This window comes from Oryctolagus cuniculus, chromosome 9 (genome assembly GCF_051225735.1).
Source record: "Oryctolagus cuniculus isolate XC-2025 breed Fujian yellow rabbit chromosome 9, ASM5122573v1, whole genome shotgun sequence".
NCBI lineage: Eukaryota > Metazoa > Chordata > Mammalia > Lagomorpha > Leporidae > Oryctolagus > Oryctolagus cuniculus.
Window position 1 is genome coordinate 59,969,780 of NC_142875.1, and position 144,179 is coordinate 60,113,958.

General features: G+C 45.0%; 1 protein-coding gene and 2 non-coding genes across 11 annotated transcripts; 2 read left to right on the forward strand and 1 right to left on the reverse strand.

The window, feature by feature from the left end:
* Window positions 1-22,704: 22,704 nt before the first annotated feature.
* LOC100354781 (uncharacterized) lies at window positions 22,705-83,446 on the reverse strand. 8 transcript variants are annotated; one of them, XR_016212884.1, is made up of 5 exons: window positions 75,695-75,834; window positions 75,394-75,556; window positions 74,182-74,314; window positions 62,609-62,724; window positions 22,705-23,010 (listed from the first exon to the last, which is right to left on the reverse strand). It is a non-coding gene; the product is annotated as an uncharacterized LOC100354781 (transcript). The 8 variants fall into 8 exon arrangements; XR_016212883.1 differs by having other exon boundaries at window positions 22,705-23,007; window positions 75,695-75,833; XR_016212885.1 differs by lacking the exon at window positions 22,705-23,010 and adding an exon at window positions 60,625-61,300.
* Window positions 83,447-95,962: 12,516 nt separating this feature from the next.
* Window positions 95,963-100,848, forward strand: PCDH8 (protocadherin 8). Of its 2 annotated transcripts, none has more exons than XM_002712975.6 (3): window positions 95,963-98,810; window positions 99,258-99,465; window positions 99,893-100,848. In XM_002712975.6, exons 1-3 carry the CDS (start codon window positions 96,474-96,476, stop codon window positions 100,264-100,266), a joined length of 2,919 nt encoding a protein of 972 aa, XP_002713021.1. In that variant the 5' UTR covers window positions 95,963-96,473; the 3' UTR covers window positions 100,267-100,848. The 2 variants fall into 2 exon arrangements, with proteins under 2 accessions (XP_002713021.1, XP_002713020.1); XM_002712974.6 differs by having other exon boundaries at window positions 95,967-99,101.
* A 17,937-nt stretch (window positions 100,849-118,785) lies between these two features.
* LOC127492202 (U6 spliceosomal RNA) lies at window positions 118,786-118,887 on the forward strand. Its single transcript, XR_007921362.3, has one exon. It is a non-coding gene; the product is annotated as a U6 spliceosomal RNA (small nuclear RNA).
* The last annotated feature ends 25,292 nt before the right edge of the window (window positions 118,888-144,179 follow it).

Below are 144,179 nucleotides of genomic sequence, written 5' to 3' on the forward strand. Positions count from 1 at the left end.
TTTATAGGAATGTTGAATTTTTCAACAGCTAGGGAGGACTGGCACGAGAAGGAAGGAAGGAATAGGAAATGACTCGGGGCCATTGAAACCTCCAAGGGGGAAAATGAACTCGGCTTCGACTTTGACTTTAATTATGGCCATTGCCCTCAGAGGCGCATAAGAAAGACAATGGGCTGATATCATAAATAATGGCCCTCCAGCCCTCACCGGCGATAAATAACTGGTGGAGAAGGTTGTAAGAATATTTAGATTCTTCCTCCACCCTCCTCCAGCACTGACTTCCTTTTTCTTTGGCAGATGGTTGGAAATCCTGGGACCCCTCGTGCCTTGACCTCCTGCAGATGTTGGGCTCAGGATGAAGCCTGACTGAGTACTGCTGGGAAGAGAACAGAAAGAGCCTTAATGTGCCGTGTCAGGGCGAGCCAGGGGGTGGCCCCTAACTGCTTTTTTATGATTGTCACTTACTGGCTCTGATTTAGCTGCACCTCTAGAGTGGTGTCAGTGACTGTAGCTGGCCTCAAAGAGAGACGGATGCAAGTGAGGGTGAAGTATTATTGGGAACCAGGTCAAATGGGTGATGAATGGACGATTAGGAGGCAGGGCAAACGGCCACCATGAGGGCTGCTGTGACAAACGAGACGTTGATATATTGTTCTCTCTGAGATCCTCCGACAGCCCATTGTGGCTCCCCTAATGAGATTGTCATGCATTTCTCCTTATGTAGCTATTAAAATCTTGTCTACATCTGCTGAAGTTTTCCTGGGTAGGGGTGTGCGGGAGCAGCCATGGGGAAGACACTCGCGGGCTTCTTTTTATTTTTTATTTTTTTTCTCTTCTGCAACCTCCCATGGCCTGGCAGAAAGGGCTCGAGTTTGACACGGCAACACTGGACAGACTTTCCAAGGGAGCAAAGGGTGGGAAGTGGCCTTGGTTAGGAGGAACGTGGGAGAGGAGATGTCCACAGAAGCCTTCACAAAGGAGTTCCCTGATCAAAGGACTCGCTTGGGATGGCCAACAAAGTGTCGCTTGTGCCATCATTCCTTTCTCACCCCAGATGGCGAAATAACATGCTCTGTGCTTCCCATTCACTCAAAATCCCTGGACGTCAATGGGTGGGTGGTGACCCGCCAATTCCATTGAATGCTGCTCCACTCAGCACAAATACTTCATTTTTTCCCCTGAAAGATTGGAAGGGAAAGCACCTGGCACCTCTATGATTCGCTGCCATTCAGGCTACAGGTTTAGGACCATTTGAGGCCACGAGCCTGCCGAGGGGAGTGGGGGCCCTCCACCCAGACCCTGCTTGAGCTGCCACTCAAGGACTGTAAGGAAAGCCTTTGCTCCCAGCCTAGAGCAAACGAGCAAGTGCGTTCCGTGAGACGCCATCCCCAAAGTTCCCGCCTAGGACTCTCGCCGTGACCGAGCCATTTGTGCTCCCTAGTTCAGCTCTGAGAGGTGCGACAGTGATGCCGACTCCTCAGGAGCAGATCTCGACATGTACAATCGGCTCAGTTTGGAATAAAAAGAACTTGTTTTGATGATTTTCACAGAAAGAACCACCACCCAAAAATGCATTTAAATCGAAGTAGAATGACTCAGAATTGGGATAAAATGTCTCCAAAGGAGGGTTTGCAATGAATACATGATACATTCGGAAATAGCTCCACAGAGGTATGCGAAGAAAACCCCCTCTGCTCTAATGAGACAATCGACAATGGGCAAATACATTTCGATACACAATGCTCCAGTGTCTGGTTTGTTTTAGAGAAACAGGAGCCCCTTTCCCCTTTTCCAGGCCAAATGCAACACAATAGGGCAAAGCCACATGAATCTATTATGTCTTATAGGGCTTTTAGCAGGAGTATGACTGTTTAACCAGGCAGTGACACGAGAAGAATTACTATTAGACACTCCAGCTGAAAGTAGAGATTTTATTGATTCCCCACACTGGCCTGCCTTTTTATCTTTGATTGAGTGGCTTTCATGAATCCAAAAAGGTAACACTCTTGCATTGAAAGCAGCAGCAGGCAGTCCAACCAGACTGAAGCCATCTGTCAGTCTAAAAGAAAGATGAAGGTACTTCCCCAAGTACCATCCATCCAGGCCCCTCTGCCCCAGGACCATCCATTGCCCACCCCAAGTATGGGACCCTGCCCCTCCATTGTACGGCTCCTCAAGACAGAGAAATCTTGACAAAGGGTTTACTGAAGAGATAAGCAAAATACACCTTCGTGTAATTAGGACACTAATTGCACCCTGAGACAGAGTAATTATGTCCCCCTTTTGAGAAAAGCAGTTAGCTCTGCACATTCCTACTCTCCAGGTTTTTGAGATCGTTATTTTTTATTGTTTCCAAGGTCTCATTTGGAAAACGATCGGATTTGTCTCTCTGTTTACTAAATATCAAACATGATGTACAAACATCTTTCAATTAGGTGTTCTGCGAGGAGCCCGCTCTCCCCCTCTCTATTTTAAACAGGGCTCATTTGCATTCATGGGCAAATTAGAATGCAGAAAAGCGTATGAGCAATGTGCAGGTTTACACTTCAGTGAATATTCATAAAGTACCGATTCTCCTTGCAACCATTTCGCTGCAAATGGCCCTCCCACTATGTGCACTGTGTTTGTCATTCAGGGGCCTTTGCATTTGTTTTAAAGTGCCAGGTTTGGAGACAACATAAATGTATTCAGGCAGGCTCTGTGAAAGCCAGAGCTGCAAGGAAATGGTATTTGTGTTTTGCTCCACAACAGAGCACACTGGGAATCCTCGCAACTGGCGACGCTGCCTTGCGGTGCCAGGTATAAGGGAAATAATACAAAGTGACAAATGGATAGGGCTGAGACTGAAGCAAAGACAAGCTCTTGTTCTGCAATCCAAGCTCTATTCTCCCAGCTTCTGTCAGGGCAGGGTCCTCAGTATACAGTGTCCTAGGGCAGGGGGTCTCCTTGCACATCTCCTCAGAGCCTGTCTTCTCTAAGGCTAGGTCTACACGGGTGGCATCACCCGGATAACTCACACTTTATAAATAATACCCACTCTTGCCTATACTGTGTTGCTCAGATAAAATGCTAAGTAATTGCATAATCCACCTCCAAATCAGATAAGCCCCCTTTGTGAAATAGAAGGAATCAATAGTGAAGAAGAGAACAGGCAAACTTAAAGGTAGAAGCTTTGTCTGAATCGTCCATACTCTGGGAACAAAGTACTTTTTAAAGCTAAAGCTATGTTTCCAATCTCAGAGTTCATATTTGAGGTATGGAATCAGTGAAGGGGACAGTAGGCCGGGGACAGGGCCAGACCATGGGAAGAGAGAAAATAGGGTTCTATAAAAAGAGTAGGGTCCTCAGTCCAAGGAGCAAAGACACTCCCCATGGAGGAGACCCTCATCCTCCCCTTACCTCCCAGAAGGACCTACTAAGCAAAAGCTTCCACAAACGTAACCCTGGCTTTGATGCTTGTCACCTAGCCCCTGCCCAGGGGAACTAAACAACATGAAGGGGAAAGACAGATAAACAAAAACGAGAGTGGGAAGGACCTGCGGGCCCCGAGAGCACTGGGGTAGGGACAACACCATGGAGCTTCTGCCCGACTGCCTCTGGCGCTCATGGGTGTTTGCTGTTCCAGATGATATAACCACGGACAGCATTCATGACCTGAGTCAATGGCCCAGCTTCCTGTGAGAGGGAAACATACGTTTCCATGTTTTGGCTGGCCCACGCGGGTCGATCAACCAGATTTGCGTCTTGGAGGCAGATATTTGTCAGTTCTTCAAAAACCTCCAAATACTGCACCACCAAATCCCAAAGAGGAGAAAATTTCCCACAGTGGCTATTAACAATGGACAAAGTCAGTTTCTTTCTTGCTTGCTTGCTTGCTTTCTTTCTTTCTTTCTCTTTCTTCCTTCCTTCCTTTCTTTCTTTCAAGATTTATTCATTTACTTGAAAGGCAGACTTATACAGAGACAGAGTGAGAGACAGAGAGAGAAAAAGATATCTTCTATTGACTGGTTCACTTCCCAAATGGCTGCATCAGCAGGGCTGGGCCAAGCTGAAGCCAGGAACCTGGAACTCCCATGTGGGTGGCAGGGGCCCAAGCACTCTGGCCACCTTTGGCTGCTTTCCCAAGTGTGTCAGCAGGAGATGGACCAGAAGTGGAGCAGCTGGGACAGGAACCAATGCTCATGTGGGGTGCCAGCATTGCAGGCGGCAGCTTAGCCTGCTGCACCGCGTCACTGGCCTCCAGAGTCAATTTCTGCTGCTCCGACAATAATGCTGTACCCTGTATGCCACTCAAACCCCCGCGATGGGCAGGACAGCTTTCCAAGGTCCCCCACACCATGCTTAGAGTCGCTTTGCTGGCAAAAGGTAAGGGAGAGAGAAACAGCAGAAAGGAGCCTTGGACACTGAAGCATAGGCCACAGAGATACCCACAGGCTCAGAATCCTCCAGATTTCAGCTCAGGTGAGGGCACGCAGATGTGGAGGCTGCAATCTGCCCCTGCAGAGCTTTAGATACCATCAGGGAGGAGGCTGGTGAGCTCTTTTGAAAAACAGGGGCTCACCAACACTTCCTGTCCAGCATTCCTTTCCCTTCCAAACCAGTCAAGAGGTATGAGACAGCCCTGGCAGAACAGGATGTTGCTCTATAAAACTGGGGTGGACAGTGGAAAGAACAGGTCTTCAAAGAAGGAGGTACCTTTCTCTGAAGGGAGGAGGGAACTTCCACTTTGACTATGACCTTGTCTAAATAAGATAAGAGTCGGAGAACTCAAAAGGCTTCCATAGTCTTGGAAACTCATGACTGGAGCATAGGGAGATTACTGATGCCATAAACAGGAGTGTCAATTTGTAAAGTCAACAACAGGAGTCACTGTGCACTTACTCCTCATGTAGGATCTCTGTCCTTAATGTGCTGTACATTGTGATTTAATGCTATAATGAGTACTCAAACAGTATTTTTCACTTTGTGTTTCTATGTGGGTGTAAACTGTTGAAATCTTTACTTAATGTATACTAAACTAATCTTCTGTATATATAGAAAATTGAAAATGAATCTTGATATGAATGGAAGGGGAGAGAGAGCAGGAAAGGGGAGGGTTGCGGGTGGGAGGGAAGTCATGGCGGGGCGGGGGGGGGAGCCAATGTAATCCATAAGCTGTACTTTGGAAATCTATATTCATTAAATAAAAGTTAAAAAAAAAAAAAACTGGGGTGGAGGCGCTGAGCGAGATGTTCCCACGCCATAGAGACCTGCTCCAACATCCCTTGTGGATCTCGGTATCAACCCCTCTGCTTCTCTCACCTTACCCTCATTCTGTCCTCACTCCAACCCGGAATCCACGCTCACTGCCTCCCTTGCCCCAGCCTTGTCGTGGCACACTTTTGTCTTGGCCAAGCTGGGTGCTAGGCTCTTTCCCCGCTCCTGCTCCCGGCTGCTGAGCACGACTGGAAAAGCAAGTTCCTCCCAGCGCCCATCACAATTCCAGAGGGGACACCTGTGTCTGCTGCGCCTTCTTAAACTCGCCAGGTTGGCTGATCCATCTCTCCTGCTCCCAAACCTACTCCCAGCACCCCTTCTCCCTGAGCATGGCCTCGTTTCTTACCTCACCAGCAGAATGCTGATCCTTTCTCATGGATACCTCTGTCTCTCTCTTCCAGGAGAGGAAGTACCTTTCTTGCAAAGGCTGACCCCCTTCTCCCCACCATGAGCTCCACTCCCTCACTTGCTCACATTGCAACTCTCCAGTTTCTGCCAGCCCTTCCCACTCAGCCCCCAATCAGGTCACACTACCCTGCTACTTGGTCAGGTCCTATTTTCACAGACCCCAACCAAGCATGCTAAAAGAGGCACCGAAGCTTCCACTGCCCCACCACTCAGTCCTCTTCGCCTCACAAGGTTCAAACAACCCCCCCAGACACCACGGGAAAGGCCTTTCCTCTCTCCTCCTCCCCGTGACTTCCAAGCAGCGTTTGATCCTCATGGCCACCTCCCCCTCTTCAGCCTTTCCTGATTGTCCTGCTACTTCAGCAGCCCAGGTATGCCATCACACTTGGACTACTCGTTCACGGTCCCTCTCACTGGTGTCTGTTGCTCACTCCCTAAATCAGAGAGTTCCCCGACGTCCTGTCCTTAATCTTCTCTAACCAGGCTCATTGCTCTATCTCTTTGCAATAGATTCCCAATGCGTCCTAGAACCTTGGAGTTCAGTCCAGAGTCCAGGGCCCCCATTTCTAGCTGCCTCATGGGTATCCCCCACTAGCTGTTCCAGCCAAACACACTTAAAACACCTTCATGCCTTCTTTCTACATGACTCCATGCGGCTCAAATACCAGACAGTGGACTATGCACGGACAATACAAAGATTAATGAGATTCTGCCTTCTCCCGCAAGGCCCTCATACTTTAGAGGAAGAGACGGAGATATAATCAGATAAGTGTAAAACAATGTGAAAACACAGAGATGCAGACACAAGAAATGAATGTACTGACTAAGAAGTTCTTAAGAGAGAAACCCAAACAGCCAGGGAAGGAGGGAGTCTGGAAACCTCTGGAAGATAGGATGCTTAAATTGAATCCTGAAGAATAAGAGTCATGGGATGGCTATGAGAAATTCTGAGAGTATACATTAGCAGGGCCTATGGATAGTACTTTTTTAAAAATGTATTTAATTATTTACTTGAAAGGCAGAACAACCAAGAGAAAAGGAAGGAGAGAGAGAGAGAGATAGATTTTCTATCCATGGGTTCACCCCCAAATGGTCACAACACCCAAGCATGCATGGGTCAGGCTGAAGCCAAGAGATGGGAACTCCATCCTGGTCTCCCACATGGGTGGCAGGAGCCCATGGCAATCATCTACTCTCGATGCCTTCTCAGATGCATCAGGAAGAACCTGGATAAGAAGTAGAGCAGCAGAGACTCAAACACTTCAAAATAGGATGCCAGGGTCACAAGCCACAACTTAACCTGCTGTGTTGCAACACCTGCCCTGTAGATAGTGTTAACTGACTGATTGTATGTTGGCCATAACAAAAAGAAATCAAGCAAGACACTTACTATTGTCCCAGGTACACAGCATTCAAAATCTCAAAGATATATTGATTTTTTCTCCCCCACCACCCTTTCTAGTTAATATTTCAAGAAATCACAGCCTCGTGATGCCTCTGCAGCCATCCATCCTTTCCTTTCCCACTGATACGTGCTCAGCTCAAGCTGCCATTGTGTTCTTGTCCATCTTTCACTCTGCATCATCCCAACCCCACTCTGTTGTCTCAGTAGTCTAAGCAGCCTCCCTAAAGAGCAATGCTCACTCTTTGTAACCCTTTAATCCTTGATCAGAAACCTTTAGCGTACCCCTTTCCACTCCTTGTCAGTGGAGGCCCTGCTCAATTTCGCTCTCTCTCATCAAGCTGCTCTGTTTACTCTCTCCTGAGCACTCTCCCATCTGCTGACACACCATTAAGCCTTGATCTCCTACACCTGTAACCCTTCCTAAAATAATTCTGTCCAACTTGCAGAATAATATGTAAGCTATTAGGTCATCTTAGCAAAAGCAAGTCAGTCTGTATTGCTTATATAAATAAATCTATATGGGTTCATGGAGAATAGAACAAGATGTAGAAAGACAGTAAGAGTTGACACAGTGAGTGCTTACTACCAAGAACACTTCTGAGCACCAAGGAATTGAAAACCCAATGAGGCAGGTAATCTTTTCCCCATTCTGAATATGAGGAAAGCAAGGCATAGACAAGTTAAGAACTATTCTAACATCACACAGTAAGTGAGAGCCAGGATGTGAACCCACACAGTTAATTCTAAACCACACTGCCTCTCACCAAGAAGATGGGATGGCAGGGTTGCAGGGGTGGGGGAGACAGAACCATGAGAAAGATCTTTTCTGATTTGATGCACTTATGCATTGTTTGAAATTCACAAAATGTGTATGTATTATTTTTTAATTGGAGGAAAGAAAAGAGGAAGATGGAGAGGAGAGAAAAAGAAGGGAGGGGAGACAAGAAGAGCTACAAGGAGAGAAGGAAAGAGGAATAAAGGAGAGAGGAAGGGAGATGGAGATGGAAGGAGGGAGGCAGGAAGGGAAGGAGAAGTAGTATATTTTCCTCCCTTGCTGCTATAATGGCTTGGACAAGACAAAGATATTACCTTATAGTTCTGGAGGTCAGATGTCCAAAGTGGCTCTGCCTCCTTCTGGAGGTTCTATGGGGAGAACATTCCCTGGCCTTTTCCATCTTCTAAAGGCTGCCGGGAATCCCTGGCTCATGGTCCCTCTTCCATCTTCAAAACCAACAGGGGAAACTCTTTGAATCTCTCTCTCTCTCTCTCTCTCTCTCTCTCTCTCTCTTTCTCTCTCTCTCTCTGATATCCAGGCTCCCTCTTATAAGGACTTCTGGGATTACTTTAGGGTCCACCCAAATGACTCAAGGTCATCTCCCTATCTCAAGATTCTTAATAACATCTGCAAGCTCCCTTTGCCACCTGAAGTAATCCATGTCCAGGTTCTGGGATTAGAATGTGGACATCTCTGGGGGAGAACGGGAGGGATTATTCTACCACAGGGAAGGCTGGAAGCAAGGAGAGGGAGAAGGAAGAGGACATTCCTCTGAGGTTTCAAGACTCCTCCTCCATGATGTCTGCTCTGGCTTGCCAGTTGGATAGCACCCTGTGCAACTCTGAACCCCAGCTGTCCTTTGTGTGCTCTCCATGGCTCTCAGAGGAACAAGAAGGTGCGCTCAGAGGTAGTCCATTTCTCATCTTTGCTTCCCCAGAAGCCACTCAAAGCGCCTCATGCACAGCACAAGCTCTATAACATTTGTGAAACTGGATTGAATTGTTGAAAGCCCAACTTCCCTGCCTGGGCCTGCCCTTGTGGCCTGGGCTGACAGGCTCGAGATTAACTGCCTAATGAATAAAGTTGCTGAGCCTGGCCCAGCTGTGCCTCTCGGAGTGTGTTTGGGTTCGCTTTGCCAAGTGCACATTATTGCCCCTGTCACCCGCTTTTCAAGAACTTGAGCTGCCAAGCCGAGGCAGGCAGGGCCACCTGACCGGAGCTGCAGCTGCAGAGGCAGCCAGCGAGACATGGCTTGGGCTCACCTGCTTGAGTGGCGTGAAACGTAATGCTGGCTCCAAAGCTGCCCACTGCAGGACTGCAAAGGCCTGAGGCAGGGCTGTCACCATTCACCTGAATGGTTCCAGATGGCCTCTCCCTCCATTCCGTTTCCACCTCCATGTACCTGGTGAGAGTGACATTTTAATAAAGACGTGGCTCTATGTGTTCAGAGGCTGTCTGAGGTCTTTTTAAAGATGAGTCGAGAATAAACACAATTTCAGAAATATCAGATCGCATGTGCCTGTGAAGAAAAGAAAAAAGAAGCTTCACACATGCACCGGGGCCAGAGATGTCTGGTGTGATGATCCCTGGCATTCAGCTCCTAATGAGTCCAAAAGAAGAGCCTTGCACTGAAGCACTTGGCCAAGGGGGCTGCCACCTTTGGATGGAAATGCCAGGAAAACCTCATAATCTCCAGGAGGACATCAAGGAGGCCCCAGTGCAGACCCTGTGACCCTGGGCACAGCTCCTAGGGCACAGCAATGATGGCACTGGGGAATGAGGGTACAAGCCTGCAAGTTTCTACCCAACCTGCCTCTCTCTGTCACCCACAGAGATTGGAGTATCTTGTTCCTCTCTCTCTCTCTCTCTCTCACACACACAATCCTTCTTCCTATGGGACTGAAATAGATCTCCTGGGAGTGACAGGTGTGGTGAGGCTCTTCCAGCAGCAAAATTCAGTTGTGTATTTGTGAACTACCCATTCATTCATTCAGCAAATCAGGTCAAGCGTGTTCTGGGTGCTGGGGAAGAGCATTATACAGAAGAGACACAAATTGTTGTCCTCGTGGAGGGGGAGACAGAAATAAGCAAGATGAATAGTAACATAGATGTATACAAGACAGTCATGAGTGCTGAAAAAAAATTTCACAGAAAGGTGGGTAGGAAGTATGGAGAGCTGCAATGTTATCAAGGTACAGCCAGGTACAGGCAAGGCCACCCTGATTAACCAGAGATAATGCTTCTAGAATCCATGTGAATTCATTTCATGCTTCTCAAATCTCTGAGTCCTGCTTCTCCCAAGATTCTGCCTCCTAGCTTTTGCCTTTCCTCCCGGCTCCAAGCCTGCTCTACTGACTTCCTGCTGCATGAGAGTTTTCTCATCCAGATTTCAATGAACAATCTGTGCTACAAACAATCTGTGAAGTTTGCAAGAAAACCATAGCAGCTGGTCTGAGGATAATTCCCACCCTCAAACAAGAAAACTCCCACTTGGAATAACACACTGCAAGCCCAGAGCAAGAGCATGTTTGGTGCACAAAGACGCTCATCACAACACTGAAAACCTAGGAGACAGCACATGTCCAACAAGTGGAGTGGGGATGCTTAAGTAAAATAGACATCAGATTGTAGAACTACAAAGTCACCATTTTACTTTGTAACTGGGTTTCTCAACCTCAACACTATTGACATCTGGGGCTGGATAATTTTTTGTGATAGGCACTGTCCTTTGCATTATAGGTCATTTCGCAACATCCTTGAACTCTGATGCCAGGGGCACCATTCTGGGTCGTAGCAACGTCTCTAGACACAGCCAAATGTATCCTACAGGACAAAGTCCTCCCCCAACCCCCACCAGTGATGAATCACTGCATTATAAATATTAAGGCTATGTAGAAATATGGAAAAAATGAATTAAGAACTGGAACAATGTGACAATTTCTTCCTAATGCATGAATCTATTTTTATCATCTTACAAAGGTATGTAATTAAATCACATTTTATCACATATCTAATTGATCTGGAGATGACAAATAAATAAAGACAGGATTGTTCCAGAAAATCTGGAACACATTAGAGAAAAAAAAGATACTTCCATCGGAGAAAATAAAACAAATATGAAAAAAGTCATAGTAGATTTTTAGAAAACACACAACATACACACCAACAAGAAAATTCTAAGAGAGGGAATCCTCCCAGACTCCTTCTATAAGGCCAGAATCACCTTACTTCCAAAATCAGAAAAAGGTGCAACAAAGAAAGAGAACTATAGACCAATACCACTGATGAACATGGACACAATCCTCAACAAAATACTACCTAATCAAATCCAACCACACATCCACAAAGATAATTCACCCAGATCAAGTGGAATTTATCCCTGGTATGCAGGAATAGTTCAAAATTTGCAAATCAATAAATGTGATAATAAATTATCAAAAAATAATAATCATATTAACAAACTGAATAAAAACCATATGATTACCTCAAAATACACAAAGAAAACCCCACAGCCAGCATCATATTGAATGGGGGAAAGCTACAAGCATTTGCACTAAGATCTGGAACCAGATAAGGATGTCTACTCTCATCATTAATATTCAACATAGTTCTGAAAGTTTCAGTCACAGTCATTAGACAAGCAAAAGAAATAAAAAGGATACAAATAGCAAAAGAGGAAGTCAAATTATCCCTGTTTGCAAATGATATGACCTTACACACAGGGGAACTGAAAGACTCCACTAGAGATTATTGGAACCCATAAGAGAGTTTAGCCAAGTTGCAGCTATAAAATCAAAAATCAAGAGCCTTATATACACAAGCAATGCCATGGCTGAGAAAGAACTTGTAAGATCAGTTCCTTTCACAATAGCTACAAAAAAGTTTAAATACCTTAGGATAAACTTTAATAAGGGATGTGAAATATCTCTACAATGAAAATTACAAAACATTATGGAAAGAAATAGAAGACACCAAAAAATGAACAAATCTTCCATGTTCTTGGATTGGAAGAATTAATATAATCAAATTGTCCATACTATCCAAAGTAATTTACAGATTCAAATCAATCCCAATCAAAGTACCAAAGACCTTCTTCTCAGATATGGAAAAACTGACCCTAAAATTCATATAGAATCACAAGAGACCCCAAATAGCTGAAGCAATCCTAAACAATAAAAATAAAGCTGGAAGCGTCACAATACCTGATTTCAAGACATATTACAAAGCAGTCAAAATCAAAACAGCTTAGTTCTGGCAAAAATAGGCACAACAACCAAAAGAACAGAATAGAGACCCCAGAAATCAATCCATACGTCTACAACCAATTGACCTTTGACAAATGAGCTAAAATCACCCCCAGGGAGAAAGGACAGTCTCTTCCCAAATAGTCTTGGGAAAATTGGATCTCTGCATGCAGAAGTATGAAATAAGACCTCTACCGTATACCTTACACAAAAATCAACTCACAATGGATCAAGAATCTAAATCTAAGACCTGAAACCATCAAATTACTAGAGGAAAACATAGGGGAAACATGGAAAGACACTGGCATGTGCAAAGACTTCTTGGATAAGGTTCAAGTAGCATAGGCAATAAAGGCAAAAATAGACAAATGTGACTACATTAAGCTAAGAAGATTCTGCACAGCAAAGGAAACACTCAACAAAGAGGCAACTGATAGACTGGGATATATTTGCAAATTATACATCTGATAAATGATTAATGCCCAAAATACATAAGGAATTTAAGAAAACAACAACAAAAACAAGCAATCCAGTGAAGAAATGGGCTAAGGATATGAACAGGCATTTTTCAAAGGAAAAAACAAATGGCCAACATACACATAAAAAGATGCTCAGGATCACTAACCATCAGGGAAATGCAAATAAAAACCACAATAAGGTTTCACCTCACCCCGGCTAGAATGACTCTCATCCAAAAATCAAAAAATAGCAAATGCTGGTGAGAATATGGGGGAAGAGGTACCCTAATATACTGTTGGTAGGAATGTAAACTAGTATAACATTATGGAAGATGGTATGGAGATTCCTCAGAAATATAAAAATAGATCTACCATATGACCCAGCCATTCTACTCCTGGGAATTTACCCAAAGGAAATGAAATCAGCATATGAAAGAGTTATCTATATCCCCTCCCCCCCTTTTATAGCACCTCAATTCACAATAGCTAAGATATGGAATTAACCTAGATGCCCATCAACTGATGACTGAATAAAGAAACTCTGGTGTATATATACACAATGGAATACTGCTCATCCATAAAAACAGTGAAATCCTGTATTTTGCAACAAAATAGATGCAATTGGAAACCATTATGCTTAGTGAAATAAGCCAGTCCCAAAAAGACAAATATCATATGATGTCCCTGACTTGTGGTAACTAATATACAGAATATAAAAATAGTAATGTATATAAGCAAAATTGACATTTTGAGATGTATTATTTATATTCCTTGCCTATACTCTTAAGGAACAGTCATTTGTCTACTTACTACTAGTTGAATTCTTTATTTAGTGGAGGATTAAGCTTCTGATTATAAAGGAAATTGAAAATATGTCATTGTAAAATTTAAAAGAAAAATAAGAAAAAAGGAAGGAGGATGGGAAGTATCATTATGTTCTTAAAACTGTACATATGAAATACATAAAATTTGTTCCATTTTTATAAATAAAAAATTTTTAAATAAAAGATCAAACCATATCATCTTCATGAGTATAATGACATGAAAACATTTAAAAATTAACAGTTTGATTTGCTGGTGTGGCAGGATTATGGGTAATATATTTCTTTTAGCGTTAGTATGAAGTTATATAGGAAAGTAATTACATTTGTAGATCTCTCTCTGCCATCAGTCTCTCTCACGGCATCAGTGAAGGACAGCCCTGTGTTTGGTGGGCTTCTGGGGTAGAAGTCTGTGCTTGCAGCTCCAGGGCAGCTCACTCTTCCAGAAGAGCAACTTGCCAGACAGCCGGAGCTACAGGGTTTACCAACACAGTGACAGGAATGCCACCACCACCAGGAAGACCGAATTCCAAGCCTCCAGACCTCACCCTCCCGGTGACTTTTTGGGAAAGAGCTTATTAGGACCTTGGGATTCTATGTAGGAAACTACACCTCCCTGCTGGACTTTCTGGCCAAATTCCATGTTTGTTTCAAGGGGTACTGCAGCTCCCGCCTTAGAGCTGAACCAAGTGTTTACGAGTTACTTTTTCTGTCCTACATGGCAACACAGCTGGCTCTAAGCTCAAATAATCAAAAAGTCTTTGCTAATGACTGAGGGTCACACAATGGAAAAGCACAAAGCATATGGAAAATCTAGGTCATCCTTCTTACAAACTGCTGCTTGCTCCTCTTCAACTAACAGAGCAACATAGTACTCGCCTCCTTCCGGTTTTCCCCTCGCCTTAGCCTGACAGTTACCCCACTCAACAGCCCAGTGAAGGGACATCATCCCAGAGTCATCATTCATCAGAGTCTAGTGAGGGCAGACAGAGATGGATGAATTCTCTCCATCCTTCTGGTTTGATTCCTGTCTGAGAATCTCTCTCTCTCTCTCGCTCGCTCGCTAAAGTGAGAGGCACCACTTTACCCTACAGATAAGACCATACCTACCTACCCAGGCTCCAACAAGGTATAGACCTCTTCTGATTCCACATATCACAAATTCAGCATTCCTGTAAAACATGCCCTGATGCAGTAACAGGGCATGGCTGCTCTGCCACAATCTTCAAGGCAAACCTCACATCAGTCCTGTATTCATGGTCCATCAGTTTCTATCACCTTCTCTAATACTTCACAAGTCTTCACAACCCTCAACCCAACACAGCACCTGCTGGAGGGGAAATATGATGAACTGACAGTGAATCAGGACAAGGAGGCAGTACAAAGCAGAGCAGTACAGGACAGGAATTCAGCGTGCCTGTCAGGGAGCCAGACACTTGGGTTCAAATCCCACCATCTGCCAATTATCTAACCTGAAAAAAAAATCACTTAACCTTCCCATCATTTCTTGTCATATAATATGCAGATTGGAACAGTACTACTGCTAATAGTATAGTTGCAAGGAATAGGTAAAATAAGCCATGTGAAGCCCCTAGTTTAGTGTAAACACTCAAATCACATTAGGCAACTGCATCTTTGGGCTCAGTCACTGTCAGTGACTTATGTGATCTCATTTTAGCCAGTTGCTTTCTCGCACCTACCTCTTGAGCTGGGAGTAAAGTGGTTATCATTAATGCTTTAAAGTTTAAAAAAGAAAAAAATAAAACTTCAGGTGCCGATACTGTGGCGCAGTAGGTTAAAGCCCCAGCCTGCAGTGCCAGCATCCCATGTGGATGGGCACTAGTTTAAGTTCAGCTACTCCACTTCCAATCCAGCTCCCTGCTAAAGCACCTGGGAAAGCAGCAGAGGATGGCCCAAGTCCTTGGGCCCCTGCTCCCACATGGAAGACCTGGAAGGAGCTCCTGGCTCCTGGCTCCTGGCTCTGAACAGCTCAGCTCTGGCTGTTGCTGTCATTTGGGGAGTGAACTGGAAGACCTCTCTCTGTCTCTCTCTCTCTCTGTAACTTTGATTTCAAATAAATAAAATAAATCTTAAAAAAATCACCTTTATTCTAATTATGTTAGATTCTCTATGATGAGCTCATAAAGTACATAACCTACTTGTCACTCAGAACAGTCCTGGAAGAGGTCAGCAGTCTCAGTCAGCAACAGAGTTCTTGTTAGTATACAAAGCTCCATGTAAGAGCCATCAGAGCTTAGCCAGAGAAGAAATGCAGACAGGGCACACAGAATATGTTGGTACATCTTCCAAGTCAAAGGATCCTTCTATTATAACAGTCTCCTTCTCCAAAGCACCTCAGTATATTTTACATGCTAGAATTGTGGTTAGCAGTTGATCATGGCCATTCCTACCCATCGTGTCTCCATAACTTTACACAGCACCTATCATCCTGTGACTGATAGACCTCCAGCCCTCCTTATTTCAGAGACAAGTTCAAAAATGCACTAAACCAATGTAGTTGCAAAGCCAGAAATTATAGCTACATCACTCTAGTTATGAGCCCTGAGCATTTCTGCCTCAGATTCCTCTCTTGCTTTGGCTTGCTACAGAAGTGCTGAGTAGTTTCAGTCTAAGCTTATCCAGGGATACACACAAAAACCTATCATTGGGCACTTCTATTCTTTGATTCTCAGTTCTCTTGATTGTTTGGATACAAGGAATCCTCCCTGTATCATATCACTTGAGCCTATGAATGATGGCCATGTCCTTCTTGCTCTCTGGGGTGCCAAGAGAGGAGCCAGAGAAAAGGGGGAGGCCACACCCCAGAAGTATACTCCCCACCACTGATAATGAGAGGAGGAGAATCCCTAGAAGCCCTGGATAACCATGCAGTATAAAGAGACAGATCCCCCTGCCAGAGGCTCCATAATCACAGTAAATCCACTGGGAGTTCACAGAGAATTTCTCAACCCATCATTACGTTTACTCCTCACTTCTCTTCTGCTCTATCAGAACATCTGTGTTTTGGGGTGGATGCCTGGCCTAGCAGATAAGATGTTGGTTGGAACACTCGCATCCCGTACCAAAGCGCTTAGGTTCAAATGCTAACACCATTCTCAATTCTACCTTCCAGGTAATGCGCACCCTGGGATGCAGCAGTAATGGCTCAAGTAATAGGGTCTCTACTACCCATGTGGAAAACCTGGATTGAGTTCTCAGGTCTCTTCTCTCTCTGACTGCAGCCTAGTGTAGCCTCTGTTCCAGCGTAAGCATTTGGGGGGGTGAACAAGCAGATGGAATAGCTTGCTCTCTCTTTCAAATAAATAATTTTTTAAAGATCTGTGTGAATCCCCATCTGCCACATTCCTGCTCTAAATCCCTGTGGCTTCTTATATGCACATCTGTCACACACCTCCAGGGTCACACATGGACTTTGTCATCAATGAAAACTGCTTCACCTTAAAAGTCACTCATTCCAGGATCCTACTCCAAGAGAACAATGCCCCCTCCATTCAACTCACTTATTCATGGATTCCCATAATCATTTTTCACCCGCACTGGGTCCTCCAGTTTATTCACATCCCAGGAGTTCCTTCCTTTCTTCACTGTTCTCCTTACTCACCCTAAGTCTTTGTCCTTTCATGTCAGCAACCCTCTGCCAGAATCCTTAACTTCCTTGCCATTCTCTTTTAATCATTCCTGTTTTTCAAAAGTCCTCATGTTTCCAAATGAAATCTTATGGGCATTTCAGGTAAGGCAGTTCTTCATTATGTAGGACTGCTGTACACAGTGTTCAGTACTAGGTCTCAATATTATATTATTCTCAATCACCACAACAACAAAACCACACACACACAACTTCCCAATACCCCCTGACTCCATTCTAGAACACCGGAAAATGCAATCATACCTCAACCCAGTTCCCTGGGCAACTATGGCACAGGTAGGGGTTGCTCTCTGGGTAGGAAGATGTATCAGTGATGGTTCCACCAGAGAAATAGAACCAGAAGGTTTATATTAAAATATGGATTGCAAGGAATTGAGTTGTACTACTGTAGAGACTGGGTAAGCAGGTCCAAAATCCAAAGGACAGACCATTGAGAAGGGCAGGCTGGACTGTTGGGCAGGAATGAGGCTGCTGTCCTCAGGGAAATTTCTTCTTCTTCAGGGAAACCTGACTTCTATTCTTGAAGTCTTTTGACTGCACATCCTATTATCTAGGATACTCTTCTTCACTAAAAGTGAACTTATGCTAGACTTTAATGTATAACACACCTTCACATCACCTAGGTTAGGGTTTGCTTGAATAACTGGACTCTAGCCAAGTTGACACATAGAACTGACCATCATAAGAAGCCATATCATTTACCACCCAAAAGGAAAGCTCTTTAGAGTGAAAAGGAGAGCTATTTTAAATTAGGCCAGGACTCATAGAAACTCAGATAGTAACAGGCAAATTAAGATTTAGGGTCTAGGCTGGCACCGCGGCTCACTAGGCTAATCCTCCGCCTTGCGGCGCCGGCACACCAGGTTCTAGTCCCGGTCGGGGCGCAGGATTCTGTCCCGGTTGCCCCTCTTCCAGGCCAGCCCTCTGCTGTGGCCAGGGAGTGCAGTGGAGGATGGCCCAAGTACTTGGGCCCTGCACCCCATGGGAGACCAGGAGAAGTACCTGGCTCCTGCCATCAGATCAGTGCGGTGTGCCGGCCGCAGCACGCCGGCCGCGGCGGCCATTGGAGGGTGAACCAATGGCAAAGGAAGACCTTTCTCTCTGTCTCTCTCTCTCACTGTCCACTCTGCCTGTCAAAAAAAAAAATTTAATTAATTAATTAAATAAAAAACGATTTAGGGTCTAGACATCTATGGGATGCCTAAATCCATCTTGTCAAATCCCCTGTGACTTAACAGGGCTAAGGGAGCAACCAAATACTTTCCTACATGGCAGAAAGTGTCAAAGCCATTATACATTATACAGACCTGGAAGAGCTCAAGCTTATGACAAGGGAGGCTTCAGCAGAACTTAGATGATCAAAGGCCGAGGAGGATTATGGATCTTCCCAGGAGGATTTAGTTTCTTCCCAATTCATGCAACCTAAATTACTCTCAACAAAGTTAGCAAGGACCTCTACATAACTAAGAGGGTGAAGCTTACAGTAGTAATTGGGAATGTGGGATCTGAAGCCATATTCTCTCAGTTCAAATTACCTACTGTGTGTCTTTGGGCAGTTTACACAAAAGCTATCTATGCCTCAATCTGCTTATCTGGAAAATTATGATAATGAGTTACATATACATAAATGTTTTAGAGTAAATCCCAGTAATATTAATTATCACTATCATTACTTACAGATATATCCTATGTCACCTGTTGTGGCATTTGACCATGTTAACCACACCATCCTTTTCCAAACACTCTCACTCCCCGACTTCCAAGAAATAATACTGTACTTTCTTCCTCTCTAATCATTTATCAATCCACACTTTCTCTGGGGCTGGCACTGTGGCATAGCAGGTAAAGCTGATGCCTGTAGTGTCAGCATCCCATATGGACACCGGTTCAAGTCACAACTGCTTCAGTTCCAATCCAGCTCTCTGCTATGGCCTGGGAAAGCAGTAAAAGACGGCCCAAGTCCTTGGGCCCCTGTACCCTCATGGCTTCAGATCGGCACAGCTCCAGCTGTTGTGGACATCTGAGGAATGAACCAGAGGATGTAAGACACCTCTCTCCCTCACTCTGCCTCTCTGTAACCCTGCCCTTCAAATAAATAAATAAACCTTTTTTAAAAAATCCACACTTTCTTCCCAAGTACACCATCTACACACATGAGTTCAATAGCCATCACCAACTCAAATTCATAACTCCAAGTCAGACCTCACTTCTAAGCTTCAGACCCACATTTCTTTTTTAAAAAGATGCACCTCCCGACAGTATACCTGGGAAAGCCATAGAAGATGACCCAAGTGCTTGGGCCACAGCCACCCACATGGAAGACTTGGATGGAGAACCAGGCTCCTGACTTCAGCCTGGCCCAGAACTGGCTATCGTGACCATTTGGGTAGTGAACCAGCAGATAGATGGTTCTTTCTTTCTCTCTGTTTCCCCTTCCCTGTCTTTTACTCTGCCTTTCAAATAAACAAATCAAAAGAGAGAGAAAGAGAGAGAGAGAGAGAGAGAGAGAGCAAGCCTGAGCTTATGATCTTCTGTTCACAAAACTAGATTCTCCTTCATGGTTCTCCATCTCAGAAAACAGCACCATCATACATACTATGTCATTAACCAGAAACCAAGAAAGCAATTCCTCCATCACCTGCTCCACCAAATTGACCTGCCAGTTAACTTCATCTCCTAAACAGAAATCTAAGAGACTTCAAATGCACCCTCTCCACTGCCAACAGCCTAACACATTACCTCTTGCTTTGCCTATTGCAATGACCTCTGGTCTCTCAACATCCACTCTGACTCCTCTCCAATCCCTCTTCATTTGTAGGCATCACCCACACATACCAAAGTTTAAGTCTTTTATTCCCTCCATTAGTACGGCCAGCAAATCTCTGCCTGGACTGAATATTGCCTGCTTTTCCAGACTCTCCTCATCCCACTCTCCCAATTCTAGTCACGCCAGCCGTTTTTGTCAGTCCTTTGAAATGCACGGCTCGCCCTTCCAACCCCTTTGCACATGCTGTTTCCTCTATTGGGAACATACTAATTCCACTCTTAACTGTGTTATCTTTGTCATCCAACCTCAGATTTCTTTTCCTCAAGGAATCCCTCCCTAAACTGTTTTCCCATTCCCTCTCTTGTCACCATTTCACCTATGTCTGACTCCCTTGTTATACAGTAGTCACCCCCTTCCCATGGCTTCACTTTCTATTAAATGGAAAATTCCAGAAATAAACAACTCATATGTTTTAAATTGTGTACTGTCCTAAGTTGTAGAATGAAATCCCTCATCATCTTGCTGTGTCTCATCCAGGGTTTGAATCATCCTTTTACCCAAAGTACCCAAAATGCATTTGTAGTCTACCCTTGTAGCCATTTCAGTTATCAAACCTACTGTGGCAGTGTCCCAGTACTTTTGTTACAGTAACATTTATTTTACTTAATAATAGTTCCAAAGAACATGAGGCTGGCAATTTGGACACACCAAAGAGAAGCTGTGAACTACTTCCTTTATGTGAAATGTGAAAGTTCTCCACCTGACAAGGAAAGAAATAAAATTACATGCTGAAGTTGCTAAGATCTACAGTAAGAACAAATTTGGGGCAGACACTTGGCCTGGTTGTTAGGACACCCATGCCTCACATAAGAATACGTGGGTGTGATTTCTGACTCCAGTTTCGTGACAATGCAGACCCCCAGAGACCATGTGATAGCTCACATCATTGGGTCTCTGCCTCTCACGTGGGAGACCTGGATTGAATTGCCAGCTGCCAGCTCTAGCCCAGACCAAGCCTGGCCACTGTGGGTATTTGAAGTGTGAACTAGTGGGGGGAGGGGAAGCGCTCTCTCTCTCTCTCTCTCTCTCTCTCTCTCTCTCTCTCCTGTCTCTGTCTAGCTATTATTAGGTCCCAAATAAATAATTCTTAGGTTAAAAATAAAAGAACAAAAAAGAAATGTATGCTGGTTTTGCTACCACACCTCAAACTGCTGTAATTATGACCACAGTACAGGACAAATGCCTAGTTAAGCTGTAAAAGGCATTAGATTTATATCTGCATGTATAGAAAAAAGCATAGGATCCTGGAGGATTTGGATTTGGTACTATCTGGGTTTCATGACTGTGGTATGAAAAGTACCCCCCTGAGGATAAAGGGAGAAAACTATACTCTCTCACAGAACTGTGCTCTTGGCCCTTGGGCATTGATTCAGTTGGAACTGCATACGCACATATGTGATTACTTGGTTACCTCCCTCCCTACACAAGAGCCCCATGAGAGCAGGCACCATGCCTCACTTTGCATTACTAGCCTTTAGCACAGTGCCTGCCACATAGCAGGTGGTAAAAGTGGAGAGATGGAAGAACCCTGAGAAATGGGTGCCCAACGTTACCATTTCAGACTTAGGAGACCCTAAGTTTAAACCCAATGACCCCACAGCTAATAAGTAACAGGAGCAAGACTCAAACTCGGTTCTTCAGATGCCAAATCAAATAAATTACCATCATCACTACATGGAATATTACTTTTTCTGAGAGGCTGGGTATTTGGCTAATAGCGGAGGCATAAAGATAGTGAAAGGGTTTTTGTTCTCTGGAAACAGAAGTTCTAGACTTAAGCACTGAATTGTATCAAAACACTCAGCATAAAAGAATCTCCTCCTAAGAGGCCATAATAAAGGCTCAAAAAGATTCTTTCACTCAACAGCACCGCTTCCTTTCCTGCTTTAAAAACAGTGGTCCCCGACCTCACTTCCCTCAAAATTTTTTTTTCCCCCTCAAAGCTTTTCTGAGTAGAGCTCCTCCATCTACTTCAAAAAGAATGTTGGGCTTTCCTCCATTAATCACAGGGGCAAGAATATGGTGAGAAATCTGTGCTTGGGCTTTGGACAATCAGAAGCTACAAAGAGAGCTGTGTGCATGAAACAGGCATGGAGCTGCCTCGGGAGGTTTGGTCAGTACTGCTGAGCCCTTTCTGAGTAGGGAGTGGAATCAGAGTTATTGTGGGTCCACCCAGGAGGCATTGAGTGATTCCCTGGGGACTATCACCCAGATGTGGGAAGGGATGTCAAAGCAGCAGATCATCCAGTGGCCTACGAGGGGGATACAGATAGAAGCAACAATGGCTCACAAGTTAGGGGACCGTTTGTCCAGTCCTGACACCACCAACAACTCTCTGAGTGGGCTTGGACAGAACTTTTGGTCCTTGGTTAGTTTTGGTCCTTGGTTGGTTTTCTCTATAGTAAAATGAGGAAGCTGGACAAGACAACCTCTCAGACTCCTCTGAAATTAAAATACCTAATATCTGCCCCCATATAATGGATTAGAAATATCCTTTCTCTGAGCTCCAGAGGAAAAAATTGTTGATCCCAAATGATTTTTAATAGCTGAGAATTGAATTATTTCTATCAGTTTGAGTGAATTGGAAACTTTCTAAAATTATCAATCTTGACTTTTTTTTACATCCACAGGAAATATGAAATATATACATATACATATATATATATTTCAAACCCAGTTATATAACACTTCTAATTGTCTTTCTATTGTGGTCAAATTTAGGGGTATCTGCTTGGTATATACATGTTTCTCTGGTAACTTCTCATCTACAGCCTCTGGAAAAGAGGTACGTATTAGTTTCTTTTTTTTTTTTTTTTAATTTATTTTGATTTATTTGAAAGGCAGAGTTAGAGAGAGGAAGAGACAGAGAGAAAGAGATCTTCCATCCTCTGGTTCACTCCCCAAATAGCCAGGATGGTCAGGGCTGGGTCAGGCCAAAGCCAGGAGACAGGAAACTCCAGTCAGGTCTCCCATGTGGGTGGCAGGGACCCAAGCGCATGTGGGCCATCTTCTGCTGCTTTCCCAGGCCATTAGCAGGGAGCTGGGTCAGAAGTGGAGCATCCAAGATTCGAACCAGTGACCATATAGGATGTTGATGCTGCAGGCCAGGGTGCCACAACAGTAACCCCTCCAGCCAATCTTGTTTCCTGCTAACACAAAACAGTAGCTGATTATTTCATTAACTTGAAAGGGTGACCTCAGATTCCAGCCGTGACAGCAAGTATTACTCTCCATTAACAGAGGAGGAGATTAAGGTTCAGTGATATCAAACAACTCTCCCAGGACCACATATCTGGTGGTTTTGGGCACCAGGATTCCGAGCTAGTCTGACTCCAAAGCCAGCTGCTACGCAATGTACTATTCCACTAAAACTGTACCAAGGAGGGCCAAAGAGTGCCAGAAAAGCGCCAGATGTTGGATAAAAACACCAGAGGCTCTTCACAGCCTCAGAAGGAATCAACTCTGCTGACCCTTTGAACCCAGATGTGCAGCCTCCAGAAGCTGGTACTTCATGACAGCAGCCCTGAGAAGCTAACACAACATCTTCAGCTTGCCCACATCTGCAAAGACCCTTTGCCATGTAAAGCAAGACACAGAATAATGTGTTATGTGCTGTAACACTCATGCGTGTAAAATGTGCTTTAAATGATTTGAAAGGATAACCACCCAATGAGTAATAACTGTCTCAGGAAGAGATGTAAAGAAAGAAATTAGATTTGTGGTTAAGGGGGCTTTAAACACACACACACACACACGCAGTTGAAAGGCAGAGTGACAGAGAGAGAGAGACAGCCTTCCATCCGCTGGTTCACTCCTGAAGCTAGGACCCTGGAACTCCATCCAGGTCTCCCACAAGGGTGGCAGGGGCCCATGTACTTGGGCTACCATCTGCAGGGCCACTCACTTGAGTTACCATTCACTGCCTCCCAGAATGTATTAGCAGGAAGCCAGAACAGGAGCAGCCAAAACTCGAAACAGCATTCCAATATAGAATGTTGGTGTCACAAGCAGGATCTTAACCCACCATTCCACAACAGTGGCCCCTAAGGGAGCTTAGGTGTTTGAACTATTTATATTCTTTATATGATTCTGGAGATTCTGGAAATTAAGACTTGGACATCTTCAAAGGAGACCAGTATTCTATCTACAGCAGTAAGAACATCCTGTACTGGTTCGGGCTGCTAATCAAATGACAAGGGCCTCGTAATGGATAAAGAAGAAAGACTCAAGAGAAGAAGCAGAGGTAGAGGCATGCGTCCCAAGCCGAGACACATGTAGGGCCACAAAAAAATGGAACAAGCAAGAAAGGGTTCATGTCTGTAGTCTTAAAATAATAATACTAATCCGCCAGCCCTGGAGCTCAGACTCTGGACTTCTGGCGCTACAAGTTTAAGTTTGTTATTTGAAGCCACCAGGTTTGAGGTAATTTGTTATTGAAGACCAAGGAAAACAATACAGTAGATAGAGCGGGTTTCAAACACACCAGAAAAGAAACTTAGGGGAAGAATTAAGGTAGAGAAAACAAACAATCAGCTTCCAGGTGGGCAGACAGTCACACGGATAATGACACTGACTGGCCAGGCCCCACTGTCCCCAGGGACCTGGGCCAAGAAACAATTCACCGGTGGATATTAAACCTCCAGGTTTTAGATTCCATCTGTCCATATTTCTATAAAATTCTCTGGTAGACTGCAAGCTGCTTGCCTTGAGAGACTGTGTCTGATTCTACTTTATATTCTTAAAAGAAGAGTGCCTTCCAAAAAGTGAAGTTGGGGCTCAGTATATTGTTCATGCCATCATCCAAGTGATGTCTCTGAGCACAAATCTGATCGTGGCACCTCTCAACATAAATCTTACAGTGGCCTCACACCTTTCTCAGGAGAGAGGAAGTACAAGGGTATATGTACTCCATATCGAATTCACAACATCTCTAACAAAAAGACACATGGAGAGAACTTGTTACCCTGCAAAATGGCCAGACCTTCTGAATGAGACGCCCCAGAGGTGAGGCCTGGGGATCTGTTTAGCTTGTCTCATTGTTTTCTTGATAAATCCCCCATTCTCCAACATAACACCTCCATCATGAAGGACAGCGTGAACACCACTGCCCTGGGGAAGCCAGCAGAAGCACAGTGACGGCAACATCATTTCCAATACCATAAAACTGGAAATACCCCACATCCCCATCAAAAGGGAAGCAGAGAGATAAAATGTGGTATTCATAAAACAGGATTTTGTACAGGAATTAAAACAAGTGAGCTTGATGTATGAGCTTTGTCAGTGTGGATGGAGTTCAAAAAGGAAGTTGAAATGGTGGGGGAAGCAAAACACAGAATAATGCGTTATTTAGTACATCACTTCTGTGTGTAAAATGTGCTTGAAATCGTCTGAAAGGATAAATACCAAGTGAGTGATAATTGCTTTGGGGAAGGGGTGTAAAGAAAGAAATTAGACCAGATGTATTGATTAAAGGCACTTCAAACATAGACATTCGCATTGTTTCTTAAAAGGCTAGAAAGAAATATGTTAGCAGTCTTCAATTCTAGGCAGCAGGAGTAGAGATATGGGTGTTTATTAAATTACTCTATACATTCTACCGCATTTTTCAGTTCTCATAATTAAAACCAAAGTAGTATGAACTCCTAGAAATGACCTACAAACTCTGTTACCTGATGCTTGCCCTGAACCCGCTCTTGTCCCTCTGCTGTATACCCTGGATACCCCAGTCTCTCCAAAACTCTTCCCAACAGTGGTGTGACCTGCTTCTACCACTGCACATGGGCATCTTTTGCCTGTTGCGCCTCCCAGGAACCACCCCATCTGCTGCAGGCACCCTCACATCCTTCAACACCCAATTCCACAGCCACCTTCCCTGTGAAGTGCTTTCTGTCCCGCTCAGGCACAGGCTACAGCTCCCTCTTTCATTCTAGCACAATCTTATTCTTTGGATGTCTAGCATCCAGCCTAGTGCCTGGCACTCAATCTGCACTCCATTAAATCCTTGGATGAATGAAGGAATGAAACAGAGCACACAGCTGGTTTCCCATAAGCAAGACTTGTAGATACATTTGAAAGGCCAATTAAGTAAAACAAAGCTATTTCAGGGATACGAACATCACTCTCCCTTAGCTCTTGTGTAGCAGATAAGAAAAAGGAGAGAGAAGGCTGAGGTAGCCTTCTTCAAACATCCAAAGGGCTTTGAATTGGAGAATTGAGGATAACTGCTCCATTTCCACCAAGCACTGGGATAATGAGCTTAGATTATAGCTGGAAAAGACACTGATTAGATATTGAAAAGAACTTAATAAAGCAACATACAGTAGTGGGAAACAGCATGGTTTTGGAGTCAGATAGACCTGGCTGAAACTCCCAACACCCCCTCCTCAGTGGCTCTTTACCTTGGGGCACATTATTTAATCTCAATGTCTTCATACCCAGAATGGACAAACAATACCTACCATATGTGTTGATATGAGAATAAGAAGGTAGAACGTGGAAAACCCTCGGCACATAGCAGCTGCTTCCCCTCAACCACCACAGAACTAAAATAGGAATTTAAAAAATAGGGGAAGCTGAGTGTGGCCCACAAATTTTGGACAAAGATATTAATATGAGATGTTAATATGGGAAATGTGGTGAGGAGTATATGAAAACTCTTTGTATTACTCCTCACAATCTTTTTTGTAAATTTAAAACTATTATGAAGCAAAATGTTAAAAAAAATTTTAATGAAATGGGACATCTGTCTTCAGTTTCTGAAGTTAGATCATGCAGTAGTTTCTTGGTAGAAACGCTAGCTGAAAGCAGGAGGATGGGTTCCAGGACTTTGATCCTTCTTGTTTATTGTATTTGTGTAATAGAGCCCCAAGGGCTACTAGGAACCAAGGTTCTTAAAAGGCTAACCTCCCTTTTGGGAGTTAGCCTGTCCAGAATAACAAGGTCATTTGAACTACATGATGTGTGTGTGTGTGTGTGTGTCTGTGTGTGTGTGTGTGTGTGTGGCTAGATATTCCACAACAGTGTTTTTCTTTTGTCTTTTTAAAAAGAGATGTCACTTGTGGTCCTGATAATAGCCTAGGCTAAACTGTTTAGCATTTTCCTTTGAAAAGGTGATATTTAAATTGTCTTTTTAAACTTTCATTGCAAAAGGTGATAGTTAACTTGTCGTCCTTCAGCCCTAACATCAACATTTTCCCTGCTCCGGTGCTGATAATAGACTCTGGGCTTCTGCTTGAACTGCATTTTCTATTCTCCTCTTCTCCCAGTGAGGGACAGAGATGAGGACTTGTCCAAACTCTGAGATTCTCTGCTGGTCCAATCTATATGTGCTCATCCCTAGAAGAAATGATACCCGATCATGACCCCTTTTTGATTATTCTGGGGATCCTGAACTAGGAAATGAATTTGTGCTGTGATTCTAGCAGCCTCTATCTTGAGATCTGTCTGTAGCCTACCCTACATGGAGAGTATCTTTCTTGGACAACGATATTAGAATTCACTGCTAATTTGAAAAACAAATGATCTGGGATCAAAAGGTCCAGGAAGACTAAACCCAAAGCCTAGATTGGGAATCTAAATGACATCGAGATCTAAATCCTCAAGTGCTACCCACTCCACCCTACCCTATCTTTTCCTGCCCTCTGCTCTCCCCCCTGCTCTCTCCCATCTCCCCAACCTGTCCCCAGTGGAATGACAAAAAGGTATTTTTTCCAGAACTCTCAACATTATGTTCCATGATTAATACAGCTCTTCCCCCCTGGGATCACAGCACTATTTACACTTGGCTTCCCAAGGAGGGCCAGAGAAGGCAGTTATTTCCTTCATAGGATGTGACAGGGTTCAATACATAATGAACAAAATGTCATAATAGCTCGATAAAGGCACTTTGTAAAACACATGGAACAAGTAATTAAAGAAAAAACTCTAAATGAAGATTCAATTCCAAAGGGAAGAATGCCTTTGGGTTTTTTTGACAAAGCAAAATATTCCAAAATTCAATTGTTTAATAGGGTTTTCCCCGGTAGCACTGGCACATATTAATTCTCATTTCAAGGCAGCATGTTTATTTTAGTTCCAACCTACTTTCAGTGATAGGTAATTAGAGAAACTAAAAGTGCATATCTTATTGCTTAATTTAGAGTCTACCACTGTGTTTCTAGGCCTTTCTCGGGGTGTGTTTTAATGATACAGAACGATGAAAGATTTTTATTCAACTTTAACTGCTTGAGAAAGGCAGTGAATAAAAGTCAGGTTATATATTCTGATTTTTAAAAGAAACCTCATCCTATTATTTTAAATACCAGCTTTTGCACATGTAAGCTAACCTCTTATGTAATAAATTTCATCAGAAATTCCAGAACTCCAGACAGAATTGCTCCAGTCATTTCTCTGATGTCTGGGCACTTATCTTGATTCCCAACATTGCCACCCATAAAAATCATCTTGGATAGCCATTAGGGAAGCCACATAGGTTTATGTGAGGCAAGAATCCATATCAGTTACAAGGACAATTAGATAGAATCACAAGCTCCCAACACTGGCAAAGACTCAGAGGAGAATCACCCAACAGAACCATGACAGATGCCACATTTGAGAATGTTGCTTCCCATTTTCCAGCAGCCTCTCCTTATAAAACATGCAATGGGGCCAGCGCCGCGGCTCACTAGGCTAATCCTCCACCTTGCGGCGCTGGCACACCAGGTTCTAGTCCCGGTCGGGGCGCCGGATTCTGTCCCGGTTGCCCCTCTTCCAGGCCAGCCCTCTGCTGTGGCCAGGGAGTGCAGTGGAGGATGGCCCAAGTACTTGGGCCCTGCACCCTATGGGAGACCAGGATAAGTACCTGGCTCCTGCCATCGGATCAGCGCGGTGCACTGGCCGCAGCGCGCTGGCTGCTGTGGCCACTGGAGGGTGAACCAACGGCAAAGGAAGACCTTTTTTTCTGTCTCTCTCTCTCATGGTCCACTCTGCCTGTCAAAAAAAAAAAAAAACACCATGCAATGGATCATAATCACATATGTTAACCCAATATTTGCAAGATACTATTTCAATATGTACTTCATATAAAAATTAGTAATGAAATATTTTATGTTGTTTTTCCATGCTAAGTCTTCAAAATCTGGTATTTTCCATACTTCAAGTCAACCATTAAAATTTCAAAAGCTAAAGTTAAATGAGGGACCAGCACTGTGGCACAGTAAGTTAATCCTCAGCCCATGTTGCCGACATCCCATGAGGGCACTGGTTCTAGTCCCAGCTGCTCCACTTCTGATCCAGCTCTCTAATGTGGCCTGAGAAAGCAGTAGAAGATGGCTCAAGCACTTGGGCCCCTGCACCCATGTGGGAGACCCAGAAGAAGCTTCTGGCTCCTGGCTTTGGATCAGGCCAGCTCCAGCCATTGTGGCCATTTGGGGAGTGAATCAGTAGATGAAAGACCTTTCTCTCTGTCTCCCTCTCCCTGTCTGTAACTCTACCTCTCAAATAAAAAAAAAATAATAAAAAATAAAGTGAAACGAAGTTCTATCAAAACAGTTATGTGTGCTTAACAGAAAAAGTATTTTTACGTTGCCTCAGCTTTTACATTTAAAATTAAAAAACTTATTCCCCTGACTCCACAGCCACATTTCAAGTACACAGCAGTCACCTGTGACTAGGTAACCAGTGGAACAGCAAAGAGATCTGGAACTGAAGCCACCACCAGGCTCTGAGCCCATCAGTGATGAGAACCCCTCTCTCCTACTGAGAGGTGACTCAGCCAGTTGTCAGCGTCAGTCGCTAGAAAGTGCTTCTTTATCTGCACTCCCATGCTTACTGCAGCCCTGTTCACAATAGCCAAGACGCAGAATTAACTGAAGTATTGATTGGCAGATGACTAGATAAAGAAAATGGATACATATATGCAAAGGACTATTATTCAAGCATGAAAAAATGAAATTCTGTCATTTGTAACAACATGGCTGGAATTGGAAGTTAGTCTATTAAGTGAAATAAGCCTGGCACAAGAAAGACGTATAATCCATGTTCTCCCTCATTTGGAAGCTTAAAAAATATTGATCTAATAGAAGAAAAGAGTAGAATAGGAGTTCCAGAAGCCGGGAAGGGGGTGGGGAGTGTGGTTTGCTGCTGGGAAGCTGGGAAGGGAGGGGGGAGGTTGGTGCTAAACTACAAAAGTGGAAAAAGAGGAATACATTCTGTTGTTCTGTACAGCACAGAATGGCTATAGTCAACAATAATTTATTGCATATTTCAAAACAGCTAGAAGGAAGAACTTTGAAAGTTCCCAAGACCAAAAAATGATAAATGTTTGAGGTGACAGATATGCTAATTGCCCAGACTTGATCATTTCACATTGCATACATGCATCAAAACACGTATGGTTTCCCCCAAAAATGTGTAAGTGTGTGTCAGTTTAAGAATAACTTTTAAAAAATTATTCCTCATGTTGAGCCAAAAACCACTGCCCTGTGATTGCCATCCTCAAAGCCAAGAGCTTTCCACAACATCTGTCCCTCCCTGTGAGGGAAGAGACAGCCTCGCACCACCCAGGTGGCCCCAGGGCTCCGGCAGCCCAGACATCTCCCGCTCACTCGGGTCCTCCCAAGGTCTCCTGCCTACAAATCTGTCTGCCCAAAGGGCACCACGTCCATTTAAGAGGAGTCAGGCTTTTTGAGAAAATTCACTTTCCCACTGCTGTCCCCTTGATCAGGACAGAGGGGAGGGAGGACAAGAGAGCAGTTAATAACAGCTTCTCCCTGAGGCAAAGTGGCTCTGCTCTTTCTTGGCTCATGTCATAAAAGAAGCTGCAGAGCGGTGACCCTAAATACCGCAGGAAAAGAGCCCACATAGACTGAGCACTTGGCATCTGGCACCGGAAGACTTTTTCAAAGGAGGCACTTTGGGAGGAAAGATGAGTCCAGTAAACTTGAATGCACACAGAAACATTCGTTTTGCATGAAAGAGGCCACATGTTAAGTGCCGTTAGCATGAACATCTTGCCCCATATCAGCAACCTCAGACCATTCTGTGTCCTAGATTTCCTTCAGTCTTAGACCATGTAGTCCAGCCCTACACACACACACACACACACACACACACAGTCTGAGCACTTGTCATGGCTTGTTTTACAAAACGGAGATCGACTTACACCTTTCTGCACCTTGTTTTTCTCACTTAACTCTCTTTAAGCCGGATGGGAAAGCAAAGTCTTCTGTATTTCCCAGGAATCCTGCTCTGCTCCTCCCCACCCTGCTAACTGGTGGGCTGGCAGCCAACAAAGGGCGAGATTGCTGGGGCAGGGTGCACCCTGCCATGGGCAACACGTGCTCTGGGGCCCTGCTCAGTCCTAGGCACCAAAGCAAGACTGGCACCCCTGGAAGAGCAGCAGGGAGACCATTCCCAGGACTGCCCAGGCCTCAAGGTGACTCACAGTGTGTCTCTTCACATGCCACCCTGGCTGCCTTCAGGAACTGGGAAGAGAGGAAGGGTCCTCTTGTCCTGTGGCCCATGCAGCCCAGGGTGCTTCTGTCCCCCCACCTTCCATGACCCGTGTTGCCACCCCACACGATGGCTGCCTATTCCCCAGACTGGGGAAGGGGAGGGCATCCAGGAAACTGAAACTCAAGGCAGTAATTGGGGAGCTGATGGGTTTGCAGATATGAATGGCATTCTCTGTACCAGGTGCACCAAGGTGACAGAAACAATGACGCCATGGTCGCAGAGGAGCGCTCCTTTATCTTGGAAATCGCTCAGTGGCTGCTGATTAACTTTGCTCACCTCCCTTCTCCGATTTCTGCCCTGGACCCCAGAGCCAGGCAGCAGTGGTGCCCCCAGCTCCATCCTTCAGCACCACTCACCCTCAGGCAGAGAGTTGGAACCACGGTCCCCAAAGTGTTTCATGCGCTGGTGCCGGAGGTGCCACCAGAAATCATGGCGCGCCATTCCCCTCGTCCATTTTTAATTGCTGCAGATTATAATGACATTCTCTGGAAAATAAATACTTAACCACCTTCCCTCGGATTTTTCAGGCCCGAGGAGGACGGTGATGTAAAGCTTTCAGTTAATGGCTTAGTTTATTCTGGTGTCATTTCTTTTATTCCCTTTCGGCTTATTATTTATAGTTCAAATTTTTTGCACCCTGGTGCTGGGGCTGCTTTCCTCGGGAGGATAATTAAGAAAAAGAATTCAGATGTTTAGGCATTTTTTACCTTTGGGCTGCAGGCAGTAGGAGTGTTGAAGGGGAGAGAGGGAAACAAGAGAGAGAGGAGCAAACACCACCATAATCACCACCAAAACCCAAAAATAAAATCTATTATTTCCCTACCGTGCGCTAAGGTATTGTTCTTGTCATGCGGAATGGTATAACCTATTACTCTCGCACTCGCTGGATTCTGTTAGGCAAACAGCTCACTGACAGGACTCCTGTGTGTGGACAAATGGCCACAGAACTCCTCTGTGGCCACACGGTCCTGTAACTGCCATGGGAGCCAGATTCTCTAAAACCTGCCTGCCCCACAGCTGGCCAGATCCTCTTACACGTCGGTGGGCCTGGAAGACAAATGGGCTCAGACTGGAAGCCAAAATAAAAATGAGAGATCACCGCTCCTGTTACTCACACACAGAGACAGAGGGCTTAATTGTGGGGGGTCACGAACCGCAGCTTTCAAAATAAAAACCGAGGCGGGGGGGAATAAAACTTTCTCCGTGAGTGACTCTTCCTACCCTTGAAGACGATGATAATGAAACTGACAAATATACCTTGGAGGCCAGCTTCAAGAATCAAATCGATTTATTTAATAATTTAGGAATCACTTCCAGGCATCTCTCCCATTAAAATCAGAGGGGCCATTGTATTCTCCACTTCCTCGGTTCCTTTCCTTTCTCTTAGTTACGCCTCACTGGCTCTAATAAATAAGTAATAGCGAGGGGAGGAACACTTATCTGGAGTCCCCCGCCTTTGCCTTCACCCTGCAGGAATCTCCGATTCTCTTCTACCTGAAACAAATGGAGTCTGGAGTGATCTTTTCCGCCGTAAAGGCTGGGGCAGCAGGGTTAGACCCCTACGCGTGGCTGCGGCAGCCCAGCAGCCCCAAGCACAGCTCCAGCCTGCAGAAGCACTGCAGAATAAATAACACGCTCAGACAAGCTCGGGGAGGCGAGCGCTGGTTCCGAAAGCAGAGCCGGTGTGCACAGGCGACTCTCCAGCTAGCAAGTGGCAAGAACCCACAGTGACTCGTCGGGGAATTCCAAAGGCATCAAAGTAAACTGTGATCATTTGTAGTTTATGGCTCAAAAGCGAGGGCTGCTGAACCCAGCCGCAGTTATATTTCCTCGTGATGCTTTGAAGAAAATGGGAAAGCGATTGCTATTATACAGGAGGTCTCAGAGAAGAAACCTGCTGATGGAGCGGGATTATAGCTGGCTTAACCACAGCTCTTCCTGCCCCCCCTTCGGGCAATGTGTGCATCCCCCTCTCCCTGAGCCCTGTGGATCTGGAAGCTCCCCTCCCCCAACCAGGCCACTGTGTACCTATAGAGCCATCCTAAAGACAGAACAGGAGCCATACTGGCTCTTGGCAGCTCTGACCCCATCCACCACCTCGGCCTCCAGGACAAAGTCCAGGCCCTTGGGCATGACCCACATCCATTTCCAGCCTCTGTCTAAGCAGTTCAAGGGCACATAGTGCATCCCCTTCCCTACACCCATGTCTACTATGGTCCTTCCTCCCACAGGCCTTTGCAGGGTTACTCCCAACAGGAATGCTCATCCTTCTACACTTCTCCTATTCCCGTCTCTAGCTATACTACTTCCCTTCTGCCTCCTAGGACTTTGTTTAGGTGTTAAACCTCTGCCCAGGAACGTCACCACACTGCTGTCCCACAGCACTGCATGACATGCACTTCCGGCCACTGATACCTGATCAAGTAACAGTCTGTATCCCTGCCTGTCTCCCCTGGCCAGAATGAAAACTCCTTACGGGCAGAAAACATGCCTTCTTTGCTTTGAACCCCCGTACCTAGCACAATGCCTGGTATACAGTGTTAACAGGTATGTGTTAACAGACATGTTAAATCAATATTGAAGGAAGCTGAGCTGGCTTACTGCCAAAAGATATGGACCAGGATGAGTGTTGTGACACAGCAGATACAGCACATCTAATATCAGAGTGCCAGCTGGAATCCTAGCTGCTCTGCTTCCAATCCAGCTTCCTGTTAATGCACCTGGAAACCAGCAGATGGCAGCTTGAGTACCTTAATCCATGCCACCCACATGGGAGACCTGGACGGAGTGCCTGGCTCCTGATTTAAGCCTGCCTCAGCCCCAGCTGATGTGGCCATTTGGAGCATGAACCACAGATGGAAAACCAATCAACCAATCTCTATCTCTCTCCCACTCTCTCCCTTTCTGTCTCCCCCATCTCTCTTCATCCTTCTGCCTTTCAAATAAATACATAAATCTTTTTCAAAAAGATATAGGGCATTTGTGGCTGGCCTGTGGCAGAACTTGTACTTCGTGGTCTTTTCAAGTTGGAGGAAAGAGAAGCAAGAGGGATGTCCCAAGGGCGAGTCTCCCCTGGAAACCAACATCCAAGTCTTCACCCTGCAGCCGATGGGAAGGTAATTTATCCCTGCCAGGAAAACACAGGCACAGAGCCATGGAGCAACGTCTCTCGCTCCACAAATTAATCATGATTCCGGTGCTAATTCCATAAATAATTCATGAAGTCAAATATAAGGTATTGCAATGCTCCCACCAGCCATACTTTGCAGCTTCATTCACAGGAGAAATTTAAACATAAAGTCTGGAAGCTTCTATAGTCTGCAGGAAGTCTGGATACAACTAAACACATTAAATTTAGCCAAATGCCCTTATTAAGTAAATATCCATTGAGGGCCCCATCTGTGCTAGGCATGGTGCTGAGTAAAACCGAACAAAGGGAACAGTCAGGGAGGAAAAACAGGGAACCATCTCAGAGAGCACAGCACAGAGCAGACCACACCGGGAGGCTCGAAAGAACCGTAACGAAGCCTCTCTGTTCCGTGCAAAGAGATGAGGGTTCTAACCCCAACTCCTAGCTGAGTAACCTCAAGCCGGTTAATTGCCCTAAGCCTCAGTCTCCTCATCTGTGCAGTGGGAGCGATGACAATAACTGTAACTACTTTACAGGGCTGGCCTGCAGAAAGAGAGAAATGATTGTTAGGATTAGCACGATTGGTATTGTGAGAGTAATGTGGCAATCTGAAGTATACTCCGTGGAGAGTCAGCTGAGTTCCAAAGGATATGGGAAAGAGAATATGAGAGATGCAGAAAAAAAAAAGCTATCTGATTTGAGGGACCCAGCGCAAAATGAAAATGCAGGTTCTCCCTTTTCAAAAATGACTCAGACTTTCAAGGGGGTGACAGTGGAGCATTAAAGCGAGTTCAGTGTCCTTCCAAGAGAGGGCACTGGGCAACTCACAGGTCAGCACCCACAACTCCAAACACATGAATGATACAGGGACCCCAGGAGTGATGGCTTTGACTTCCTAGAGACCAAATTCTAAGCCTCAGACATCTTCCAAATGGAAGACGCTTCTGACCAAACAACAGCCTCCTAGTTAGCCTCAAATTCAAGGTTACTAAATTCAAGGCTATGTGTAGACACGTAAATGATGGGCATGTGTCACCTTCTCCCCCCATTCCTCCAGTGCTGTCTGAAACACTCAAGAGGAGGCATGGGTCCATGTTCCCAAGTCCCTCACCCTTAAGGATCCTAAAATGGAAATCAGGAGCAAATACAGGATCTGAGAATCAGTGGTCCTGGTCCTGACCCCAAGCCCTCTGCCAAGGAAGGGCAAGCCACCTTGTGTCTACAAACACCAGTGTCCTCACTGGTAAACCATACACTGATCTCTAGGTCCCTTCTGGATAGAATATTCTGCGTTTCTGTGGAGCAGCAGCAGGAGAAAGAAAATAAAATCTGCAAAGCCAGAATAAAGTAATAATAATTTTAAAACAAGTCCTATGCCTGCTGACTTTTTAATATACCATTTCTGGTCTAGAAAAAAAAAAGCTATAATATGCAAAATAAAATGCTGCTGAGAAATTCCCATAACGTCCCCGTGTGTGTTTCATTTAGCAGGTGTGGTGTATTTCATGCCGTTAAGACTTTGTATAATAGGGGCTTGGATGCTCAATCACTAATAACGCTCTATTTAGACCACTCAGCATGGGGAACATATATTTCCTGTATATCACTGGCTGGTTTTACTGCTTAAAACATTTGCATAAAACCAAACAATTATCCCCAGGGGGTGGATCATTTGCTCCTGCTTCTCCTTACCTGACATTGCCATCCTTCAAACTCCCTTCTTGGCATCATCTCCCTGGATCCTAATTGTGAAATCATCCACCATGTGACAAGTTCCAAGAATCTGAACAGACCCCCAAACTCTTCCAGGTCCTGCAGCTTTCTTCTCTGGAAACTCACCTAAGCAATTTGCCAGCTTAGAACTGCGGTTCTCAAACTGCAGTGTGCAGAGGACCTGGAGGGCTTGCTAAGCACCGTTCTGGGCTCCACTCCAGAGTTCCTGACTCAGCATGTCTAGAGGTATGGGGGATGCAAGCATTTGGGATTTTAACAAACTCCCAGCGATGTAGCTGGTCGCTGGTCGCAGAGTCGCACTTTAGAAGCTTTGTGTTTCAAAGCACAAGGCAGCCCCGTCCTGGATGTCTGAAGTACAATCAGGTGAAACTTACCTGGACACAATGAATGGAAACCAGGATACCAAGAAATTCTCTGCAGGTGAGCCTGCCCTAAAGGAGAACCAGTATCTCCCATGTAGTTTTCAACCTCTGCAGAGAGAGATGGATGTTTTCCTGGCGGTCATTCATTCATTCACTTCTGGAAATGGTGGAGGCCGGAGGAGGGGGCAGTGATGGCACACTCAGAGGGGAGAACCAATCACTCAGTGCTCACACAAAGTCTTCAATCTGCTCTGGGAGGAGGCCTCACTCTCAGCATCCAAAGCTCCACTGTTCCCTAAATACTTGTGAGCATCCCTGGGAGTTGTTAGAAGTGCAGTCTTAGGCCTCATCCCAGATCTGCTGAAGCAGAATGAATGCTTTATTTAAAGAAGAAAAAAAAAAAGATTTAATTTATTTGAAAGGCACAGTGAGAGGGAGGAAGGAAGAGACAGAGAAAGAGATCTCCCATCTACTGGTCCAGTTCCCAAGTGATTTGCAACATCTAGGGCTGGGTCAGGCCACAGTCAGGAGCCTGGAACTCTATCTGGGTCCCCTACATGGGTGACAGGGGCCCAAACACTTGGGCCATTTTCTGCTGCCTTCCTAGGCACATTAGCAGGGAGCTGAGCTTCCTAGGCACATTAGCAGAGTAGCCAGGACTCGAACCAGCACTCACATGGGATGCTGGCATTGTAGGTAGCAGCTTAATCCACTGTGCCACAAAGCTGGTCCCAGAATTAGAGCTTTAATGATGTTCCTAGCAACTTGTATGTACATTAAGGTTTGAGAAATTTCTCTGTGTAACCAAGAGGTGTGAGAAACACCTCTGGCATCCAGAAAACAAATTTTCCAAGAGAAGTCTCCTTCTAGAGTAGATTTGAGCCTGGCTGAAGTGAAACTGGGAGAGAAAGGGGATATTAACATACATTAACATCTTCTGTATCTCCTGGTTCAGGCCACAGCCTACAGCCTGGTATGTTTGTCAGCTCCAGACTGGAAGAGGGATTGCAAACTCAGATAGCTGTAGCTCCAAGCAAGCAGCAGGTATCCAATGCATGAATTGGGCCTGGTATAAGATAACAGCAGATATCTTTGACCAATAGGACTATGCATACCTTCCCAAAGGCTTTTGACTTCCAAACACTGGGCTAACCAAGTGGAAGTGTTAGTAGGCTGGGCTCAAGCTGCAAGGTAGGTACTTTGCAATCCCTGCCATAAAGTAATAATAGCATCAGATAGGAGCTGGCATTGTGGTGCAGCAGGTTAAGCTGCCTATGATACTGGTACTCCATATAGGCGATGGATTGAGTCCTAACTGCTCCACTTCTGATCCAGCTTCCTGCTAATGCACGTGGGAAAGCAGCAGAAGATGGCCCACGCGCTAGGGCTCCTGTACCCACAAGGGAGACCTGGATGAAGTTCCAAGCTCCTGGCTTTGACCTGACCCAGCCCCAGCCATTGCAGCCATTTGGGGAGTGAACCAGTGGATGGAAGATCCCTATCTCTTCCTCTCTAACTCTGCCTCTCAAATAAATTAATAAAATATTTTTTAAAAAAGGTATCAGCTTAAACTTATTGGTCCCTTCCTATAAGCCATACACTATTGCCATTATCCCCATTTTAAATTTGCAAAAACTGAGGCACAGGCAAACCAAGTGACTTGCCCACCAAATATGCAATGGAAGAGGAGAGCTGGTGTTTGAAGCTAGGCAGAGCAGCCAGAGCTATGGTCAGGTTCACTCCTTTAGGAAGGAGAGGCATCTTTCTGCAAGGCAGGCAGAAGCAGGTTTTCCTAGAAGAAGCCAGAAAGTGCCTGCTGGTCTTTGATAGGACAAATATAAAAGTTATCATCCAAACTGGAATGAGTTTGATACTAAAAAGTGACACTGTGGGGTCAGCATTGTAGTACAGCAGGTAAAGCCTGCAATGCTGGCATCCCATATGGACACCAGTTCATGTCCCAGATGTTCCACTTACAATCCAGCTCCCTGCTAGTGGCCTGGGAAAAGCAGCAAAGGATGGACAAGTATTTGGTCCCTTGCCACCCAAGATGGGAACCCAGAAGAGGCTCCTAACTTCAGCCTGGCCCAGACCCAGCTGTATCAGTCATCTGGGAAGTGAATCAGTGGATAGAAGATCTCTTTCTCTCTCTCTCTTTCTCTCTCTCTCACTAGCTCTTTCAAATAAATAAATATTTTTTTAAAAAGTATTACCATTAAGAACATTCTAGGTCAACAGGTAAAACCAGGATGGTCCCTGGCACACTGGGCATGGTAGGCAGCTCGTTGGAGGCCTCTCTGATGGGACCAAGGATTAAAACAGGCCGGCGCCGCAGCTCAATAGGCTAATCCTCCGCCTGCGTCACCGGCACACCGGGTTCTAGTCCCAGTCAGGGCACGGGATTCTGTCCCGGTTGCTCCTCTTCCAGTCCAGCTCTTTGCTGTGGCCTGGGAAGGCTGTGGAAAATGGCCCAAGTCCTTGGGCCCTGCACCCGCATGGGAGACCAGGAGGAAGCACCTGGCTCCTGGCTTCAGATCAGCGCAGCGCGCCAGCCACAGCGCACCAGCCATAGCGGCCAATGAGGGGTGAACCAACAGAAAAGGAAGGCCTTTCTCTCTGTCTCTCTCTCTCCCACTGTCCACTCTGCCTGTCAAAAAAAAAAAAAAATGGTATCTGCCCCTCTGAGGTTTCAAAAAAAAGGCATGACTCAGAACCAGATCATCAAGTTGCTGTTGTTGGGAGCTTTTCCCCCTCCATTTCTATCTGTTTTTCTTTAGCTATTTCCAAGCTCTAGCAAATTGTTAAAATACCATTCACTGCCGGCGCCACGGCTCAATAGGCTAATCCTCTGCCTTGCAGCACCGGCACACTGGGTTCTAGTCCCAGTCGGGGCGCCGGATTCTGTCCCGGTTGCCCCTCTTCCAGGCCAGCTCTCTGCTGTGGCCAGGGAGTGCAGTGGAGGATGGCCCAGGTGCTTGGGCCCTGCACCCCATGGGAGACCAGGAAAAGCACCTGGCTCCTGCCATCAGATCAGCATGGTGCGCCGGCCATGGTGGCCATTGGAGGGTGAACCATCGGCAAAGGAAGACCTTTCTCTCTGTCTCTCTCTCTCACTGTCCACTCTGCCTGTCAAAAAAAAAAAAAAAATACCATTCGCTTACCCCAACCTCTGCCTAAGTACTTAGAGAGAAGCTTCCAGCAGGGACAGGGCAAGAAGCAGGTCTAATCCACTCTGCCTCCTACGTGGAGACTCTTCCCCCTGTTCCCCTCCTTGGAGGGGTCTCAGGTAGAGGAAAGCTGACCTGGAATTATAATTCCACCTGTTAAAAAATAATAATTCTACCTATAGACTCCATACCACCCTGGAATCTATGACTCTAGACTTGGACAAGCAGCTCCTTGATCATTTTCAAAGCGCTTTCATAAACCTTACCCATTTTGCCCTCACAGTAGGGGACACTGTCCCCATTACACACATAAGGCTCAGACCAGAGCTGTGAAATCAACCAGTTCTGAAATGGAGGTGATCAAAGCTGACAAAAATCAGGATGGATTGGGCTGAGTCCATTAATTGGGCATAATTGCCACATCTTTCCTCAAGGAAGCCCCACAGCAACTACCCTTGAGTAGACAACATGAGTGAGGCAACACATTTGTGTGTGCGGGACCAGGCTCAGGCAATAGACCACACATGGAAGCAAGACCTGGCTTGTGCCCAGTCCTGGCGCACCCTCCACCAGTCACAGCTGCCAGCAGCTGTCCAGATGGCAGAGTCTAATTGCCAGTGTTAGCACTGGTGGTGCAGTCCAGAGGAGAGAGGAATGGGTAGGGGAGAGCACCTCTCTTCTCTCTGAGGCGCCATCTTCCACCTGTGTTTAGTGCAGATGGGCAACCAAGTCTGCAGTTCCTGTTGTCCCAGTACAACAGAACCTCTTGAAGCCCCTTCTCGCTACAGGAGCCACATGGAAGCCATTAGAAAGGTGCCCTCACCACTAGGTCCAGCACTGGTAAAAAGACATTGGCCTTAAAACTGGCCAAGTCTGACAAGACCACATACTGACAAATACATGCTGTATCCAAATCTCCTATGCTCTGCTGAGGAGTCTGTAAATTAGAATGACTATTTTGGAAAACTGTACAACATGACTAAGTAAGTGGAAGGTAAAAATTCTACTCTGAGGTATAGAAATGTCTAGGGCAGGTGTTTTTGGTACAAAGGTACCTCATTACTTAGAGTATCTGGGTCCAAGTTCTAGTTCTCCTTCTAATTCCAGCTTCCTGCTAATGTGCACCCTGGCAGGCAGCAGTGATGATTCACGTAGCTGGGTCCCTGCCACTCATGTGGAAGACCTAGACTGAATTTCCAGCTCCCAGCTTCGGCCTGGCCCAGGTCTAGCTGTTGCAAGCATTTGGGAAGTGAACCAGCAGATGGAAGTGCTCGCTTATCCACTAACTCACTCACTCACTCTCTCTCTCTCTCATTAAAAAAAATAATAAGATGTATATCTACCTGTGCCAGGATACACAAATTAGAATGTTCACAGTGGTGTCATTCACATTTACCACAAACTTAAAATAACCCAAATGCCCATCAACAGTAGAAATGATAAATAAATAAATTTGTGGTAAAGGAAATCAATATTATTACCACTGTTATTACACAGAAGTGACAATAGATAAACATGATCTTGAGCAAAATGAGACAAAGGAATAAACACTGTAGAAGTCCATTTATATAATGTTCAAAATCATCAAAATGTCAAAATCATCCAACAAGACACCATATTGTATTGGGATACATTTGAGTGTGGTAAACACTAAAGTAAAGCAGGAAATTATTACCGAAGGCGAGTTTAGTCTGAATAATTCTGGGGAAAGGTAAGAATTGTAAGGGAAGGGGGTAAGGGTCGTATGCAAAGTTGTGTAAGGCACAGGCAGGATTCTGATTCTTGACCTACATGGGAGTTTGCTTCTGTACATTGCATGCTTTTGTGCATTTTTCTGCTGATGCCTTCTATTTCACACACAGATAATAATGAAAGCATAAAAAAGAAAAAAGGCATCTCCCGAGGCCTGATGACAGCTGCCCCCTACTGGAACCCAAGGAAAGTGCAAGCTCAGAGGAGGTATGTGGTAGAGGAGGGGGGAAAGTTTGAAAGTAACCCAAGACAGCCTCAGAAAAGTTGTCCCCAAAGCCCTTTGGAATTTTTCTTAAAGTTTTATTCATGAGTTGTTAACCACTTTGTTTAGCAAATAGGTTTATCCCAGTGACCTCTGCAGAGGTAGCAGATGGCACTAAGGAAATCTTCCTAAAAGCAGCCCAGTCTGTTTGCTCCCCCTCCACCCAGGCCTGGCCACTGTTACCAGGGCTCAAATGGGCGTGAGGAGGGAAGGGCAGGAGAGAAAGTCTGTGTGGGCAGCAGGTGAGCTGTGTGTGGAGTGGATGGGTCTTTCCAGAAAACAGCAGCCCCAGAACCCCACCTTCTCCTTTGCTGTGCTGGGGGGAGGGGGCGAAGAGCCCTGCAAATGCATGTAAAAAAAAAAAAGCTGAAGCCTGGGCCACCTGAGCTGCTAAAAATAATTGCTGGGGCAAGAGCTGGGGTATGCAGAAAAGAAAAGCACTTGGGGAGCATTCATTTGTATGAAAATCCAGCGAAGAATTGTGTCAGAGTGAGGGTAGGAGCCAAGGGGATAGAACTCTTAACTCCCCGCAGTCAATAGTCCCATCTGGTCCTCCTGACCGTGGATGAGAGCACTGGCCAAGTGGGGCCTTTTGCAGGCCCTGACTACCCGTCTGAAAAGGAAAAGCCAGAGCAGACGTTTTCCAGGGCTTAAGTCCTGAGGAGGGGCAGGAGGGAAGTGAGGAGTGACAATGAGACCGAGTTCCATTCTTTAATATTTTGTAAAATAGCATAATGGGACTACCCATTAATCAGGTTAAAATATGATTTTCCTCTGCGTCTCATGCTAGTTGACAACCTCATTTAATAAAAGAGAAAGAGCTTGGGAGAGTGGTTGAGTGTGTGCTTTTAACTGACATTCTGCATTTCTTCCCTTTGTAAATTCAAAGATGCTTAGATTGTCATTATCTAACAAAGGGCTCTCCCGCAGTCCCTGAAAGACTGTACCAAGGCCTTCCTCTGTAGTTTTTCATTTGTTGAGAGAACTGTCCCTAAATATAATAATGTTCCCAAGCCCAAGGTCTCAAGAAGCTGCTCTATTTCAAAACTGGTTACAAGTCGGGCAGACATTTGGCACCGCAGTTAAAACCCATATCACAGTGACAAGGTTCCAGTCCCAGCTTCACTCCACAGTCCAGCGTCCTGCTCATGCACACCCAGGAAGGCAGCAGATAATAACTCAAGTACTTGAGGCCCTGCCAACCACATGGGACATCTGGGTTGAGTTCCAGGCGCTTGGCTTCAATCTGGTCCAGCCCCAGCTGTTGTGGGCATTTGAGGAGCAAAACAATGGATGGAAGATCCCTGTCTGTCTGTCAACCTGTCTGTCCCTGTCTCTCTGCCTTTCAAATAAATATAAATACATACATACATAATTTTAAATGGCTATAAAGACAGTTTACCTATAACTCTCCACTTATGTAACAAATATTTACAGTTGGTTTCCATATCCCAGGATTCTGCATCCATAGATTCAAGCAATACCAAATAGAAAACATTCAGAAAAAAAAAATGTATCTGAAGACACACAGACTTTTTTCTTCATCATTATTCCCCAAACAATATAGTACAACAATGATTTATACTGTGTTAGATATTGTAAGTAATCACAACATGAACTAAAGTATATAGCAGGGGCCAGCGCTATGGTGTGGTGTATGGTGTGGTGTATGGTGTGGTGGGCTAAGCCTCCACCTGCGGCGCCGGCATCCCATATGGGTGCCAGTTTGTATCCCAGCTGCTCCTCTTCTGATCTAGCTCTCTGCTATGACCTGGGAAAGCAGCAGAAGTTGGCCCTACTCCTTGGGCCCCTGCACCTGTGTGGGAGACCTAGAAGAAGCTCCTGGCTCCTGGCTTCAGATTGGCCCAGCTCTGGCCGTTGCAGCCATTTGAGGAGTGAACCAGCAGATGGAAGACCCTTCTCCCTGTCTCTATCTCTCCATCTGTCTATCTGTAACTCTACCTCTTAGATAAATAAATAAATATTTTTTTTAAAAAAGCATATGAGACGATGTGTGTAAGTTTCATGTGAATATCATACCCTTTTATACAAGGGACTTGGGCCCTCAGGATTTCAATGTCTGTGGCAGAGGCTGGAAGCAACCCCCTGCAAATACTGGAAGATGAATATACCCAGTGCTGCCTGGATGCCAGCCCCGAGCAGGACATGGGCTCAGGATGGAGTTTACCTCTATGGGGAAGGAGGGGGATACAAAGGCAGGATGGGCGTGATGCCACAGGGCAGGACACAGTGGAGCACATGAAAGAGACTCCTCACCAGGCTTCGGAAGTCAGGAAAGGTTGCCCGGGGCACCGACACAGACATGGAGATGTGGGGGAGAAACTGAAGCCAGAAAGCCAGGTAGAGAGCACAGAAGAGCAGTGTTCTCCACAGAGGGAACAGCACGTGCAAAGGCCTGGAAGAAGGAGAAGGATGGTGGACCCAAGGCTCAGACCCAGGAGCCGAGGGGTGGTGAGAAACGAGGCCCGGAAATAGGAAGCAGAGACCACATGGGGCCTCCAAGGCCATCTGAAGGAGTCAGACTTTGTGCTGAGCTCATGAGGAATCTCTGAATGGCTGTGAGCAGATTCCAAGACTAGAAGGATTCTGAGAGCTCGTGTGGAGGATGACAAGCTGGGCAGCAGGAAGGCCAGCTGGGATGCTGCCTCGCTCTCTTCGTGTAAGATGATGGCGAACTGCATCAGGAAGAAAACGGAACACAGGAGACGAAGGACCTCTACCCGTGTGTCACATTGCTTCCCTTCCCTGATGACAGGAAACACTCCAGAACACAAAGAACTGACTTCTCATATAAGCGAGAGTCACTTTCTTCTCAGTGTGATCGTGCCTCAACTAGTCACCACGTGTGGACAGGTGTTAGGGATTCAGCAAAGCCGACAGAATGCTCATCAATCATGACAACAAGGTGACGTTGCAGCCCCGTGAGCAATGGTCTGAGGTCAGAAACAACCTGAGCTTAAACTCTGCTGCAGTGTCCTCACCAGGTCAGAAAAGAAAAGCTATTTAATCTCTGCAAACTCCTTTTCCTACTTCCAAAATGGAAGACATGTACCTTTTAGGTAATGCCAGGAAAATTCAATGGACTAACACATAAAGAATAGCAAAGTATCAGTCACAAAACAGTCATTCAGTAGCAACTAATATTACTGCTGCTGGTGGTGGTGATGGTGGGAATGGTGGTGAACTTTTAGGTGTTCCTTTCATAGTTCGATTCTGCAAATCCTGTTCTAGCATACCTGGTGAATCCTGGGCAGACACACAAACATTGTTCTCTGCATTTTTTTCCTGTAGTTGTCTTGCAGGTAAGAGTCAATGCTGTGGTCCCCAGTGTCCAGCTGACAACATAGCACGGTTCAAAAGAACATTGATCAGACACTTACACAAGAGAGGAGGCAGTGAGATGCCACGAGCATCAATATGGTCACTTGAGCATGATTCTGACAATGACATCTCTGAAATATAGATAACTGTTTCCTCTCAGCTCCCATGCCCAAGAATATACAAAAATGGACCCCAACAGCTTCACTGAGTCAGCACGAGACTGTACACTGACAACACGGAGCTGGAGAACACACCCCCAATTGCAAGAAATGCTACAAGCGTGGAACTCGTGACACCCTCCAGTAACACATTGCTGAAAGCTGCCCAAATGCTGTTGCCTAGGCAGCAGAGCATCCAATGATGGACTGTGGAACAAGGAAATAGAAAAACAGATCAAGAAAAATGGCACGACCTTTGGGAGACTGAAAAGCAGAATGAGGCCAGAGCTGCATTTAGTGCCACACTAAACCAGCGCTTCATATACCAGGAGTTTCTGCCTTTCCCCTTCACTTCACTATTTGCCTCTTCAATTTTTTTTTCCTTGCCAATAACAGGTCAGAACAGAATCATCCTCAAATGCTCCAACATTGAAGCAAATCAATCTGCAGCTCAGCCCCATGGGGCTGCAGCCATATGGAGGTTGGATATAATAATAACAATGTAGTAGGAAAATATTTTGAGAGTTTAAGCAATGTGCTCGTGCCCTGGTTCTCTACCCACCCCTTTCTCCCAGGCAGATACTTCGGCATCTAGTACTGCCAGCCTCAGGACAGAGGTGGCACAGCAGAAATGCTGCAAGAAAGAAAGCCAAGTCTCGATTTAGGCATTTCAGACTTGAAACTCACAACTGAGTTTAAGGCAAAGACTTCTGCACTCCAGAAGCTGAGCAGAAAGTTACTGTTACAGTTCCAAGAGACTTGGGACAGAAAATGTGTGTAAGTCAAAAGGGAAGTGAAAGTAGTGAGGCACCGGTGTGGATCCCCACACACCCCCAGCCAAGTGCCAGTGGAAAGGGCAAAATAATGATTCCACTGGGATTCTAGGGGATTTAAGAGCTTCTAGAGAAATCCAGCATGGGGTAATGCAGTGGCCTAGGATAGCTGTGTATGGATTGTAGGCATCTGGACCTGAGAGAGAGGCTCACACAGCTGCCCTGCTCTCAGTGTGATGCGGGAAGCAACCAGATCCTCCACGTGCCCGAGAAAAGAGCAGAAATAATCAACATAATGAAAGATCAGGAGAGGCCTTGCAGGTGGGAGGAGAAGACACAGCTGCCAGCTGTGTGGACAGCAGCTGAGGGCCGATGGCAGTCGGAAGGGAGGAAGAACAAGAGGTCACTGCTTGCAGGAACCAGACTTCCTCCCCATGGTTGCAAGTAGGCCAAGACTCTGAATTTACTGAAATTAAATTTCTGCTACTCAGAGAAATGAAGACTTAAAAAACAAAAAAGGAGACATTAAGTTCAGATACACACAGGAAAAAAAAATCACATTTCATGTTTTTGCACACCTGTGTGGCATGACATAACATTACCATTATCACTATCATCAGTGACTGTTACAGCTAGTCTTTGTAAATCAGCTACTATGTGCCAGCCATTGAGGGCAGCACATTGCACCAAATACAACTTTATAAAACTTGCCCTACTTATCCCTCCCAGTAACACATTGAGTGGGCAGATTTTTCTCTCACTTTTACAAATAAGAAAAGTGAAACCAAGACTTGAGTACCTTGCCTTCACAGCTATTAAGAGGAAAATCCAGGATCTTACTCAGGTCTTTTCATTGGGGCATGGCCAAGTGGCTTTTGCTTGAATAATGGATCTGGGACAACTATTAGCAGCAGGAGAGGGAGAAGGAGGTGGAAAATTCGTATCACACAGTGAAGCACACCAGCAAGGCCTGCATTTCCACTCTTCATCTACAGACATGGGCCAACTTCTCAGTAACTCAACATCAGCAAAACATGTGCTCTTGCCAGGGTCAGTGATAGGTTCTCCACAACTCCTTCCACCCAGCTGCACATCCACACTGCACACACAGCAAGCAGGGAATGGAGGCATTAGACCTGCCAGCCTCCAGATGCCATGCCCCAACAAGCCCTGCTGGTCCAGGATTGGCTAGGCATCAGAAGAACAGACCCTGGGCCAGCACTGTGCCATAGCAGGTAAGGCCACCGCCTGAAGCGCCAGCATCCCATACAGGCACTGGGTTGAGTCCCAGCTGCTTCACTTCCGATTCAGCTCTCTGCTATGGCCTGGGAAAGCAGTGGAAGATGACACAAGTGTTTGGGACCCTGCACCTGCATGGGAGACCCAGAAGAAGCTCCTGGCTCCTGGCTTCAGATCAGCACAGCTCCAGCCATTGCGGCCAATTGGGGAGTGAACCAGTGGATGGAAGACCTCTCTCTCTGTCCCTCTTTCTCTCTGTGTAACTCCAACTTTCATATAAATAAATAAATCTTTAAAAAAAGAAGAAGAAGAATAGACTCAACAGGAGCTCTGTGTTTCATGAGATATCACAAATCCCTGTTCAATATGCATTTAGAGATGATTTATCATTTGCTCAATGAGCTGATGGTTTCCTGCACTCTTTGATTTTAGGCCTCTCATCCTGCCTGGTAGAATTGATGATGGCAAGACAGCGAGCCCCTGTCAGAGGCCAGGAAGGAGCACTTACTTTTGAACTGGTGAATAAATAATCCTTTAAGTAAAAGATTTGAGCTAAGAGAAGAAATTTTCCCTAAACAGAGTCATTTGTATACAGCCATTGGCTTCCATAATACACAAACAGTAGGATTCCAGGTAGGACGTGGCTTCCTTCATGCCAGGCCATGTGAGGGCCATCTGAGGGTTGCAACTCAGACTACATGCATTCAATGCTTAATTGTCACTACATCTAACAGTAAATCCTTTATCTTCCAAATTAAATCCTCCTCCTAAATCCTAAAACCAATATCTTAAGTCCTTTTTCTTTTTTTCCATTCCCTACCCCTCCAAATCCATAATATGTTGATTCTTCCTTCTCCATAATCCCCAAAAGTGTCCCTTCCCTGCTCCCTAGTTAAATCCTGCATTCAAGTATAAAGCTCTCTCTTGCACAATCGATCTGGCCCCTCTGGCATGCCTCTCCTAGATTTCCTGCTTTTGCATTAGTTTCCCTTGAACTTTTTCAGTAATGCTCATTTTATCTTCCTCTAGGACTACCAGAGCCTGGCTAAGCAAACAACCTGTTTCATAGAAGAAAAAGACGGAGAAAAATACTTTGCCGCGTGCTTCCAAATCAAACTCAACATGGCAGTTCACCTTCACCGCTGTTCACCAGTCCCCTTTCTTGGACTGTGGATATTGGAAAATGAAATACATTATCCTCCGTGATAACCCAGAGAGCACCCATACCAGAAGCATTCACTGTGCCACACGCTGCATGATGCTGAGGATATAAGCATGAGCTCTTTCCAGGATCGGCAATAGATTTTCCGTAACTCCTCATACCATCCACACATGAGTCTTACGGTGTAAGTTTGTTTGGGGCCTAAAAGCATCCAGATGCCCCCCACGTGCCTACTGGAGTGCGTGCTGTCTGAATTGCAACCTTCAGATACCCAGTGTGCAGGGGAGAAACACCTCTGGAACACCTACTCTAGTTTTAGTTTTCAACTGTTTATTTTAGTTATTTTAATTTCTGGTTCATTTCTCAAAGGCCTACAACAGCCAAGGTTGGACCAGGTCAGAGGCAGGGGTCATGAGCTCAATCCAAGTCTTCCATGTGGGTGGCAGATACCTGAGCCATCCCTTGCTGACTCCCATTAGCAGGAAGCTGGAATATGGAGTCAGGCACAGAGCAGAAAGCTGAACTCAAGCACTCTGATACAGGATATAGAAGTCTCAAGATGCATTTTCACTGCTGCACCAAAAGCCCACCCAAGAATCTTACTCTTTATAAGAAGATGTGCATTACCATAGCCAATGACTGTTTGTAAATGATTCTAAGGAATATAAAAATAAAAATAATAAAACATAAGCTCACATTTAATGTGCAAAGATAAGAATGTTCACAACAACCCATAAATACTTCTTCTAACTGCAGCTCTCAGCCCAGGAAGATAATCTTCCTCACCTCTTTATACTTCCATCTGAGCACTTATCCACAATGAATTGTAATTGCTAAATAACTTACCTGTTTCCTCCACTAGACAGTGAGTTCCTTGGAAGCAGACACTGCTTTATTCATCGTTATCTCTCCAGTAACTGGCACAGAGCTTTGTACCTACTAACATGTATATGCTCACGGAACATTTCCTGGATGGACGGATGGATAGGCAAATGAACAAGTGATGTTCCATAAGAACAAATGAAGTGAATCATGCGATGCAAGCCCAGAGCTCTGCAAAGGCTTGCAGGAGTGAAAATTCTTTAGGCGTTTGAGAAATAGCAGATAAATGAGTTCCTGGGAGCACTGGGCTGGTTAACAGCAGAAAATCAGAGTGGATGGGCAAGTAACCAGGTTGGGAAGAGCCTCATATGCTGAGGGGTTTGGATAAAACCTGTGCAGTGAGGATCTTGACACTATCTTTCTGGAGTCCTCCAACCCTCTTAAATTATTCCTACTCTTTCTTGTAAACATAGTAACATACAAGGAAGTTAAAAAGTTTGTGGAAATTGCATTAAAATATAGGTTTGTTTTGGTGCAAAAAAATTAAAATACATACATACAAGGGTCTTCAAAAATGTCATGCAAAAATACATATTACAGAAAAAACTATTAATGGATTTATGCAACATATACCCACCTTTCATTAAGGAGAGTAATGGAAACAAAACTCTCTAAGACCTACTCAAAAACAACAACAAGCTAATCCAGTTAAAAAATGGCCAAGGACTTATATAGACATTTCTCCAAAGAAGATAGATAAAAGGCCAATAAGCACAAGAAAGATACACAACATCACTACTCATTAGGGAAATGCAAATCAAAATCACAATCATATCACTTCATATCCATTAGGATGACTGTTATCAAATATACAGAAATGGCAAGTGTTATGAGAATACAGAGAAATGGCAATTCATATGTACTATGGGTGGAATATAAAATGGTAATTCCACCTAGGATTCTCATAAATTTAAACATAGACTTGCCATGTGATCTAACAATTTCACTTCTATGTATGTGCCCAACAGAATTGAAAGCAGGGACACAAACAGATATGTGTATACCCTTGTTCCTAGCAGCATTATTCACAATTGTCCAAAGCAGGAAACAAGCCAAAGCAGGAAACAACCCAACTGTCCATCAACAGATGAATGGATAAATAAAGGGTAGTATATACACACTGTGAAATACTATCCAGGGGCTGAGGTTGGGGCCATATCAGATCACCAGCTGGAGCCTCAGCTGCTTTACTTCCAATCTATCCCCCAAGTTAAAGCACCTGGGAAAGCAGCAGAAGATGGCCCAAGTACTTGGGCTCCTGACACCTATTTGAGAAACCCAGATGGAGTTCGAGGCTCCTGGCTTCTGTCTGATCCATTCCCACCTGTTGCAGTCATTTGAAGAATGAACCAGAAGATGAAAGATCTCTCTGTCTCTGTCTCTGTCACTCTCTATCTCTGTTACTCTGCCCTTCAAATAAATAAATCATTAAAAAGAAACACTATTCAGCCTTAAGGAAGGAAAGAAGAAGGAAAAAGAGAAAGGAAGAACAGGAAAGGAGGGAAGGACATTTTGATTTGTTCCATGACATGTATGAACCTCAAAAATGTTATGCTAAGTAAAAAAAAAAAAAAAAAATACAACACAAAATACCAAACAGTATACAATTCTACTTTTATGGACAGTCAAATTCACAGAAAGTAGAATAGAGGTCACCAGTGACTGGGGGAGGGAAAATAGGGAGCTACTGTTTAATGGGTATAGAGTTTCAATATGGAATGACAAGCTCAATAGTGGAGATAGACTGCAGTGATAGTTGCACAACACTGTGAATGTGTTTGATGCTGCTGAAATATACACTTAAGTGATTAAAATGGTAGGTTTTCTATATTTCATCACAATATAAAATTAATATTAATTACTATTAAAGTTCCCAAGGCCTTGATTTTCTTTGACATTGCACATTTTCAGAACTAGGGAGCAGTCCATGGCCACAAAATCGCCTCATTTTACTTCCCAATGATTGTGCTGGACCTTGTGTTTCCTCTGCCATCCACTGCACTGCTTCACTTCTTTCAAACCTTAACGAATATGCCTTTCTGCGACACATTTCAATCATCTCTCAACCCTAAAAAGGTGACCCACATCTCAGTGGGCTGAGGGAGTAGAAGAGGTGGTGCTATGGTTTGGATATGGTTTGTGTCCCCTCCCTGCTATCTGGCTTCCCGTCTCACCATGTATGTGGTCTCTTCTGCACACAGCTGTCTCCTTTTTTGCTTCTCTGCCACACTGTGCTACAGAGAAGGAGGTCCACACTGGCGCTGAACCAATGAGGCTGCCCACTTAGACTTTAGGCCTCCAAAACTCTGAACGAAATGAGCCTCTTTTCTTTGTAAAGTACCCAGCCTCAAGTATGTTAATAGAGCAACAGAAACCAGACTAATACAGATGTTAAACCTGCCATCTCTAAGGTCAGATTTACCTGGGCCCTGTGGGGAGCAACTCGGACTAGACTAAGTTACTGGAATTAAGACTTATTCTATGCATCTGCTCTCCCACAATATGGCACTGGGAGAGGAGGAAACAGCTTCTACACAGCTGCCTCCAGTTCAACCAATAAACAGCAGGACCTGCTCCTGATTGGAGGAGAGCAGCGTACTCAGCGTGTGGGTAGCAGAGTTGGGATTGGTGGAAGAAGACTATAAAGGAGGAGAGAGACAACATGCACAAGGAACATCTATCTGAAGGAACACCTGTGCAGCCCCCGAGAGAGCCGGCCGGCGGTGTGCCGCTCCCCCGCGGAAGTGGGGAAAGTGGCAGGAGGAACCGCCCTTCCACAGAGGTGGAAGGGCCAACCCTGGAAGAACCAGCAGCAAACCCGGGGAGGGCCGAGCAGACAAAAGAACAACGCAGGGTCCTGTGTCGTTCCTCCGCGAAGAGGGGGAGCGACATAATGGTGCCGTGACTCGGATAGGAAGCCTAGGCAGGGTTTAGTATCGTTCCTCCACGAAGAAGGGGAGCGACAGGCCCCACTAATGGTTTTACCTAAAAATACTGCATCTACCTAAGATGCTAATGTTTTAGTGCTCGGTGGCATTGAATAGATGGAAAGAACTCACAGCAGCCCATCAACAAGAAGTTTGATTTGCCTGCCTGTGGGTGAGCAGGGGGCCATAGTGAATCTTTTAAAGGAAGGTTTTCACCAATTTGTGATAGGAAGAAAGTGTATGCCCCTTGCCTTCAGGAAGAGCTAGGTCTGACCAGTCCACTATGACAACCAGACTGCCCTCAGTTTCTTGAGAATCAGAGCCAAGATGTGGTAGGGGCAGGCAAGGAGGCAAAGGGAGGTGCCTGCAGGGTCCGGCACAGCGAGTGATGTCTCCTATCTTGAATGTTAGGGAAGCATCTAGTTACTGGAAACCCCTAGTTACCATACTCCCCACTACTCAGGCACATGACAGCTGTGGTTTTGTTTCCTCAGGGAAAAGCTGACACAAAAAGACAATGAGAACAATAGTCTGGCGGGGGCGGGGGGGGGGGTGGTGTTGGAATGGAGTTTGAGTTTTAAAAGCCTAGGACTAGGGATATAAACAAAGGATTTGGAATAAAATGCCATCAGTCAGAGCCCATCTTTCCTGTTCTTGAGAGCCAGATAAAGTTTGCCCCAACTGGATAAAGGAGAAAGAAGAACCCGAAGTTTAGAAAGCGCTAAGCCTCTGAGAAGGGCACTGGGCCTGCCCTGCCCAAGTCAACCCCCGCCAGGCATCCAAGAGAGTACCCATGTCCCGCTTCATGCTGGAGGGGATCCCAGAGATCCAACAAGATCCCCAAGCACCCACAGTCTGCTAAGCATGGGGATGCAAAAGGAGACATGCGTGTTGGAGGTGAGACTGGGGGCACGTGGCCATGGCCAGCTTTGTAAGTGTCCTGTGGCCTGAGAATGTCCAGGAAGCAACAATCACACACATGCCAAGGCAGGCCTGAAAGCAGCTAGGAGACAGAGCCAGCCTGGGAAATGACATGGCCAGGGGCGATGCAGGTGGACAGATGACCGGCCACTCCATATGAATGAGGATGTCCTAACAAGCGTGCGGACAGGTGACAATCCAGAATGACACACACACTCACACACCAGCTCCTGTGGCAAGACACAAAACCTGCACACCCACCAACCCAGGCTCAGACCCTAGCCCAGGAAGGAGAGAAGAAAAATTGATTTAGATCGTTTCTAGCTCTTGGTGCAACCTGGATTCCAATGAGAAAGTCTGCAGTAGTGAGGGAAACAGTATCATATCTCTTAAAAACCTGAATTTGTGATCTCTAATTCACACCTGCTACATATTAATGTGTTCATTGCTCGTTAATATCCAGTGAAGTCACATTTTATTTAAGGGTTAAGCTCAAATATTGGCCCATAAAGTGAAAAGCAACTATATTCACAATTCCCATTAAAAATCTCTTCATTTACTCATAAAAATAAAGTACCATGCCATCATTCAATAAATTCAAAGGAGCCAACTTCTCCAGCTTTGAAGCAGGTTGCTGGCTTCTGCTTTCCAAATGAGTACCAAATATAGTCACTGGCATTTGTTTATAAGTATGTTGTTCAAAAAAATTAAAAATAAGTATTTTATCTTCAAATGCGAAAATCACATATACGTTATGAATTCATCACAGAGATGAGCCAAGGCCCCATAGCAAACAGAGCCCTGAGTCCCCACTCACTCAGGACACTCTCTTCCTGGGTGAATGGAGGTAAAGTCTCACCCACAACCTCATGTTTATATTCTCCTTCTCCATGAGCCTAGCGCTGCATCCATGTGAGTCCATATGCATTTTGTGTGGCCTTGGTGTCACTTTTTTTTAAGATTTATTATTTATTTATTTATTTGAAAGGCAGAGTTATAGAGAGAGAGAGGGAAAAACACAGAGAAAGAGAGACAGAGATCTTCCATCCACTGGTTCATCCCCTAAATGGCCACAATGGCCAGCACTGGGCCAGGAGCTTCTCCCAGGTCTCCTACATGGGTGCAGGGGCCAAAGGACTTGGGCCATCACCTGCTGCCTTCCCAGGTGCATTAGCAGGGAGCTGGACTGGAGTGCAGGAGCCAGGACTCGAACCAACACCCATACAGGATGCCAGCACTGCAGGTAGTGGCTTAACCCACTAAATCACAGCACCGGCCCCCTTAACGTCACTTTTAATCCTAACTCACATAGTGGTGAGACATGTGTGAAATGAACACTCTGGAAACTATGTCAATTGTACCTTTACACCAACCTCAAAACAAAAGTTATTACTTCTCCACATCCACCAAAAGACCTTCTCACTTCACAGCAATTTTCACACATGTTTTCTGGAAGGTTCTGCAGGGGAGTCAGAGAAGGGGCTTGCATCACACAATGCACTTCTCCATACACACCCATTAACATCCCTCCCCAGCCTACCAGCCACAGAAGGCCCTCCTTTGTCCGCCCTTTTCCATGCAGCATTTAGCCTTCCACACTGCTGCCTCCCATCCCTGCTCTCCATCAGTCTCAAGCTCTGTACCTCTAGTGTACAGACTGTCAATTCCAACTCACATCCTCGCCATCACCAATCCACCCCTCAACCCCTAAACCCACTGTCTTAAAAGGTAAAGGGAAATACGTAACCATTTTTGTCCTATTGCATATCTATTACATGCTAGTTCATTAAAAATACAATCTGGATCTAATTCACTGCTTTAACAGCTACTACTGAAGAATGAATTAAATATTCTAGATATCTTATTCTTGTTATCCCAGTTACCCCATTAACAACCCTGAGAATGTTCTCCAATTCACAAATAAGGGAAGCAAGGGTCAGAGAGATGAAAGTTATATGTCCAGAGCCACACAGCTCAACTTGAATTCCACAGATAAGTTCATGCCCACACTCCCACTTCCCCTCTGGCTTTGAAATACATTTCTGGCTCCTACTTTCCAACTGAGCACCAAATATAGTAATTGGCATTTATTTACAGATAGGTTGTTCAAAAAAATTTTTAAATAAGTATTTTAACTTATTTGGGAGAGAATAAATGGCCTTTCTTACCCATACTTCCATCTCATGCCAGACTTGTCCAAGTAGCCAGAGTTTCAGGTACCCCCCTACCCGCCAGAGTGGGAGTCAGCTGCAAATACAGCCACAAACATCAGGACAGAAGACTGTCACAAGGACTGGCAGCTGGCTGGTCCAGCCTCATCTCTCCACCTTCCTGTTGAGGCTAGCCATGTGACACAGTTCTGACCTAGAGGACCTAAATGGATGTCACTGTATGGGCTTCTAGGAAAGCTTTTCAAAAGACACAGACTGATTTTTTTTTTTTTTTTTTTTTTTTTTTTTGCCCTCTTATTCCTGTCTAGAACATAGAGGCCCTGCCCAGAGGTGCAGTAGCCATCTTGTGTCCACGGCGACACAAGCTACCAGCCAAGATGATCCCATGGTAAGGCAGAAACGACTCTGACTCAATGGCTGAGACACATTTCAACAATGCACTGCCTACTCTGGACTTCTGTTGATGAGGGAAAAAAGAGCTCTTGAATACTGGAAGCTTCCTAGTAAGGCTTTCTGTGTGTTGCAGTCAAATGCTTTCCTAACTGATCCAATCCCTTTCTGTGCAGTGCCACACTTTTCAGGTAATAAATGGTCGGTGTCTATACCGCACTCATTATTAGCTAGGGACTGGCCACTGGCTGCTCTCAGGCACATTCCAGCGTCTTCCCTCCTCACGGCTACAAAAATCTAAACTGTCCTACCTGGCGGCCCAGAGTGAAATCTGTTTAGCAAATATCGTATCTGAATGAATCAAATTTATTCAGGCTGTGCCCTTGAGGAGCGTGTGATTAAAAGGATTAAAATAATCATATGCTCATGAGGAAAGTTTTTTTTATATTTCCATAAATTTTGTTTTTAATAACCAACGCTCCCTGGGTGAATGGTGCCTCTGCCTGTCTCGGGAGGGCTCCTGGTGCCCGGTGAGATCTGAGTAGCAGAGTTACGATCGGAAAGAGAAATTCTGCTGTGTCACTTGCAAACCACTAAATGGGTTCACTAATGATTCTGGGCGAGGAGTTTTGAACATCTGAAAACCAAAGGAGACACAGAGTCTGCGGGACAGAGAGAAGCACCTTTGCAGGCTGGCAGCCACTGCACATCCCACCGTGAACGCTGGTGGTGATATTAATAGGAGTGACACCCGTGAGTGGCAGGGCTTGCCGTGTGCAGACTGGCCCCAGAGGGCATGGAAGAGCCCTTGGCCTTTCTGGGCAGTGCTGCTGCTTCGAAGCCCGATGAAGAACACCACGGGACTCGCCCCACCGCCACAAGGCTCATGCACATCAAAACTTCAGGCGTTAACCCCTATTTACAACAGTTGTTCACAGCATACGGCCGAGAACCTTTTGAGTAAATCACTTGAGATAAGCTGTCTGGCCCCGAATAAAAGATGTTTGCCAATTTCTTGGTAAGGCAGAAGAAGAGCTCTTTATCAAAAGCATATTAGCATATTTTGCCTCATTAATAACTTCACTGTAGCATTAATTTGCCTAATTATCACATTTGGAATTCAACATGGTATCTAATTAATTCAAAACCCCAAAAACAAATCCAGAATAATAAAGCACGCCAACACACTCCTGTGTGACCATTCCTTTTCTTTGTGTGTGTTTGTGTAAGCAAGTGTGTATGTGTGTGTTTCTGTATCTTTTCAGTGAGCCTTGAGTCTTTATTCTGCCCATGTATGATAAATCCATTATTTTAATAAAATTGCTTCTTCTCATGCAGTGGCTGTCTCTTGGGTGTGACAATTTTTGCTTTCTAAGTCACCTTCAGCTCTTTTTCCCCCATTACATTTGCTTTCTTCTTTGTCCCAGTCCTTTCCTAAGGTAGACAGGAATATAAACCTCAAGAGCTTAAAGAACTGTGTCATCACCTTTCTCTACCAGTCAATGCCTTCAGCACTAAGTAAACTAACAGTATTTGTCCACATCTTCCCCTCCATGGAAAATTCTCCTAACCAATTTTTCAGGAGCCCTGGGTAAACATTAGTTGGCATTATCAACAACAAAAATCAGAGCAATTCGGCGAAAACTTCCTGAAAGGTTAGAGCACTTTAAAAAAGGAAACTGCAGAAAACTTCAGTTCCAGTGCTCAAAACAGCAGCATTTTTCTCAACTATATCCTTCTCCATTCACCAATGTGTTTCTTACTTCCCACAGAATATCTGATTATAACAATAGACCATATGCTCCTATTGTAGTTGAAAGATACAGAAAAGACTTAGATCTACATGATATTACAAAGGAAAAAAATAGTTGTTTAAGTAAATGCGCTCTGGTATGCCAGCTTTAGTGCTATTTTTAAAGCATAAAGTTGTGGCTTAGAACAGTCAGGTCAGGCCAATGTATTGGGCATATTCTGATTTTAAAAGGTATTAGTAATTGCCCAATGGGAAATGCAAGTCTGCAATCTAAGATGTAAAACATGAGGCGCTATCCTGAGGTAACTCCTCCTAACTCAAAGAACAGATATTTGCAGATTACGAAGCATCTCCTGCTGTGAGTCAGATCTCCACCAACAATAATCTATTTCCCTAGGCAGACAATGTCCTATACATGTATTTATTTCAAATACTCACAGAGGTGGGGATCATCCAGCCTAGGGCCATATAAAGCCTGTGAGATCATATGGCCTGGCCCTCCCAAGGAAACCACAGTTGGGACTCAAAATTCAATAAATCTATAGCAGGCTAATTTTTAAGTTGATAATTTCATATGATCTGTGAATGATAGACAAATGGCCCTTGGCCTGCTCTAGGGTATAAGCCTAGGGGTTTTGTTTTCTCTAGACTATACTCATGACCAAGAATAGTCCAAATTCAACAGTTCAAGGCAAGAATATCAGCAATGAAAAAAAAAAAAAAAGTTGAGTTTTTCCCCCACATACTCTTGAATCTTCTGAGATCACTTCCAGTATGCCCAAAGGAATGGACTTAAATCAGTCTGGCAAATTTTACTCATACTGCTCAGTCCTATGGTGAAAGGAGGGTCTACAAAGAGCTTGATATCTTAGCATCAAGGCTAGATCTCAAGAGTGGCTCAGTGGGTTAAGCCACTGTCTGCCATATGTGCACCAGTTCGAGTCCTAGCTGCTCTACTTCTGATCCAGCTCCCTGCTAAAGTACCTGGGAAAGCAGTGGAGAAAGGCCCAAATCCTTGGGCTCCTGCAGCCACATGAGAGACTTGGATGAAGCTCCTGGCTTCGACCTGGCCCAACCCTGGCCATGCAGCCATTTGGGGAGTGAACCAGTGGATAGAAGATCTCTCTCTTTCTCTGCCTCTGCAACCTCTCTCTGTAATTCTTTCAAATAAATTAAAAAAAAAAAAAAAAAAGAGTAGCTCACGGGATCTGGAATCATGGCACAGATAGCTAAACCACTGTCTGTGTCACTGGCACCCTGTATGAGCACAGGTTGGAGATCTGGCTGCTCTACTTCCAATCTAGCACCTTGCCAATGTGCCTAGAAAGGCATTGGAAGATAGTCCAAGTGCCTGGGCCCCTGCCACCTACATGCAAGACACAGATGGAGTTCCTGGCCATTGCAGTCATTTGGGGGTGAATCAGAAGATGGAAGAGATCTCTCTCTCTCTCTCTCTCTCTCTCTCTGTTATTCTGCCTTTCAAATAAAAAATAAATCTTAAAAAAAAGAGTATATTACAAATTTTCCAACATGAAAGCATAGAAACCCAAGCAAAGCATGAGTCAACACACCAACAGAAGAATTAATCAACTTCAAGCAAAAGCAAGAAACAATACCTCTATCAATACTCTTTTATCATGGAATCCTAAGATGCTCATGTGAACTGCTGATCCCTCACCCCCAGGTCTGTCCTTTACAGAAGAGAAGATGGAATAGAACCAGAGACCTGCTAGACCACTAGACTTATCCCACTGACAGACGCAGGCTTTGGCTAAGTAACCCACAAAAGGAGGAAAAAATGCATTCTGGGCCGTCTCGTGTTCCTCTGAAAATAGGTATGGCTCCACATCATAAAGCTGCCAGACCATCAGGCAAGATTTACTATTTATTCAGGAGACATGGAGACCCAGAATAACAGAGGTCTGGGGTTAAACAGCATGAACAAGAAACTGTGTGAGCAGCTCTGGCTACTTCCCCCTGCCTCCCTCCACCTCACTTCTGTGAGCCTAGGAGGCATGGAGTGGTTTTTCAGACCTCTAAATTTTTTTAAGAAAAATAAAAGAACCAAAGCATTTTTTTAATCCTTCATGCTCAATAAAGACTGTACAGACATAAAATCCTTCATTTAAATACCTGCAGTTTTAATATAAAATGTACTATACAGGAAAAAGATTTTATTGCCATTAAATGCTTGCTGCAATCCGAAGAAATTGACCTTGATTCTAAATCTTCTGCCTTTTTCCCCCTTTATTATCCCCACTGTTATTTACTGAACACACTTTCATTATTTCTCTTCCTTTTTGGAGAAATAATGATTTTTCTCTAGAAGCTTAGAAAATGTGCATTGTTTTCTCAAGACAATCCAACAGACTGTTTCACAAAGAAATGCTAATACAAGAATAACTTCTACTCTGGAGACCAAAGAAACTCAATCTTAGAAAATAATAATGGAAGCTGGCTTCCTCTGGTCCTGCAAACCCAATTGTAGGGGGATGGGGGGGGTAGGGATGCAGGAAGGAAATTCAGAAAGCAAGTAGTAAGGCAAAAGGAAGGTCAACATAAGGAGATATATAAAATCTCCCTTCTGGAAGTTATAAATAGGAAATCCTTAGGGAAAAAAGAGGCAAAATTTATTCTGCTAAAAATCATCATTAATAGGTACAAAAACAAGAAATTAACCATGACATTCCCAAAGTGATGCATGCTGCATCAGTTAAGGTCCCAAAATGTAGCAAATAACACATTCAAATTAGGCAATCCAATTGTCTTTACAAAGAGGCTAATTTACCAAAGTGTGGACAGAGTTTAGGGAAATTTCAAAGGACACTGTACTATCTAGGGGCTAGCAACCAAAGGGAGCTACTAACAGCCCTAAGCCTAACCAGCCAAGGAGAGGGAGCAGTGAGTAAAACCCAGAGAATTACATGGAGAGGGCCACCTGGAAACAACTGTGATATTCAATTTAAAAAAAAAACAACAGAGAACTAAGGAAATAAATACCCAGTCTCACTTCCCACCCACCCACCTGCTTTCTAGAGCCCCACTGTTGTCACAGCAGCTCAACCCAACAGTGAGCTACAAAACAAGGGCCCCTGTTAAAGTTGTCTCCGTAGGTCACTCTGCCAGAGTGCAAAGCACAGTGAAGGATGGAGAGTGGATCTGGGAAGATAAGCAAAAGACACCCAGCACATAAGGACCAAAGAGTACAAACAGAAAAAAATGTAAAAACCCAATTAAACCAATCATTCAGAACATCACAGTAAGAATAGTAAATGTGCATAGACCTATGATGTCAGACAGATCTTGATTGAAACAAAACTCAGTTCTGTCAATAACTGTGATATTGGCAATCTTCACATTGAGACTCAATTTCTTCCCCTGTAAAGCAGAGAATACCTACATACCTATTTACGAATCACCTCTAAAACAGAGCCAAGCATTTACCAGAATCTCAATATTGGTCCTCCCTGTCCTCCTTACTTGTAGCCATTCCATTACACAGATGCTCTTAACTAAACTGACCTTACAAAGAACAAAGAGGAGGAGAATCCAGTCAGCGTCTTGCTAGGTGTACACACAGCTTCACATCACATCAGAAGCATGAAGGCCTCTTCCCACCACTGCTCTCTATGATTTTGCCCAGCATCCTGTTGGCAACAAAATGAGCCCGAGCGGCCAGACTCAAAGCTCTTGAGAGATCCTGTCTTGTATGAGGTGTTGTCCAACAATGCTGATGGGCAGCTGTGCTGGTTATGGTGGAACTGTTTCTGGACATGGCATGTGCTCAGGGTCTTCTTTGTCCTTTATCTCCCTTTAGTCACCTTGAATTAGAAGTGAGTGAGCACTGTAAAGGTTGCCCGCAAAATCCTTCTAAGAACCTAGTGGCAGGCATATTTTTCTTAAGAACAATGCTTGTTTGTTTCCTTTTGTCTTCTGAGACACTCTACATCTCATTCCTCAGGGCCATTCCCCCAGCACAAAGTTCACTACCACACTCGAGCTTTCATGAGACATGAGGAAAGAAACTTTACAGTTCTTCTGCACTAAAATGTAATAACTTTCTCCACACAGCTGCACAAAGGATTTCTCTGGGAACAAGGGACCAAGTTTCACAGTTGCATAAATATAAACTAAAGCAGAAATCCATCTTTGAGTCTGCAGGCACACAGTCAACATTCCCATTTTTCAAGAGTCTCAAGGTCATTCTTCACTATGTGTTCTTTCGGCTCGGCTTTAAAGTTAAGCTACTTTAATAATTCATGACATCATACCCATTAAAATATGAGTATTTTCTACCAAAGGAAACAGCCTTTTTTTTTCTCCTTTCACGGTGGAAGAGGCCCAGACGAGCCCCTGCATAAGAAAGCAGCGACATTCTGCAACAACAACTGATGAAGTTTCAGAGCGAGGCCTGCAGTTGTGTCTGCCACCACACACTACCAGTTTTATCTTGAAAAGCCAGCTCCATATGCCAGAGGAGACAGGTTAAGCCTCTTAAATGTTCCTGACAACAATAAGCTTTCATTTGTAAAAAGTAAACATCTGCCTCAAGGGGAAATAATCCACAAAACAATGGGGATGGTGATTTGCTTGTTTGATTTATTGTGACTGCAGAGGGGCTGGGGAGTTTCACACATCGATGATATGTCAAAATACGTGGCCATTTCCTAAACGTATTTTTTTAAATATTGTAAAACTGCATTTAAAGACTTTAAAGAGGAGCCCTGCATGCTCTAGATACTTAGAGAGAAGCCGATGATCTCAAAGATTAGGAAAGAGAGGATCAGAATTCAGGCACCAGCGCTTTCACTGCTCCTTATATATCTTGGGCAAACTATTTAACTTCCCTGGGCCATATTTTCCACATCTGTAAATGAGGGTAAATGAAATCTATTCCACTAAGTGACAGAGTTATTACGAGGCACTGATGATTTACGACTTTCGAAGTCCTTTGTAAACTGTACAGCAAAACAAATGTTAAGGTGGGGGTTGGGACGAGAATTAAACAGACAAAAAAGACATTTTGCTCTACACTTTTAGAACTCAATAGGAAAAAAAAAAAAAAAAAAAGAACTCAATAGGCAGAAGATTTATAAGCTAGGTGGAAAAAGGAATTTCCTCTTACTTACAGATCTCCCTTGGACGTGGCTACAGCCCCAAGCTTATCTTTCGATGGCCGTGCGTGGAGGTGACAATGATCACATGACTGTGGTCTGGTAAAACTGGGCACCATCATGATTATTGCCTGGCATAGAAGAAAGACTCATCACCATCATCATGATCATCATCATCATCATTCCTTATGGTTTGAAATTCCTTTTGAACATTTTTAAATTTGATGCTCATAATAGCTGTAAGTAGATATTCTTAGCATTATTTAAAAATGAGAAAACTGATATTCAAAGAGGCCCTAGATTATGTAGAGGTAGCAAAGACAGTATTAAAACTCAAACCAAAGAAAGAACAAATAGTAATGACTGTCCATTCCTTCCTCATACCCTACTGGTCCCTTTGCAAACCTTTAGTGTGACACCTGTCACTTTCCCTCTTAGCTGCTTGTTTTTCTTCCCCTATCAGGCTCTAAATTCTTGAAAAAGGACCTTTCTCTTGATCACCTCTGATGCCCAATCACCCCTGATCCTCCCACATGGGAGCACCTTAAAAGGATTTATTGAATGAATGGGGAAAGAAAGCAAACAGTAGATAAGGAAAAGGGTGGCATTTTTGTTCTTTTGTTTATTTTTTCTTGTAGAAAAGTCTCTCTACTTCCCCTGGAATTCCTTAGGCTGTGGGAACAGGCACCTCTCTTGGGCTCAATTACAGAATCCATAGTTAGTTGGAAGGAAGCTGGTGAGTGCAAGATTCAGGGAAGCCCCAGGCATGTACAGCTGGTGGCGAGGCGGTGTGAAAAGGGGCAGAGCAACAGAAGGCCTCCAGGAGCTGTCCCAGGCCCGCTCTGGGAGAGGTCTGCAGAGGTCTGATGACACCTGCCTGGTGTAGTCGGGTCTTGCATCACACATGGCTTTCTGAGCCTGTGTAAGCCCTGAATGCAGAGCTGTCTCTATGAGCAGCATGGACGCTACCACTTCAGTCCAGCCAGTCCTGTATGACGTGCATCCTCAAGCAGATAATCAAATACATCTGCACTGAAGGACACCTCTCAAGGAACAGAGCGAGCCAGACTAAGCAAACCATTGTCTTAAAAAATATTTTGCATAAAAGCTTGCTTTACAAGTTTAACAAACTGCCACTAGCTTCTACCTTTTCTCCTACCTTAAACAGGGCACTCCTCAACCCTACCAACACTCTTTCCCAGATTGACAACCCTGGTCTTTTTTTTTCTTTTTTTGGTTTTATATTGAAGATATCAAATATATGCAAAGGGGAAGAAATAGTGTAATACACACTCAAGTACTCATCATCTAGCTTTAACAATGGTCAGTCTTGTATTACCCAAACTCCACTGTCTTCTCCACCCTCATGTCTACATTGGATTATTTTGAATTGAATCCCAGACATTATATCATTTTATCCATAAATATTTCAGTATGTATAGCCAAAGATAAGGGCTCTCTTCTAAAGCACATCTGTCATCATTTTTACCTTCTTTATCCTTCACATCCAATTTATCAATAACACAATAGTTCTTTTTCCTTCATGATATCTCCCATTTGTTTGCACATCTGCCCACCTCATCCTGATCTTAGTTCTAAGCTGAGGACACTGAAGTTACCTCCTACTCAGTGTCCTGCCTCCAGGCTTTCCCCCACGTGCTTCTCCTGTATGTTAGGCAGCCTTTGCCATCGTCCATCAACACCGAATCACTGCCCCTTCCTCAAGAGCCCTCGATGGAGACTTCTGTTTCCAATAACTGAAACTAGATCTAAGCTCCCACCAAAGCAAATGAATGTTGGACAGAACAGAGAAGGTAACTGTGAGCACAAATAGCACACAAAGTCACAAAACTGGTTTCTTGAGAGAAGGGAACTTGACAAATTGAGCCCCGCTCTACTACACCAGAAGATGATTTCCCACTGTGTGGCAGTCAGCGGGAGTCCAAGCACAACACAGCAATACCCTGTGCTGAGTGGACAGAGATGACAGGGGCAGGTGAAGCCAATGGAATCTAGAAGACAGGGCACGGAAGTTGAGGAACCCCATAGCACGGAGCCAAGGACTTAACTATATATCTAAAGGGAGAGTTCAGACAAGGCTTATCAGAATGTGGCTATTACAAAGTTTAAAGTAGACTAGAGACACTGAGGCTGAGCAATGATGAGGCATGCTGGAATTCCAACTCAGCCAGAGGAGAAAGAGCTTAATGACACCTGTTCACAGCCCAAATATCCGCTGAAGCACCAGAAACGACACTACTCGGGAGTGAGAATTACATCCCAGAGTAAGACTTACAACAACCCTATCCTTTCAAAATTTAAAACCACGTTTTCACAAGATTGAAATGTCAGAAAACACATACACACAGAGTGGAGATTGAGTCTTACAAGTTAAAAGGGCATTGAAAACACCTTTTGATTTCATACATACTCCCTAAGAAAGCAGAAAACCAAGCTGACATAAATTCAATGTGATCTGCCAGTAATCTCACTACCTACTAAAACAAAAATGAACAGAAGAATATCACAAAATCCAATCTCTATACTGATTCACCCATAACATTCAGTCTATAATCAAAACTTACCAGACACACATTAAAAAAGTAAAATGTAATAATAGTCAAGAGAGGGGCCTGCACTGTGGTTTAGTAGGCTAAGCTTCAGCCTGCAGGACTAGCATCCCATATGGGCACCGGTTCGTGTCATGGCTGCTCCTCTTCCAATCCAGCTCTCTGCTATGGCCTGGGAAAGCAATAGAAAGTGGCCCAAGTGCTTGAGCCCCTGCACCCACATGGGAGACCCAGAAGAAGCTTCTGGCTCCTGGCCCAGCTCCAACCATTGTGACCATTTGGGGAGTAAACCAGCAGATGGAAGACCTTTGTCTCTCCCTGTCTCTGTCTGTAACTCAACCTCTCAAATAAATAAATAGATTTTTTAAAAAAATAATAGTCAAGGGGCCTGCACTGTGGCGCAGCAGGTTAACACCTGGCCTGAAGCGCCAGCATCCCCTGTGGGCACCAGTTCAAGTCCCAGCTGCTATACTTCTGATTCAGCTCTCTGTTATGGCCTGGGAAAGCAGTGGAGAATGGCCCAAGTCCTTGGGCTCCTGCACTTGCCTGGGAGACCCAGAGGAAGCTCCTGGCTCCTAACTTCAGATCAGCACAGCTCTGGCCACTGTGGACAATTGGGGAGTGAACCATCGGGGTGGAAGACCTCTCTCTCTCTCTCTCTCTCTCTCTGCCTCTCCTCTCTCTGTGTAACTCTTTCAAATAAATAATAAATAAATCTTTTAAAAAAATAATAGTCAAGATAAAATACAGCTAGTAGAAATCAGCCTGAAAGTATTCTATATATACAATTTACTGAATAAGTTGCTAATGTCTATTCAAAAATTAAAGAAAGAAATATTTAAATCACTAAATAAAATTTTTAATTATCTAAATTTTTAATAAGAAATGACACAATGAAAATGCCATCTTAATGAATGAAAATACACTTTCAGCAGAGAAAACAGAAACTATTAAAAATGGGAAAAGTACAGTAACTGAGATGAAAAGTTCACTATATGAGCTTTCAGAAAATTGAAGATGGAAGAAGAAAAATTCAGTGAACTTGGAGATAAATCAATACAAATTATCAAACCTAAAAAAAAGGAGAAAAAGAGATTGAATAAAAATGAACATAGCCTCAAAGACCTGAGGACAATATCAAACAATCTAACATGTATAATTGGAGTTCCATAAAGAAAAAATGATGATGATGAGTCAGGAAAATTACTTGGGGAAATGTCAGAATCTCAGCTGAGCTAGGAGACAGAGTGGGGGCTGCCAGGTTCTAGAGCAGTCAGTTAAAGCAAAAAGCCAAAAATGAAAGAGTTAGGGTGGGCATTACGGCATAGCAGGTTAAGCTGCCACCTGCAACTGGCATCCCACATGGCTACTGATCTGAGTCTCAGTCGCTCCACTTCAAATACAGCTGATTGCCAGAGAAAGCAACAGAAGATGGCCAAGTGCATAGGCCCCTGCCACCCACATGGGAGACCCAGATGAAGTACCAGGTTCCTGGCTCCAGCCTGGCTCAGTCCCAGAAGTTACAGGTATTTTGGAAATGAACCAACAAATAGAAGATCTCTTTCTGTCTCTTCTGTGTGTGTAACTCTGCCTATTAAAAAAGTAAGGTTTTTTTTTGTTTTTTTTTTTGTTTTTTTTTTTTTTGTTTTTTTTTAATGAACTGTGATGGAATCAGCAAGAGGCTAAAACAGAAGAAAACACCTACCCCTCTATGTCATTATTTCCAGTGGAAGTACACAGGGTTTGAGGTGGGCCAGATCATCCAGCTGTTGACAGAAGCCAGAATAAAAGGTTCCAGCAACGTTATGGATCTCAAAGGTCAGAGGGGAGTTGGAAGGGAAAGGGATGGGCTAGGAGAAATTTCTACGTACTAATTCAATGGGAAAAAAGTGTCTTCAAGGTCTCTCCCTCCTCTCTCATAATAAGGAGGCCTCAGCAGAGGTGTCTGGAGAAGACTTCTCTCCGCACAGACCTCAGATAGAGACTAAGGAATGAAGGCACCAAAGCAGTCAATGCAAATATACAAAGAGGGGGCTCCTTGATTGTAGCTCACCTTGAGACAGTGACGCACTGACTGTGTGCCAAGTCAGGTGTAGGGGCCCAGGTATCCCCCATGACACCCGTCAGGTAAAGCTTTTGTCACTGTCTGCAGTCAAACTTGAAAACTCACACGTAGGTTTTTAACCAGGAGCCAGATTCCTCAGAAAAAACATCTACCAATTTCCCACATATGATGAAAAATTCCAGTTTATAGATCCAGAAGTTCAGTGAATCTCAAGCAGTATAGATACAAAAAATACCACAGGGATACTTCATTGTCAAACTGCTGAAAACTAACAGTAAAATGAAAGTTTGGAAAGTCCCAGAGGGAAAAAGCCAAACACACAGGGGAATGATAATACAAATGATGGTCAAGTTACCATCACGAAAAAGGAAGAAGAAAAATAAGGAAATGGAGGGAGAAGACAAGGAAGACCAGAAGTCAACAGAATGACACTTTTTAAATCCTGAAAAGAAAAAATCAACCGAGAATTCCATATCTAGCAAAAACATTCTTTAAAAACAAGAGTAAAAAAAGACATTTCCAGATAAGAGCAAGTGAGATGCTGTGGCCAGCAGACCTGCACTGAAAGGAGTATCAGAGGACGTTGTTCAGGCTCCAGAAATGACAGCAGATGAAGCCAGAAAGCATGAAGATCAGCGGAACCAGTACACTGGTAGGGAGACATAAAATATGAGGGTTTTTCCCTCTCACAAATTCCTGAAAATAAAATTGTTTAAAGTACAAATAGTAAGACTGGAAGGTGGAAATTACAATTGATGGAGGTGTAAAAGATATGACAAAATAGAAGTTTGGGAGAAAGGAGATGTGCAGACTTCTGTGAGATTTTTAAAGTTGGGGAGCCAGCGTTGATGGTACAGCAGGCTAAGCCACCACATGCGACGCCAGTGTCCCCTATCAGAGCACCCATTTGAATCCTGGCTGCTCTGCTTCCAATCCAGCTTGCTGCTAATATGCTTAAGTAGGCAATGATGGTCGGTGCCGCGGCTCAATAAGCTAATCCTCCGCCTGCGGCACCAGCACACCGGGTTCTAGTCCCGGTTGGGGCGCCGGATTCTGTCCCGGTTGCCCCTCTTCCAGGCCAGCTCTCTGCTGTGGCCAGGGAGTGCAGTGGAGGATGGCCCAGGTGCTTGGGCCCTGCACCCCATGGGAGGCCAGGAGAAGCACCTGGCTCCTGCCATCGGATCAGCGCGGTGTGCCGCGGCGGCCATTGGAGGGTGAACCAACGGCAAAGGAAGGCCTGTCTCTCTGTCTCTCTCTCTCACTGTCCACTCTGCCTGTCAAAAAAAAGAAGAAGAAGGCAATGATGACCCAAGTGCTTCTGTCCCTGCCACCCAAATAGGGGACCCAGATGGAGTTCCTGGCTCCTGGCTTCAGTCCCAGCCATTGCGGCCATTTGGGGAGTGAACTAACAGATGGAAGATCTCTCTGACTCTCCCTCCCTCAATGTCATTCTGCCTTTCAGATAAATAAATAAATATTTAAAAGAAAGAAAAAGACTATGAAATTCGGGAAGTGAGAAGTAGGAAGTATGCATTTTCAAGGTTGAAGCAGGAAGTGAGAAGTAGAAGGTGGAAAGCAGGAAACAGACTATATTGACTGTGATGCCTGATAATTACAAGATTGTGAAAAACCCAAAGTGTGACTCTTCTCTGGGATGTTTCATTTTTTATTAACAATTCCTAAAAAGACTTGAGACCCAAAAGAGTGACTGTCTCATATGAAATGATAGGCTATGGAGTCTGAATTTCACTGCCACCTCAGTAAGTCATCTAGTACAGATGCCTGCTTCTTATGCTGACATGTGTGCGCACACCTGATTCCACCTTGCAATCTGCTACAGTCTTCAATTTAGCAGAACATCCTTTTCTCTCTAGTGTCTAAGATATAGAGAAATGGCTTTTTAATTTTCTGCTCCCTGTGGTCATATATGCTATGGCACGGTGTGTCTTGAATTATGTTTCACTATGTGTTAAAGGGATGTATATTGTATGCTATGTTATCTCTTTATCTATTAGAAATTATTATACCAACTACCATCATCCCTCAACATGCAGGGAGGATTGATTACAGGACACAGCTCTGCCCCACCTCCAGCCATCAGATACCAAAATCCCCCACGCCCAAGTCCCTTATATAATATGGCATAATTTTGCATATAATCCACACACACTCCTGTATAGTTTAAATCATTTCTTCAGGACACATAATACCTAACTCGATGTAAATACTATGTAAATAGTTGTTATGCTGTATTGTTTAGGGAATTGTGATGAGAAAAAAGTCTGGAGGCAAGCTTTGACACAGCCATTAAGGGGCCCACATCCCATATCCACAGTGCCTGATTCCAGTCCCAGTTCCTATACGTCCAATCCAGCTCCCATTAATGCATACCCTGGCTCAAGTACTTGGGTCCCTACTACCCACATGGGAACCTGGATTGAATTCTGTGCTACTGGCTTCAGCCTGGCCCAGCCCTGGCTGTTGTGAGCATTCGGGGAGTGAACCAGCAGATGAAAATGAAAGATCTCTCTCTCTCTCTCTCTCTCTCTCTCTCTCTTCTCAAATCAAATATAAGTAAATATTTTTTAAATCTATACATTGTTTTAAAAAATTCTGTACAATTTTTTCAAATATTTTCTATCCACAATGTGTTGAACCTGCCCAGGTAGAACCCATAGCTGCTGAGGGTCTCCTACATTGTAATTATGGCATTTTCTATGATAGACTTGGGGGCAGCAGACCTATCATAGGAAGTGAGCAGAAAATGCAGTAGTCCCCAAAGCCAGCCCAGTGAAAAGGGACAGAAAAGATCTAAATCAAGCCTTAGTTAAGTTCAGGGTTATTGTGATTAGTAAGCATCAACTCAAGCCAGGGGGCAATAAAAAATTTGCAATGACCATGCATCTTCCAGTCAAATTTACTTCCTTTGTCTTCACATCAATCTCACCCATTCCCACTCTTTTCACACTGGTCCTTGATTATTTCCCAAGTTTCTTTTTTGTCATCCTCATAGGTCCCCAATTCATTTTTTCCAGGTTCCCTTTGAACTTTAACTTCAGCCTTTGGGGCCTGTCAAGCCCACATCTGTAACTTGAAGCTCTACACAGGAACCACCCATCCGACATGTATAAATCTACTATCATGAAAAAGAAAACAATTTAGGCTTCACTCATGCCATTGTATTTTCTATCCCTAAAGACTTTCTGATTTGGAGCTGGTGAATCCCAACAATAGTCTACCAATGCCTTGAGACACTTGTTCTGATGGGCTAGAGAGCTACAGCCACTTTATAACTAGCCTACCTGATGTTTCTGGTGTTTGAAATCCTCAGGGTCCCTGTTAAAATAATTTTTGATGGCCTGAACCTGTTACCACATTGGGCCTTTGCAAATCAGTCAGCAGAGCTGGCAGCTTACTATTCTCTCCTTTTTAAAGCTTCCTTCTGATAATGCTGCCTGAGCAGATCTTTTGCTTGAGGGCATTCTCTGAGCATTGATATGTCTGACAACAACATTTCCTCACCCTTCTCAGGTGTCTGGGTAGCTGGTTGGTCAGCTCTCCCATCTATCAGCTCCTCTGTCTACCACCACTTCCTGTCCCACCTCTGACTCATCCTCCTTCCAAGACAGACTGGAGTGCGGAGAAGGCAGGCAGGCGGGTGTCGTTTCCAATCTATGCTTCTGCTTATTCCTTTCTTTGCAGTGTGTGTACACCCACTCCTCATTCATTTTCTTTTGGTCAATAATCCCCTCAAATATTTGCAGAGTGTCTTCTGTGCCTGGGCACTAGGCAACAAAAATCATAATGCTTACAATCAAATATGGATAGGGGAAGAGGCAGACTTTAAACAGCCAATTATCAATTAACAAATTAATTTCAAATGAGAGAAGTGCTAGATGAGGATGATGCTAAGAGAGCATGCAGGTGAGGGCCAACCCCAGTTCAGAGTAGCTGGGAGAGTTTCCATGAGCTGAGTAGAAATTAAGGATCAAACTGGTTATAGAAAGAGAAACAGATGAAGTTAGAGGGGTCAGACCAGGAGGTAGAAAACAATGTGGGGGCTGGTGCTGTGCCTTAGCGGGTAAAGCCACTGCCTGTGGCACTGGCATCCCATATGGGCACCGGTTCAAGTCCTGGCTGCTACACTTCTGATCCAGCTCTCTGCTATGGCCTGGGAAAGCAGTAGAAGATGGCCCAAGTCCTTAAGCCCCTGCACCTGTGTGGGAGACCCAGAAGAAGCTCCTGGCTTTGGTCATTGCGGCAATATGGGGAATGAACCAGCAGATGGAAGAATTCTCTTTCTGTCTCTGCAAATCTGCCTTTCAAAGAAATAAATAAATCTTAAAAAAAAAAAAAAAAAAGCAACATGACCTTTGGAGACCCTGATATATGACTCTCTGGTGGCTACAGTGCTGGGAGCCAAAGAAGGGCTCCAAAAGGTGAATGAGGTTGTGCAGGCAGGGGTCAATTTCCCCAAGACCTAGCAGGCCATATTAAAGAGTGGAGGCCCTATCTGAAGAGTAACAAAACCTGAAAGATTCTTAGTCATCCATATCATCAATGTCAAAGTCAGCTCTCTAACCAAAGAAAACAAATTCATGCACATTGAGACACGGTCCAATTTCGAACGCCATCGACTAGAGGGAATTCTAAATCTTCCAGCAGCTGTGGCTCTGAAGCTTTGCTGTCCTCCCCAGGAATGATCCTGGCTATGTTATGGTAACTGAGACAGTACAGCTGACTGCAGGCCCGGCTATATGGGCTGATTCTGGTCCCACCTTGGCCAGGGATGAGGCTCTGCCTCCATGCCATCACCACCCCCTCAAGGGGTCTAAGTTCTCTGCCTTGCCATCTACTGGCACCTGCAAATATGCTGGTGGTGTTTATAAATGAGAGGGGCAGGTGGGGCATTGCACAGAGTCCCATTGCACAAATGAGCATAGCTAAAACATGAGTGTTTTTTGGGCAACAAGCTGCAGCTGACAGCGGGGTGGGGGGTGCTCTCCGGTACTAGTCAGCTTCAGGCTGCTCAGCTTCCATGCAGGAATAGGACCATCCTTTCTGCTTAGGCCGAGAGGCATAGATTCCTCAGTCTCACTTGCAGTAGCCCCATGTCCCTCTCTTCTCTCTAGCCTGTAGATACCTACTACTAGACTCTTCAGATTCACTCTCTTTCCTCCTCCAGCAGCCTTTGGAACCAGGAAGTCTGTCCATGTGGACCTCATAAGTGAACTCTCTTGCCCTTCCATTCCCACATGAAGTCAGTGCATGGGGTACCACAAGGAGAGCAGAGGGAGAGAGGGGAATAAGTTGGGAGTGCTTAGACTTCAGCTATCTCCTATGAGTAGCAATGAGTCCCAGCTCCTACTAGGTGGGCCTCTCCATACCACTGTCCTCATGGCTTTGGAAACTGCTCCTCTCTTGTACATTCAGACATTGGAGTGACAGCAACTCCTGGTGTAGCTCACCCTGTGGACACTGCACTAGCTCTTCTTGCCCTACCTTACTCCACACAAACCTTTGTAAATAGTGCCTTCATTAAGCTCCACAAGGCACCTAAGTTAACAGTCTCAAGTTTTTCCTAGACACTGACTCACACAGTGTCATGTGTCACCAGAGCTTGGTGCTGTGTTCTAGTCCTGTGCCAATGATTACTTGTCGTGGTTTCCGGCAGATTTTGATTCCAATTCTCTAGTGCTTGCCTTGTGTAGGCCGCTGAACAAGACAAGGGCATCTGCAAATGCAGAGAGTGGACGTCTAGCTGCACCCCTCCAGCCACACTTGTCCCTGACCATTCTTGGACCACACCAAGGCACAATCCATCTCCAGTTTTACTGTCCTTGTTCCCCCGTCTGTAGCACTCTTCACCTAAACACCTACGTGATACTCTCCCATAGCTTCAGAGCTCTTCCTCCAATGTTACCTTTCAATGATGTTCCCCCACCCCAGCATCTTCTACTCATCTTCCCTGCTTTATCTCCCTACCACTGTCACTTTCTTTTTTTTTTTTTTTTAAGATTTATTTATTTGAAAGTCAGAGTTACACAGAGAGAGAGGAGAGGCAGAGAAGAGAGAGAGAGGTCGTCCATCTGATGGTTCAATCCCCAATTAGCTGCAATGGACGGAGCTGCGCCGATCCAGAGCCAGGAGCCAGGAGCTTCCTCCAGGTCTCCCACGCGGGTGCAGGGTCCCAGAGACTTGGGCCATCTTCTACTTCTTTCCCAGGCCATAGCAGAGAGCTGGATCGGAAGTGGAGCAGCCAGGACTCGAACCAGTGCCCATATGGGATGCCAGAGCTTCAGGCCAGGGCGTTAACTCACTGTGCCACACCGCCGGGATCTTCTTTTTTTTAACTATTTTTTTTAAGATTTATTTATTTACTCGAGAGGTGGAGTTACAGACAGAGGGAAAGAGAGAAAGGTCTTCCATCTGCTGGTTCACTCCTCCAGTGGCTACAATGTCCGGAGCTTAGCAAATCCAAAGCCAGGAGCTAGGAGCCAGGACCTTCTTCCAGGTTTCTTACACAGGTGCAGGGGCTCAAGCACTTGGGCCACCTTGCACTACTTTACCAGGCCATAGCAGAGAGCAGCTGGGATATGAGCTGGTGCCCATATGCGATGCCAGCTCGCAGGTGAAGGCTTAGCCCACTCACACGGCACTGACCCCTCCCACTGTCACTTTCTAACATCCTCCTCTTTAAGTTAGTTTATTGATATCTCTCTCTCTCTCTCCCTCTCCCTCTCTCACACACATGCCCTTGCATGAAAGCGCTATGAAATGGCCCACGAAGCCAGGGATTTTTGTCTATTTGCTCCCTATTATATCCCCAATAACCAAAACCAAATTTCACATGCTATTTGTTGAGCAAATGACATCCTGTTTAGAGAGAGAGCAGGGAAGTGGTTGCACTATTTTGGTTCCCAAGTCTTTCTGGGTGCAACCCAGACACTTACCCCAGTAATGGTCCACACCTCTTCCATGATGCTCTACAGAACAGAGAAGCTAAGTTCTGCTAGGAGGTTATCATGTCCAATCACACCAAGTGTGGCCGCATTTTAGCAGAGCTGGAGGGTCCTTCTTTCCTATCTTGTCTGTTTCAGGAGCTGAACTGTGCACTGGAAGAATAAAGTTTCTCTTCATCTGGGAGGATGACCCCTGATCCTGGAGTAAGATGTCCACTTTGAGCACACATAGCCCTTCACACTCCATTCATTCTCAAAGCTCCTACTACATGCTAGGCTTTGTGCCTGAAGCTGAGAAAGCAACGATGAATCAAATATGGTCCTTTCCCTCCAGGTGCTCTGACATACCTTGCTGGCCTTCCACAAGGTGAAAAGATGAAAGACATTCTCTTCTTCAGTACAGAGCCGACACACTAGATGTTGCCTCGGTGGGTTACATCACTAGACACAGAGAGAAACTTCCTATACCCAAGTGTGCCAGGCCTTGACCTGCATCTGCAGACTCCAAGAAACCAGAGACTCCAACATTTGAGACCCAGAGAGAGGACCCCAAACACTCAGTGAGTTCCCACCACATCCTGGGACCTTGAACAACCCAAACTCACTGAGGCAGGGGAAGAACCAAAATCATCCCACAAAACCCCAGCACCTGTAGAGTTCGTCCCAAAGATTTGTTGAGTAAAGGAATAAGAAAATATAAGCTAAAGGTAACAGCCGATTAAACTCATAGGTGGGTCCAATAACCAATGTATCTTACTTCACTCCTAACATTTGCGGCTTCAGCCCATTAGTCTTCAAGATATCCAATGGAAACTACCGGGCTGAAGGTCAGAGCCAAAAAAGGGGATTCCGTGTTAGGAGGACAAACTCAATAGTGAAGAGCAGAAACAGAACAAATCAGTAAATTTAGTTTAGGATTAGCTATTTGGACCCTCAGGTGTCAGCTAAACATTGATTATTCATTAGTTAATGCAATTGCACTCGACAAAAGGCACAGCTAGGGCCCTGGATGGTTTTAAATAGCAGAGTTGGCTATTGGTACCCTTTGGGCTAGATGTAGTTTCTCGGGAATAATGCCCAGACAAAGCTTTTTAGGATAGCTATCAAATTGGCCCAAATACATCATTCCTTCCACATGCATTCTATTAAACTTCAGTAGCTGCTTCCAAGGGGTTAGATTCCAAGAACCAGAATCAAGGATACAGGTTCCAGGAGGGCCGAGGGGTGAAAGGCAGGTCGACTGGAGGCTGCAAGCGCTGAATTAATTCTCAGAACACTGGGCCCATACGCCTACCCCCAGCTGGAGCTCTCCAGATAGACAGATGAGCACTCATATTCCACTTCCTCTCATAGTAGCACCAAACACCTGGTTATAAAGCAATTTATGGAAATGACGATTTTACAGGCAAAGCAGATGACTTCTACTTCTGCCACTTCTTAGGCATATGTAAAACTTACAAGGTGTCAAAACCGCAAACCCGCAGCTTTGCAACATGGTACCTACTCTCATCCAGTTCAGATTTCCAAAACGATGGTTGGCACAGTCTTCATGCAACTGATCCCAGCAAGCCTCTGTCAATCCCTCTGCAGATGCTTTTAGTTCTGAGTGTTTCCAGAAAGAACTACACACGTTGCTTTGAATAGTCTGCCAGCTGGTCTGAGCAAAGCAGGTGCAGATCTTTACTGATACCATATGTACCTGTGTACTTCCCCGCTTCCCCATTCCCCCGCTCTACCACAGTTTTGAGAAGGAATGGTGTTGGTTGTTTATTATTTGTTTGTTTTCCACAGTTTTCCCCAAGACTACTAGAGTCAAAGGCAGCGGATTTTAAACGCCTTCTCCATGAAATCATGTCCAAGTGGGGATCTGTCTAATTCAGAAAGAACAAGAAAGGACATTGGGAGAAGGGGAGAGGACGCTGGACTCCAGCTCACAGGACCTGTGGAAATGGTGGTGTCAAATTATCTCCACCATTGGCCAAGAAAGACACGGCTCTGATAACTTTGCGTGCTCCTCTGTGCCTTAGAGAAACCAAGACAAGAAACTGGGTGGAGCATTTCTTTGTGGACTTGCCATCCTCACTGTACTGCCGTTGCACTGGGCTTTCCCTCTTGGTGCAGGAATGAAAATAAAATCGGAAGTCCCCAGCTATCTTTGATAACAAGCCTAGAATAGAAACCAGAAGAATAAACAGCTCCTAGGCCTCACTCTCCGCTTTCAGGTAGAATCCTATTACATTTAGAAGTATCCTTTGAAATTCTGATTAGCCTGGAGCCTTTGAAAGCAGCCAGTCCTGCAGCGGCCCAGGAGAGCAAATCCTCTTGCTGTCTGACAGCTCCTCAGCCTTTCAACCCTGTACCCTTGGCAAGCCTCTGGTTAGCCTCCTGCCACCACAATCAGATGTTCTAGAACTCACTGAGCTACAGGACACTTCCTCCTCCCACCTTCCCACATCCCCTGCCAAAGGCATAGGGAGCTGGAGGCAGAGGGCAGAACTGCTCATGTTAAGAAAATAGTTCCATTAAGGGACGCTGGAGAATAGAAAGCACAAATATAAAGGCAGCCAGAGTAAATGACTTCATTTACACATGCATCCTGCAAGTGTTTGTTTATTTTTTCAACATTATTTCATTTTTTTTCTTTTTTTAACTTTTATTTAATGAATATAAATTTCCAAAGTACAGCTTATGGATTACAATGGCTTCCTCCCCATAACTTCCCTCCCACCCACAACCCTCCCCTTTCCCGCTCCCTCTCCCCTTCCATTCACATCAAGATTCATTTTCAATTCTCTTTATATACAGAAGATCAGCTTAGCATATATTAAGTAAAGATTTCAACAGTTTCCTGCAAGTGTTTATTGAGCATCTATCATGTGCCAGGTACTATGCTGCCTGCTAGGGATGTGATGGTAAGAAAAAGAAACATAGTCATTGCCTTCTAGAGTGCCGACAGTCTGGTAGGGGAGGCAGGCATTAATCAAATGATCCCATGACCCATGCACGGCAGCTGCTGAGGAGGTCAGAGCAGCAGAGCAAGGACTGCAGGATCCTGAGACTGGATGGTAAGGCCTTGACCAAGACAGAGAAGATGGGGAGACTTCAAGAAGCAGAGGAAGCATCCTTTGACCCGAATTCTAGGAGAGGAAGACACAGGAAAGAAATCAGAGAGGCCTTCTGCGGGATGCTGTTCTGATCCCACAGTCCAATCGGACCCGTTGAGACTCAAAGCACCAGAACAGAGCCCCACAGGAAGGCCTCTCCGGTTTCAGACCCTTGTCAGCTGTTTATGAACATTATCACAGCCATTCCTAGAGCTTGCCTGGCAAGTCAGCAGCATTACCATCACCATCTCATAAAAAAGACACAGGCTGGAGCCGGCGCCGCGGCTCACTAGGATAATCCTCCGTCTAGCGGCGCCAGCACACCGGGTTCTAGTCCCGGTCGGGGCGCCGGATTCTGTCCCAGTTGCCCCTCTTCCAGGCCAGCTCTCTGCTGTGGCCAGGGAGTGCAGTGGAGGATGGCCCAGGTGCTTGGGCCCTGCACCCCATGGGAGACCAGGAAAAGCACCTGGCTCCTGGCTCCTGCCATCGGATCAGCGCGGTGCGCCGGCTGCAGCGGCGGCCATTGGAGGGTGAACCAACGGCAAAGGAAGACCTTTCTCTTTGTCTCTCTCTCTCACTGTCCACTCTGCCTGTCAAAAAAAAAAAAAAAAAAGACACAGGTTGGGCAACATGCCCACAGATAACCAGCAAGTGAGAGCCTGCATCAGAACATGAACCCAGGTCCGTGTGATTCTCAAGTCTGCACTCCTCCCCACCACCCCCTAGCCTGCACCACCTCAGACCAGAGACTGTGCTTCAACTTCCCAGTACGGCAGCTCATTGTTTGAAAGGCTAAGGTTTACTTCTTTGGGTCTGATCAAAATTGCTCTTGGAGCAGGTATTTAGCCTAGCAGTTAAGACACCTACATCCCACATCAGAGCACCTGACTTCAATCCCCAGCTCCGGCTCCTAGTTCCAGCTTCCTGCTAATGAAGACCCTGGGAAGCAGCAGTGATGGCTTAAGTAATTGGGTTCCTGCCACCCACATGGGAGATCTTGACTTCAATCTTAGCCCAGGGCTAGCCTTTGCAAGAATTTGGAGTATGAATCAGCTGACAGGTGTGTTTCTATCTATCTATCTATCTATCTATCTATCTATCTATCTATCTATTTATCTGGCTCTAAACAAGATTTTTTAAAAGAAAAAAGGGGACCAGTATTGTGGACCAGCAGGTAAAGCCACTGCCTGCAATGCCAGCACCCTATATGAGCCCTGGTTCATGTCCCAGCTGCTCCACTTTCAATCCAGCTCCCTGCTAGTAGCCTGGGAGAAGTAACAGAGGATGGCCCAAATGTTTGCGCCCCTGCACCTATATGGGTGACCTGGATGAAGCTCCTGGCTCCTAGCTTCAGCCTGGCCCAGCTCTGGCCATTACAGCCATCTGGGGGAATGAACGAGTGAATGAAAGATCTCTGTCTCTCCTCTCTCTCTGTGACTTTGACTTTCCAAACAAAATTTTTTAAAAAAGTTTCACTTGTTTAAATGCAGCCCTTTCCTTCTCTCTTTTGTGAAAACAGGCAATAATTTGCCCACAACTGCCTCATTCAGCACCACACACACACACACACACACAGAGCTTTCGATGCTGGAGACAGAGTGTAGGGACATCACCAGCTTTCTCATCTCCAGAAATAACCACCCTGTGGCCCCTATAAAGCAGGAGTCTGCAGCCAAAAGCAACTGCAGCATTGCTTGAGCACAAGAAATCAGATGAGGTTCCTAGTGGGGTCAGCCACCACATGTAGCAGCTGTAGGGTAGGAAACCTTTTCAGAGTCAGAGCCGAGTTTCAGTGTTTTTCCACAACTCTTTAATTTCGTTACCTTTTCACTCTTTCAGTTTGCTTGAGACGCCCATGTCCTAAGAACAGAGCATTTGGACCTCCCCAGGAACTCCACAGTGTCAGTCTCTAAGACATAGGAAATTATATGATGGGAAGAATTACTAAAAGATTCGACAGGCTCCCCCAGTCCTACTGATTCCAGGGACAGGTTCTGACTGACAGCCCCAAAAAAGGTGCTAAAACTCAGTGCACTTGCATTTGCACCTTGCAAATCTCATTAGCATGTGTCAGAACGTGGGGTTCCAATGTGTGGAGCTGGCAGAGCCCTGCTACTAGGGAATGTTGCAACTGCCAAGCCCAGAGCCTGTCAGTTACACCCACATCCTCTGCCGCTGCTCATACTTAGGCGTCACATAAAGATCAATCCCAAAGTTTTGTTTGTGGCCTTGCTTAACCAATCTTGCAACACTTCGAGAAAACAGAGTTTGGAAAATGCACGCTTCATTCCTAGCTGGAGCTTTGATCCCACATTCTTCAGTGGTCTCCTACTCTGATAAGTCGAACTTAACCAGGCATGAATGATCTATTGCTCAGCAGTAGGTTTATTTGCAACTGACAACAGCATAAACACAAAAGCTTACTTCTCTCATCTAAAAATCCATGGAGTTTGCTGCCCAACTCTGTGAACTGGGAACCAAGTTTCCTTCTAGCTTGCTTCTCAGACACCCTCACTCTAAGGCTTTCCCCTCAAGGTCCAAGATGGCTGCTCTCACTTGAATCATCACCTGTGCATTCAAGACCAGTGACTGACAAATTACAACACATAGGCCAAAGCCAATCCTCCACCTGTTTTGGTTGAATAAGGCTTCATTGGAACATAGTGACACCCATTTATTTGTGTATGATCTGGGGCTGCTTTCGATGTTGTTTGACAGCAGCATTGAACAGTTGCAACACAGACCACATGGCCCACAAAGCTGAATTATGTACTATCAGGTTGTTTACAGAAAGCTTTTGCCAGCTCCTATTTTAGACAAAGACAAGGTCAAAGCAGTCCAGGCCACTTCCCAAAAATCATATACAACATCTCCACTTAAATCTCCTTGCCAGAATTTAGTCTCATAGCCATGCCTTGCGACAGGGAATGCCGAGAAGTGGTCTTTTCTCTAGATGGCCACGTGCCCAGCTAAAATTCAGGGCCCTCCTTCTAAGGAAGAAGAGAAGGGGTTTAAGGAGTCAATTTGTCACCGAAGGACCCATTTAGTGCCTTAGACTCTGGACAGAGACAAACTGAGGGTGTAACTCAGAGACTTGAGCCCTCTGATTTTGGCTCTCAGGGGAAGAAAGCACAGAAAGAGACCCAAGTGAAGCTGATTAATCCCCCGATGATTTTGACAGAGTTTTTTCAAGAAAGGGCACCTTGCCTCCTCTGCTTAGAACCATGGCTGGTTTCTGCTTGCCTTTAACAGTGAGGCTCCCCTCAGAAGGAAGGCAACTCACACCCATATGACCACACCAGCCATGGCAGAGGAACAAGGAGCAATGAAAAAGGAAGAGAGAGAGAGGCAGAAATAGAGATGAAGGAAAGAGACCTGGAGAAAGCTTTAAGGAAGGTATAAAACTTGGACTACAAACACAAGTGTGGAAAAATGACCATTTTATAGTCTTCATTTGATACAAGTCTAATCCACCACCCTGCTGAGATGGTCAGAAATCTGTTGCCATCAGTATTGGGGTTCCCTCTTCAGAGTCAAGCAAGGTTCCTAAGGGCTTCTGCAGTGATCCCTCCCATCAGTAAGTCACACCAGGTACACAGGGACACCATACAGACCCTTCAGGTGAGACTGGGGGCCCGGAAATCCAAACTCTGTAGAAGCACCACGCCCTCCTTGAGCGAGTGCACCTGCTTCTTTCTTAAGACAGAATTCCAACCACACTCTCATCCACACTCCCAGATGCAAACCCTTTCTTCTCCTTCCCCTCTGGCTTTTCAAGCAGCTTCTACTTTCTGCCCAGTGAAAATCCCATAATCAAGAAAATACTAAAAACCTGACTATCTATTGGAATGAGGAGGTAGTAAAACAATAGTAAAACTTGATATTCTATATATGGATGGGTAGGTAGATATTAAATAGATGTCTGTACTGACCATCAGGGTGGACAACAGCCTTAGTCTGAGAGCTGGAGTTGCAGGTTTCCTGATGATATATATGTGCATGTGTATGTATGATGAGGTTCACCCTCTGTGTTAAACATCTGCCAGTTTCAATGGTTTTAGTCCCGGCTGCTCCATTTCCAATCCAGCTCCCTAATGATGGCCTGGAAAAGCAGTAGAAGAAGGCCCAACTGCTTGGGCCCCTGCAGCCATATGGGAGACCCAGAAGAAATTCCTGATCAGCTGGTCAGATCAACTCAGCTCCTGCCATTGAGGCCATTTGGGTAGTGAACCAGTGGATAAAAGATCTTTCTCTCTGCCTCTCCTTCTGTCTTTCTGTAACTCTGCCTCTCAAGTAAATAAATAAAAAAGATTTATTTATTTTTATTTAAAATATCTTTATTTATTTACTTGAGAGGCAGAGTTACAGAGAGGGTGGAAGGTTTGGTTGGGAGGCCATACTGAGCACCCCCTGGAGTCATGTCCGAAAATTGCCTAAGCCTGCTCTGATCACATAGGCATCTAAACTTAAGCCTGACCTAAAACTAGTATTTATGTTTTATTATGAGATCCTGATGCCAAGGGATACTGCTGATTGCTAAATGTGGGAAATATCCAGACATCATTGCTGAGTGGCATGGGACTGGAACTTGTGCAAAGCTCCTCAGAGAGGGATGAGTGGTATTAATATTCAGCCTATATGTACCAGGAAGGCTGTGCCAATTGTTAAAAAACCAAAATGCTGCCAAACTAGTTGGCCACAATCCACAACTGTGAACTCCAAATGCTGTCCAATCCCCTCCTGCAGTAACCTCCTCAACCGCCCACAATCCAGCAATCAAAGGGTTAGTGCCTGGTTCAGTAGGAAGTATGCAGATCCTGCTCCAAAACCAAGGCCAATGCCCATACCATACCATACTACTTGTTGAATATTGGGAAATTACCCTAAATGAGGATGCTTTTCATGGGGAGAAACGTGAGGCAAGATTAGGATTCACTTCTGGGGTCAATATGCTCAGTTGTGCAGATTCTCCTGCCCAAGGGAGACTATGGGAACTGAATTCCAGCCAGGGATGTAATGGCCAAGTCGTGTGCCCTGGCAAGGTGTCCACCTAGAGGAAAGGAGGCTGTTTCTTATAGGCACAGGGGTGCCATGTGTTCTATCAGCTGGCTTCCTTCAGAAGCTATGAGCAGAAGAAAGCCAGGATGGGGACCAAGAACTGGTTGGGAACATCACACAGCCCTCAAAAAAAAAAAAAAAAAAAAACTCATGAGTTACAGGGAAGCAGGAGAGTGAAACAAAGCAAGCCTGACTCCTACCTGAGGGGTTGAGAGGCTCAGTGCTACTGACAGAGAGAGGAGCAAAAAGAATCAGCTGGAGAAATGAAGGGACGAAGTTTGCTTCCTTCCTGCTGCCTGAAAAGTTACAGCTGAGTAGCCGAAGAAGACACCCAACCAAAACATAACATGGGGGCACATGGAGGACTGTAGATGGATAAGCTGAGTCCTGCACATGTGCAAACCTTGAGAGGCCCCCGAACTAGTCCTTGAGAGCAAAAAGGCGGTGGAAGGGAGTGGTAACTCCATATGATGAGAAGCACCGTGGTATTTGCACCTTTAGAACTGGATTTCAATCTTTCCTTGCCACTAATCAGCTGGGAGTCCATGAAAACATTAACTTTCCTGAACCTCAGTTTCTCTGAAAATTGTCATAATACCTACTTTACAGAGCTGCCAAGAGAATTAAATTAAGTGAACTGTCTAGCACAATGTGTGGCAAGAAGCAAGTGCCCAACACCCGTAACCATTGTAAGTATTATTGCTATTATGATCAGCAGAGCGCTGCATTCTAAGCCTCAGAGAACAGCTTACAGAAAGGACAGGAGCACACACAGAGCCAGCCAGCCAAATTAAAAGGATGTACGATAAGCGACAAACTTCCTAAGATGTGTCCTGGGACTACGCCCTTTGTCCTAGAGACAGAATTTAATATATGAATGTGATTGTGATGACAAAGTAACATGAGCTTATCTGTAAATTAAGCAGAATCACCTCCAAGCTGGATTCAGCAACAGCAAAGCTGAAGGCTGGGGAGAACTGGTGCCTTAAACAGCTTGATGTAGAAGACAGATTTGGTGGAGACCAGAAAGCTGAAGCTGCCTTGACCAGCCTGCAGTGGAGCAGGGGTGGGTGTGAAGCAGCCAGCTCTTAAGGAGCTGGATTCCATCTGGGAGCTCTCAGCGAGCAGGTGTTCCCAGTTATGGAACCCAGAGCAAGCGGAAGAGGCAGGTGTCATTCCAGCCTGCATCACTGGCACTGGCACTTCCTGGCGGTGCAAAGGTACAGCAACTTCTTGCCTTGGCCTGACGAGCCTTGAGACACCCATGTTGTGTGGAAACTCTGACACTGGATCTACCCTTCCCACCTCTCCTCACTCACACTTGCTAAAATTAACCGAAAGGAGATTCCAGCATGTGTGCAGGTGCAGGGGCTCCATGCCTGGGCCCCTGCTACACCTGAAGATGTTCTTTAGAGGAGCTCTGGGGTGGGGAAAGCCAGACGTCATCACACATTCATTCATTCCAACATATATTTATTGGTAACTTCACGATGTCAGGCACTGAGAACAAACCTCCTCTCTAACCAATGTCAAACTTCAGCCCCTCGCACACCCAGCCAAGCCAAGTCCTGTCCTTCTTCCATTTACCACTGTTTCCCACCCTGTGGTTCAAAGGCTTCAAACACTTGCCCATGGACTCCACACCTGCCCTCCCTTTGACCTTTCAGGAGCTTCCCCAAACCAATCTCCTTCCCTCGTCATCTCCCACCCACTACACTTGTCTCTGTTACACTGGCTCAATACCCCTTTAGTTTAAGCATGCCCACCAGCAGTGTGGCTTAATGTATATGTGAGGGTACTTCAGAAAGTTCATGGGATAGTAGAATTAAAAGACAAGTTTATTCTTGTTCAAAATATTTTGAAATTCATGCATAAATTTTCTCACAATATGCAATTATGTGACCTTTTTTGAAGACCCTTCATACGCATAGATTTTTTTTTTTTTGACAGGCAGAGTGGACAGTGAGAGAGAGAGACAGAGAGAAAGGTCTTCCTTTGCCGTTGGTTCACCCTCCAATGGCCGCCGCGGCCGGCACGCTGCGGCCAGCGCACCGCGCTGATCCGATGGCAGGAGCCAGGTGCTTCTCCTGGTCTCCCATGGGGTGCAGGGCCCAAGCACTTGGGCCATCCTCCACTGCACTCCCTGGCCACAACAGAGAGTTGCCCTGGAAGAGGGGCAACCAGGACAGAATCCGGCTCCCCGACCGGGACTAGAAACTGGTGTGCCGGCACGGCAAGGCGGAGGATTATCCTAGTGAGCCTCGGTGCCGGCCCATACGCACAGATTTCAAAAAAAATTTTGCACCAAAAAAGTTTGTCCTTTAATTGCATTTTCCACAAACTTTTTGAACCACCCTCATAAGGTTTCATACTTCATTAAATACTTTTGCATCTTTATATCGTGGACCCTTCACCTCAACTCTGAGGGCAGTAAGGCAAGAATTATCACATCAGAGGAAGGCATTTGACACAGTGGTTAATACATGTTACTTGGGACACCTGCATCCCATATCAGAGTGCCTGAGTTCGAGTTCCAGCTCCGTTTAGACTCAAGCTTCCTGCTAATGCACACCCTCGTAGGGAACAGTGATGGTTCAAGAAGTTGGATTCCTGGCATCCACGTGGGAGACCCAGATTGAATTTCCAGCCCTTGGCTTTGACCTGGCCCCAGCCCCAGCTATTGCAGTCATTTAGGGAGTGAACCAGTGGATGGGAGATCTCTCTCTCTCTCTCTCTCTCCCCCTTTCAAGTATATGTTTACAGTTTTTAAAAATTATTCACCTCATTTAACCAACTTTGACACAGAGTATTACTCCAGGACACCAGTACGGCATCCTGTGCCTCCTCTAGTTCTCTAAATCCTGCCTTAAAATATTATTTTTTGTATTACTTATACCTGCCTACCTCCAAAAATAAGTAAATATCATATTTATCTCCAACAGGAGATATTTTGGTCCCTAGCTCTTTTGGAAATGAGTGATTATGAAAAATCTTTGGGGGGTAGGGTACATAGTAGAAATTACTCTCCTGCCCTATGCTTACCCCCAGATCCAATGCTATGTTTGGCTTAAAATAGTTCTGTCCACCTCATAAGGAGCTCACTGAGCCACCTCCTCCTCCTTTTAAATGGATTCCTAGAATCTGATCTTTCCTGGGCAAACCTCTATTTATAGCCAACCACATTACACTAGAGTTGTGCAACAGTGTGGCTGTCATTTGCTGACTATAACATCCCAGAGGACAAGAGATTTTTCCCTCGTGTCTGGTACTGTAAATGACACACCAAATCATGAATTAGAGTCTCCTGTTTTAATTCTTCCAAAATATCATTCATAATCCCTTCTCCACTGGTAACTCTGCTAAAAAAATTTATTCTGCAGCCTTCCCAAAGTGCTAATATTCACATTCATGTTGCTCTCAGATGTTTAGCTGCCCTAAATACTTCCATCCATGTAGACTCCTAAAAGGCAGATGGGTTAACCCAACTGCAAAGCACTCAGCATAGCCTAGCTCCACACTCAGAAAGTTGCTTAGTAAAATGTTTTTGATCCTGGTGGTCGGTTGACGGTGGTAAAAGTAAAAGCCATTAAGACTGTGATTAATGAAGATGCTTTTTGCAAGTTTTCCCCAAGCACAAGTGAGAGGACATGTAATCCCATTACCAATACTCAATCTTTCACTCTCGGGAGATTTCCTCACTAATTAGTCTGAAGCTGTAATTTAGCCTATACTTTAAGGAATGTGTCACATGAGGACACTTCTAATTTATTTCTGACCTTCCTTGAATTTAGAGGCACGTATGCCTTTGACAAGAATTTCTCCCAACTGCCACTTTCCTGCCACACACACACACACACATACACAGAAAGAAAGAAAGAAAGAAAGAAAGAAAGAAAGAAAGAAAGAAAGAAAGAAAGAAAGAAAGAAAGAGGCCGGTGCCGCGGCTCACTAGGCTAATCCTCCGCCTTGCGGCGCCGGCACAACGGGTTCTAGTCCCGGTCGGGGCGCCAGATTCTGTCCCGGTTGCCCCTCTTCCAGGCCAGCTCTCTGCTGTGGCCCGGGAGTGCAGTGGAGGATGGCCCAAGTGCTTGGGCCCTGCACCCCATGGGAGACCAGGAGAAGCACCTGGCTCCTGCCATCGGATCAGCGCAATGCGCCGGCCGCGGCGGCCATTGGAGGGTGAACCAACAGCAAAGGAAGACCTTTCTCTCTGTCCTCTCTCACTATCCACTCTGCCTGTCAAAATAAATAAACAAATAAAATAAATAAATAAATAAAATTATTAAAAAAAAGAAAGAAAGAAAGAAAAGAAAAGAAGAGAAAAAGGATTGATACGGCTAAGACCTGAGAAGGAGAGTATCTTAGTCTATTTTCTGTTGCTAAAACAGAGTATCTGAAACTGGTTGATGCCTAAAGAAGAGTTTTATTTTAGCTCATGGTTCTGGAGGCTAGGAAGTCCAAGATCAGGCAACCACATCTGCTGGGGACCTCATGCTGCCTCAGTTCTTTGGCAGAGAGCAGAAAGTCAAGTGGTGTGGATGAAAAAGAGGGAACATACAGGGCAGTCTCGCTTTATAACAAGCTGCTCAAGCAATAGCTTATCCGGTCCCAAGAGAGAACTCATACCAGAAAGGCAATGATCTATTCACAGGCTCCAAACCCTGAGCCAAGCACCTCTCCCTGGGCCCCACCACCCAACACTGCCACATTGAGGAATTAAGGTTCCAGCACATGAACTTTGGGGGAACACACTCAAACCATAGCAGGGAGGCAAGCTCAGAGAACACGTCCTAGCACTCGGCTTCTCCAAGACTTTGCCCAGCTGTCCTGCTGTTTCTTCAAGTCTTCCTTCTAAAGACCAGACTAACACATTTTGTGCTACATTACTGAGACTTTAAAATCAACAGAGAGATGTGAGCAGAAGTGGTGTCTAGTATATCTGGGTGGAAAATCTAAGAGCCAATGCACAACTTGCCACATCTCCTTTTCCTTCTGCCATAGCAAGGATAAAGTTCCAAATAGTGGCTATTCCATCATCATGGGTCCCCAAGTGAGGACAGCATACCTTGGTGGACATGCAGAGTAAAAAGAAATAAACTTTTGTTATTTGAAGTTACTAAGACTTGGGCATTATATAACCTGACCCATCCTGACTGACAGAATTATCCTAGGTCAAGGAGATACTACCCTAGACTTTTATGTGTGCTTTTCCATTGCCCCTAAATTTCCTCCTGGTGGTCCGCCTCCACAGTTGACCTCATGGGTGGCTTCTCTGACCTCATAGATGCCATAGCTCCTTATCCCTAGAGTCCTCCCTCCAAAATGTTCTACTTACAACATTCCACTCCTGAGCAAGCCATTCCACTCCTCCTTTTCCAAAATTCCAGCAAAAGCTTCCACTGGGGTTTGATGGAAAGGTGTGTAATCCATCACACATCCTACATTGTTCCCTCCTTCCAGCTCCCAGCCCTGAAGGATGCAAGGTCCGACAGGGCCCCCTGGCCACTGAGGGAACAGGAGTCACCCAGTCGCCATGTTCTGACAGCTTGTCACATTATTTTCCCTGTGGGGGCTCTGATCCCGCCATCTAACCCTCCTTGCAGTCCCCTGGGATCAGCAGCCTGTACACAATGCTCCCAAGGCAAAGCGAAGCAAGATTGATGCCCTACGAATGGCCGTAGCCTGGGAGGGCTCGTGGTTCAAAGCATGGAGCAGCCCATTTTTCCCCATCTCAGGTTCCCACACTGGACACCAAAGCGGGAGCTTGGCAGCAGGAATTCAACCTTTGTTCATCCCCAGACAAGCCTAGCACATAGTCCTAATCTCCCCAGTCTTGTCACCTCACCTACTCAAGGTCTTTCTGAAAGCACCCAGGCCCTCTTGGACTAACATGTGAGTTACACTGTCTTTTGGACAGAGATGGGGATCAAAAGAGGATTCAAGAAGTTTGATGGTCACATGGAAAAAGAAACTCACTCATGTAAATACTGGCCAAGGAGAATCTCAAGTCCTGTTCCCACTCCCTGGAATGTGCCCATGAAAGCAAATGGCCTTTAGGGCTGCCGGCTGGGTGATTCTGCTGAAGAATCGTAAATTAGCAGGAAAGCCCATGGCTAGTTGTGCCCACAGTTCCCTGCTCCGGAAGGTAAAGGCCTCCCTAGGGCTCAGGCCCATCATGGCTAAGGTATTTCCGGTACTTCTAGGGGCGTGGAGCAGTACGTGCAAGAATGATTTCATCTACATTCCATGAAAGGCTTCATAGACCAAAGCACCTCTGAAGGACAAAGAGACAACTGTAAAATTACCTGAGAATAAATGCTTCTAAAGTGGTCTGAAGCAATCCAGGGTGAGGGGAATTCAGCGGCCGATAACTAATCCATCAGCTTTTTTTTTTTTCTTTTTTTCTCTGCATCTCAACTTTTTTGTTTTCCAAGGCTGCTGGCTGTCACCATGCAGTTTATCAGCCGTCACTCCATCACGATTCTGGGTGACATGAGATCAATGGCCTAAAACTGCTCTCAGATCTACAGAGACATTTATAACGCCAGGCTCCACCATGCCCTGGCTGGGCCTGGGTCTCCGGGTTCTGAGGGTGAGACAGCCAGACAGACTTCATTTCCATTTCAAAAGTGGATTGTGACCCACTTAGAGCAGGCGGGTTCAAGCCATCAGATGCAAAGGCGGGCCTGGGTCTCAAGCCTTCTGCACTGGCAGAACAATGACTTTGGGGGAGGCAGGAAGAGACTAGCCAATGATTAAAATTCTCTCTGCCTTAAAAGGCTCTAGCTTCCTGCTTTAATTTATTTTGAATCATGTGGGATTTATTAATAATAAAACCTTAAATTTGTAACAACATTTTCAGGCTCTGCAAGCAATGAATCCATCCAGTTTATCTAACTACAGAACTCCCGTGCATGCTTTAAACAGAGATTTGTGGTTCATTTACTCCTCACTGAGGACTCGTTTGGTTACCTACGACCTCTTTTTCCACCATGAACTCTGTAATCTGTCCTAATTCTGCCTCAGAATTAGGTCCTAGGAGCCTGTTATCCCACACCCCCTACCTGCCAAAATGCTCTAAGGAAATTCTTAATGGCTCCCACTCACACACCCTGAATCCCTGGGGTGCTAAGGAGGACACCACCAGGCCATGGGCAGCTGTAGAACACCCCACACCCACCACACCATTTGTTCTGGACAGATGTCCCAACAGAAGGCGGGTCACAGGAGGAACTGAATTCTGCAGAGGACCAGCGACAGCTGGAACATCACGACCAGCCATTCCTTCTGCACCGCTTGCTTTAGCTCCCTCCAGCTGGATGGACAAGGTAGGACTTGGGTATTAGGAAAACGGTCCTCTGACTCAACCCATCCTTCAGCAAGTGCCATCTCTACACACTCTTCTCTCCCCTGAATCTTTTGGGATTTGATCTTACCACTAACTAACTAGTCGCTGCTCTTTTAAACAGTCGCTTGAGACAGTTGCCCTTCACCTTGCTTCCGGATCATAGTTTTGGCCCCTTGCTCAACTTCTCTTTCTTTACACCTGTTTGCCCTTCCACCTTAGCCTGGGGAGCCTATTGATTTGAGGGATGACAATGCTTAACAACTTCCCATTGCCTTAAGGATAAAACCCAAATTCCTTAACCTGGCACTTCAAGCACCCATCTGCTCACCCTGACTTCCCTCATGTCCCTGTATCTACCACAGGACCTTACACTGCAGCCATCTGGCCTTTGTGCCACGTTCCTTCTGTCCATATACTTGTTCCTTCTTGTTCATCTCTGTCTTCCCCTCTCCCCTTCTACCTGAGCTAATTTCTACTCTTTCTTTAAAATTCAGCACAAACGCCACCTCCTCCCAGAAGCTTTCCCTGAGCAACCTTGTTACCAGCACTGTTGGACACACACCCCCACCCCCACCCCCCCGCCGCCCTGGGCTCACACAGGCTCACACAGCACACCTGTTCCACTGTTCTCCCACCCTGTGATGCATGCCCAGGTGCTCCAGCAGAAAGCCACCTGTCGTCAGCCACATCACAGCACTTTCCCACACCGATCTCTGTTTACTTTTCTAACTCCCCTGCCTCCTCCGGGCTGGCAGAGCCTGACTTTTTATTTTACAACACTTTCAGATTTACAGCAGAACTGTAAAGCTAGTCCAGAGCGTTCCCGTAAATGCCACACTGAGTTTCCCCGATTATTAACATCTGACATTGGACTGGCACATTTATACAATTAGTGAGTGGTGCTGACGCATTGTTATCTGAAGTTCACATTTTGGTCGTATTTCCTTGCCTTTTTCCTAATGTCCTTCTTCTACTCCAGGACATATTACATTTAGTTGTCCCATGTCCTTAGGCTCTTCTTGGTGTGACAGTTTCTCAGACTTTCCTTGGTTTTGGTGACCTTGATAGCCTTAAGGAGGACTGGATAGTTTTTGTAGAATATCCTTCTATTTGGATTTGTCTGATGTTTTTCTCGTTGGTCTTAAGGGAGACACAGAGATGCAAAGTGGCATTTTCATCACATCATATCCAGGGTACATACTATCCAACATGACCTATCACTGTTGATGTTGACCAGGATCACCTGGCCTACGTAGTGTTTGACAGGTTTCCCTCATTTTCATATTGTACTCTTTGGAAGGAAGTAACTCCATAGAGCCCACACTTACAGAATAGGGAGCTATGATCCACCTCCTGAGGGCAGAATAGTTACATAAATCGTTTGATATTCTTCCACATGGCAGATTTATCTCTTCACTCCCATTTGTTTGTTTATTCAATCAGTTATTTGCACCCATATGGATCATTTATTTTTTAATCTCTGTTCCCACAGCACCTATCACAGAGTGTAGCAGTTAGTAAATTCTCGGTAATGTTTGTTGAGAGAACAAAGGCATTATAAATCGACTATGTCCTCCCACAATTCCCATGTTGCATCCCTAACCCCTAGTGCCATAGAATGTGACTGCATCTGGAGTTACGGCCTTTCAATGGGTGCTTCAGGGCAAATGAGGGCTTTGAGAAGGGCTCTAATCCAGTATGACTGGTGACCCTTTAAGAAAAGGAAGAGACCCCAGGGGTTCATGTTCACAGGGGAAAAGACCATGGGAGGGCCCAGAAAGTAGATTCCTATCTGCAAGCCAAGGCATCTTGACCTGAACCATGAGAACCACGAGAAAGTTTTTGTTGTTGAAACCCTTCAGGTTCTGGTATTTTCTTTATGGCAACTCTAGCAGACTAATACAGAGGGGAAGCACAGGGCCAAGACTTTGCAGATCAGTTCAGAATATGTCATAGGGGCTCACTTGCAGCTCCTGGGCTCCTGAGGAGGGAAACTCCTTTGGAATACTCCTGCTCCTCCAGGAGTTGTTGTTCATTAAATATCTGAATCAATGGGTTATTTCAGTTATGATACATGGCTTTTGTGGAAATGTAGAGGGGGGAAAGTCTACTAGAAATCCCTTTTATTCGTCATATGACTCAACCAGAGAGGAAGGTACCAGAAGATTGCGAGGTGCCAGGAGGGTGTGAAGTTTATTGGACCCTCACAAGGCCATCCTCTCCTTTGGGATCCACACACTCACTACCAGATGTACTATTTCCAGAGGAGGAAAAGAAGGGATCAGAGGAACAGTTGTTACTAAAGCAAAGGGGCAAGCCAGAAAAGCTGTTTTCTTTCTTCCAGAACAAATTCCTCACCTAGAAAATAAGAGGTTTTCACTACATAACCACTGACCTGTAACTCACACATGGTCCTAAGCACCTGATACTGTCTTACACCACAGTCCTCAGGACAACCTTAAAAGACACTGTTATTATCCTTATTTCCCAGAGAAGGGAACAGACAGACCAAGGAACTTGCACAGGGTTACACAGCAAATCAGTTGTCGGATTTGAACCCAGCAGAGTGATTTCAAAGTATGCAGTTAACAACCATGATCTGCTTCTTAATCAAGGAAAGCAGGTCTCCCAGGTTCCTGACACACAGAATACACAAAAAGACTAAGCAACTCTCAAGACCTGGACATGATCCAGGGTGAGTGTCCAAAACCAATGTTGCAACAAGTTACCTATAACCCCTAAAGTGACTGTCTTGCTGCTAAGCTTGCATCAGAGCTGGGGCGAATGCTGCCCTGTGGTTCAGTATAAAGTGTAAAGACCTCTGTGCCAGGATTAAAGTCCAGTAAACACACACACACACACACACACGACCATTTTTAAAAACAGGGAGCATGTGCAGTGCGGAACAGAGGTTGGTCACATTTCCAAAGCTCCAACCTCAGTAACCCTGAGACGAGAATTTCAAGAGATTTTTGCAATCTTGTGTGGTTTTCCAACAAGAAGGAACTGGATGAAGAGCTGCCTGTCTTCTTGTGCTGCAAATGTCCTTGGGAGGTGTACCCAGTGGCGTGAGCCTGAACACCATAGGCTCTGGGCCTTTCTCTTTTCTAAGTTAAAAGGTTAAAAAATAACCGTTGTTTCCATCCATCCCTAGAATTACACTTTCCAGAGAAGTCTAGGTCCCTTTCCCGGTAGATATAATCCTAATTAAAAATAAATTACATGCTGTATAGAACTTGAAATAGAAAAGATAATCCTATTACGTATGAGAATATATCCTGATTTTCCTTTCCCGCTAAACTGTGGGAGATATCAGATCGGGCTGAGCCCCCATTGTCGCCGCTTTGAAAACTTTGCGGGAGCCCTAATCCGTCACGTGACGCAGTGTCGCTCGGTGTCTTCTGCACGCGAGCTTCACAAAGCCCGCATTAGGCTCGGTGACGGACACCCGGCCCGCCGCGGCCCGCAGCATTTGCATTCCGAGGAATAGCCGGCCATTGTGGAGCTGCGTTTGTTCTCAGGATGGCGAGACAGTTGCAGGCGAAGTTGCAAACGCCAAGAGAAAGGGCTTACTCTGGGCCCGCCCGAGCCTTTTGGTATGATAACAAGGCGATTTAGCGGCTTTTGTGCGGTAGGATCCGCGCCCCTCCCGCAACTCGGCTCCAGCCACACCTCCCCGACCTGTCTTCCTCCCCCGGGAGCAGCCGCGGACCCGGACGCGCTGTTTTAAAGCATATTTCCCTAATCTGGTGGCTGCGGGCGGCTGCTCGCGTGCCTTCACACCTCCTCGGCCGGCTCTGGGAGACCCCTGAGCGCCGGCCGCCGCGGTGCTCCCGGTTCCCAGCCTCCCGGCGCCGCCGCTGTCGTCGCCACTTCCGAGCGGCAGAGGACCTGCGGCTTGCAGCTCCACGCCGGTCCCCCAGCCTCCTGGCTTTTGCCTGCCCGCCCCCCGCCCCCGCCTTCTCCCGAGCCACGCACGCTTTCGTCTATTTCAGCTCCAGAAGGAGCGTGCTGACGCAGAAACGCCCTGAGTCAAAGAACGGGTAGCTCCGCGTTCTCCAGCCCGGGGGGGGGGGGGGGGGGGGACTTAATGAGCAGGGAGCTGGGTCAGTCCAGAACGGCGGAGTGCGGAGGCGCAGGCCGCACAGGGTCCGACAGCCAGCCACTCGCGGTCGTGCTCCGGTCAGGTGCCTGTCCTCGAAAACAGCTGAGAGCACCCTAGTCCTGCGACTCAAGCCCCACTGCCCCCGCCCAGGCCCCTACCCTTGCCCCTACTGGGGTTCTACCCCCAGGCCCCGCAGCGCCGAGCCGGCCGGGTAGCCTCGGGTTCCGTGAACGGAAGCGAGGAAGCCGCTGTCTACCAGCCGAGTTCTGAATTTGTCCTCGACTGGGCCTGCGGTGAAGACGGGTGGAGAGGGAAGGCGCAAGTCTGGCAGCGTCGAAGGTCGACGGCGAGTCCCAGGCTAGCGTGAGGGTATTATGGGTCTCGAAAAAAGGAAGAAAAGTTCTCTTGGCTGCCTTTACCGTCCCCCACACCCGCCCCACAGTTGTCTCGGGCCGGGCCGGGCCGGGCCGGGCCGGGCCGGGGAAAGGACGAGGTATGTATTTTGACACTTGGGAAGGGGAGATAGCGCAAGAGAAGGCTGGAGATGGGGCTCCTGTAGGGGGCGCTGCCCTCTTCGTGTCCCTGAGCGGCTGCAGACGCCCGGTTTCCTCGCTTTTCACCTTCCTAGGGCTGTAAAGTGGAGAAGGCAGGGACAGGAACCGAGAAAGACATGAGCCCTCCCCCTCAGTAAGCCTCCAAGCTACCCACTGTCCCTCGTCCCCAGCCTCATAGGCGTTTTTATTTATTGACGGTTAGGTCTGCATTTTCTGCACTCTGGCAACCCTGAGCATTCCCTCTAGCCTCCCAGCTCCCTGCCTGGTTCCCCAATTCTGGGGGAACTCCTTATCCTCCCCCTCGAAAGACGGCGAAATGCAAGCCCTCAAGTTTGAGGGACAGGAAAACACCGACCAGACGCTGGCGGAAAGGCCAAAGTCACGATTCGGAAGGATTTTGACTGAATGCATTCTGCTACTCAAACCCATCGCCTTCTTGAAAAATTTCTTCCAGTGTGACTGGTGTTTTTCAGTTCTCCTCCTCCTCGTGTATTTACATAGCCGGCTCAGAAAAGCCCTCAAGAAGCACCTGTGAGAATCTGCTTTGTTGCGGAGGGAAGCCCCATCCCCTGGCCTTCGGGGACCGCAGAGAGGTACCTGTGGGGGCAACACGGTGCCTGACCAGCCCCAGGGCTCGCCCAGCCCAGAGCGAGGCGGTGGCGAAGCTCCACACTTCCGTAGGCAGATGGTTAAGTTCCCCCAGGTTCGTGCCAGGTTTCAACGTCATGCTGTGATTTTGTTCTTTTGGAACGGGACGAGTGTTGCTTCCCAGAGCGGCCCTATTAGCACAGAAAGAAAATCCTCTAAATAGGCGGAACAAGGCATCAGGAGGGAAAGTTCTCTAAATGCACTTTAATACGAGCTGGGTATTGTGCGGAATTCAGCGCCCATCACCGTTTAGCCAGAGAGTTATGGCAGTGATTGGGGATGAATAGAGGAACATAATGGATACATGTGGCGTTTGCTCATTATATTCAAGTTAGCCCGACTCCGCTGTGGAAACTGTTCAACTTTCTCTCCCCTTAGCTTGTCACAGGGAAATAATACAGACATTGCGGCCTCCAATGGGATCGCCTGCCACGCCATTCTATTTCCACTGCTAACGAGGGCTTCATAAGCTTTTGATACAGTCTGATCTTTGAAACCTTTCCAAATCTCCTCAAGCTTATGCTAAATCCTATTTGGAACTTTTTTTTTTTTTTCTTTTTCCCCTTGGCTGCTAGCGCCCTGAGCTTAAGAAAGCCATTTGGACGGTGACATGCATACTAACATACCGTAGGGCTCTTCTCTGAAAGCAAGTGGCAGCTCTGATCACCGGGGCTCACACGAGCGAAACACAATTGCGTACACAAATTTGAATAAAATCAATTTTCCCTTATCCTTCGGGCTGCTTCACCGAGAGGCTGGTGATTCTGGGGCGCCGTGGGAAGCAACAAGAAGCGGCGAGCAGAGCTTCGCTCCTCAGAGCAGGTCCGTAGGGATCGGACTGCGAGTTTGCAAAACGCGCACAGCGCGGGTCGGGGTGGGGGAAGTGCCGGGAACCCAGCGCCCCTGGGGCGCAACCCCCGCACGTTTGAGCCTTAGTTCCTGCAGCCGGCACCCGGTTGCGGGCAGAGGGCGCACAGTAACAAAGCCCAGCCGCTCTTCGTTACTCCCGGAGCCCTGACATGCAGCGTGCTGACAGGAAAGGGGAGGAAAGAGCAAAAGGAGCTAAAGAAACAAAGGAAAGATTCCCTAATTTTCCGTTTTTGTTTTCCCCTCTCTAAGTCCTTTCCACATTAAAGGGATTGTCTGACGCTGGCGGAGGAGCGGCGCGAGGGTGAGGCGGCTATTGGCTGCCCGGCTCGGGCGATTTGCATATCGGTGGCTATAAAGGCGGAGGCGGCGCACGGCAGCACAGCTCCTGCGAGGTGGAGAGAGGGAGAGGCGCTGGGGAGGGCGGGTCCGTGCGTCCCTGGAGCTCGCTGGAGCCTCTGAGCTGTAGCCCGCAGATTTCTCCTGCACAAGGTTCGTAGAGAGCGCGCTCCCGGGAGCCTGGGACTCACGCCGGGACCTGCAAACCAGAGAGAGCTCTCTTCCGAAGCCTTTCGGAATAGCACTTGGGGACTGACGGCATGAGTCCTGCACCGCGCGGGGGCAGACCCCGCCTTTTCCCTTTGCAGCTCTTCAGCCTCTGCTGGGTGCTGTCAGTGGCCCAGAGCAAAACTGTCCGATACAGCACCTTCGAGGAGGACGCCCCCGGTACGGTCATCGGGACCCTCGCCGAGGACCTGCACATGAAAGTGTCTGGAGACACTAGCTTCCGCCTGATGAAGCAATTCAACAGCTCTCTGCTCCGGGTCCGCGAGGGCGACGGGCAGCTGACCGTCGGGGACGCAGGCCTCGACAGAGAGCGGCTGTGCGGCCAGGCCCCGCAATGCGTGTTGGCCTTCGACGTAGTCAGCTTCTCGCAGGAGCAGTTCCGGCTGGTGCACGTAGAGGTGGAGGTGAGGGACGTCAACGACCACGCGCCGCGCTTCCCCCGAGCCCAGATCCCCGTGGAGGTGTCCGAGGGCGCGGCCGTGGGCACGCGCATCCCCCTGGAGGTGCCGGTGGATGAGGACGTGGGAGCTAACGGGCTGCAGAGCGTGCGCCTGGCCGAACCGCACAGCCCCTTCCGCGTGGAGTTGCAGACGCGCGCGGACGGCGCCCAGTGCGCCGATCTGGTGCTGTTGCAGGAGCTGGACCGCGAAAGCCAGGCCGCCTACAACCTGGAGCTGGTGGCCCAGGACGGAGGCCGCCCGCCGCGCTCTGCCACAGCCGCCCTCACCGTGCGTGTGCTGGACGCCAACGACCATAGCCCGGCCTTCCCACAGGGCGCCGTGGCCGAGGTGGAGCTGGCGGAGGACGCGCCCGTGGGCTCTCTGCTGCTGGACCTGGACGCGGCCGACCCGGACGAGGGCCCCAACGGCGACGTGGTGTTCGCCTTCGGCGCCCGCACTCCGCCCGAGGCGCGGCGCCTGTTCCGGCTCGACCCTCGTTCAGGCCGCCTCACTCTAGCAGGGCCCGTGGACTATGAGCGCCAGGACACCTACGAGCTGGACGTGCGAGCCCAGGATCGCGGCCCTGGGCCACGTGCCTCCACCTGCAAGGTCATCGTTCGCATCCGCGATGTCAACGACAACCCGCCGGACATCGCCATTACCCCACTGGCCGCCCCGGGGGCTCCAGCAGCCTCGCCCTTCGCGGCCGCCGCCGCTGCAGCCCTCGGAGGAACGGACGCGACCTCATCAGCAGGGCCTGGGACGCCCGAGGCCGGCACCACCTCTGTGGTGCCGGAGGGGGCGGCGCGCGAGAGCCTGGTGGCTCTGGTCAGCACCTCGGACAGGGACTCAGGGGCCAACGGGCAGGTGCGCTGCGCCCTCTACGGGCACGAGCACTTCCGGCTGCAGCCGGCGTACGCGGGCAGCTACCTGGTGGTGACCGCGGCGTCGCTAGACCGCGAGCGCATCGCCGAGTACAACCTGACGCTGGTGGCCGAGGACCGCGGCTCGCCCCCGCTGCGCACCGTGAGGCCCTACACGGTGCGCGTGGGCGACGAGAACGACAATGCGCCGGTCTTCACGCGGCCAGTCTACGAGGTGTCCGTCCGCGAGAACAACCCGCCGGGTGCCTACCTGGCCACCGTCGCCGCTCGGGACCCGGACCTGGGCCGCAACGGTCAAGTCACCTACAGGCTGCTGGACGCCGAGGTGGGCCGCGCTGGAGGCGCTGTGTCCACCTATGTTTCAGTGGACCCAGCTACCGGGGCCATCTACGCGCTGCGCAGCTTCGACTATGAGACGCTGCACCAGCTCGACGTGCGCATCCAAGCGAGCGACGGTGGCTCCCCTCAGCTTTCCAGCAGCGCCCTGGTGCAAGTGCGGGTGCTGGACCAGAATGACCACGCGCCAGTCCTGGTTCACCCAGCACCAGCCAACGGCTCCCTGGAAGTGGCTGTCCCCGGGCGCACCGCAAGGGACACAGCTATAGCGCGCGTGCAGGCCCGGGATGCGGACGAGGGCGTCAATGGAGAGCTGGCATTCGACCTGCAGCAGCAGGAGCCCCGCGAAGCCTTCGCCATTGGCCGCCGCACGGGGGAGATCGTGCTTACCGGCGACCTCTCCCAAGAACCTCCAGGCAGCGTATTTCGGGCGCTGCTGGTCATATCCGACGGCGGCCGCCCCCCTCTCACCGCCACCGCAACTGTTAGTTTCGTGGTAACAGCAGGCGGCGGGCGTGGGTCAGCTGCGCCTGCCAGTGCCGGAACCCCGGAGCGCTCCCGCCCACCAGGCTCTCGCCTCGGGGCGTCGGGGCCAGCGCTGCAATGGGACACGCCGCTGATCGTGATCATCGTGTTGGCCGGGAGCTGCACGCTGCTGCTGGCCGCCATCATCGCCATCGCCACCACCTGCAACCGCCGCAAGAAGGAGGTGCGCAAAGGGGGGACCCTCCGGGAAGAGCGGCCCGGGGCGGCGGGCGGCGGAGCCTCGGCTCCCGGCTCCCCGGAGGAGGCCGCCCGGGGAGCCGGGCCCAGGCCCAACATGTTCGACGTGCTCACCTTCCCCGGCAGCGCCAAAGCGCCCTTTGGCAGCCCCGCGGCCGACGCGCCCCCGCCCGCGGTCGCCGCGGCCGAAGTGCCGGGCTCGGAGGGCGGCAGCGCCACTGGGGAAAGCGCCTGTCACTTCGAGGGGCAGCAGCGGCTCCGCGGCGCGCACGCCGAGGTGAGGCCTTCCTTCGCCTGGGCGCCCCACTCCGTGCTCCGCGTACAGGCTGGGGGAAGGGAGACTGGAGGGGTAGGGTGGGCACGCTCGGGGAGACGCTTAACCGGTCGCACTTGTTCTTTTGTTTCTTGCCCTACCCCTCCTTCCCTGCTGCAGCCCTATGGTGCCTCTCCCGGCTTCGGAAAGGAGCCGGCGCCCTCTGTGGCCGTCTGGAAAGGACACTCATTCAACACCATCTCCGGCCGCGAAGCTGAGAAGTTCAGCGGCAAAGACAGTGGCAAAGGGGACAGTGATTTCAACGACAGCGATTCCGACATCAGCGGGGACGCTCTGAAAAAGGATCTCATCAACCACATGCAGAGTGGTGAGGACTCTCCTTCCCCGCCCTCCCCTTGGACCCTGCCAACCAGGGTCCCAGGCCCCCCCCCTCCCCCCCCCCCCGCCTCCTCTTCCCCTCCATTTTTCACTCGTCCATTCTGCAGTGAATTCCAAAGTGCCAAGTGGAGGCAGTTGCGCCCCTTGAATCCAGCACGGCCCGATCTGCTTAAGCAGAAGCACAGATGAGATGCTAGTGGTCTGGGAAGAGAAGTCAGCGAGAGAAAACCGGGCCAGCTTCCTCCTAATAAGGCGACTTTACAGGAAGCAGCGTGCCTTGTAATTCCTGACTCACTTGGTTCTTCTACATACCAGCTTTCCTTTTCAGCTGCCCTGATCCAGGCTGACCTCCTGAAGGTGGAGGTTTAGGAGCGTGTGGTCTCGGGAATAATCATGATCTCTCCCTTTTGTGTTAGGCCTATGGGCGTGCACTGCGGAGTGTAAGATCCTGGGCCACTCTGACCGCTGCTGGAGCCCATCTTGTGCTGGACCGAATGCGCATCCCTCGCCTCAACCTCCAGCGCAGATGTCAACCTTCTGTAAGAGCACGTCTCTGCCCCGGGATCCTCTGCGCAGGGACAACTACTACCAGGCCCAGCTGCCCAAGACTGTAGGGCTGCAGAGCGTCTACGAGAAAGTGCTGCACAGAGACTATGACAGGACAGTCACTCTGCTCTCCCCACCCCGCCCAGGGAGGCTCCCAGACCTGCAGGAGATCGGGGTACCCCTGTACCAGTCCCCCCCTGGCAGGTACCTGTCCCCAAAGAAGGGCAGCAATGAAAATGTGTAACCCCACACTGCATGTCTTCACGCATACACAGGTCACTCCGAGAAGCCCCTAAGTTATTGACCGGTTTCAGTGTTGTATATATAAATATGCAAGATGTGCCTTAAAATGAAGTTGTTGGAAGCTATTTCCAATCACATTGGTACTGTTTGGTATTTGCAAACAAAAATGTAGTTAATGTAATTTTTATGAAATGTGTGCAGTATTTAATTTTTCTTATCATGCTACTGACTTTAATTTCACTTGCAGCTTGCCATTTTCTTAGTGTTTTTAACCTGTACATTGTGTAATGTAATGTTTGTATATAATGAAATTTTGTTATATTTTTATATAATAAAAGCTAAAGTGAAAGTTATTGCCAAAGGAACTGTCTGTAAGACAAAAAACAAAACATGTTGGAATCACTTACTGGAAAATTATCACCTGAAACAACCTAGTGTTTGAAAAGTTTTGCCTTGCCAAGTATACCTTGTATACCTTGAGTCTGTGGTAGATTTCAAGTTCAATGTTATTTAATTACATTTGGTTTTCTGTAAACCGTGTCACTTATAAGCACAGTAATAAAGGATTTGTCATGTGTTTGAAGCATCTGCTAATTGCTTTTCATGAAGTTGCCTATAGTCAGACATTCACAAATTATTTCAGTGCCAGAATTAAACTTGCAAGTGCCAATTATTTTAAGTATTATGCCTGTTTGTGGCAGCATTAAGCCTGTGGGATTTCAAGTATTGCAAAGTCTCATGCAAGTATTAAAAAATCTGCTGTTTTTTAAAAATATGCACATCTCCATATATATTGGACACTCTATAAAATTCCCATCCTCATTTATTTACTCAACACATATTTATTGAGTAGCTACCAAAAAGTAGAGGAAAGCTAAGCCTGGGTTGTTCATTTACTAATTAAACCTCTGTAGAGGATTTATTTTGTTGCTAGTAACTCTCCTTTGAACTAGGCTCCAAGGTAAAGAAGATATGGTCCCAAGGAGCTCTCAGCTTATTAAGGACTTTAGTATCAAAGACACTAAACTTTATGTGTGAAATAACAATGCTTGGAATTTGCCTTAAGATATAGAAAAAAAAAAAACCTGAGATCTATTAAATAAGATTGATAACTGTCAGTGCTGGGATGGATACAGGTGGGACTGGGGTACCAGTGAATCTATTTGTGTTTGAAATGTGCATAATGGGAAGTTTAAAGAAAGAAACTCAAGGGGTAGATGTTTGGCACAGCAGTAAGCCACTTGAGAGGTTGATATTCCATACTGAATGGCCTGGTTTCGAGTCCCACTCCACCACTTCTAATCCTCTTTCCCGCTGTTATCCACCCTCAGAGGCAGCAAGTGATGACCCAAGTACTTGGATCCCTGACACCTACATGGGAGACCTGGGTTGAGTTCCAGGCTTCTGGCTTCAGCCTGGCCCAGCCCTGGCTGTAGCAAGCATTTGGGGAGTGAAGCAGAAGATAGAGGATTCTCTCTCTCTCCCTCTTTTTCCTCTCTCTCTCTCTCTGCATGCATGTCAAATAAAATAATTTTTTTAAATATTTATTTTATGTATTTGAAAGACAGCATTACAGAGAGAGGCAGAGACAGAGAGAAAGGTCTTCCATCTGGTTCACTCCCCAGATGACCGCAATGGCCGGAGCTGCACCGATCCAAAGCCAGGAGCCAGGAGCTTCCTCCGGGTCTCTCATGTGGGTGCAGGGGCCCAAAGACTTGGGCCATTTTCTACTGCTATCCCAGGCCATAGCAGAGAGCTGGATCAGAAGTGGAGCAGCTGAGACTAGAACCAGCGCCCATATGGGATGCCGGCACTTCAGGCCAGGGCGTTAACCCACTGCGCCACAGTGCCGGCCCCAATAAAATAAATTTTTTAAAAGAAGATACTCAAGAGACCTATACCTATGTCTTATGCTCTGTGTAGTATCTAAAATCAAAATAATAAAAATGATAAAATAAATAGCATTAACATTTATTAAGCAAGCTTGTATATGAGCAGACTCTCTAAAACCCTCTACATGAGTTATCTCCTTTAATCCTCCAACTAACCTCATGAGATAGGAACTATCATCAACTCCATTTTTCAGACGAGGAAACTGAGGCATAAGGAGTTTACATAAAATACTGAAAATCACACAGCTAATAAATGTCCAGGGTGAGACTCAAATGTAGATTATTCAGTGTAAAACCATAAAATGAAGCAGTGAAAGAAGCCTGTTTTTTTCTAGAGAAAAACAAAGAGTTAGGTGGAAAAGCCCCAGTGCCTTGCCTTTACTGCCTGATTACTGTTTAGTCCTTTATATCTGTGAAGTGCCTGTGTTCCTTTATTACTAATTATAGAGTGTGAGGCACTGGAATGAATAGAGGCGCCCTCCAAGCTGCCTGTTGAAGTCATAATTGAAACCAGTGGTGGCTCCAAGCTGAACAGCAGGGTGGGCACACACAAGTGCTTCGCCACCTACGCCTGTGAAAAGTTCAGCACTTTCTGCAGGCTACCGAGCTGCACATGCGCCTGACAAGCTCAGACTGCCCAGGCCCCAGGTTCTAAAAGAACACACTGGAGGTGGGCATGTTACCACACAGCTCCAGACCCACAACAACCAGGCCTCAGGGGAGAGGCCAGCAGGTGGACCTCCCTTACAACATCGAAAGCTTTATTCTTGTTTCAGTTGCATCAAATGCAAAGCAGAAGAATGAATAATCCCACCCTGCAGTCTAAAACCATTGGTCTCTGAATGTGTTGGCTGCCTTTGTTCTTCAAAAGTAAAACATTATTATTTTGTACCATGCTAGCTATTTTGTTACTTCAAAAATACAGGTTTCAAAACTTCTATGACTTTGCTGTCAATTTTTTTTCCTTAGAGAAATTACTACCGAAAGACCAGTTTTTACTTGAAACTTTCACAAACTCAGACACAAAATTCGGTCCTTAAAATTGTTTGTTTAAACAAATGAAAGGCTCTTCTAAGCGTCAGCAGCAGGAACTCTCAGAGATGTATGAGGAGGCTTTCCACTTTTCTCTAGAAATATTTATTCTTAAGTATGTTTTTAAGGAAACTTACTGTATTATTACATTAAATGAGGTCAATGTGCATGCAGAACACTTAGCACAGTGATAAGTACCCACTACATTTTACTTACTTCCCCTTTCCTGGACTTCCTCTGGAGCAGGCCTCCACAGGAACTATCAGTACAGCCCACCCAGTAAGGAAAAAGAAATGAACCCGGGGAGACCCACCTAGTCCAGACCTGTGGTGGAATGAGAAGGCCATGCCAAGATGGCTGCTGGCAAGGGAGAGTCAGTTACTCAGGAGTGGCTTAGGAAACCCCTTGGGGAATCCCCTGGGAAACCACCAGCAACAGAGCCTGCCAGGCAACGGGCTGTGATTGGTTAGGGCATAAACCGTCCCTGACTGGATTAGCTGCCTCAGCTATTTAAGCTGCTGTACCAACTGAAATAAAGGAGTCTACAGGCTGCTTGCCTCTGGCCTGCTTTTATTCAACTCCCGACTCCCGGGGTCTGTGTGGTGACTTTGTGCCTCTTGCCCCCACCGCTCTCCTCCTCTCAGAACAAATCCACAGCAACACAGACCCTGTTCACTATCTTCCATTTTCTCTAAGTCTCTAGTCTCTAGAGCCTCACATGGAGTCAAAACTCTACAAACAAGTATGGTGAAAGAGAATGGCACATGCAAACTCAAAAGCCTTGGAGATTTATGAAGGCAACACTAATACCCTTCAGGAGGTAGAAGCTAACAACCCCTGGGCACCTTGGCAGTGAGTACTGGGCCATGGCAAGGCTCTCAGGGAAGAGGGAGGTCACCTTGAAAGAGAAAGCTAAAGCCAGACTTTACCTGTTTCACATTTTTGTCTCTGGCCCCATTGACTTGGATGCCCTATGTTTCTTCCTATAATAAAATATCCATCAAAGAAACCACTTCAGAAAATTAAAATGTAAGTGGTTTCAACATCTATTGAAAACTGTATTCTGAAATAGAGCGCAAACAGGATGCATGTTTCCAAATGCAAATATATATGCCTATGGAGAGAAAAAAATATATCTATAATCAGGATGAGTTCCATGCCATAATTAGCTAACTATCTGGCTTATTTCACTTGGCAAATATAATATTTTATCATCTAGAAATTCCATTTTAGGAAACAAGCATATTCACTTTGGTACTGAATTCAGTAATAACAGGATAATTGGAATGCATAAGTTTTGAAAGCAAACTGAAGCAAAGTAATACAATACTCGATGGAGCACTGTGCTTTGCAACAACTCAGAAGAGCTTTGAAAATGCTGTCTAGGTTTTCAATAGCTATGCAATGACTCAAAAGAGTATTTATTATTCCCTTTCTTCAGAGGGAGACAATCTGCAATGGAATTCACCAAGTTCAAAGTCAACTAATAAGAGAACAGCAGGTAGAAAGAGACACCAGGCTATTTTAAAAGGCATCATTTAAACCACCAGATTAAATGTGCTCTTTTAGCAAGAGGAAAAATCTTCATTCATTATCAGAGGTAGGATTTATTCCCACAAAACCTGTTTAGGGAATTTCAATGTCAAATTGAAGCCTGCACAGTTTAACACAGAATTAGAAAAATTTCATTTGCCAACCCTAGTATGATATTTGGCTATGTCATCAACACCTCCAACTCAACATGCCCAGGTGAAAATTATCTCTTCTTCCCTGCCATCATCACTCCTACAACTACTGGCAATTGTTTCAAACTCAATAAATAGGGCTGCAAATTTTAGATCAAATTGGAAATGCAGAACTCATTGTAACTCTCCATCCTATTTCTTACTCCCACTATACTCATCAAGATCTATTGATTTTACTTTTTAAACATTGGTTAGCTGTCCCATCTCACCACTATAGCAGATATGATACTCTGTCATGTTGCCCCCTGCAAACCTCAGAGTCCAGCTCAACTGTGGTGAATACTCTGGGGTACCCTATGATGGTGTCCATCTCAAACACCCATCTCTGCTGCTTGATATGTAGCCAAGGTTCATTCACCTGAAGCTGTTCAGCCTGTGCACAGAGCAGTCCGTAAGCACTCAGTCTTCAAAGCCTACAAAGGCAACCCTTGACCAGCAGTTGGTGGACAAATGCCCTAGCTTTCTCATCCCTTGCAGGAAGCATGGTTTCTGGTCCCTAGTGCATTTAAGCCCAGTTGCCCACAGCAACAGCCCACCCAGCAACACACCCTTAATGTCTTCCTGCATCCCCATCTCACCTTCCTCACTTCCTCACTGTGCTTCCTGGGATCAACTACCAAATAAACTACCAAGTCCTTATTTCAGAGTCTGCTTTTAGGGTAACTACATTAGGATGTTGCATTAGAACAAGTAAATGATTTATTTACCTGTGTTCCACAAACTGCACCAAGAACTTTAAAGTTATTATCTAATTCTCACAAGCTTATATTAAGCCATTTTAAATATACTCAGAGAGGGATGGCTACTTGTCACACGTCATACAGCTGTTAGAAGCAGCGAAGATTAAAATTAAGATTTAATATGGCCAAACTCTCTTATGCAAACTCTCATTGCTTCTTTCTTGAGTTCCGGCATAAATTTCCTGCCTGCCCCTCTGTGTTCACTACCTGCCCCCTTTCATTCCATCTCTACACTGCTGCCATAAAGATCTTTTCTTAACCATCTGATCTTTTCACTCTGATTAACACCTTCATGACTGCACATCACCTTTGGATAAAGTCCAAAGTGTTATCCAGGGCATCCTAGACTGTTGGAGTTCTGGTCCCTGCCTCCCTCTCCAATCTCAATGTTCCTGCTGCCTTCCTCTTCCTTCTGCCCCTTGCCCCCACACCCGGCACTTCTGCCAGATGATCTTCCTGTGTCTAATCTACCTGCCCTCATCCTTCCACCTAGAGTGACATTCTATTTTCTCTCCTTCTCTGCCCACCTATACTTTCTCTTCTCTGGCCCAGTTTTCTGTATCCTTCAGGACTGTTCAAGAATCCTTTCACTGGAGACTACTGGGCCATGCCTACCCCATCTACCTCTCTCAGCCACCAGCTAAACGAAAAACACACTGAAATGGAGCCCCTATACAAATGCCTCGAATGCAGAGGCTGGATATCACCAGGTCCCAGTTTCCCAGCCTCCTAGCCTTAGCTAAAATTGTCCTCACACTTCTTTTTGATTGCTAATTAATCACTTACAAAAAGTAACTCACTGGGGAGACCACATTGTGGCAATCAGGTTAAGCCCTTGCCTGCAATTCCAGCATCCTGTATCAGAGTCCCAGCTGCTCCATTTCCAATCCAGCTCCCTCCTGCTAACAATGCACCTGGGAAAGCAGAAGAAGATGGTCCAAGTGTTTGTGCCCCTGCCACTCAAGTAAGAGATCTGGATGGAGTTCCAGACTCCTGCCTTTGGCCTGGCCCAGCCCCAGCTGTTTCAGGCATTTGGAGATTGAAAGCATGAAACAGCAAATGGAAAATTTTCTCTCTCTCTCTCTCTGCTTTTCAAATAAATAAATAAATAAATCTTTTTTTTGAAAAAAAAAAAAAAAAGTAACTCACTAAATTGACAATGTGGTGCAACTGGCCCTGCAAAATTCTCAAATAATTAACATATTGATGGTCAGTATGGTTTCAATTTGGGGGAATTCTGGCCCACCTGCATGTAGCACCTGTATCTATCATAAGGAATGCAGTATTGCTGATAAACCAAGGAAGGACATGAACACTGCCAAACAACTGAAAACCTGGACACACTCTGAACACACATCCCTCATTCCACAACTATGAACTCCTTCAAGGAGTCCAGGAATTAAGCAATAGCTGTCTGGCTCCTTGCTGTGTGCACTGCAATAAATATGTAAATTTCTTCTGCCATCCCAATGTCAGGGTTTGGCTTCTTGCACATAGGGCAAGCAAGTCCAGTTTAGGGATTATGTATCATCTCCTCCAGGTAGTTTTGTGGTTGTTCTATATCAACTTGTTTCTGCCCTTCCGTATCTTCCCTTACTGGCACTTAACCTATTCTAATGATTATGGCAGGACTGAAAGATGAAGAAGCAGCAGAGGAAGATGTTTTGTGCACTGGCTTAAATCTTCTCTTGGGACAGGCAACGCATTGGGTCCCAGTTGCTCTACTTCCTATCCAGTTTTCTGTCAATGAGCACTTTGGGAGGAGCAGATGATGGCTCTAGTACTTGGGTACCTGCTACCCACATTGGAGACCCAGATGGAGCTCCAGGCTCAAGGCTTAGCCTGGCTGAGCCATTGCCATTGCAGACATTTGGGTTGTGAAATAGATGGAAGATCTTTCTATCTGTGTGTAAGTGTGTGTGTGTGCCTGCCTTTCAGATACAATGAAAGTAAATTTTAAAAAAACAGCCAAATAGGCCGCCGCCGCGGCTCACAAGGCTAATCCTCCGCCTTGCGGCGCCGGCACACCGGGTTCTAGTCCCAGTCGGGGTGCCAGATTCTATCCCGGTTGCCCCTCTTCCAGGCCAGCTCTCTGCTGTGGCCAGGGAGTGCAGTGGAGGATGGCCCAAGTGCTTGGGCCCTACACCCCATGGGAGACCAGGATAAGTACCTGGCTCCTGCCATCGGATCAGCGCAGTGTGCCGGCCGCAGCCCGCCGGTCATGGTGGCCATTGGAGGGTGAACCAACAGCAAAACGGCGGCCATTAGAGGGTGAACCAACGGCAAAGGAAGACCTTTCTCTCTGTCCCTCTCTCTCACTGTCCACTCTGCCTGTAAAAAAAAAAAAAAAAAAAAAAAAAAAAAAAAAAAACAGCCAAATAAATTCACCTCGCCAAATGAAGGTCAGGCCCTCCCCTTCTTCCAATCTGAACACAGCAGCATCTATTTAGACCCAACTCAGGAGAATCCCAGAAGTCCATGGGTACCATATGTCAGGCATAGAGAAAGACATGGGCCCCTGTGCATTTGATAGGGGCTGGGGGCGGGAGGGACTGCAATTTCATGCGATTAAATGTTGGAAGGGACCCTGATGTCTTAAAAGTATGCCTTGAGGGACTGGTGCTATGGTGCAGTGGGTTAAAGCCCTGGTCTGCAGAGCCAGCATCCCATATGGGCGCCGGTTTGAGTCCTGGCTGCTCCTCTTCTGATCCAACTCTAGGCTATGGCCTGGAAAAGCAGTAGAAGATGGCCCAAGTCCTTGGGCCCCTGCACCCATGTGGGAGACCCAGATGAAGCTCCTGGCTCCTGATCAGCTCAGCTCAGGCCGTTGTGGCCATCTGGGGAGTGAACCAGTGGATGGAAGGCCTCTCTCTCTCTCTCTCTTTCTCTCTCTGTCTCTCTCTCTCTCTGTAACTCTGACTTTCAAATGAATAAAATAAATATTTAAAAAAATAAAATAAAAAAATGTATGCCTTGAAAGCAACTTGATATTTGCACATCAAAAGTCCCACTGGCAACTTCATAGTGGCAGGCCAGTGTCCAGAAATCTTCTGGCCCCTGTCTGATAACATTGAAGGGGAATCTTCCTGCCCAATAACACTCCATGGGAGGGGTTCCTTCCCCCACTCCTCACCCTCCCACCCCTACTCCCACCAAACATCTCAGGGGAGGCCCAGAGACCTAGGACTTTCTGTCCAATAACATTTTGCAATAATACTCCCAGGCCTTCCTCCTGACAACTTCCCAGAAAGGACAGGAAGAAGTTCACCCTATACCCATAAAAACTCCAATCTATGCACAGGCCGGGTGCTTGGTTTTCTGCCGAGTTGTCCACCTGGTCTGTCAGGTGCACTTCATTAAATTTCACTAGCTTGATCCATGCCAATCTCTGTCTCTCTCTTTTGAATTCTTATCTTTAGAAGAGATAGAAGGACCTCTGTTCTAGCTTAACTTTCAGCAGCTGGTCTGCATCCCCGGGAGAAATTAGGGACTATCCCAGCAGCTGTTGAGGCCTATGTGCCTCAAGGAACCTCTCTTGTAGCCTCCCTTGGTGATGACAGAGCCACAGCGTTCTTCATGTTTAAGGAAGAGAAGAAGTTTCAACTTTGAGCTGTAGCAGTGGCACACATATCTAATGATCTGAGGTAATCTTGTCCATTTTGGTGCCTAAATTCACATGGCCCAAATAATGCAAATAATTGTCAAATCTCCACTCTGTTCTATACAAACAAGCAAGGCATGAAGTTGATGATACTATCAAATTGTTTTCCACTCTTAACGTTGGATCAGTCTCATTTCATAGACACATTATCTATTTTACCAAATTTCCTTCGTATCAGGCCTAGGCAAGCAGCTGTAGAAGAGTGAGAATTGGCTTCTAAGGAAGGTCAATAGATCATCAGAAGAAGGGCTGGGCTATTGGTGGGGGTGGGGGTGGAATCTCATTTTTATTCAGTAACTGGCTTTCAGCCAGCACTTAACCTTGTTGTGATTCATTCTGCTTATCAGCCAAAAGCCCTTAATCACCACCCTCACTGGAGGTCTGAGAAGGAACTAACTGAAGATGCTTAGGTGCTTCCAGGAATGCTAAGGACTTGGTCAGCCATCTTCCTGTGCTAGAGAAATTCAATGTCACCAGTCTGTCCCTGGAATCCTCCCTACACCTGTGGTGGTTTAGCTCCCAGACTAGTTTACATACAAAGGCTAGTAAAAAAAAAATCACATTCTAGCAGCAGCCAGAAAGGAGGAATAGGAGGGAGCTTACTGCTCTAGTCTAGGGGAAGATAGTTAAAGTGGATAGTTAAAAGTGGAAAGAGTACAATCTCAAGAAAGAGTTAGAAAATTCCAGAGGAAATTCCTCGCAAATTAGAGGGACACTGTGGATCTATGTGGAGAGTGTGGACATGCACAAGTCAAGACCCCAGCAACCAAGAGCCTCAGCATCAGCTTTGGAGAGTGAGGTGAGACCAGACTGCAGCAGGCCATGCAATGGACAATAAAGCTGCAGGAAGAGCCTGACATATGTTCAGCTTGGAGCCCAGTGGCGGACAGTATACCTGCCAATCTAGAGGGGGAAAAAAGGGAGCACATTTCTCTTCCCCCGACCACGTGGCACCGACGTCCTGTAACTAGCTGAGAGAGGGCAGGTGCCATTTTGGACATACGTAACAGTTGCACCAGCTTCTGTCTATGCGCACAGCAACCAGCCAAGAGGAGACACCTGAATCTGTGTGGGAGGATTGACAGGAGGCTGGGTGCTCAGGACTGTGGGAGCCTTGTGTGTTGGGACTGTGAATATACTGTGGCTGCATGTGAGGGTGCAGGGTGTGGCTGGGTCTTTGGGCAGCCACTGTGGGTGGCTCCACATGTGTGGGGCTCCCTGACTCCCTGGTGAGGGTCATTGCTGTGGAATCCATGCTCACACTAAGGACTGCATATATTTTGTGTGGTTCTTGTGGCAGTGCTATGGCATAGCAGATAAAGCCACCGCCTGCAGCGCTGGCATCTCATATGGGCGCCAATTCGAGTTCCAGCTGCTCTACCTCTTTTTTTTTTTTTTTTTTTTTTTGACAGGCAGAGTGGACAGTGAGAGGGAGAGAGAAAGGTCTTCCTTTGCCGTTGGTTCACCCTCCAATGGCCACCATGGCCGGCGCACTGCGGCCAGCACACCGCGCTTATCCAATGGCAGGAGCCAGGTACTTATCCTGGTCTCCCATGGGGTGTAGGGCCCAAGCACTTGGGCCATCCTCCACTGCACTCCCTGGCCACAGCAGAGAGCTGGCCTGGAAGAGGGGCAACCGGGACAGAATCTGGCACCCCGACCGGGACTAGAACCCGGTGTGCCGGCGCCGCAAGGCGGAGGATTAGCCTAGTGAGCTGTGGCACCGGCCTTAGCTGCTCTACTTCTGATCCAGCTCTCTGCTTTGGCTTGGGAAAGCAGTGGAAGATGGCCCAAGACCTTGGGCCCTTGCCCTGAGTGGGAGACCCAGAAGAGGCTCCTGGTTCCTGGCTTCAGAATGGCAAGGCTCTAGCCATTGTAGCCATCTGGGGAGTAAACCAGCAGATGGAAGACCTCTCTCTCTCTCTCTCTGCCTCTGCCTCTCTGTAACTCTGCCTTTCAAATAAATAAAGCTTTTTTTTAAAAAAAAAAAAAAAAAAAAACTATTTGTCGCCTACAAGAAACATCTCACCAACAAAGAAAAATGCAGACTGAAAGTGAAAAGATGGAAGAAGATATTCCATGATAACAGAAACCAAAGAAGAGCTGATGTAGCCATCCTAATATCAGACAAAATAGACTTTAACACAAACTGTTAAAAAAGACAAAGAAGGGCACTACGAAATGATCAATGGATCAATGCAACAGGAAAATGTGACTATTATAAATGTATATGCACCTAATTACAGGTCTCCTAGCTATATAAAAGAAGTGTTAATGAATCTAAAGGGAGACATAGACTCCCAAGCAATACCCCAATTCAGCAATGGACAGATCAACCAGACAGAAAATCAGCAAAGAAACAACAGAGTTAATAGACACTATAGACCAAATGTACCTAACAGATATCTACAGAATTTTTCATCCTGCAGTTGCAGAATACACATTCTTTATACAAACGCATGGAACTTACTCTAGGATAGACCACATGCCAGTCCATAAAGCAAGTCTCAGCAAACTCAAAAAATCGAAATCATAGCATCCACCTTCTCTGACCACAATGGAATGAAGTTGGAAATCAACAACTCAAGAATCTCTAGAACATACATAAACACATGGCAACTGAACAACATGCCCCTGAATTAACAGTGGGTCATAGAAGAAATCAAAAGAGAAATCAAAAAACTGTTGAGGAATAGTTTTTTTTCATACTATTTGTTGAAATCTCTACTTAATATAGAGTTAATCTTCTGTGTATAATATTAATTGGAAAAGATCTTAGTAAAAAATAAGAAGGAGAATAGGAGAAGGAGGAGAAAGAAGGGTGAGAGTAGGGGTGGAATGGTGGGTATGGTGGGAAGAACCACTATCACTAAGTTCCTAAAGTTGTATTTATTAAATGCATGAAATATTTTTAAATAAAAGAGTTCTGAGGAAAAATAAATAAATAAAGGAGGAGGCAAGATGCAAAAAAGAAAATCACATTCTGTATTAGAATAGAAAACCAAGCAAATAGGTCAGGGAAAGGGAGCTCAACAGGTGATAATCTTAGATTCAGCCTGGTGCCACCTGGAGCTGTGCAGCATGAAGTGGTCCTCTGTTAAGGCAAGGGTCCAGCCTTTTATACATCACTGAAATATGTTGCTTTGCTTCCCCATGGCAAGAGGATACTGCTTGGTTAATATCAAGTGTTCCAGGAAGGAAGCCACCATGAGTCATTAGTAGCCAGTATTCACAGTTACTAGGAAGGAGTACAATATTCCATGGGTGCACTAACAGAATTCACTCTATCATGGTGCTCAAGTTAAAATCACCTAGAGGCATTTTTAAACACTTGCTGGGTCCCAGCTAAGGAGTTTCTGATACAAAGGTATGGGATTGATTCCTATCCTTTGTATTTGTATCAAGTTCCCATGGGATGCTAATACTGTCAGTCCAAGGACAACTCTTTGAGAACCACTAAACTATAAAGAATACATGGTGTTGGGTCAAGACATACCTTCTGACCTGCGTCCAGTCAGGCTTTATCCAACATTATTTCTGCTACTGAATATAATCTTTAGTCATTATCTTCAAAACATTTGATTCCGTGTTTGTCACAAACACACAACAGGTATAAACCTCTTGAATAGAGATGATTTGAGTGTGGATCTTGGAATTAAGAAAGCAAGATCTAGGACTAGCTCTATGGTGTAGCGGGTTAAGCCACCATCTGCAGTGCCAGCATCCCATATGGGCACTGGTTCATGTCCTGGCTGCTCCACTTCTGATCCAGTTCCCTGCTAATGCGCCTAGAAAAGCAGCAGAGAATGACACAAGTGCTTGGCCCCTGTCACCCACGTGGGAGACCCAGATGAAGCTCCTGGCTCCAGGCTTCAGACCAGCCCAGCCCTAGCCATTGTGGCCATTTGGGGAGTGAACCAGCAGATGGAAAATCTCTGTCTCTCTCTTTCTCTTTTCCTCTCTCCCTCTCTCCCTCTCCCTTTCTCTCTCTGTAACTTTGCCTTTCAAATAAATAAAAAATAAATAAATCTTTAAAAAAGGGGGGGCAGGATCATCATCAATGTCACTTTCCTGCTTCTGTCCTCACATTTCTCCCTTCCATACCAGAGCTTACAAGTAAGAAGTACAGGGGTAGCCAAAAGGAGACCTGGAAGAAGTCTAGTGAAAAGCAGTCCTATGTTCACACAGATGGGCAGGACTTCTCCTGGGGAGCCATGCACAGCTCTCAGTATACTCTATCTAGGCCTCAGAGCAACTGGGAAAACAGAGGAAAAACTAGGAGATAAAGGGATTTAAGGAAATCATATTTCATAGGAGAGGTTTGGTTAAAAAAAATTATGATGGAAGATACTAAAAACTGAGAAGGGCTACCTCAACAGCCGGTAACTCCCTGTCACTGGAAACTTTCCAGGAAAGGCTAGATAATCAGCTAACGGATTGTGGAAGTATCTGAATTGCAGGTTAGATCAGGTGGATAATTTCTCAAGCCTACAGGTTGATGACAGTGATGGTTAATTTTAGGTGTCAACTTGACTGGGATAGCTCGTCAAACATGATTTCTGAGTGTGGATGTGAGGCTATCTCTGGAAGAGATAGTGTTTGAATCAGCAGACTGAGGAAAGAAGATCTGTTATTACCAATGTGGGTGGGCAGTATTGAACCCATCGAAGGTCAAACAGAACAAAAGGACAGGAGAGCAAATACTCTCTCTCTCTTCTTAAGCTAGGACATCCATCTTCTCCTGCCCTCAGACATCAGAGCTCCTGCTTCCTACAATGGCTGACACCTCCTCCACACTCTCTCCCTCTCCTCTGTCTCATTTTCAGGCCTTCAGCCTTGGACTGGATTACATCACCAGTCCTCCTGGTGCTCCAACTTGTAGCTGGCATATTGTGGTGCTTCTCAGCTTCCACAATCAGGTAAACCCATTCCCATAATGGAGCTCATCTTACATGTCTTTAGGTATCCTATTGGTTCTATTTCTCTGGAAACCCTGAGTAATACAGTGACTACAAAAATTCCTGGTGTGCCCACTCTTCTACTCTCTAGGTATTTTGACGGTCCTGTCCTGCTTTATTTCCTGATTCTCAAATGACAGAAAGCTTAGCACTCCAGCTCTTATTTCAATTGGTTTGTAAGAGTCCCCAAATTCCTTCTAGTTTTCTGAAAAGAGCCAGAATCAATTGTGCCTCTCTGGCTGGATGCTTAGCTGATCTGGAGGACTAAGTCTGTTATTTTCTCCTTTTATGGTATAAAGCACAACTCTTGTCTCTGTGAAATTGTCTTTTGTCTGTTGTAGGGTGTTTTCCAAGCCACTTTTGTTCACTTCTACAATACAGTTTTCACAACAGCCCTATGAAAGCAGATGACAATGAGCAGCCCCACCCGATGGAAGGAAAGTGGAGATTGAGAGATTGTCAGAAGCAGGTAGCTTCCCAGTGCTTTCTTTGGCCCTTCCTCCTCACCTGTCTTTAATGCTTATTAAATGGAGTTAGTTATTCAGCAAAAGTCTCCAGGCTTATGTTCATTGTAAATCACGTAAGAATTGAGTCACGGGGGTTGTGTTTTGGCCGACCTCCCACATTCACTCATCTCAGACCCATGTTCTAGAATACAAAGGTGCTGTGATTCATTTCTGCTCTTCAGTTTCACTAATCAGAGGAGCCCATTGCTCTTGCTACTCACTGAGTGATATAACAGAAATTTCTAGCTAAGGCATTAGATTCATATGCAGCTAAAAAAAATGTCCAGGGAGCTGATTTATTGTAGCTGAGGAGATGTGAAGGAAAAAAAAAATAAAAACTGATTGGTTGTGTGCTCTCTCTCACTCCTGTAGCTGTGGACACAGACAATTGCCATTTGCTTGGCCAAGTCATCCATGAGAGAATTACTGGACTCACGTATCTCCAGACAGACAAAAAGGAACAAGCAGGTCTGCACAGTACATAGAGAACCAGTTTGTAAGAAGCACACAGCTCCTGGCTTCGGATCGGTGCAGCGTGCTGGCCATGGTGGCCATTTGGGGGGTGAACCAACGGAAAAAGGGGGACCTTCGTCTCTCTCTCACTGTCTAACTCTGCTGTCCAAAAAAAAAAAAAAAAAGAAGAAGAAGAAGAAGAAGAAGCACACAAACCCTTATGAAATGGAACTAGATCCAGAACATTATAATCTCTGGAAATCCTCTCAGAAAGAGCCCTGTATGTGGTTGGCATATCAGGAAGTGAGGGCAAGTGATAGGGTGAATGTTGGCTGCTGAACTGCCTTCCAAGGGACATCTGTGTGTTAATTGTGTTGTTTTTGTTTGCTCGACTGGCAGGCAAATTTGAGGAGAGCTGGGAGGAGGAAAGGGTGATTTTCCTGTGCCCTCTCCTTGCACAGTGCTCAGCCATTCTTCACAACAAATGTGAAATGAATATTTAAAGAATATAGGCTTAGGGGACTTAAATCTTATTTGTAATGTTTTATTTCTTTTATTTAAATAGATCTACAATGAATATGACAAAATGTTGACATTTGTCAATTCTGATTGAAGGGGCTCACAAGTGTTTGCTTTTCTTTAATTTTTCAACTACCATAAAAGAGTTACTGCTTTGACAGATTCTTCCAGTTACTGGTTGGCCAAGGGATTCCATGGGTATTCAGGCCACAGTATTTCCATTGCCCACACCTTCTCCCCAACTTCTTATCCCTAAATGAGCAGTGTTCTGAGTAAAGATCAACATATGAACGGTGACCATAACCACAAATCCAAAGAAAGATATGAGTAGACAGTATCCTGGACAGAAAGGAGTATATGCACATTTGAGACTTATGGATGCTACCTCTAAAATCTCATCTCTCCTATAGGGACCACCTCATAGTCAGTGACACTGCTCCCATTCAGCCCATCTAAAGAGGGCACCATAGCGTTGGCTCCAAGATCTCTCTTTATTTTGAAGAGGTTTGTCCTTGCAAGCTCCAAGTACAAGAAGAGACAGGGAATTTGGACTGTGGCCTTTGAGGAGCTCAGAAGCAATACTGGCTCTATACTGGCTATAAAGTCTGTATGTAAAAGATTCTGGATGGGGGGCTGGCACCGTGGCTCACTTGGTTAATCCTCCGCCTGCAGCGCCGGCATCCCATATGGGCGCCGAGTTCTAGTCCTAACCAATCCAGCGCTCTGCTGTGGCCCGGGAAGGCAGTGGAGGATGGCCCAAGTGCTTGGGCCCCTGCACCCGCATGGGGGACCAGGAGGAAGCACTTGGTTCCTGGCTTCAGATCAGCGCAGTGCACCGGTTGTGGTGGCCATTTGGGGGGTGAACCAATGGAAGGAAGACCTTTCTCTCTGTCTCCCTCAGTGTTTAACTCTGCCTGTCAAATAAAAAAAAAAAAGATTCTGGATGGGCTTGCAGGAACTCTTAGGAGGTAGAAGGTTAAAGCAGTAGTTTTCAAAGTATGATCACTGTGGGCCAGCATTGTGGTGCAGCAGGTTAAGTTGTCACTTGCAATGCCGGCATCCCATATCAGAGCACCAGCTTGAGTCCAGGCTGTCTGCTTCTGATCCAGCTCCCTGATAATGCAGTTGGGAAAGCAGTGAAGGATGGCCCAAATGTGTGGCTCCTACCACCCACATGAGAGTCTCTGATAGAGCTCTGACCTCCTGGCTTCGGCTTGGACCAGCCCCAGCCATTGCAGCCATTTGGAGAATGAACCAGCAGAGGGAAGATCTCTCCCTGTATCTCTACCACTCTGCCTTTTAAATAAATAAATATATATATAAATCTAAAAAAAAAAAAAAAAACCAGAAAAAAAGTATCATTTCTGGATCCCTGAAGTTCCGCTAGAAACTCCTGGAAAGTCTACAAGGGAAAAACAATATTCATTTGCCTTCTTCAATGTGTTAACATTTGTTCTGAAGATGCGAAAGAATAGTGAGTGAAAGTACTGAGATCTATGCACAAATTAAAACAACAGCACCAAACTGTTAATCATTATATTCACACTCACAGAAAAAGCATTCTTAAGAATGACCTTGATGAAGTAGAATAAGTATCACTTTTACTAACTCTCAAACATTCAGTATATGTCTTTTTAACATCTGGGTGACAAAATGGGATGTATGCATAGAACACCTTTGCTGCATTTAGAAATACCATGGCTGTCTCAAGGAGAAGCACCAGTGTGATTGACTTGCACGCTGGGCTCACTGCCTTTTAGTGGAACTTGACTCTACTGGAAAGAATGACTGGCAGACAAAGTATGGCTATTCAGATTTAGGTATTTTGCAGACATTGTTTTGAAAATGAACAAAATGAATCTGTCACTTTGTGGAAAACAACTGACAATGCTTGTTCTAATAATAAATTTTAAACTTTCAAGAGAAAATTAGAATTTTAGAAAACTTGTGAGCCTGACAGCTATCCAACACTTAAAGTTTTTCCGTGAGATTGGTGGTGATATTAACAAATGGGAATGTTTCAAAATTTAGTTCATCAGGGCCAGCATGTTAAACCTCCACCTGAAATGTCAGCATCCTATATGGGTGCCAGTTCAAGACCTGGCAGCTCCAGTTCCAATCCAGCTCCCCACTAACGTGACTGGGAAAGCAGCTGAGATTGTCTCAAGTAGTTGGTCCCCTGTACCCACATGGGAGACCCAAAGGAAATTTTGGGCTCCTGGCTTTGACCTGGCCTGGCCCCGGACATTGCAACCATTTGGGGAGTGAACCAGCAGATGAAAGATCTCTCTATCTCTCTGTCTCTCCTCCTCTCTCTGTAATCCTGCCTTTCAAATAAATAAAAAATAAATCTTAAAAAAAAGAAAAGAAAAGGTATTCTCCAGCCTACCCTTGTCTGATAGAGCGTGGGACTCTGACTGCACAGAAGGATCTGGGGGAGGGGAAGAAATGGAGATGCCCAAAAGAACCTGACCTGACAGGCCCTGGTGGGTCTCCCCCAGCCTCTCCTGTAAGATCATGCCCTTGTTGTCCAGTTGGATTTCCATGTGGCTGCCCATGCCTCCTCAAAACTCTGCCTGCCCCACTCCTAAATATATATTTATATATATTATAAATATATGTATGTAAAATTTAGTTGATCTACAGTGCCCAATAGATGTAACAAATTTATGCAAGTGTAAATTATTTATGCAAAGTATAAAACAGACCAGTGGATTTAAATTTTTTTATTTATTTTTGTTTTTATTTGAAAGGCAGAGAGACAGAGAGAGAAACAGACAGAAAGAGATCTTCCATCTGCCAGTATACTCCCCAAACACCTGTAATAGTCAGGGCTGGGCCAAGCAAAAGCCAGGAGTCCAGAACTCAGTCTAGGTCTCCCATGGGGGACAGGGACCCAGTACCTAACTCTTCATCTGCTGCCTCCAAGACCAATGGATTTTAATGTAACAGGAAAGGAACACTGACATGGTTCCAGATTCACATTGCAACTAGCCTTTAAGAAACTACCACTTGTGCTCACTTTGGCAGCACACATACTAAAATTGGAATGACAAAGATAAGCATGGCCCCTGTACAAGGATGACACACAAACTAAATAAAACTCTTTTACTTAGTGTAGGGTTAACTTTAGGATTATTATGTAAACTAAAGTAGATCTTTGTAAAAATTAAGAGTGAGAAAGGGGAAAGGAGAGGAGGAAGGGTGGGAGTGTGGTGGGAGGGGAATTAGAGTGGGAAGTGTCATTATGTCCGTAAATTTGTATATATGAAATACATGAAACTTGTATAATTTAAATAAAATAAAAACAAACTACCACTTATAGGGTTTTGGCCTAGAGGACTACAAAGGGGGTCATGCTTTTGAGCCACAATTATACAAAAGGCTTGTAAAATATTCTTCCTTTTCCCAACTATGTATCTGTGTGATACTGCATTTTCTTTATACACTTGAATCAGAACAGTATATTGCAACAGTTTGAATAGAGAAGCAATTATAAGAATTCAATTATCTTCTATTAGACCAACCATTAAAAAAATTACAAAGATATTAAACAATGCCCCTCTCTCACAAAATGTTTTGTTTTGAAATTATTGTTATTCTTCATAAGAATTGTTATTTTGTTAATATGTATTGGTTTATTATTGTTATTTTAAAATTAGTTAATTAATATTTTTTAAATTTCTGTTTTAATTTTTAATACAGTAAACATACATAGATATAACCTACATAAATGAAAGTTCTTTGGGGTTTTCAATAAATTCTTAAGAGTATATGGGCTGGCATAGTGGCATAGCATGTAAAGCCACCACCTGCAGTGCCAGCATCCCATATGGGTGCCGGTTCAGGTCCCAGCTGCTTCACTTCCGATCCAGCTCTCTGAAATGGCCTGGGAAAGAAGTACTAGATAGTCCAAGTCCCTGAGCCCCTGCACCCACATAGGAGACCCAGAGGAGGCTCCTGGCTCCTGGTTTCAGATCGGCGCAGCTCCGGCTGTTGCAGCCAACTGGGGAGTGAACCAGCGGATGGAAGACCTCTCTCTCTCTCTCTCTCTTTCTCTCTCTCTCTCTCTCTCCTTCTCTCTCTGTGTAACTCTGACTTTCAAATAAATAAATAAATCTTTAAAGAAAAAAATATGTAAAAACCAAAACAATTGAGAATCACTGAAACAGCATTATGTGAAGACTGAGTTAACTCATAATGTCTGGTTTATCGAAAGTGCTTTGTTATGTTAACACTCAATACATATTTACCATGTGCAGGCACTGTTATAAGCATTCATTTAGCCCTCATAGCATTTCTATGACACAAATATCACTATTAAATATTTTAAGATGAGGAAAATGAGGCACAGAAAGGTGAAGCAACCTTCCCAAGGTTAAACAGCTAATACATGACCGAGCTTGGATTTGAAGCCAGGCGGCTTGGCTCCAGAGTCTAACTCCCAACCCTCACATTACTCTGTCTATCTGTTGCTGTTGATGTTAGTAATGGTTGTAAACTAGATTCTACAGTTTCAAGTTACTCTGCTTATTTTCCTCTTGCTATCCTATACCTTTTATAAGGTCTTCTTTAATATTTCCAGTTAGTGTCAAATGAGTCGTTGGATATTAAGGGGTTGGGATAAAGGGATAGTACTTATGGAGAAAGCAGTACCACCTTTCATTCCTGCAGAGAAGTAGTAGAAATTCATCAAGGGCTCAAAGTCCAGTCATTCTTCTTCACGCAGCGGTTTCTAAGATCAATCTTACAGGATTCATACTATGTGTGTTCACTAAAGTGACATTTTCCCTACACATGGGCCCTGGCCCACAGGAAAAATGACAACCTAACTGAAGGGGCTGGAACAAATATATATGCAATAACAGCTAGAACAGATGACAGTGTCTAATTAAGTGTTACATTAATATTAAACCAGATTGAACTTTTTAAAAAAATTCTCTTAGATAATTCAGAAAATACTTTAGGGTCTACAGTGCCTCTGGGTCATAATTAAGAACAGTAATTATTATTGTACTCCTGATGTCACAGAATTCTGAGATGAATTTTTTCACATCTCAATTTGGCAAGCTTTTTTCTCCACTGGTAATCCTGGATTTGATTCGTAGTTCTTACCTCCCACATAAAGTGCTTTTTTCAGAATGAGCTTTGCTGTGTTGCCATCAGCTACCAGCTCTACATTAGGGATGCGTTTCCTGTACACCACTGGGATATCGTCAACGACCTTTGTTACTACCCACAGAATCCTTTTTGTGGGCGATGCCTGTCAGGCAGTGGTACCAACCATGACTGGACTTCTTTGAGCTACTGCTTTTGTTTTTCTTTCTTATGCATCACGCATTTTGTGTCTGACGAGGTTTTCCTTTCTCTTTAACATACAGATATAAAGATGCTAAGTTTGTGGCTAACCTGTTGTACACAGTCTTTTATGGTGTATGTTTCTGGTTTGACCTCACTGTCAACACCATTTAAAGTAATTTGCTTTCTTCTTTTGTTCCTAATTATAATTTCCCTATCTAGCGTTTTTGTTATCCTTGAGAACAAGCTTAAGCCCTTGCAGGAATGGGTGGTTATAAATAAGTGTTCTGCTCTACTATCAATTACTGATATGACCTTGAGCAAGTCCTTCAAATCTCTGGATTTCTAACTGCTCATCTCTCATCTAATATTTGTTGATTCTTTTTTTTTAATTTTTTTTTAAATTTTTTGACAGGCAGAGTGGACAGTGAGAGGGAGAGAGACAGAGAGAAAGGTCTTCCTTTGCCGTTGGTTCACCCTCCAATGGCCGCTGCGGCCGGCGCGCTGCGGCCAGCGCACCATGCTCATCCGATGGCAGGAGCCAGGTGCTTCTCCTGGTCTCCCATGGGGTGCAGGGCCCAAGCACTTGGGCCATCCTCCACTGCACTCCTGGGCCACAGCAGAGAGCTGGCCTGGAAGAGGGGCAACCGGGACAGAATCCGGCGCCCCGACTGGGACTAGAACCTGGTGTGCCGGCGCCGCAAGGCGGAGGATTAGCCTAGTGAGCCGCGCACTGGCCTGTTGATTCTTAATAGTGAATGATAGAGAATTATGGTTAACAGGATATTTTGGACCAAGGGCTACACACTGAAATGTGCACTAAAGATGGATTTGCTGTGGTCCTTTTTCAGTTTACCCATCCCAGGATATCTGGAAATAGGTGCAGAGTGGAAGGTAGAAACATTTCTTTCACAATACTTCCCTCCAGTTCTTATCTATGGTAAGGATATTTTGCAATGCCTCATTGCAAAATGAACCTACTTTGTACAAAGTAAGCGTCTTGGAGCAGAGACAGATAACAAAATATGTAAGATCTGATCCCTACACTTGAGAAGCTTAGCAAGTAAAGGAGACAAGCTCTTAGGAAGAGAACACAAGGGACAGAGGAATGCGAAAGGGGAGAATTGCTAAGCGAGGATGGAGATGAAAGGGCCAGACTGCCTTAGCTCTTCATAAATCAAAGCACATCAGCCCTGACAGGAGGAGAGGCGCTATGGGCCAGGGAGCCCCAGTGCAAGCTGCCCTGTAGCAACAACAGAAGAGAAGACCTGAGGGGAGGGAGGCAGTTCACCCTGCTGCTGGTGCCAGGGCTCTGTTCATGTTAATCCATAATAATAATAACTTCACACGTGAGTTAACTTGTCTTTCCAGGCACTGCCAAGTTTATGTGCCAGATGGCTCTTGCCTCCCACATCTGATTTACTGTAGAGCAGACCAGCTGTGCCTCAGCCCAGGGCAGACCCACATCTGGCAGCCAGTTGGTAAAACCCTCTCCGTATAATACTTGTGCCCTCATAGCACATTCCCCGGAGCAATTCTCTATCAAGGGATATAAATACAATTTCACCTATTTTGGTTATGAGTTAGGTGAGTTTTGACAAATGTATACATCTGTAATCATCATCACAGTTAATAGACAGAACACTTTCTTCACCCCAAAATGTTCCTTGAGCTCTTTCCAAGTCCTCTCAGTTTACTTCTGAGACTGCTGTTGAATATCTGTTTCCAACAGATCTACTCAATTAAACAGCTTTATATCAGAGAAAAGACTCTCACTGTGAAATATAAATAATGCCACTAACACATTCTGTAGGAAAAAATACTCATGGATAAAGAAGTAGACATATGCACCTGCACACCTAGAAGTTATTCCTCCTTTTTTCTTGTATTTGCAAGACTGTAATTTTATTTGAGAAGAAAACTCACTCCCCTTGGGACCCCCAGCCTCCAGTCCCAAAGGATGTGAAGTGATTGCTCCAATGTGACCCCACATCCTTCCTAATAATTGGAAATGTGAAGATGATTCAGGATTGTCCAAAGAAAGTCTGCTGGAGGGACTTCTGGAAATCATTTTGCTCTCCTAAAAAGAAGGGAGACAAAGAAAGAGCTAATTCAAGATAAATGAAAAGATAAGTAGAGACAAACAAAGCTAATTCAAGATAAATGAAAAGATAAGTGCACACAAAGACTTTATCCTCAGTGTTCACAGCAACTCAACCTGTAACAGCCCCAAACTGGAAATAACTCAAATATCTAGCAGCAGGTGAGTGGTTAAACAGTTGTGGTACATTCAAACAGTGGAGTATTACTCAGCAATAAAAAGGAGTTAACTGTTGATACATGCAGCAACATGTGTGAACCTCAAAACCATTATACAGGACCTCAGAATCCATACTATATGTTCCCTTTCTATGAAGATACATAGAAGAACTAAATTTAATCTACAGTCGATGAAATTAGATTGGTGGCTGCTAGGAGTCATGGAGGGGCACTGACTACAAAGAAGTTCAAGGAACATTTTGGAGTGAAGAAAATGTTGTCTCTTGATTGTAGTGATGCTTATACAGATGTAGGCATTGGTCAAAACTCATTTAATTAGTAACCAAAATAGGTGAATTTTATTGTATGAAGTTGTATCTCAATAAATTTGAAACTAAACAAAAGACACCATAAGAAAGCCTGTACCTTCTTCCTGCATGAGTATTGCTATGCAGAGATGAATGCTTGGAGCAGAAGCACTCATCTTGCAATCACAAGATATTCATGCAGCAGTTCCCAGACTGTGTACCAAGGCACCCTCAAGTGCTGCAGTGAACCTACAGAAGCATTCTGGGGGAACTTCTCAAGCGAAAAGTTTGTACAAACAATGAAATTCAACATATATCAAACATCATACAAACTACTAGATCCAGATAGTTCATACTCTCAACATTGGATTATATTACATTGCCTTTTTCAATCATTTTTAAACAAAAAATACTGTGAAAAAAATCAACATGAAATAGGAAATGAAGAAAGCAGTAAGATGTGAGAAGCTGTTAAGTGCCCAACAGGCACAGTCACCCCAGGTGGATAAAGCCACCACCTGCAGTGTCAGCATCCCATATGGGTGCCAGTTCAAGTCTCAGCTGTTCCACTTCCAATCCAGCTCTCTGCTATGGCCTAGGAAAGCAGAAGAAGAAGGCTCTGCACCTGCATGAGAGACCCAGAAGAGGCTCCTGGCTCCTGACTTTGGGTTGGTGCAGCTCCAACTGTTGCGGCCATCTGAAGAGTGAACCAGTGGATGAAGACCTCCCTCTCTTTCTGCCTCTGCCTCTGTGTAACTCTGCCTTTCAAATAAATAAATAAATCTTATTTAAAAATTAGTGTGTTTTTCTTATGACTACTAAATTATTAGGACATACATAAATACTTATTAAATTATTTAGGCCTAACTACCCAATAAACAGAAATGTTAGGTATTTATTTTGGCCTGGTGATTGCATGAAAAAAAAATTCACTGAGACACTAAGGGCATTGTGATCTGAGAAAGTCTGGGAACCTCTTCAATCAATCTAAGAAGAAAAAGCCATCATGCTCAGGATGCCGAGCACACAGAGAAAGGCCTGGAGCCCTGGTGCTATCTCACCCTTACTACCCACATGTACTCTGTAATATCTACCTCTAGACTTTTAAATTACATAAGACATTTCCCTGTCTTTATTGCCTAAGCCACTACTGTAAAGTCAAACAAAAGAACAGAAAGAATAATCTATGTACCACACATCCTGACTATCCTCCTTGGAAATAATTTATTAATTATTAAACTTTGGGGCCATATTTTGAAAAGCAGAGAGAGACAGAGAAAGAAAGAGAGAGAGAGCGATCACTCTCCAAACGTCTGCAACATTCAGACAATCACCAGGTAAAAAACCTGGAGCAGACTCTTACTACATATTCAACAAAAAGAAAGCCAGAGATTCCATAGTCAATTAAATTTGGAAAACAGAATTCAACAAGTTTCATGACCTCAGGATGTTATAGACTTTTTTTTTTTTAAGATTTATTTATTTGAAAGGCAGAATTACAGAGAGACAGAAGCAGAGAGAGACTGAGCTCTTCCATCCACTAGTTCACTCCTCAAATGGCCACAATGGTTGGAGCTGGGCCAAACTGAATCCAGGAGCCAATAGCTTCTTCTGGATCTCCCATACGGGCACAGTTGCCCAAGGACTTGGGTTATCTTCCACTGCTTCCCAGGCCATAGCAGAGAGCTGGATCAGAAGTGGAGCAGCCAGGACTTGAACCAGTGCCCACATGGGATGCCTGCACTACAGGCAGCAGCTTTACCCACTACACCACAGCCCAGGCCCCTGCTCTAAATTTTGATAGATTTCTCGAGCCTTGTCTTCCAGATTACTCATTTGACCTATTCAGTTACTCAGTCTTTTTTTTTTTTTTTTTGTAATTTCTCTTCTGTTTCCTGAATTGTCTTTTCTTTCTCTAAGAGCAGCTGTTCTTGTTATTAATCTTGCTATTTCTGTCTCATGTTATTTGTTTTCCTAAATATTTGATACTCACTGGTTGCCTTTTCATACTATAATTACAGTGTGGGTACTGGCAAGTGGTTTTGTTGTTGTTGTTTTGTTTGAGAGGTAGAGTTACAGACAGAGAAAGGGAGAGACAGAAAGGTCTTCTATCCACTGGTTCACTCTCCTAATGGCTGCAATGGTCAGAGCTGAGCTGATCCAAAGACAGAAGCCGGAGCCAGGAGCCAGGAGCTTCTTCCCGGTTTCCCATATGGGTGCAGGGGCCAAAGCACTTAGGCCACCTTCCACTGCTTCCCCAGTCCATAAGCGGAGAGCTGAATCAAAAGAGGAGCAGCAGCAGGGCGGGGGGAGGAGGGGCAGGGGGTGCCGCGGCACAGCGGGTTAATGCCCTGGCCTGAAGTGCCAGCATCCCATATGAGCACTGGTTCAAGACTCAGCTGCTCTACTTCCTATTCAGCTCTCTGCTATGGCCTGAGAAAGCAGTAGAAGGTGGCCCAAGTCCTTAGGCCCCTGCATGTGCATGGGAGACTCAGAAGAAGCTCCTGGCTCCTGGCTTCAGATTGGCACAGCTCCAGCTGTTGCGGGCCAATTGGGGAGTGAACCATTGGATGGAGGACCTCTCTCCCTCTCTGCCTCTCCTCTCTCTAAGTAACTCTGACTTTCAAATAAATAAATAAATCTTTAAAAAAAAAAAAAAAGAAGAAGAAGTAGAAGAAGAAGAGGAGGAGGAGCAGCATGGGTTGCTAGCACTGCAGACGGAGGCTTAGCATGTTATGCAGCAGCACCGGCCCTATGGCAAGTGTTTTGTCTATGGTTGTGTTAACTGATTGCCCCAAAAGGCTGATCTGCAGAAAGGGTTTTTTATGACAGGGCCATCCTAACAGGAATGCTGTTAGGATGCTGCAGGCATGACAATGCAGACCCTGCCCCAGTTGCCAAAGCAAGGAGGACTCTATTCCAGTAATGAAGAACAGTGTAGGGCCTGTGCTATGATGCAGTGGGTTAAGTTGCTGCATGTAATGTTGGCATCCCATATCAGATCACCAATTTAAGTGCTAGCAGCTCTCCTTCCAACCCAGCTCCCTGCATAATGCCAACTGGGAAAGCAGTAGATTGTCAAAGTACTTGGGCTCCTACCATCCATATGGAAGACCTAGATAGAGTTCCAGGCTCCTGACTGTGGCTGGCCCAGCCCTCACCATTGTAGCCATTTGGGGAGTGAACCAGCATTTGAAAAATCTATTTCTCTCTCTATCTCTCCTCCTCTCTGTCACTCTGACTTTCAAATAAATAAAGTAAATCTTTAAAACACACACACACACACACACACACACCAAAAAAAAAAAAAAAAAAAAACTCAGGGATTTTATTCTTGGGAAGGTCTTTCCTTCTTGCCCTCTCTCCTCTGTGTATCTTTTTTATGAAGATTGGGATATCCTCAAGGTCACTTGGTTATTTCCCTTCCAAGTCCTCCGGTCACTTGAATTCTCTCCCCATCAGGGCACTTTCTCTCTTGTGGTTTTTAACCAAGCTTGCTATTAGCCAAGAAGTTTAGAGAGTTTCAATTAGCCTTTCTGGTTAGAATGCAGTACTCAGTTACGTTCCCAAAGATCCCCCCAGGACCCTTTTCCTGTTCATTGTATGGGGCTACTTCAAAAAGTTTAAAAAAAAAAAAAAAACAGAATTAAGACAGTTTATTTTTGTGGCAAAACAGTGTTTAATTCTTGGGGCCACTGTGATGGCATAGCAGCTGAAGCCTGCAGCGCTGGCATCCCATAAGGGCACCAGTTTGATTTCCATCTGCTCCACTTCTAAGGCAGCTACCTGCTAACATGCCTGGGAAAGCAGTGGAAGATAGTGCAAGTCCTTGGGCCTAGCACCCATGCGGGTGACTGGGAAGAAGTTTCTGGCTTCTGGCTTTTGGCCTGGCCCAGTCTCAGTTGTTGTAGCCATTTGGGGAATGAACAAGCAGATGAAAGATGTGTGTGTGTGTGTGTGTGTGTGTGTCTCTCTTCTTCCCTCCCTCCCTCTCTGTAACTCTGCCTTTCAAATAAATAAATACATATTTTTTAAAAATATTCAAAACCATGCATATGTAGGGTCTTCAAATAGTTCACTGAAAAGACATATCACGAAAAAACTAAGTACAGATTTAAAATTTTGTTCATAGCAAAAAAATGTATCTTTTAATCCCATTTTCCATGAACTTTTTGAAACCCCCACAACATGCTAAAACTGAGCTCAGAGTTTTGTGATTTTTTTTCCCTAAAAAATCTTTTATTTAATGAGTACAAATTTCCTAAGTATAACTTTAGTATTAGTGATTCTTCCCACCATACACGCCATCCCACCCCCATATCCACAACACCTCCTCCTCCCTCTCCCATTTCTAGTCCCATTCTCCAATAAGATTCATTTTCAATTAACTTAATACACAGAAGACCAACTCTAAGCTAAGTAAAGATTTCAACAATTTGCACACACACACACAAAAACTATTTGAGAACAAGTTTTAAAGTTAATTCTCATAATACAACTCATTGAGAACAGAGGTTGTGCATGGGAAGTTAGTGCAGAGTGACTCCTGTTGTTAATTTAACAGTTAACACTCTTAAGTATGACATCAGCGATTACCAGAGGCTCTTGACATGAGCTGTCAAGGCTATGGAAGCCTTTTGAATCCACAATCTCCATCAGTATTCAGACAAGGCCATAAGCAAAGTGGAAGTTCTCTCCTCCCTACAGAGAAAACTGCATCCTTCTTTGATGGCCACTTCTTTCCACCAGGGTCTCTCTCACAGAGATCCTTCATGTAGGACATATTTTTTTGCCACAATGTCTTGGCTTTCCATGCCTGAAATGTTCTCGTGGGCTATTCAGCCAGAACAGAATGACTTAAGGCCTGACTCTGAGGTCAGAGTGCTTCTTTTTTTTATTTTTTTTTATTTGACAGCTAGAGTTAGACACTGAGAGAGAGACAGAGAGAAAGGTCTTCCTTGCATTGGTTCACCCCTCAAATGGCCGCTACGGCCGGAGATACGCCGATCCAAAGCCAGGATCCAGGTGCTTCTTCCTGGTCTCCCATGCGGGTGCAGGCGCCCAAGCACTTGGGCCATCTTCCACTGCCCTCCCGGGCCACAGCAGAGAGCTGGACTGGAAGAGGAGCAACCGGGACTAGAACCTGGCACTCATATGGGATGCCAACACTGCAGGCAGAGGATTAACCAAGTGAGCCACGGCGCCGGCCCCCAGAGTGCTTCTTAAAGTATCATTCTAGGAGTCTACTGTGTGGACTGCTTCCCATGTTGAAACATTCTCTCCTTTTTAATGCTATCTATTATTATTATTACCAGACACTTAATTTTATTTATGTGATCCTTTAACACTTAATCCTATCTGTATGATCACTTCAACACCTAATATGGTAACTTTAACACTAAATATGGCATTTTTATCACCCAGGTTAATGGGATTTAGGGTCCCTGGCAAGTTTTTAAACTGTACCCTTAGAAGTAAGTCCATAGGAATGTATGCAAAACTATACAGCTTTACAGTTACAAACTTCCTCCTTCCTCTCTTATTCCCACTCTTATTTTTTATTGAGATATATTTTCAATTCACTTTATACACATATGATTAATTCTATGTTAAGTAAAGAGTTCAACGAATAGTATGAAGAAGAAAAAACTGTTCCTCAACAGTCAAGACAAGTCATTGTTTCTCAAAGTGTCAATTTCACTTTTACAGATTTCCTTTTAGGTGCTCTATTAGTTATCGCAGATCAGGGAGAACATATAGTATTTGTCCCTTTAGGACTGGCTTATTTCACTCAGTATGATGTTTTCCAGTTCCATCCATTTTGTTGGAAATTAACAGATTTCATTTTTTTGGTCACTGTGTAGTATTCCATAGAGTACATTCCCATAATTTCTTTATCCAGTCTTCAGTTGACGGGCATTTAGGTTGATTCCATGTCTTAGATATTGTGAATTAAGCTTCAATAAACATCAGGGTGCAGATAACTCCTGTATTTGTTAATTTCCTTTCCTTTGGGTAAATTCTAAGGAGTGGGATGGCTGGGTCAAATAGTAAGTCTATATTCAGATTTCTGAGGTATCTCCAAACTGTCTTCCACAGTGGTTTTACCAGTTTATATTCCCACCATCAGTGAATTAGGATACCTTTTTCCCACATCCTCACCAGCATTTGTTGTTTGTTGATTTCTGTATGAAAGCCATTCTAACTGGGGTGAGGTGAAACCTCATAGAGGTGTTGAGTTGGATTTCTCTATGGCTATTGATCCTGAACATTTTTTCATGTATCTAAGGACCTCTGTCCTTAATGTGTTGTACTATGTGAATTAATGGTAAAACTACTACTCAAGCAATACTCTATACTTTGTGTGTATTTGTGGGTGCAGTCTGTTGAAATCTTTACTTAGTATATACTAAGTTGAACCCAGCCATCCCACTCCTTGGAATTTACCCAAAGGAAATTAAATTGGCAAACAAAAAAGCAGTCTGCACATTAATGTTTATTGCAGCTCAATTCACAATAGCTAAGACCTGGAACCAACCCAAATGCCCATCAACAATAGACTGGATAAAGAAATTATGGGACATGTACTCTATAGAATACTATACAGCAGTCAAAAACAACGAAACCCAGTCATTTGCAACAAGATGGAGCAATTTGGAAAACATCATGCTGAGTGAATTAAGCCAGTCCCAAAGGGACAAATAACATATGTTCTCCCTGATTGGCGACAACTAACTGAGCACCAAAGGGGAAACTTGTTGAAGTGAAATGGACACTATGAGAAACAGTGACTTGATCAGCTCTTGTCCTGACAGTTGATGTACAATGTAATACTTTATCCATTTTAGTATTTTTTTTTGTTCTAGTACCATTGGTTGAACTCTGTAATTAACACACAATTATTCTTAGGTGTTTAAATTTTAACTGAAAAGTGATCCCTGTTAGGAATTTGGAAAACATTATGCTGAGTGAAATAAGCCAATCCCAAAGGGACAAATACCACTTGTTCTCCTTGATAGGTGACAACTAACTGAGCACCAAAAAGGAAACCTGTTAAAGTGAAATGAACACTATGAGAAACAGTGACTTGATCAGCCCTCACCCTGACTGTTGATGAGCAGCTTAATATGTTATCCCTCTTAGTATTTTTTTGTTTGTTCTACTTAATACTTTTGGTTGAATACTGTAATCAATACACAATTCTTCTTAAGTGCTGAAACTTAACTGAAAAGTGATCGCTGTTAAATATAAGAGTGGGAATAAGAGAGGGAAGAGATGTGCCATTCAGGACATGCTCAAGCTGACTTACCTCAAACGGTAGAGTTAGAAACATACCAGGGGATTCCAATTCAATCCCATCGAGGTGGCATGTACCAATGCCATCTCACTAGTCCCAGTGATCAAATTCTGTTCACAATTGATCGTAATGATAGGACTAAGAACCAAAGGGATCACATAAACAAGAATAGTGTCTGCAAATACTAGCTGATAGAATCAAAAAGGGAGAGAATGATCCAACATGGGAAGTGAGATACACAGCAGACCCATAGAATGGCAAATGTCCTAACAGCACTCTGGCCTCAGAATCAGCCCTTAAGGCATGCGGATCCGGCTGAAATGCCCATGAGAGTATTTCAGGCAAGGAAAGCCAAGACACTCTGGGGGAAAAGAAAAAAAAAAAAAAAACTAAATGAAAGATCTCCACGAGTGAGATCCCAGTGGAAAGAATGGGTCATCAAAGAAGGAGGTACCTTTCTCTGAAGGGAGGAGAGAACTTCCACTTTGACCATGGCCTTGTCTAAATATTATCAGAGTCAGTGAACTCAGGGGGCTTCCATAGCCTTGGCAGCTCATGACAAGAGCCTAGGGTGATTACTGATTTCATAAACAAGAGTGTCAATTTGTTAAGTCAACAACAGGAGTCACTGTGCACTTACTCCTCATGTAGGATCTTTGTCCTTAGTGTGTTGTACATTGAGATTTAATGCTATAACTAGTACTCAAACAGTATTTTTCACTTTATGTTTCTGTGTGGGAGCAAACTGTTGAAATCTTTACTTAATGTATGCTAAACTGATCTTCTGTATATAAAGAGAATCGAAAATGAATCTTGATGTGAATGGAAGGGGAGAGGGAGTGGATAAGGGGAGGGTTGCGGGTTGGAGGGACGTTATGGGGGGGAAGCCATTGTAATCCATATTCTGTACTTTGGAAATTTATATTCATTAAATAAAAGTTAAAAAAACAAAACAAAACAAAAAAAAGATAATTGAAAATGAATTGTGATGAAGAATGGGATGGGAGAGGGAGTGGGAGATGGGATAGTTGTGGGAGGGAGGGAGGGAGGTTATGGTGGGGGGGAGAAGCCTCTATAATTCAAAAATTGTACTTTGGAAATTTATATTTATTAAATAAAAGTTAAAAAGAAAGAAAAATGTCTGTTTAGTCCTTTGCCCATTTCTTCACTGGGTTGTTTGTTTTGTTGTTGTTGCATTTCTTGATCTCTTTATAGGTTTTGGTTATTAATCCTTTATCAGTTGCATAGTATACAAATAATTTCTCCCATTCTTTCAATTACCTCTTCACTTTCCTGGCTGTTTCTTTTGCAATATAGAAGCTTCTCAATTTGATGTAATCCCATTTGTGAATTCTAGCTTTGATTGCCTGTGCCTCTGGGGTCTTTTCCAAGAACCCTTCACCTATGACAATATCTTGCAGGGTTTTCCCAAAGTTCTCTAGTAATTTGATGGTATCAGGAGATAGATTTAGGTCTTTAACACATTTTGAATGGATTTTAGTGTAAGGTGTAAGGTAGAAATCTTGCTTCATACTTCTGCATGTGAAAATCCAGTTTTCCCAGCACTATTTGTTGTAAAGACTGTCCTTGCTCCAGGAATTGGTTTTAGCTCCTTGGTCAAATATAAGTTGATTGTAGATGCTTGGACTGATTTCTGGCGTTTCTATTCTGTTCCATTGGTCTATCCATCTGTTTTTGTACCAGTACCAAGCTGTTTTGATTATGAGTGCCTTGTTGTATGTCTTGAAATCTGGTATTGTGAGGCCTCCAGTTTTGTTTTTGCTGTATAAGATTACTTTAGCTATTCAAGGTCTCCTTCATTTCCATATGAATTGCAGCATCATTTTTTCTATATCTGAGAAGAATGTCTTTGGTATTTTGATTGGTATCAGATTGAATCTGTAAATTGCTTTCAGAAGAATGGACATTTTGATGATGTTGATTCTTACAATCCAATGGAAGATTTTTCCATTTTTTTCTATCTTCTTCTATTTATTTCTTTAATGTTTTGTAATTTTCACCATAGAGATCTTTGACATCCTTGGCTAAATTTATTCCAAGGTATTTGATTTTTTTTTATAGCTATTGTGAATGGGATTGATCTTAGAAATTCTGTCTCAGCCATGGCATTGTCTATAAATACAAAGGCTGCTGATTTTTGTGTATTGATTTTATATTCTGCTACTTTACCAAACTCTTCTATGAGTTACAATAGTCTTTTGGTGGAATCTTTTGCATCTCCTGTATATAGAATCATGTCATCTGCAAATAGGGATAGTTTGACTTCTTCTTTCCCAATTTGTATCCCTTTGATTTCTTTTTTCTTTACTAATGGCTCTGGCTAAAACTTATAGGACTATATTGAATTGCAATGGTGAGAGTGGGCATACTTGTCTGCTTCCAGATCTCAGTGGGAACGCTTCCAATTTTTCCTCATTCAATAGGATGCTGGCTGTAGGTTTGTCATAAATTGCTATGATCGTGTTGAGAAATATTCCTTCTAAACCCAATTTGCTTAGAGTTTTCATCATGAAAGGGTGTTGTAGTTTATCAAATGCTTTCTCTGCATCTATTGAGATAATCATATGGTTTCTGTTCAGCAGTTTGTTAATGTGATGTATCACATAGATTGATTTGCAAATGTTGAACCATCCCTGCATATCAGGGATAAATCCCACTTGGTTCAAGTGAATGATCTGATGTGTTGTTGGATTCTATTGGCTAAAATGTTGTTGAGGATTTTTGTGTCTAGGTTAATCAGAAAAACTGGTCTTTCTCTGTTGCATCTTTTCTGGGTTTAGGAATTAAGGTGATGCTAGCTTCATAGAAAGAATTTGGGAAGATTCCCTTTCTTTCAACTGTTTTTAATAATTTGACAAGAATTGGAGTTAGTTCTTCTTTAAATGTCTGGTAGAATTCAGTGGTGAAGGTCCTGGACTTTTCTTGTTGGGAGCGTCTTTTTACTGATTTAATATCCATCTTGGTAATGTGTCTATTTAGGTTTTCTATGTCTTCATGACTCAATTTAAGTAGGTTGTATATGTCCAGGAACCTATCCACTTCTTCTAGGTTTCCCAGTTTGCTGGCATATAATTCTTCATAGTAATTTCCAATGATTCTTTTTATTTCTGTGGGGTTTGCTGTTACATTTCCTTTTTCATCTCTAATTTTATTGACTTGGGTCTTCTCTCTCTCTCTCTCTCTCTTTGGTTAGTTGGGCCAATGGTATGTCAATTTTGTTTATTTTTTTCAAAAATCGGCTCTTCAGGCCGGCGCCGCGGCTCACTAGGCTAATCCTCCGCCTAGCGGTGCCGGCACACCAGGTTCTAGTCCCGGTCGGGGTGCCGGATTCTGTCCCGGTTGCCCCTCTTCCAGGCCAGCCCTCTGCTGTGGCCAGGGAGTGCAGTGGAGGATGGCCCAGGTGCTTGGGCCCTGCACCCCATGGGAGACCAGGAAAAGCACCTGGCTCCTGGCTCCTGGCTCCTGCCATCGGATCGGCGCGGTGCGCTGGCTGCAGCGCACCGGCCGCGGCGGCCATTGGAGGGTGAACCAACGGCAAAGGAAGACCTTTCTCTCTGTCTCTCTCTCTCACTGTCCACTCTGCCTGTCAACAACAACAAAAAAAAAAATCGGCTCTTCATTTTGCTGATCTTTCGTATTGTTCTTTTGGCTTCAATTTTGTTGACTTCTCTCATTTTAATTATTTGTTTTCTCCTACTAGTTTTGGTTTGGTTTGCTATTGTTTTTATAGATTCTTGAGATGCATTGATAGTTCATTTATCTGGTGTCTTTCTGATTTCTTGATGTAGGCACCAATTGCTATATATTTTCTTCTTAACACTGCTTTTGCTGTATCTCATAAGTTTTGATATGTTCTATTGTCATCTTCATTTGTTTCCAGAATTTTTTTATTTCTTCTATGATCCACTGTTCATTCAGGAGCATGTTGTTCAGTCTTCATGTGTTTGCATATATTTTAGAGATTCTTGAGTTGTTGATTTCCAGCTTCATTTCATTGTGGTCTAAGAAGATGTATGTTATTATTTTGATTTTTTTGAATTTGCTGAGACTTGCTTTATGGCCTAGCATGTGGTCAATCCTAAAGAAAGTTCCATGCACTGCTGAGAAGAATGTGCATTCTGCAACTGTAGGATGAAAAGTTCTGTAGATACCTCTTAGGTTCATTTGGTCTATAGTATCAATTAACTCTGCTGTTTCCTTGCTGATTTTCTGTCTCATTGATCTGTCCATTGCTGAAAGCAGGGTATTGAAATCCCCCATTACTATTATGTTTGAGTCTATGTCTCCCTTTAGGTTCCTTAACGTTTCTTTTAAATAGTCAGGTGCCCTATAATTAGGTGTATATATGTGTTTCTGTGTATAGCACATACTTAAGCATCTTCTGCAGGGCAGGATGAGTGGTGACAAATTCTTTCAATTTGTGTTTGTCATTGAAGGTCTTTATATTTCACCTTCACTCATAAATGAGAGCTTTGCAGAGTATAGTATTCTGGGTTGACAGTTTTTTCTCTTAAGACTTGGAATATATCTCAGCATTCTCTCTTAGCCTGTAGAGTTTCTGATGAGAAGTCTGCTGCTGTGAATTTAACTGGAGATCCTCTGAAAGTAATCTGGTCTTTCTCTCCTGCACATTTTAGAATCTTTTATTTATGTTTTACTGTGGAGAGTTTGATTACAATGTGTTGGGGTGAAGATCTTTTCTGGTCATGTCTATGACCAGTTCAATGTGCTTCCTGTACTTGGATGTCCCATTTTTCCTCAAAATTAGTCAATTTTTCTGTTATTATTTCACTAAAAATGCCTTCTAATCTTGTCTCTCTTTCCATGTCTTCAGGAACTCCTAGAACTTATATGTTGGGTTGTTTGATGGTATCTTGTAGATTCCCAACAGTGTTTTCTAGTTTTCTAATGTCTTCTTCTTGTGTTTTGTCTGATTGTATAATTTTCTTTCTTCTGCTTCACTGATTCTGTTGTTAAGGCTTTACACTGCATTTTTTATTTGACCTATTGAATTCTTCATTTCCAAGATTTCATTTTGGTTTCTCTTTAAGATCTCAATTTCGTGGGAGGAATTTTCTTTCATGTTATGTATGGATTTCATTAGTTCAGGCATTTGCTTCTGATTACTTCTAAGTAATCCTATGATCAATTTTTTGAATTCCATTTCTGGCATTTCTTCAACCTCATCCTCTTCACAATCTAGTAGTGAAGTGTTATATTCTTTCATAGATGTCATGTTGTCTTCCTTATTCTTGTTTCTTGAATTGATATGTTTCTTATACAACATTTGTGAAGATGATTGGTTTTGTCTGTTTTTTGCTGTGCCAGCTTTTATCTTTGGACTATGTCTGTGCAGATTAGTGGAGTGTCTGCTTTCAGGGAATACCTAGAGGCATGTGGTAGGTGTGGCCAAGGAGCTTTGTTTAATGCTCCAAGGTGAAGGGCATGTCTGAGGTGACACACCCAAGCTTGGCATGGTAAATCTCTTTTTTTTTTTTTTTTTTAAATCAGAGGGAAGGTTTGTTCTTGTCTGTTTGCCTCAGCTGAGCTCCTCTCAAAAAAGGAGACCAGCACCTGGGTGCTAGCCCCAGTGGGTATTTTATTCATCCACTCTGCCACAACCACACAAAGGATCTGTGTAGTACTCAGTGTAAGCTCAGATTCCCCAGCAATGTCCCTCACCAGGTAACCAAGGAGCCATGATCTTATGGAGCCTTCCACAGTGACTGCCCAAAGTCCCAGCCACACCCTGGGTCCTCCTAAGCAGCCTCAGTGTTTTCACAGTCCCAGCATACAAGCCTCCCACAGTCATGAGCACTCAGCACCCTGTCTGTTCTCCCCATCAGACTCAGGAGTCTCCATTTGACTAGTTGATGAGCACAGACACAAGCTGGCACAGCTGTTATGTATGTCCAAAATGGTACCTGCTCTCTATCAGCTTTTTACAAGACACCCTTGCAGGGTGATCAGGGAAAGAAAAACATGCTCCCCCCTCCTTTGTTTTTTCTCCTCTAGTTTGGCAGGTACACTATTTCCCACAGAGCTCCAAGCCAGATTCCCTCTAGGCTCTTCCTGCAGCTTTTACACCATTGGCTTGGGCCACTAGAGTCTGGTCTTACCTCAGTCTCCAATACTGGTACAGAGGCTCTTGGCTGCCAGGGTCCTGAGTTATGTGTATTCTCGCCCTCCATGTAGGTCCACTGTGTCCCTCCAATTTGTGTAGAGTCTGCTATGCTGTTTTCTCCCTAACTCTTTCCTGGACTGCACTCCTTCCACTTTTTTTAAACTATTTTCTCCTAGGCTAGAGCAGCAAGTTCCCTCCCTACTCCACCATCTTAATCGAATCCCTGAGCTCAGAGTTTGTTTCATTCTACACTTCCTTTATAGTAGTCTTCTCCTGGGTTGGTTTAGGATTGTGGTTTTCTTTCCAATCTCATTCATTTGCAGAATTCTTTTCAGTTTCTGGTGTTAATCTCCTCTGACTGCATTGCGGGGATGGGAGAGAAAGATAAGTCACCTCCTAGGTTCTGATGTGTTCCTGTATGTTCTCCAAAGTATTCATTATACAATTATTTCATATATTCAATCCTCTCAAGAAGCACTGCAAAGGAGTCAGTTTGCAAAAATTTGATTTATATATAAACCAGGATAATATGAACAAAGTTTTTGGTTTTAATATTCATTAGGTGTCAGGCTCTGTGTTAGTCACTACATTTCCTTACTTAATGTACTCTAATTCCCATTTTACAAAAATCTCTGCAAGCCAGCAATGAAAGCTAAGATGAGAGAGATAAAGAAACTAATGATACTCAAAGTCACAGAGCCCAAAGCTATACAACTAATAACTCACAAAGACTCACACTGAGATCTCCCCAATCTAAAAACCCAAAAATATCAAGTGCTATATACAATATCTCCAAGAAAGTGACCATATCAGTTTGTAATGTAAATGGCCATGTATTTTTGTGACATTATGTAAATATGAATCTTGAGTGCTGAAAGAGGTGACTCAACATACATCTGCAATGCTGTAATTTAATCTTTTGCAACAGAACTGAACAGAGTCCACAAAAGAAGACCCTCACTCTCTGAGGTGAAGGAGAGCTGAAACATGTAGCATTCTGGGAATTAAAAGCAAATTAAGTTCCTTTCCTCCTCAGGGATTTTGCATGTGTGGGTGTACGCTGTCCTCTCTCTGCTTGAAATGTTTTTGTGCACATCCTCCTCTCTACATCTTTCATGTCTGGTCCCTGCAGACTCTACTAAGAAATCAACTCCCTGGAGCATCTAAGATAGATCCCCTCCTCCTCAAGCCATCTTTTTTAACTCAGTTCTCTGTTTCCTCTCTCAACTTGTAATTAGTTTGTTTACTGTTGAGTTTTTTTGGGTTTTGTTTCCATTTTTTTGTCTGGCTCCCCCACTAAATTGTAGGCTCCAGTAGAGACACATGCATTTCTGATATCAGCCCCTATTTATTAAACTATTAGTTAAACCACAGTTGTTGTTAAGAGGTAAATTAAAATAATTTCCCACAAGTTAACAGGCAGTAATATGGTCAATGTTATGGAAAGAAGAGAAATTGTAAAGAAAAGAACCTGGAAATCCCCACACTATAATATACTTGCATAAACAATCAGGAGTAAACAGATATTGCATGTTCTCCCTCATATATGGAAGCTTAAAAAAAAAGTAAAGGGCCGGTGCTGTGGTGTAGCGGATAAGGCCGCCTGCGATGCCAGCATCCCATATGGGCGCCAGTTTGAGACCGCTGAGCCGCTGCTCCACTTCCAATCCAGCTCTCTTCTGAGGCCTGGGAAAGCGGTGGAGGATGGCCCAAGTCCTTGGGCCCCTGTATCCTGGCTCCTGGCTTCGGATCAGCGCAGCTCCAGCTGTTGCAGCCATCTGGGGAGTGAACCAGTGGATGGAGGACCTCTCTCCCTCTCTCTCTCTCTGCCTCTCCTCTCTCTGTGTAACTTTGACTTTCAAGTAAAATAAATAAATCTTAAAAAAAAAAAAAAACACTCTGAACACAGAATGGTCATTACTAGAGGTTGGGAAGAGTAGGAAGAGGATGGAGGAAGTTTGGATACTGGGTAGCAAATCAGAGCTAGATTGAAGGAATTAAATTCCTGGGTTTACACTGCATAGTGGGCAGACCATAGTCCTCAATAATGTAGTATATACTGTCTTTACAATTTCTCTTCTTTCCATAACCTTGACCATTTTACTGCCTGTTAACTTGGGGGAAATTATTTTAATTTACCTCTTAACAACAACTGTGGTTTAACTAATAGTTTAATAAATAGGGGCTGATATCAGAATATAGTATATTAACAAATAGGAAAAAGAAGCTCTAAGATTCCAATCATAAAGCAACTGTTGAAAAAAGAGAACTGCTGACTGCCCTGATTTGATCAGAATGCATTGTATACATGTGTTCAAATGTCACACTGTAGCTCATATATATGTACATTTATTAATTTAAAAAATCAACAAATATTGAATGAGATTTTCCATTTCTCTACCTTTTGTCCATTTATTTCTCAAGAAATGGCTTCCCAAGTCTCCCACTGAGACCCTCCAGCCAAAGATGATAAATCTAAAAGTACTCACCAGATTGGACCATGCTGATGGGACCAATTTGGTCAAATGTCTACCTTTTGGCTAATCTGATTATTCAGACAGAGTTGCTTATGTTGGGAATTTGGCCTTGGGGCCCTGAAGTTCTCCATAGGTCAGGCAAAAGGTAGATAAGCTTGGTACATGTGTGACTTACAAAAACCATTCAGCCAAGGAGAGGAAAATGAATCAGGCTGATGGAGAAGCTGAGAGACCCTGACGTCTCTTAGTAGATTTTCTGTTCAGGAACTGAACCCTATTCAATCCTGTATGAGTTCACTGCCATCTTGGCTCCTGGCTCTGGGAAACAAATCTTTCCTTTTGCCTATACCCTCTTGAGAAAATTGTGATCAAAGGACCCCTGATTAAGACATGTGTAAAGTGATTGTTATTCCTCACTTCCTCCATGTGTGTGTATGTATACACACATGTGCTGATGGGGGAATATTAAGATAGGGGCTATTTAACCTCATCCCTAGGGCCTCCCTATTTATAAACAGAGATGGTAAAATTCTTTCTTATATTCAGGATTTGTCTTACATACAGCAATGTAAGCCACAGGGTGTGACATCTGAGATACCCCCAAAAGTCATTTGCCCTCCCCAAAGTCTTCCCACCCTTATAACTGCATCATTACTGGTAAATTTTTAAGCTTAAGCTCTGTTTCCCTGAAATGCTATAGCACATGCATAATAAAGTAGGTTCCCTATAAGCAGAGACTGGCCCCACTCATATTTGAGTCCTCACTTTGTACACAGGATCATATTGGAGAGAAACCTGGCACTTACTTCCTCACATGGGAAAATATGGGCAGGAGGGGAAGGTGAGGGCACCACACTCACACATACCCAACTTCACCATTTTGAGCAAAGTCAGTTCCAATCACAGCTGAGTTGTAAAATGATAGCTATAAAGAATTGAAAATTTCTGAACTAGGTGAGAATACACATTCATCTTTGCAGTTGCCATTGACTTTCATAAGCATTAATGCCACTTGGCCAGATTCATTTCAATGAAGAGGAAAAGAAAGGTTTACATGTTCAAGAGAATTGAAGGGCATTAGGGGAGCAAGAGAAGAAAAATAAAGCTGCCAGCAGAAAGGTGAGGTTGCCAGAATCTCTCCCTCCTGCTCTCTGTTTCCCCCACTCTTACTCTATTTCATAAGTTTTATTGCCATCCTGACAGTAACTAAATTATGATTTGAAAATCATTCAAGTAGACTAACTCATGGTTAGTCTGTGAAACTAAAATTTGAAAAAACAAATTTAATTTCTTTCTTTAGAAAAAAACTGCAGTATTACAAATACAACTGGTGGACTGTTCATGTGCACCCAGTGACTGGAACAAGCAGATGCATGGTTTTAATATCCATCCTCCTAAGCCTGAGGGTTAGCCTCCCAATGGTACCCAACAGGATTCCATATGATCTTTGCAGAGTACTTCACTAATGAGCTGCCATTATCTGCACCAACAGCCCTCCGACAAGGGGGAAGTGGTATCTGTTCCATCTGTAAATGAGATTGAGGTTTAAGGAGGGGAGGTAGGTTTTCCCAACTGCATAGTAACAGTAACAGGCCACAAAGCTCTGAGCTCCCTGTGTTTGATCCCATGAGCCAGGATACTATTTGAAACTAGACTTCTTCAAACAATTTAATTCTTAGATTCCAACATGGCGATAGGGCAGAATAGAGGTAGAAATTCCACAAATGGAGCAGATTCCACAAATTCCACTTAAATTATGTGATACATAACATCCATGCACATATGTCAGAGGTAAAAAACAATAATTTTTTTTACATGGCTCAAGGACGAAGAACTTTCAAGTCATGGCAGTCTCAGTAAGATTGTTCTTCTTCATAAATATGAGTGGCAGGGCCAATGTGGTGGCAGAGTGGGTAAAGCTGCAACAATAGGGACACCGGTTCAAGGTCCAGCTGTTTCAGTTCTGATCCAGCTCCCTATTTATGGTCTGGAAACAGCAGTAGAAGATGGCCCAGGTGCTTGGGTCTCTATCACCCATATGGGAGACCTGGAAGAAGCTCCTGGCTCCTTGGCTGTTGCAGGCATTTGGGGAGTGAACCAGCAGATGGAAGATATCTATCTCTCTGTCTCTCTGTCTCTCTCTCTCTCTCTCTTTCCCTCTCTCTCTCTCTCTGTATGTATGCATGTGTCTCCCCCTTTCTCTGTAACTATGTCTTTCAAATAAATTAAATAAATCTTTTAAAGGGGGAGCTGGCAGGTATGGCAGTATATGTGTTATAGCGAGTGAGGCTGCCACCTGCGGCACCGGCATCCCATATGGGCACAGGTTTAAGTCCTGGTTGCTCCATTTCTAATCCAGCTCTCTGCTATGGCCTGGGAAAGCAGTGGAAGATGGCCTAAGTGCTAGGGCCCCTGTACCCCCGTGGGAGACCTGGAAGAAGCTCCTAGCTCCTGGCTCCTGGTTTTGGATCAGTACAGCTCCAGCCCTTGCAGTCATCTGGGGAGTAAATCAGCAAACGGAAGACCTCTCTCTCTCTCTGCTTCCATCCCTCTATAACTCTGCCTTTCAAATAAATAAATAAACCTTTAAAAAATATATGAGTGGCACACTATTCCACCAGGAGGTAGAGACCAAGGTGTATTTCTGTGTGCTATTCTTAGTCTGGCACAGGATGTGAGTCTGATTGGGACTGTGCAGATCCATATCTGGAGTTTTCCAATAAATAATCCATTGCTTAATTGGCCCCTAGAGTTAGCAAATGGTTGTTATTAGGATGACTGGGTTTCTCTATCTGTAACAACATTTTTTACTCCATTTAGTTCACCATTCATTTACTGGGCAAGATATAGTGTTTGATATCAGGGAAGGTAAGGAAGGAAAGAAGAGCTGAGAAGCTAAGACAAATAATATGCAGCCTGTTGTCTCTAAGGACATAAATTCTATCTGTATAAATAGCAGTTATAAGGCAAATGGAACAATATACTAAAAAAATGCAAAGATCAGAAGGCAGAAGAAGAAATGATGAATGTTATAATCAGGAATGGCAGAAGGAGAGAAATTGTAAGGCTTTCTGAAAGAGGCAGCATTTGAGCTATTCATGTAGAATGAATAAAATGTTGATATTTGATAAAGAAAAGGGCATTCTAGGGCCAGTATCATGGTGCAGCAAGTGAACCTACTGCTTGCAACTCTAGCATCCCATATGAAGTGCAGGTTGAAGTTCCAGCTGATCTGCTTCCCAACCAGCTTCTTGCTAATGCACCTGGGAGGTAGCAGATGATGGCACAGAGTTTAGGCCCCTCCCTCCACAAGAGACACAGATGGAATTCCTGGCTTCAACCTAGCCCAGCCCTAGTTGTTGAGGCTATTTGACTAGTGGATGGAAGATCTCACTCCCTCTCGTCCTCCACCTCCCCTTCTTCCCCCCTTCCCCCTCCTCCTTCTTCTCTCCTCTTCTCCCTCCTCCTCCTCCTCCTCCTCCTCCATATCCTCCTCCTCCTCCTCCTCCTCCTCCTCCTCCTTCTTCTTCTTCTTCTTCTTCTTCTTCTTCTTCTTCTTCTTCTTCTTCTTCTCTCTCTCTCTCTCTCTCCCTCTCTCATAAATCTTTTTTTAAAGGTGGGTTATTATGAACAGAACACACAGCAAAGATACAGGTGGAAGTAGAAAGGCCCAGAGTTGATGAGTTGAAGTGTAGGTTAGGGTCAGATTGTGAAGAAAGTGATAAAGCTGCCCAAGCTTTTGAGTAAGGGAGTCAAGAGTTCCCCTGTCATCCTGAAAGTTAACTCTAAGAGAGAAATGAACTACATCATATTAAAATCACCACATTTGGGGGCTACACCAACTTAGCCTTACCCTACCTAATAAAAATAGCTTCATTTTATAAATGGGGAATCTGAAACCAGAGAAGACAAGTGACTTAACCAGCATCATATTACCAGTCTTGGCAGAACCAGGACCAGAGAACAGTGATGATGGTGATGATGATGGTGATGATGATAACAACTGTGACAATGGTGGTGACCGTGAACATGGAGATTCTTTGTTTTTGATAAGTTGGTCTTTAGAGGTTTTGTTTTCACACTTCCTTTTCCGTACATTTTTCTATCCTTTAATGTAAAGACACAGAAGAGATTATCTAAGTAATCACTTTAATCAATTTCTTCAGGTGTTAACTCCCCTGCAACTTAATTAGCAAAGCTGTTTCCTAGCAGTACTACAGCAACATCTAAAAGTCACCTCTAAAAGACAGAACAATTCATTAAATATCACTAATGTCTGCAGGGTTTGGAGATGTACAGTGTTCATTTGGAGAATGAAAAATCAACGCACATTGACTTTCGCCATCCGGGTTTGTCACGCTCTGTGTCCATGGGATGACTCACGTTGCTAAAGCCCAAGTTTAATTAACATGCTTATTCTGTGCTGCTACTTCCATTCTAACAAATTAAATGTTTAAACAGCCAGTGCAAACATTTAGATCTGAGTCAAAATTGTTTGCACTCTGCCAGTTTAGGCATTTAATTTATTATAATCCTTTACATAATACATGCCTTGAAAGTCATTTTTTTTGCACTGAAAAATATCGTTAGTATTTCAACTGATGATATTGAATCTGAAATATCA

Bases quoted from the DNA above. Each gene is read 5' to 3' on its own strand.
- PCDH8 (XM_002712974.6), top strand. From the start codon at position 96,474: ATGAGTCCTGCACCGCGCGGGGGCAGACCCCGCCTTTTCCCTTTGCAG. The intron at 99,102-99,257 runs GTGAGGCCTTCC...TCCCTGCTGCAG, and splicing joins TCCGCGGCGCGCACGCCGAG to CCCTATGGTGCCTCTCCCGG. The intron at 99,466-99,892 runs GTGAGGACTCTC...CTTTTGTGTTAG, and splicing joins CATCAACCACATGCAGAGTG to GCCTATGGGCGTGCACTGCG.